A 144179-nucleotide genomic window follows, 5' to 3' on the forward strand; every position below is an offset into this window, starting at 1 on the left:
CATGTATGTCCAAGCTTTTACCACTCTCATAAAGTAAACCATAATGTGCTGTGGTCTTCACATATCGCATGATGCATCTCACTGCATCCAAATGTGGTTTCCTGGGGCTCTGCATAAACTGGCTGACTAACCCCACAACATAACTCAAATCTGGGTATGTGATAGTGATGTATATGAGACTACCAACCATCTTCCTATACATAGAAGGATCATCCAATTCCTATACATAGAAGGATCATCCAATTCCTCACCATAATCAGCCCGCAACTTCACATTTTGCTCCAAAGGTGTACTCATAGGCTTACACCCTGTCATGCCATACTTTGCCAACATATCCAATGCATATTGGCGTTGTACTAACCAAGTACCTGCATGATCTTTGACCACTTCAATTCCAAGAAAGTATCTCAACTCACCAAGGTCTTTCATGTCAAATTTCCCACTCAAAGCTTTCTTGACATGCATCACATCTGCACCATGATCACCTGTGATTATCAAGTCATCCACATAGATGACGAGTAAAATAATCCCATGCTGTGTCTTCTTCACATAGAGTGAAGAATCTGCTGTAGAAATCTGAAAACCAAGTGGTCACTCCGTAAACCGAAACTGAAAAAAATTCCCATGCCCGGAAAGCAGGGATGATTCCACCTTTTTTTGAATTTTTCTTAACGAGTTTTCTAATGAGATCAAAATCTAAACTATCCTCCACCTGAATAAACCAGATAGAAGGAAACTATCACTGATATAATTTGATCATCTGAGCAATTCAATGCTTTTTTTCGAGTCAAGATTAGGCACAGCCGTTGATCCACTCAATCGAGAATTTTATCAGAGAATTGACAATCTACTCGAATCCTAGCGTAATCTTAAGATTTTTTAGTTTGACTATTAAAACTCCACTGATTCCAGCCAACCCCATCCGGGTCATGGGTTAGCCACCACTCTACCATTGGAATTCGGTGGAACCAAACAAGTACTCACCCACCCATAATTGAAATGCCTTTCTTAACTTCAGCTTTAGAAAACAGATACGCACACACACTCCTCTTTAAAACTTTAATAAAAATAATCCATTGACAAACAGTTTACTGGTTACACATGTCATACTTCAAAATCTCCATTGAGTCTTTGTTTCTCACAAAACAATATCACTCTAGACTCTCCGTTGAGACCAGTGAGTTAACAACGAGATCCAGTGAGATAGATTACAATAACATTGGTCTGTCATACAATATCTTCCTCGACATACGAATGGATGTCCTTGGCACCGCAAGCCCGTGCATCGCCTGGTCAGAACCCTCCAGGATCCTCCTTAGGTGTCCTGGCACTTCACTCAGGGATCGCTTTGATCCATCGTACCGGAAGCGCACCATTTTACCCATACCAAGACTGGTTGACAGGCTTTGCCGCGTGAGCTGTCCCTCGAACACTCCCCGCCAGCTGTTGCAACCGAAATTCCCTTAGATAAACATATATGCCAAATGCTCCCTCCACCAGCATTCTGCCGTAAGACAGTCTTTTAAAAAAACAGGGTTTCTATGCAAGTTTTGTTTTGATTTTTGTTTGAAAACCATGAATAATCTTAAATCCGTATCCCAATACTTCGAGATCCAGGTCTGAATTCCAAACAGAATTCCTCGAATTCTATTAACTTGATTCTCACATCAAAATCAAAAGTCTTAACTTAGTTTCAGATTCGGTGGATGTTTTAAGTGCATTTTTCCTGAACTGAGCACATCGTTATTATCAACGAAGGAATTAGGTCTTGGTCAATAGTCTGAATCTGAGTTTGGGTCTAGAAAGGTTCTTCTAAAACTATCTTTCTTGAAAGGTACTATTTCAATTTCTCTTTTTCTATATTTTGTTTGACAAGTATTTGCTTATTACAGATTTCTAAAACATGAATTTCTTATGTGAGGAATAAAATAATCATTTATCTCAATCTCTGACTTCAAAAGTTTAATTGAATTTTCTCATTACCATCTTCGTGAATATGAAACGGTAGCATTTCTTCTCACAGATTATCTACTTATTCATTTTTTTAATTTTTTGCAAAAATTAAATAGAGGATTAAGGAGAACCCTTATTTAATTATAAAGATTCTATATGCATCTAATTATGCATAAAATCTGATTCTGTGATGAAAGTCAAACTTTTATCATTAAAAAAAATCATTTATGGTGAAAATCACTCTTTTAATAAAAAAATATCTTTTATGCACCCATTTATGCATAAAAACCATTTATGATGAAAATCACACTTTTAATATAAAAAATATCTTTTATGCATAAAAACCATTTATGATAAAATTCACTCTTTTAATATATAAAAAAATTCTTTTATGCAACCATTTATGCATAAAAATCATTTATGATGAAAGTAACACTTTTATAATAAAAATAATAATCTTTTATGCATACTTCTATGCATGAAAATCAAATATGATAAAAGTAACACTTTTATAATAAAAAATAATCTTTTATGCATAAAAATCAAATATGATAAAAGTAACACTTTTATAATTAAAAATAATAATCTTTTATGCATACTTCTATGCATGAGAATCAAATATGATAAAAGTAACACTTTTATAATAAAAATAATAATCTTTTGTGCATACTTTTATGCATGAAAATCAATTATGATAAAAGTAACACTTTTATAATAAAAAAAATAATTTTTTATGCATAATTTTATGCATAAAAATAAAATATGATAAAAGTAACACTTTTATAATAAAAATTAATCTTTTATGCATACTTCTATGCATGAAAATCAAATATGATAAAAGTAACACTTTTATAATAAAAAATAATAATCTTTTATGCATACTTTTATGCATGAAAATCAAATATGATAAAAGTAACACTTTTATAATAAAAAAATCTTTTATGCATACTTTTATGCATAAAAATTAAATATGATAAAAGTAACACTTTTATAATAAAAAATTTTATCTTTTGTGCATACTTTTATGCATGAAAATCAATTATGATAAAAGTAACACTTTTATAATAAAAAAATAATCTTTTATGCATACTTTTATGCATGAAAATCAAATATGATAAAAGTAACACTTTTATAATAAAAAATAATCTTTTATGTATGAAAATCAAATATGATAAAAATAACACTTTTCTAATAAAAAAATAATCTTTTGTGCATACTTTTATGCATAAAAATCAATAATAATGAAAGTAATACTTTTATAATAAAACTGAATTTCTTTTATACAAATAATCAGAATGCATCTTCTATGCATGAAAATGATACTTTAGAATATAGAAACCATAAGGATTACTCTTTTAGAATAATGAAAGATAAAATTTATTTCACTAATTTTCAAAAATTTTGCCATAACCTCCTTTGTATGGCTGACCTTTTTTCAATTTTTAAGTCTCTAAAATTAATTAAAAGTGCACCAAGAGTATTGAAATTATTCTAAAGTAAACATTTTCTCTACTTATTTAAGACAACATTATAAAAAACTTGACTTTAATCATTAATCATTCACCTAGGATAGAGAATGGTTGGATTTACTAGAGAAGAGAGTGGAATGCCTTTTGCAATGAGGCATAACATTACTTGCAGTTTTAGAGAAGACAAAAAGCATAATAAACCATAAAAACCATAAAATAAATGAAAAAGAGAAGAATCACCAACTTACTAATGAATTTGAGAGCTCTCCTTTGGCTTGATGGTTTGAGAGCTCTCCTTTGGCTTGATGGTTTGAGGTTTCAACTCTTGTTTGAGACAAGAGTGGCCACCAATCTTCTAGAAGAAGGAAGGTCAAAAACTAATGAATTATGAATACAATTCACTGTTTTTGGCACTTGGGAGAGACAGGGTAACAGTGCAAAACACTATTAAGTTTCAACAAAGGGGAGGGCTTCTATTTATAGGAAAAAGTGAGCTTCTAACCAAGCCAACTGATTCTAGAATTTTCCAGATCAGTTTGGTCAAATTTCGACCATTTTTAGGTCAATTTTGCTCACTTTTTGGATCTAGTTGTAACAGGAGAGATAAAAATATCTCATTGTTTGGGAGTTTGAAACAAATTCAAGCATGTGAAATAGGCACCTCCTTCATGAGGGGAATTCCCCCATGCAGAGGTGTCAAAAATGCATCATTTCACCTAAACATTAGGACCTCAATGGAAGGCTTCTTGGGCCCTTTTATTTGGCAGTTTAAGGAGTCAAACCTTTTCTCTTAAGAAGAAACGTTTTCTAATTAGAAGCTTCAAAACGGCTACTTTATTCGAATTTGAATTTTGGAGGGAAAATGGAATTTAAAATCTAGCGAACAAAACCATATCATGTAACATATCTATGGAAATCTCTTGATGCGTAGATCAGGGATCTATAATCTCCGCTCAAATTGGAGCTTGTATGTAGAAGTTATGGAGGTCCGAAAATTGTAAAATTGCCTCCCCCCCTTTTTGGGGGAAAAACTGCACCCTTTGACCACTCTTACACCTCTCTTACAAACCCAACATTTCAGTCCACATGGCAACCCCCCATTTGGCTATTCCTTAATCACCTTGATTAGGCTTGGGCAAATTAAAGGGCCCAAGAAGACCCCATTCACTTCCTAATGTATCTCTCTTTTTTAACTATTAACCTTGTCCTTAGTCAACTCTTCATCTTATGTGAGTATTTACTCATTTTTGGGAGATTTTTTTTTATTTCTTCATTGATCTCCTCCCTACATTTGGATGAATCTTATTGGTCCATAGGAACCTTAATTTAAAATTTGGAAAAAATCTTCACCCCCAGGATAGTCTCTTGAACAGATTATACTTAATTTCTAATGCACCTTCTGAAAATCTTTTTGAACTTCTATTTTAGGGAAACTTATTTTAATAAGATGAGATATTTTTCTATCTAAAAATATTTAAAAACTGAATTACCACTCTCTAGAAAATTTTCTCTCACTAGGCCAAAACTGGTAGAAACAAGATCTTTTATATTTCTGAAAAGGGATTTGATTACAGGGGAAGATGCTGGACATCTTGAGAGGTTGGGGAGGAATCTTACACTGAACCAAAGACAGTGAAAGAAGTCAGAGGATTCTTGGGATTGATACCAAAGTATGCTCTCATAGCTTCCCCCCTGACTAACCTTCTCAAAAAGAATACCCCATTTCAGTGGTCTGCTAGGTGTCAGAGTGCTTTTGATAAGCTGAAGACCGCCTTGGTAACCAGTCCCGTTCTGAAGCTGCTAGATTTCTCTCTACCCTTTGAGGTAGTAATTGATGCAAGTGGTTTTGCCCTAGGAGGTGCACTCATGCAAGAAGGTCATGCAGTGGCCTATGAATCCCGAAAGCTCAAAACGCATGAGAGGAATTATGATGTCCATGACCTGGATTTACTTTCAGTAGTCTATGCCTTAAAATTGTGGAGACATTACCTACTAGGAAAAAGATTCACTTCGATGACAGGTCATCAGAGCTTAAAGTGGATCTTTACTCAGAAGGACCTCAACATGCGCCAAAGAAGGTGGATGGAGACCCTACAAGAATTTGATTTTGAAATCAAGTACCACCCAGGCAAAGAAAATGTGGTAGTAGATGTCCTCAGCAGAAAAGCCTCCTTGCTTGCAATTACTGTAATATCAAATCCTTTGATTATTCAAGCAAGTGAGAAGATCATGCATGATAGATTCTTTGGCCCAATTGCTACCCTACTTATGCAGGAAAGCAAAACTCCGTAGGAGTTGAACAGAGTTCAAGGGTACAACGTGGATGATGACATTATGTATTATAATCGCAGGCTATGCATTCCCAATGATGAGGAAGGAAACCAAAGATCAAATTCTGAATGAAGCCCATGACAGCCTTATAGCAGGATATCCAGGTTTCATCAAAACCTACATGTCTGTAAAGAAAAGCTTCTTTTGGCCTGGTCTGAAAAAGGATGTACTGAATCATGTACGTCAATGTCTAACATGCTAGAAAGTCAAAGCTGAAAGAGTAAAAATGCCTTGTAAGTTACATCCACTGGACATCCCCCAGATGAAGTGGGAATGTATCAGTATGGACTTTATTATTGGATTACCTTCAGTGTAATCTGGTTACAACTCCATTTTTGTGGTAGTTGATAGACTAACCAAATTTGCCCATCTGATCCCAGTAAAAGAAACCTACACTGTAGTGGATGTGGCCAGAGTATTCCTCAAAGAAATCTTCAGATTACATGGCCTACCCAGGAGAATAGTAAGTGATCGAGATCCCAAGTTTACTTCAAGGTTCTGGATGGATCTCAGCATAGCTTATCACCCTGAGACCGATGGTCAAACTGAAAGGGTAAACCAAGTAATTGAAGATATACTTTGGTCATGCTGTGGCAAGGAACCCAAGAAGTGGCTAAGCTATCTCCACCTAGTTGAGTTTGCTTACAGTGTTTCTTATCACCAAAGTATCGGGATGAGCCCTTTTAAAGCTCTGTATGGACAAGATTGCTTAACTCCATTAACTTGGTCCAACCCATTGATTAGGGTCGAGATGTCCAAACAGATGCTTGACGACATGGAGCAGCAGATGCAGGCAATTTGTAAAGATATAAAAGCTGCCCAGGATAGATAGAAGCAATATGCAGATAAGAAGAGGACAGACAGAGAATTCAAAGAAGCAGATATGGTCTTCATTCGAGTATGTCCCAAAAGAAGTTATTTATCTCTTGGGAAGTACAAGAAGTTATCCCCCAGATATTGTGGGCCATATCTGATTACAAGAAAGTAGGTGACTTAGGCTACGAGCTTCTTCTGCCCCCTCATCTCAAGATTCATAATGTATTTCATGTAAGCCTTCTAAAGAAATATGTGCCAAGCCCAAATCATGTGCTTGATGATGAAATCCTAACCTCTTCAACCCAAGGGTAGATGGAACTCCAACGTGAAGAAATTCTTGACGTTCGAGAAAAGATTCTCAGAAACAAAATTCTCAGAGAATTATTGGTAAAATGGAAGTTCTATCCTTTTGAAGGTGCCACTTGGGAGAATGAAGTCGATCTGTTGTTGCGGGATTACCCCCAGTTTGCGAGATGAGGACATCTTGCATTTTTCAAGTGGGAAAGAATGTAAGATTCCTCCCCAGATGTCCAGCATCTTCTCCTGTAATCAAATCCCTCTTTAGAAATATAAAAGATTTTGTTTCTACAAGTTTTGGCCTAGAGAGAGAAAATCTTCTAGAGAGTGATAATTTAGTTTTTAAATATTTTTGGATAGAAAAATATCTCATCTTATTAAAATAAGTTCACCTAAAATAGAAGTTCAAAAAGATTTTGAGAAGGTGCATTAGAAATTAAGTATAATTTGTACAAGAGGCATTATCCTGGGGGTGAAGATTTTTTCAAAATTTTAAATTAAGGTTCCTATGGACCAATAAGATTCATCCAAATTTAGGGAGGAGATAAATGAATAAATAAAAGAAAAATCCCCAAAAATGAGTAAATACTCACATAAGATGAAAAGTTGACTAAGGACAAGGTTAATACTTAAAAAAGAGAGATTTAGGTGAAATGATGCATTTTTGACACCTCTGCATGGGGGAATTCCCCTCATGAATGAGGCGCCTATTTCACATGCTTGAATGAGTTTCAAACTCCCAAATAATGAGATATTTTTATCTCTCCTCTCTCCTATTTCAACTAGATCCAAAAGTGAGCAAAACTGACCTAAAAATGGTCAAAAATTGACCAAACTGATCTGGAAAATTCTAGAATCAGTTGGCTTGGTTAGAAGATCACTTTTTACTATAAATAGAAGCCGTCCCATTTGTTGAAACTCAATAGTATTTTACAATGTTACCCTATCTCTCCCAAGTGCCAAAAACAGTGAATTGTATTCATAATTCATTAGTTTTTGACCTTCCTTCTTCTAGAAGATTGGTGGCCACTCTTGTCTCAAACAAGAGTTAAACCCTCAAACCATCAAGCCAAAGGAAAGCTCTCAAATTATCAATGTAAATTGGAGATTCTTCTCTTTTATATTCTTTTTACGATTTTTTTAAAATGATTTTTGTCTTCTCTACATTACAAATGATGTTATGCCTCATTGCAAAAGGTATTCCCCTCTCTTCTTTAACCAACCATTCTTTATCCTAGGTAAATGATTAATGAATAAAATCAAGTTTCTCATAATGTTTCTCTTAAATAAGTAGAAAAATGTTACTTTAGAATGATTTAAATACTCTGAAGCATTTCTAATTAATTTTAGAGACTTAAAATTGAAAAATGGTCAGCCATACAAAGGAGGTTATGGCAAAGTTTTTCAAAAATTTTGAAAATAAGTATTATCTTTCATTATTCTAAAAGAGTAATCCTTATGATTTCTATATTCTAAAGTGTCATTTTCATGCATAGAAGATGCATTTTGATTATTTGTATAAAAGAAATTTAGTTTTTTATAAAAAGTATTACTTTCATTATATTTGATTTTTATGCATAAAAGATTATTTTTTATTATAAAAGTGTTACTTTTATCATATTTGATTTTCATGCATAGAAGTATGCATAAAAGATTATTTTTAATTATAAAAGTGTTACTTTTATCATATTTGATTTTTATGCATAAAAGTATGCATAAAAGATTATTTTTTTATTATAAAAGTGTTACTTTTATCATATTTGATTTTCATGCATAGAAGTATGCATAAAAGATTATTTTTTTAATTATAAAAGTGTTACTTTTATCATATTTGATTTTTATGCATAAAAGTATGCATGAAAGATTATTTTTTCATTATAAAAGTGTTACTTTTATCATATTTTTTATGCATAGAAGTATGCATAAAAGATTATTTTTTTAATTATAAAAGTGTTACTTTTATCATATTTGATTTTTATGCATAAAAGTATGCATAAAAGATTATTTTTTTATTATAAAAGTGTTACTTTTATCATATTTGATTTTCATGCATAGAAATATGCATAAAAGATTAAAAAAATTTAATATTAAAAGAGTGATTTTCATCATAAATGGTTTTTATGCATAAATGGGTGCATAAAATATATTTTTTTTAATATTAAAAGTGTGATTTTCATCATAAATGGTTTTTATGCATAAATGGATGCATAAAAGAATTTTTTTTATTAAAAGTGTGATTTTCATCAAAAATGGTTTTTATGCATAAATAAGTGCATAAAAGATATTTTTTATATTAAAAGTGTTATTTTCATCATAAATGGTTTTTGTGCATAAATGGGTGCATAAAAGATATTTTTTATATTAAAAGTGTGACTTTCATCAAAATCGGATTTTATGCATAATTAGATGCATATAGAATCTTTATAATTAAATAAGGGTTCTCCTTAATCCTCTATTTAATTTTCACAAAATTTGTAAAAATGAATAAGTAGATAATCTGTGAGAAGAAATGCTACCGTTTCATATTTACTAAGATGGTAATGAGAAAATTCAATAAAACTATCGAAGTCGGAGATCGAGATAAATGACTATTTTATTCCTCACATAAGAAAAATATGTTTTAGAAAACCTGTAAGCAAATATTCATCGAACGAAATTTAGAAAAAGAGAAATTGAAATAGTACCTTTTGAGAAAGATAGTTTAGGAAGAACCTTTCGAGACCCAAACTTTGATTCAGACTATTGACCAAGACCTAATTCCTTCGTCAATTTCAATCAATGACGATGTGCCCAGTTTAGGGAAAATGTACTCAAATCACCCACCGAATCTAAAACTAAGTTAAGACTTTTGATTTTGATCTGAGGATCAAGTTAATAGAATTCGAGGAATTGTGTTTGGAATTCAGACCTGGATCTAGAAGTATTGGGATACAGATTTAAGATATATTCATGGTATTCAAACAAAATCAACAACTGAAAATTTGCATAGAAACCCTGTTTTCTTAAAAGACTGGCTGTCTTACGCCAGAATGCTGGAGGGAGCATTTGGCATATATGTTTATTTAAGGGAAGTTTGGTTGCAATAGCTAGAGGGGAGTGTTCGAGGGATAGCTCACGTGGCAAAGCCTGCCGAGGTCTTGACCAGCCTCGGTATGGTTAAAATGGTACGCTTCCAGTACGATGGGCGAGGGCCGACAAAGCGATCCTTGAGTGAAGTGCTAGAACACCTGCATGGGTTCGCGGTGCCGAGGACACCCATCGTATGTCAAGGATGATATTGTATGACAGACCAATGTTATTGTAATCTATTACTGGATTTCGTTGTTGACTCGGTCTCAAACGGAGAGTCCAGAGTGATACTGTTTTGTGAGAAACAAAGACTCAATGGAAATTTTGAAGTATGACATGTGTAACCAGTAAACTGTTTGTCAATGGATTTTTTACATATATATTAAAGTTTTAAAGAGGAGTGTGTGCGTATTTGTTTTCTAAAGCTAAAGTTAAGAAAGGCATTTCAATTATGGGTGGGTGAGTACTTGTTTGGATCTACCGATTCCAGTGGTGGCAGGGTGGTGGCTAACCCATGGGCCGGATGGGGTTAGGCTGGAATTAGTGGAGTTTTAATAATCAAACTAAAAAATCTTAGGTTTATCCTAGGATTCGAGTAGATAGTTAATTCCTTGATAAATTTCTCAATTGAGTGGATCAACGGGCTGTGCCTAATCTTGATTAAGAAAAAAGCATTGAATTACTCAGATGATTAAATTATATCAGTGATAGTTTCCTTCTATCTGGTTTATTCAAGTGGAGAATAGTTTAAATTTTGATCTCGTTAGAAAACTCGTTAAGAAAAATTCAAAAAGGTGAAATCGTCCCTGCTTTTCAGGCATGGAAAATTTCCCGGTTTCGGTTTTCAGAGTGACCACCAGCCTAGTCTCGTGCCCAGACATTCGTGGGCGAGGCCCCGAGTGAGAAACCCTGCCCCGCGCATGAGGGGGATACTTCCGCTGTTAGGAATCCGGTGCGCGGAGGGGGCAGAGGGATCTCACATGTAGCATAAGTCCATGTGGTCCGTTCTCTGATGGGGTCCCGAATCCTCAACTTCTAACAGTCCAAATCTGGGTTCTCGAAAAAGATGCACGAGCGTGCCAAATGGCAAAAATTTCCAACCATGGCACAAACGACGCCGAAGAGGTATGAAATTCGAATTATGCATGGACAAATGTGTGGCAAGCAACCCGGATATTTCTTGTTGTGTTCAGATGAACACCATATTGGGGAATATGGGAATTTTCCAGTAGTTTGGGACACGTGGTCAAATCTTTGGATTAATCATAACTTGAACACCGTACTCCAAATTGAGCGCTCTATAGCTCACTAGAGTCCATTTTCCAAGTGCTTTCCAACAATAGGTCACATGATATGGTTTTGAGAAACTTATAGGCATGTTATCTAGGTCCCACCTTTTTAGTATTCAAAAAATGGGAGTTGGAAAATTCCCAAACTCATGAATATAGTGTTGATGTGATTCGGAGTCATTTCGGATCTGAAACCCTGTTATGGCGATTTTGCACTATCTTTGTCGGGACCCAACTTTGACATGCTGGGAGAAGTGATTGCGATGCCCAAATCCATGCATGGAGTGATGTGGACATAGAGCAACTTCCCTAGCACAAGTTCATGTGGTCCATTCTCTAATGGGGTCCCGGATCCTCAACTTCTAACTGTTCGAATCCGGGTTCTCGAAAAAGATGCACGAGCATGCCAAATGGCAGAAATTTCCAACCGTGGCCCAAACGGCACCAAAGAGGCATGAAATTCGAATCATGCATGGAAAAATGTGTGGCAAGCAACCCGGATCTAGCTGTGTACCATGCAAATCAACAAGACCAATTACTCTAAGAAGAGACCTACTTCACATGACGAGAACCAAGGAGCTACAATTATTCAATCTAGCTCTACCATGTGGTGGAGCTAGAATGCATCAATCTAGCTGTGTACCATGCAGATCAACAAAATCAATTACTCCAAGAAGAGATCTACTTCATATGACAAGAACCAAGAAGCTAGAATTGCATTTGATCTAGCTCTACCACGTGGTAGAGCTATATCAAACCTAGACCACATCGTAGAGCTAGAATGCCTTGAGGTCTAGCTCTACCATGTGGTGGAGCTAGAATTGCATTTGAGGTCTAGCTCTACCATGTGGTAGAGCTAGATTGCATTGATCTAGCTGTGTACCATGCAAATCAACAAAACCAATTACTCCAAGAAGAGACCATGATGAGAACCAAGGAGATAAACAAGTGTGTTGAATGGCACTGGGACCCAACTTTGACGCGCTGGGAGAAGTGATTACGATGCCCAAATCCATGCACAGGGTGATGTGGACATAGCTGTGTACCATGCAAATCAACAAAACCAATTACTCCAAGAAGAGACCATGATGAGAACCAAGGAGATAAACAAGTGTGTTGAATGGTGCTGGGACCCAACTTTGACGCGCTGGGAGAAGTGATTACAATGCCCAAATCCATGCACAGAGTGATGTGGACATAGAGCAACTTCCCTAGCACAAGTCCGTGTGGTTTGTTCTCTGATGGGGTCTCGGATCCTCAACTTCTAAACTGTCCGAATCCGAGTTCTTGAAAAAGATGCACGAGCATGGCAAATGGCAGAAATTTCCAACCGTGGCCCAAACAGCGTCGAAGAGGCATGAAATTGGAATCATGCATGGAAAAATGTGTGGCAAGCAACCCGGATCTTTCTTGTTGTGTTCAGATGTGATTTGGACTCATTTCGGACCTGAAACTCTGTTATGGCAATTTTGCACTATCTTCACTGGGACCCAAGTTTGACACGCAAGGAGAACTGATTGCGATGCCCAAATCCATGCACGGAGTGATGTGGACATAGAGCAACTTCCGTAGCACAAGTCCGTGTGGTCCGTTCTCTGATGGGGTCCTGGATCCTCAACTTTAACTGTCCAAATTCGGGTTCTCAAAAAAGATGCACGAGCATGCCGAATGGCAGAAATTTCCAACCGTGGCCCAAACGGCGCTGAAGAGGCATGAAATTCAAATCATGCATGGACAAATGTGTGGAAGCAACCCAGATCTTTCTTGTTGTGTTTAGATGCGATTCGGACTCATTTCGGATTTGAAACTCTATTATGGCAATTTTGCACTATCTTCATCGCCGGGACCCAACTTTGACGCTCTGGGAGAAGTGATTGCGATGCCCAAATCCACACACGGAGTGATGTGAACATAGAGAAACTTCCCTAGCACAAGTCCGTGTGGTCCGTTCTCTGATGGGGTCCCAGATCCTCAACTTCTAACTATCCGAATCCAGGTTCTCGAAAAAGATGCACGAGCATGGCAAATGCAGAATTTCCAATAGTGGCCCAAACGGCACCAAAGAGGCATGAAATTCAAATCATGCATGGAAAATTGTCTGGCAAGCAACCCAGATCTTTCTTGTTGAGTTCAGATGCGATTCGGACTCATTTCGGATCTCGAGCTCGTCTAGTGAGGCGGTGGACAGTGATGACCCGCTGGGGGGTAGGCCCCACACTTATGCGGCCAGTGGGATGACAGGCTGTGTGACAGCCATTCTAGAGACTGGCATAGTTATAGCTCCAGCTCATTTAGTTGGGTCCACACTATAGAGAACCCGTGTATGTATTGGTCGAGTACCTTTCATATTATGTGTACTCTTATCTTGTATATGGTGTGTTGAGTGTTGAGTAAAGAAGAAGAAGATTTTCAGACTCTCACCTTGTGTGTTCTCTATTAGGGTTTTGTGAGTGTGTGTGTGTGCTTGTAAGAGCTCAAGCTCTCTTCCCCCCTGCATCTTTTCATGGTATCAGAGCCTGGTTTGTGCTAAGGGCTGAGCTGTAAGCAAGAGAACCACAGGAAGTGGTACGAGGGTAAGAGCTTCAACTTCTCTTCCCTATTTGTGTTGGTGACTACACCCTTGTCGAGAGCTCTACGGGAGGCACCGGCAAACGATCTCTGATTGAGGAGTTTTCTTCGTGGGAATAAAGATATAGGGCAACTATACTGTCCTATCGGTGTCCTATCGGACACAATTTCCGGGCCGAAGCGCATTTCGGGCACGTCTGGACCTCCATTTTTCAGAAAGCAGGCGATTTTGAGCACTGCGGGTAAGTCATCGATTCTCTGCAGAACTCTCTTTTAAGAACTATAGGAAGACAGATTGACCGTGCAGACACTGTGGGTGCTGCAAAGAGGTCTACAGTTGCCATTGGGTGTATGTATGCATATTGAAGTCACTGGTTGTGACATTTGAGAGTACTACAGTACCGCTGCAGAAAATACAGCAGTTTGTGCAGGACAAACTAGAGTGATGTTTCTGGTAAAATTGTTTGTTTACCAAGATATCAAATGATGGGATAACCCAGATTGTGGCTGAGAAGCTTGATAAGAATAACTTCCATGCTTGGAGGTTCAGGTTGACGAATTTCCTGATGGGAAAGGACTATTGGGACTACATAGAAGGTGAGCATGAAGAGGCACCAGAGATACCGGCCGACTACTGTAGATGTGAAAGAGTTTAAAGACTGGAACCAAAAGGAGCCAGGAAAGTAATGTATTGGCTCTCCATTACTATACAGGACACCATGATTGGGCACATTCAGGATGCCAAGTCCCCCAAGGAGGCGTGGGACACCCTGGTAAAGCTTTATGAAACAAATACCAAGACACATAAGATACAGTTGAAGAATGAACTTCATACTGTGGAGAAAAAGAGCATGTTTGTGAATGATTATGCGTTGAAGATAAAGGGTGTCGTGGAATCCCTTGCATCTATTGGTGTGTCAGTAGATGATGATGATAAGGTGGAAGTCTGTCTACGTGGTCTCGGGCCACAATACAAGGCGTTCAAGACGTCTATTCAGACTCGGGAAAACATTCCCAACTTTACAGATTTGGTGTCTATGCTGATTATAGAAGAGAAGAGCTTGGGTGAAGACCAACAGTCTTCATCACAAAACAAAAATAGTCCAGAGCAATAGGCCTTCTACACACGTTTAGGAAGAGGACGAGGTAGAGGAGGCCATGGACACAGTCAAGGAGGTGGCTGAACAGGTAATCAGAATTATGGCTAGCAGCAGCAACAACAACAGTCCCAGAATACACAACAACAACAATAGCAACATGCAGGTGGAAGAGGCAAATTCAAAGGCAGGGGGAGTCAAAGAGGCCGTGGAAATTGGAAAAGGCAATATAATGATGCATGTGAATGCTATTATTGTGGTAAGCCTGGACATGTGCAGGCAGAATGTTATAAGAAGCAGGCTGACATGCAAAATGGAAAAGTGTTGGATTCAGGATTCAAACCACATGACAAGTCATGGGGAGGAGTGGTTCAAGGAGATGAAAAACCCAGAAAGACCAGGTTTTGTAGAAACAGGGGGGGATGACACTGCTCATCCAATTGCCCATGTTGGAGATGTGTCATTGTCTATGCAGGATGGCAAAGTGAAGTACCTTGTAGATGTACTTCATGTTCCGAACATAACAAAGAATCTGGTTTCAGTTGGCCAGATGATTGAGCAGGGTTTGCAGGTTCGGTTTAACCCTGATGGTTGTTATGTTGAAGACTTTAAAAACAAGTGCAGGTTGCAAAAGGCAACAGAGTGGGCAGAATGTTTACGTTAAATGTAGACATGCCTGAAATGAGTGTTGTGATGTTTGTAAATGGTTCAGGAATTGTTGCAAACACAGACATTTGGCATAAAAGAATTGGACATGTGAATGTGCAGAGAATGAAGTCTATGCAGACTAAAGGAATTGTGACAAGGCTGCCAAAATTTAAAGTGGAAGGTATGCAGAGAATATGTGAAGCATGCCAATTTGGGAAGCAAACAAAGCATGTGTTTCCACGTAATAGATATGTGAGCAGAAATGCACTAGATGTTGTGCATTTAGATGTATGGGGTCCTACGAAGACCATGTCTATGGGAGGCTGCAAGTATTACTGCAGGTATTATGTGACTTTCATTGATGACCACACAAGGAAAGTGTGGGTATATTTCATAAGGGGGAAGAGTGAGGTGTTCACTCACTTTCAGAATTTCAGAGTTTTGGTTGAAAAGCAAACAGGGAAATATGTAAAGTGCCTAAGGTCAAATGGACGGGGAGAGTACTTCTCCAATGAGTTCTCTGAATTTTTGAAGAAGAATGGTATTCGGAGACAGTTTACATGCAGATACACTCCGCAGCAACATGGAGTTGCTGAGAGGAAAAACAGGCACATTGCTGAGATTGCGCGAGCATTGATGGAAGAGAAAAATATGCCGCATAGCTATTGGGCTGACGCTATTTCTAAAGCAGTATACATCATGAACAGGCCTCCAACTGCTCTGCAGCCATACATGATGTAACTCTAGAGGAGAGGTTTACTGGCAGAAAACCAGATTTGTCTCATCTGAAAGTCTTTGGATGCATTGCATATTTGCATGTGCTAGATGAGCTGAGAACTAAGCTGGATCCAAAAGTTGAAAAATGTGTGTTTATTGGATATTCCCTTGAGCAAAAGGGATACAAGTGTTATAACCCTTGAGCAAAAGGGATACAGGTGTTATAACCCTGCTACACGTGAGTTGAGGGTAAGCAAGGATGTTGTCTTTGATGAGATGAGCAGCTGGTGTGCTGCTGAAAAAGAAGTTGTTGGGGCTAATGTGAGTGGAAGTGTGGTTGCACAGAATGCAAGTCAGAGCAATCACAGTCTTTGAGTGGACCAGGAGAGTCCTCATCTAGTGGGTTGGTTGATAGACCATGGAGTGGCAGGCTGCGTCATAATACCAGTCCTGCAAATGTGATTAGTACATCATGTAAAGGAAAATAGAAAGTGGTTGAGCCCCTTGGTATGCCTGACATTTCTGCAGGGCATTCTCATGTTGATGGAGAGTCTAGTGGCTCAGATATGAGCCTTGATGAGAAGCTTGGGATCCCAGCTATGAGAACACCTAGTTTAAAGAAGGCTATGGAAGCCATGAATGAAAAGCTACGAAGATCTGGGAGAGTGAAAAATCCTATGCAGAGATTTACCTATGATGGTTATTTGGCACATCACTATGCATATATGGCAAAGGTTGTGCAGGTTGTAGAGCCCACATGCATTGATGAGGCTGTTGGAAATGTGTGTTGGGAGAAAGCTATGGATGAGGAGATGAATGCACTATATGGAAATGAGACTTGGGATTTAGTGCAATTGCCTGAAGGCAAGAAAGCCATTGGATGCAAGTGGGTGTACAAAGTAAAACATAAGAGTGATGGAAGCATAAACAGGTACAAGGCTAGATTGGTAGCCAAAGGATATGCGCAGACATATGGCATTGATTATGAGGAAACTTTCAGCCTAGTTGCCAAGATGGCAACAGTGAGATATGATAGCGGTGGCTGCGTCAAAGCAATGGTCTCTACATCAGATGGATGTAAAGAATGCATTCTTGCATGGGGATTTGCAAGAAGAGGTGTATATGTTGCAGCCACCTGGTTATGAGGATGTGAGTCACCCTGAGCATGTTTGCAGGTTGAAGAAAGCCTTGTATGCCTTAAAACAAGCACCAACAGCATGGTCTGACAAAATCTCTGAATATCTTGTCACTATTGGCTTTCATGTAGCCAATGCAGATTTCTCGCTGTATGTGAGACATGGTGATAGAGGGGTTGTGCTTGTTGTCATCTAAGTAGATTGATAAAAAACAGAAGCAGGATGTAACACACACAAGAGAAGCAAACCCTAATCCATAACCATCAACCATAAAGAAGGAGAGAAGCCATAGTCATCATCTCTCTCACACACACAAAAGGGGAACACAACATAGTGTTATGTCCACACTACAAAAGTAAACCTAATGTAATGTCCACACCACACATGACCAGCTAGACGTGGTCATAAACACACCACACGATATCTATCTACCATACTGTCACTCTGTCAGCACCCATGTGCTATCCTCTAGCTGTATACGAGCTTGATATTTCAACACTCCCCCTCAAGCTCGACATGTCCATCTCTAGGACTCCCAATCTAGTACGGAAATACTCGAACTTATCCTTACCAAGTGCTTTGGTAAAGATATCTGCAACCTGCTCATCTGTCTGCACATATGTCAAATCAACATGCCCATCTAGCACCTTCTCTCTGATGAAATGATAATGGACCTCAATATGTTTGGTCCTGGCATGATAAACTGGGTTGCTGGCAAGCTGAATACTACTCATGTTGTCACAATGAGTGACAACGCTCATATCACTCTGTAACTTGACATCATCTAGCAACTTCTTCAACAACATAGCCTCACATGCAGCTATGGCTGCTCCACGGTACTCTGCCTCTGTGGTAGATAAAGCAACTGTAGGTTGCTTTTTACTGCTCCAGCTCACAGCTCCACTACCAAGGCTGAAAACATAGCCACTGGTAGATCTCCTGTCATATGCACTACCGGCCCAATCTGCATCTGTATATCCATAGACATGCATGTCTTTTCTTGCCTCATAGAAAAGACCATAATGCGCGGTAGTTTTGACATATCTCAGAATCCGTCTCACAGCATCCAAGTGAGGTTTACGAGGACTCTGCATAAACTGACTCACCAAACCAACTGCATAACTGAGATCTGGCCTCGTAATGGTCATGTAGATAAGGCTACCAACCGTTTGCCTGTACATGGTGATATCATCAAGCTCATCACCCAAATCAGCCCTAAGCTTCATGTTTTGCTCTAATGGTGTCAACATTGGTTTGCATGCTGTCATACCATACTTTGCCAGCATGTCAAGTGCATATTGCCTTTGCACCAACCATATACCCTTGCCTGTTCTAATCACCTCAATGCCAAGAAAGAACCTCAAATCACCAAGGTCTTTCATATCAAACTCTTTGCATAAAGAGGCCTTAACCTCATCAATGCCTTTCCCACAATCACCTGTGATAATCAGATCATCAACATAAATGACTATCAGCACAATACCATCATGTGTCTTCTTCACATAAAGTGAAGAGTCTGCATTTCCAACCACAAATCCAATACTGACAAGATATCTGCTGATCTTGTCACTCCAAGCACGAGGTGCTTGCTTCAAACCATAGAGTGCTTTCTTTAACCTGCAAACAAAAGTCGGATATTTTGGATGTACATAACCTTCTGGCTGTTCCATGTACACCTCTTCTTGTAGATCACCATTCAAGAAAGCATTCTTTACATCCATTTGATGTAAAGCCCAACCTTTTTGTGCTGCTAATGCAATGATAGACCTCACTGTAGCCATTTTAGCCACTGGGCTGAAAGTTTCATCATAATCAAGACCATAAGTTTGTGCATATCCTTTAGTGACCAGCCTTGCCTTATGTCTCTCTAGGCTGCCATCTGACTTGCACTTTACCTTATACACCCATTTGCACCCAATTGCATTCTTTCCTTTAGGTAACTCAGCCAATTCCCATGTATCATTTTTGTCCAAAGCATCCATCTCTTCATCCATGGCTTTCTGCCATACATGCTCTCCAATAGCCTCTGAATAGCATGTAGGTTCCACATGCTTTACCATAGATGTCATGTATGCATAATGCATAGCAAAATCCCTATATGTCAATCTTTCCACTGGATATCTGACTCTCTGGGATCTCCGCAATGCATGCGGGTCACTCTGTACACCTATAACACGAGCATGTGGTGGCACATATCTGTCCTGCCTAACACCAGGTGTGCGTACAACAGGTATGCCGAGCTCCTCATCCAAACTCTCAGAACTAGAGGACTCATAACCTGTGATCCCAATTCCTTCGACTTTCTTCTTGCCTTTATCCATAGCACTACTCCCAGTGCTCACACTCTCATGCCTCAGGCGTCCTGACCATGGACGTACACTGCTACTACTCTCAGCTTCTGCTGGCCCAGACATAGTAGTAGAACTAGAACTTGCTTGTGATGGCAAGTTCACAGGTACATTAGCCTCAAGTGTGTCAATGACTCCCTCATCTTTGGCTTTATACCAACTAGCAAGCTCATCAAATACAACATCTCGTGAGATGACTACTTGTCTAGTTTGAGGGTTATAGCATTTGTAAGCCTTTCGATCCTGTGCATATCCAACAAAGACACATTTCTCTGCTTTAGGATCTAACTTCCGTCTTCTTTCATCAGGCACATGAACATAAGCTACACATCCAAAGACTTTCAGATGTCCAATATCTGGCCTGTAACCTGTAAGCCGCATCTCAGGCGTGCTTCCATGAATGGCTGCTGTAGGTGATTTGTTCAGGATATACACTGCAGTAGCACATGCTTCTGCCCAATAGTAATCTGGCATGCTCTTTTCATTGAGCATTGCCCTTGCCACTTCACATATGACACGATTCTTTCTCTCAGCCACACCATTCTGCTGAGGTGTATACCTGCATGTCAACTGTCTTCTTATCCCATGCTTCCGCAAGAAATGCTCAAATGCTTTTGAGGTGTATTCACCACCTCCATCTGTCCTCAGACACTTAATCCAACAGCCATATTGTTTTTCTACAAGAGCTTTGAAATCCATGAATTTTTCCAGCACTTCACTCTTCTCTCTCAAAAAATATATCCATGTCATCCTGCTGAAGTCATCTATAAATGTCACATAGTATAGACTTCCTTTGATAGATGGATTTTGTGCTGGGCCCCATACATCACTGTGCACTATCTCAAGTGGTATATTACTCATGTTTCCTTCTCTAGGAAACCTCAACCTTGCCTGCTTTCCAAACTGACAGGCTTCACAAACATGCATATGTCCATCATATTTGAATCGAGGCAATCCACTGACAATGCCCCTTGTTTGCATGTTCTTTAATCTCTGTATATTGACATGACCAATCCTCTTGTGCCACATGTCAATGTCCTGCACAATCCCATTGCTCTTTGAAAACATGGCTGAACTCAATTCTGGTATGCCTGCATCCAATTTGAACAACCTTCCTTCCTTCTTGCCCTTGGCAATCAATCTACAGCCATGCTTAAAATCTTCCACAAAACAGCCTTTCTCATTGAATCTTACTTGTAATCCCTGCTCAACCATTTGGCCTACTGATGCCAAACTCTTTGTAATGGATGGTACGTATAACACTTCTGACATATTTTTCACATTTCCATCATGCATCTTCAAAGGCACACTGCCAACATGTGTTATAAGATGCTGAGTATCATCTCCTGTGACCACATAACCATTTGTATCCAATGGTTGCATCTTCTCAAACCACTCACCATGACATGTCATGTGGTTTGAGGCACCTGAATCCATATACCATGACTCATCTCGAGCATTCTGAGAATCCATTGTCCCCATAACATGCTTCATTGCAAAAAGATGGTTTGAACTCCCATCATTGTTACTGGTAGATGCATAATTTCCATGTTGTGGTCTTCCATTCCTCGCATCATTCTGCTTTTTGTAACAATCTTTTGCCAAATGTCCAAGTTTTCCACAATAGTAACATTCAATCCCATTCAAATTTTGTTGAGGACCTTGCCATCGTCCTCTACCACGAGCACGTGTTCCAAACCTCCCCCTATGGGATTGAAATCCACGTCCTCCACGTGATCCAAATGATGACTGTGAATTCTGAAAATTCTGATTTGATTGTGGTTGAGTAGACCTGTCATTCCAACCACGTCCTCCACGGCCTCGAGGGGTAAATCTCCCCCTGCCTTGAGAGCCTCTAGATGAGTAAAAAGCCTGATTTCTTGCATGTTCATCATTGCTTGACGAGGATGCACCACCTGTAACACTCATACCACCAAGGCCAAGCTTCAATTCTTCCACAATGAGCAATGACACAAGCTCATTAAAGTCTAGCATTCCTCCCAATCTTACTGAGATGGAAGTGTCAAAAGATTTGTATTCTTTGCCTAAACCACGCAATGTGAGTGCAACCAAATCATCATCATCCATCGGGGCATGGATTGATGACAAGGAATCAGCATAACCCTTGATTTCCTGAACATACTCATGTATGCTCCTATTCCTTCGTGTTACACTGTGAATCTGTTGCTTAAGTTGTATTTTCCTTGCACCAGTGTCTGTCTCATACATTCGGCACAATATACCCCATGCTTCTTTCGGTGTATCTGCATCTTGGATGTGAATGAGCAAGGCATCTGTTACACATATTGAAAAATAATGCAACACCTTCGAAGACCGCTCTACCCACTGCTTGTGAGCCAGTAACTGAGCATTATTTGGTTGAGGAGGTAGGTATGGCTCCGGATCTTCCTCCAAGATGAGACTCCATAAACCTTTACCTTTCAAAAAACTCTTCATTCGAAACTTCCACACTTGAAAGTTAGTGCGATCAAGCTTCTCGCCAACAATCTGTATCGGACCATCTCCCATTGTTGCAAAAAAAATAGAGTAGATGTACCCTTTCGATTACAATGTATGAAGTACTTGTAATGCTCCAAATCTCTCCAAATCACATCAAATGCTTGCAAATTGTGTGCATTAACATCCCACAATGGTTCACCAACAATGTACACTTGATCAAAGTTGAAATCAAATGAAACTCTTTCACAAAAAATTTTCTGGTTTTTTTTCTCGCCAGAGAACCAGTCAAAGATCTTGCTATAAATCCTTCAAATCTTGTCCAAATGCAATGATTCAACTTGCATTAGCTTTCCAACACATTGCTCCAACATATCCTAGAAGGGTTTGATCCAATTCTTCAAGGGGAATGAGAACCATCAATTTTTGTAACCTCTGGTTTGAATTTTTCTGCATCTGTCAGGTACCACCTCTCACTAAAATTGTTCTATCTCCTTCAAATCTTCTCCAAATCCAAAAATTTTTGATTCAAAAGTTTAGCAACTCATAGGACTCTACTTGTACCAAAGGAATTTGGCCAATTTGATATAGACAAGGATTAATGCCTTGATTAAAACTGCTCTATTTCTGGACAGACTTTCTGCAAACCTGCACACCTCTGATAAATCACTTCAATGAGCTCCAAATACATGAAATGAGCTGCAACCAAGCATCACAAGGCCTTAGCAATGTGTTTTCTAAACTCCCCAAGCTTTGAATGGCACCAAATAGCTTAGAAATGAGTGAATTAGATGAAATCAAATCAAACTTTCCAGATTCCTGCACAGAAAAGCGCCGCCTGCTCCTGGAGCTCTGGGAGAGAGGGGAAATCACCAATGATGTGGTAGGTCTCTTAGCAATGACCTAATCTACCTTGGGTATGAAGGGTTTAGCTCAATTTTCTCTGTAGCTTCTGCCAATTGATCCTCCACGGGAGGTATGTCCACTGGTTTTGTGAAAAACCAGAAACTTTTACATAAATCCACTTTCTCTTGATTTTAATCAAATCTGTATGCATCAATCTGCTTCAAGATTCTGTATGTTGCTTGTGCCCCACTTTGTTAATGCATTTCCAAGCCCAAATACATGTGCCTTTGTGTATACATTTGCCAAGAGTATACATTCACTTCAAGCTTTCCATGAAAGCTTAGAGAAAAAACCAGAATTTTGCACTTGCTTTATGCACTTCAATCTTCACTGAACCTGCTCTTTGGCACCTGCAATCCGCAGAGGGGGTCTTGCTACACTTACCAATGGTCCTTAGTTCTCAGATCTGATGCCGGTGTGTGCTCCACAGCTTTCTTTTGCTCCACAGCTTCAATGGCTTCCTTCACAGCTTTTTCTTCTTCTTCCCTCTTCTCTCACTCACTCACACAACTCAGCTAATGAGCTCTTGGCTCTGATACCATGATAAAAAACAGAAGCAGGATGTAACACACACAAGAGAAGCAAACCCTAATCCATAACCATCAACCATAAAGAAGGAGAGAAGCCATAGTCATCATCTCTCTCACACACACAAAAGGGGAACACAACATAGTTTTATGTCCACACTACAAAAGTAAACCTAATGTAATGTCCACACCACACATGACCAGCTGGACGCGGTCATAAACACACCACACGATATCTATCTACCATACTGTCACTCTGTCAGCACCCATGTGCTATCCTCCAGCTGTATACGAGCTTGATATTTCAACATAGATGACTTGATCATTACGGGGGACCATGATGCAAAGATCTTTGATGTAAAGATCTTACTTAGATAGAAGTTCGAGATGAAGGATCTGGGGGAGCTCAAATATTTCTTGGGCATTGAGGTGATTAGGTCACCACATGGTATTGGATTACTGCAGAGATAGTATGGCTTGAACATGTTGTCCAAGTATGGTATGACAGGCTGTAAGCCTATTTCCGTGCCATTGGATCAGAATGGCAAGTTGAGTGTAGATTCAGGAGAGATCTTGGAGGATCCTACTATGTATAGGCACATAGTAGGAAGTTTGATCTACATGATGATCACCAGACCAGATTTGAGCTATGCTGTTGGATTGGTGAGTCAGTTTATGTAGGTTCCACGGAAACCGCACTTGGATGCAGTGAGACGCATACTGAGGTATGTGAGGTCTACTTTGCATTGTGGACTATTCTATGAGACTGGGACAGAGATATGTGTACATGGGTGCACAGATGCTGATTGGGGCTGGTAGTATCTCAGATAGAAGATCTACCAGTGGATTCATGTTTTCTTTGGGGAGTGCTGCTGTGAATTGGAGCAACAAGAAGCAGTACCACAAAGGCCGAGTACAGAGGAGCTGCTATGGTAGCATGTGAGGTAGCTTGGTTGAGAAAGCTACTTGTAGATTTTGGTCTATCAGTGGATAGACAAGTTCTCATTTTCTATGACAACATTAGTAGTATACAGTTGGCCAGGAACCCAGTCTTTCATGCTCGTACAAAGCACATAGAGGTCCACTACCACTTCGTCAGAGAGAAGGTCTTGGCAGAAGATCTTGACCTTGTTTATGTTAGCACAGAGGATCAGGTAGCTAACATCTTCACCAAAGCATTGGGTACAAAGAAGCTCCGTAGATTCAGGGCTTTGCTTGGTGTACATGAGATGGAGTTGAGCTTGAGGGGGAGTGTTGAGATATCGAGCTCGTCTAGTGAGGCGGTGCACACTGATGACTCGCCTGGGGGACAGGCCCCACACTTATACCACTGGCATGGTTGGTGAGATCATGGGTGATATGTGGCCAGTGGGATGACAGGCTGTGTGATAGCCATTCTAGAGACTGGCATAGTTATAGCGCCATCTCATTTAGTTGGATTCACACTATAGAGAACCCATGTATGCCATTGGTCGAGTACCTTTCATATTATGTGTACTCTTATCTTGTATATAGTGTGTTGAGTGTTGAGTAAAGAAGAAGAAGATTTTTAGCCTCTCACCTTGTGTGTTCTCTATTAGGGTTTTGTGAGTGTGTGTGTGTGCTTGTAAGAGCTCAAGCTCTCTCCCCCCCTGCATCTTTTCAACTCTGTTATGGCGATTTTGCACTATCTTCGCCGGGACCCAACTTTGACAGGCTGGGAGAAGTGATTGCGATGCCCAAATCCATGCACGGAGTGATGTGGACATAGAGAAACTTCCCTAGCATAAGTCTGTGTGGTCCGTTCTTTGATGGGGTCCCGGATCCTCAACTTCTAAAACTGTTCAAATCCGGGTTCTCGAAAAAGATGCACGAGCGCGCCAAATGGCAAAAATTTCCAACAGTGGCCCAAACGACGCCGAAGAGGCATGAAATTCAAATCATGCATGGACAAATGTGTGGCAAGCAACTCCGATCTAGCTGTTTACCATGGAGATCAACAAAACCAATTACTCTAAGAAGAGACTTACTTCACATGACGAGAACGAAGGAGCTACAATTGCATTCGATCTAGCTCTACCATGTGGTGGAGCTAGAATGCATAGATCTAGTTATGTACCATGCAGATCAACAAAATCAATTACTCCAAGCAGAGATCTGCTTCACATGACAAGAACCAAGAAGCTAGAATTGCATTTGATCTAGCTCTACCACGTGGTAGAGCTGTATCCAACCTAGACCACATCGTAGAGCTAGAATGCTTTGAGGTCTAGCTCTACCATGTGGTGGAGCTAGAATTGCATTTGAGGTCTAGCTCTACCATGTGGTAGAGCTAGATCAAACACACAGCTCGCAACTCAGGTCCAACCCACAATCCATGCTCATAGGAGGCTCCCTTATACTATCTTGAGTATATGTTTGAATCAGCTCTTCTTTGCTAGATGTTTTCCACCATTGCCAGCATCACCGTTTGGTGCATCTGGAACGCTCGTTGCTTGCATGTATTGAGCAATGAACCTTCTTCTATTATGGAGAGAAGGCAGGAAAGTACAATTTCAAGCAAGGAGAGAGGGGAGAAGCTATGCTATGAAGAAGGTGGAGAGGGGTTTTTTGTGCATGCTCTAGGACAAGGGAGTTTCCATAGCTGGCTTAGCAATGTTCTACCATTGGGACACAAGCAGTGCTTATTTGAAGACACCCACACAAAGAGAAGAATCAATTCACCATGCATACCCAGATTGTCTCACAAATCTTTTGTTGCATAAATGTAGCTGTACCACATGGTAGAGCTAGAACGCTCTAAAGTCTAGCTGGGGTGGAACCATGTGGTAGAGCTAGACTTAAATGGGTGTGACTAATAAGGTCAGCCATAGCATAGAGCCTTGAAAGGCCTAGTAGGTAAGAGTAGGTGATTTTTGACTCTTCAAGTCAAGATAGAGGTACAATACTAGATGGATGGTTTGTCATTTCAAGTCATCTTGCACTAGTTTAAGTCATTTCAACTCCAGAATGCATTTCTCGAGCTCTAACATGTGGTAGAGCATTCAAATTATCTCGCCTAATTTTAAATTCAAATTAACCCACCCTTTAAGAATTTAAAATGGTCTTGGTCTTTTTCAAATTTTCCTTGATGCCCATGTCGCTTATGTAATACAAACCTACTTTCCCATCTTGTCATTGACAACTAGCACTTGGACATCACCGCATCCATTATCAAATTCAACGATACAACAAGGTATGCATATTTTTGTCCATATTAAATCATTATCTATTGATTAGATTTAAAGTTTTGAACATGTCAATTAAAATTCAAATCATACACATTGACATAGAGTAGAAAATAAAAGTATGCAAGAATTCAAAAAATCAGGAATGGTTGAAGAGAAAAAACCTGATATAGATTTGGGTTGCACTTCTCAGCAATGGTGATGTTGAAACTGATACGGGGGAGAAGATATTGAAACTTATACGGGCAAGAAGATTGGGTAGTGAAAAGCTGGTACTTATAGGCCAGTGAGAGCAGAAGCAGTAGATAGTCAAGAATCTACTTGAAGCTGAGCCAATATCTCTAGAGTAGAGGGGTGCACAGGGATGACCTCCCAGGCAATACTGGTGAACTCCGCCAGGTGTACACTAGAGAGCGAGCCACTAACACCTACATCAATGATTGGGAATGGCAAAAATAGCTCAAAGTTCACCATGGTTGCCTTTGAGAGAGCTGCGCGAGAGGTTGAATGAGCAAGGAAGGTGCACACGGACGATAGAGAGGGACCAAGAAAATGGGAAAGAATAAAATGCAGCCGCACCTGCTATCGCACCCGCAGCACGGACCTGTTCTCTGTGCGAGGTTTTGTGGCCGCAGCAATTCGGGATAAGGTTTCGGGGAAGTAAAACTTTTGTTGTTCGTTAATTTTTACAATATGTCTTGGGCGGTCTTTTTTTAATTGTAATGTGAAAAGACCCTAGTGTTTGTGGAAGTGGCACGTGGGAATGGCCCCTTGACTGGAGGGAGGGAAATTCAAATTTGAAATTTGAATGAAGGAGCCTAGCTATGGCGGTGGAAGATGGAGCAGAGAGAGAGAGATTGCCATGTGTGCACACGGGGGTGGAATCGTGAGGGAGAGAGAGGTGAGTGGTGGGCATGGCTGGCGCAACCCGCAGTAGCTCGGATGGGAGAGAGAGGCGAGCGATGGGCCGTGAAGCGATTATTTAAATAGGATTAAAGCTATATTTAAATATTCTTATAGGTTTAATAGGTTAACTATAGTAACTTAAAGCATGTTTATAGTTTACAATTATACTTTACTTATTTATAGACTTTATATAGCTATATATATAAAACCTATTAATACATAAACCCATATAATTTAAGTTTATAAATAACCTATAGTTTATAAATAAACCTTTATAAATAGGTAATATAAAGCTATAATCGATAGGCTTCAAGGTTTGATTATAAAAATATAGCTTTTATAGTTATATATATAGGCTTAAAGTTTATAATTGATAGGCTTATAGGTTTAATAGGTTAACGATAGTAACTTAAAGATATATAAATAGGCTTATAGGTTTAATAGATTAACTATAGTAACTATAGGTTTGATTATATAAATAGACTTAAAGATATATATAAATAGGCTTATAAGTTTAATAGGTTCACTATAGTAACTTAAAGTCTATTTATAGTTTATAATTATACTTTATATATCTTATTTATAAACTTTCTATAGCTATATAAATCAAACCTATTTATATATAAACCTATATAATTTAAATTTTATAAATAACCTATAGTGACTTAAATTATATATTTATAACTATATAGCTTATAGTAACTTATAGTTAATAAAAGCTTATTTTAATGCTACTATATTATACTTTATTTAATAAATATAACTGTAGGGGATTTTGGTACAAAGATAGGGCAAGGAAATGTATCCATACTAGTGGAGGAATGTTTGAAAGATGTGGTCCTACCTTTTCCTACAATGGATACTTTGTCTCTCCAAGACTCATTATGGAGTGCCGTTCGATGGCCAAAGATTATTTTGCAATATACTATCATGAATGGCAACTTGATTTGATCAAACGAAAGCTATAGCTATGATGAATAAGGGGATCATTCTGATCCTCCAATTACAGATGCAATTCCTATAACAAGCCCAGAATTTGAAACATTGATTCCTACCATAGATTGCTAGGTATCAAGGACTAGGGAAGACAATTCACACACAAACCATGATTACATAAACACTTCTATTGCATTGAATGAGAGACTACTAGTTTATATAGATTTTTAGGACTAATAGAGTCTGACCTTTTTTCTAGATCCTTGGTTCTCATCATGTGAAGTAGGTCTCTTTTTGGAGTAATTGGTTTTATTGATCTCCATTAGCTCCACCACATGGTAGAGCTAGACCTCAAATAATTCTAGCTCTACGATGTGGTCTAGGTAGAATACGGCTCTACCACATGGTAGAGCAAGATCAAATGCAATTAATTCTAGCTCCTTGGTTCTTGTCATGTGAAGTAGGTCTCTTGTTGGAGTAATTGGTTTTGTTGATCTGCATGGTACACAGTTAGATCGATGCATTTTAGCTCCACCACATGGTAGAGCTAGACCTTAAATGCAATTCTAGCTCCACCACATGGTAGGAATAGTGGAGTTGATGTCGATGTTGAGACTATCACTACCCTGGATCCCTGTCAAGTCTCTCTCTTGCACCTCCAGGATACATACACCCAATGGCAACTGTTGACCTCTTTGCAACACCCACAGTGTCTGCACAGCCAATCTGTCTTCCTGCAGTTCTTAAAACAGAGTTGTGCAGAGAATCGATGACTTACCCACAGTGCTCGAAATCGCCTGCTTTCTAAAAAACGGAGGTCCAGACATGCTCGAAACGCGTTTTCAGCCCAAAAAATTTTGTCCTATATCTTTACTCCTGTGAAGAAAGCTCCTCAATTAGACATCGTTTGCTGGTGCCTCCCATAGAGCTCCCGACAAGGGTGTAGTCACCAACACAAATAGGGAAGAGTAGTTGAAGCTCTTACCCTCGTACCGCTTCCTTTGGTTCTCTTGCTTGCAACTCAGCCCTTAGCATGAACCAGGTTTTGAAACCATGAAAAGATGTAGGGGGCAAGAGAGCTTGAGCTCTTGCAAGCACACACATACTCACAAAACCCTAATAGAGAACACACAAGGTGAGAGGCTGAAAATCTTCTTCTTCCCTCAACACTCAACACACCATATACAAGATAAGAGTACACACAATATGAAAGGTACTCAACCAAATACATACAAGGTTTCTCTATAGTGTGAACCCAACTAAATGAGCTGGCTCCATAACTATGCCAGTCTTTAGAATGACTGTCACACAGCCTGTCATCCCACTGGCCGCATATCACCCATGATCTCACCAACCATGCCAGTGGTGTAAGTGTGGGGCCTATCCCCCGGTCATCAGTGTCCACCGCCTCACTAGACGAGCTCGATATCTCAACATGAGAGAGTCGAGGAATGCTAGACAGATTTGGGGTAACCATCTAAAAAACTAGTTCAATTTATGAAGTTCATTTCAGACATAATCTTACCAAAGTGAAAACATTATTTCCCAAATTTACTTTAAAGTTTTAGGCAATTCTTGCTGCTGTTTTGTAAGTTTACAAAAGCACTCTGATATAAGAACCCTCTACTCCCTCTGCGCACTGGATTCCCTGTTGCTAAGCAGCACAGCGGAAGTAGCTTGCTCTTGTGCAGGGAAAGGTTTCCCACTCGAGGCTCGCCCTCGAATATCCGGACACCACACTTATCTGGTTGTCATTCTAAAACCAAAATCGGGAAATTTTTCCTTGCCTGAAAAATGGGGACGATTCCAAATTTTTGATTTTCTTAGCGAATTTTCTAACGGGGTCAAGAGACTAAACTATCCTTCACTTGATTAAACAGATAGAAGGAAAACTATCACGGACTTAGTTTGAAGAAATCAACGCCTTTTCCTAACCAAAATCAGGCACAGCCGTTGATCTAATCGTTTGAGAAAATCAACGCTTTTTTCCTAGCCGAAGTCAGGCACAGCCATTGATCTACTCATTTGATAAATTCTTCAGGTTTTTATTTAACTACTCAAATTCTAAGCATATTCCTATTATTTCAATTTAATTATTAAAACTCCACTGATTCCAGCCTATCAGGTCCATGGGTTCCAACCACTCGAATTGGTAGAACTAGACAATTAGTCACCCCTCCATAATTGAATGCCTTTCTTAACTTTTTCTTTCGAATACAGATACGCACACACTCCTCTTTAAAACTTTAACATATCAAATAATCCATCGACAAACAGTTATTGGTTACAGATATCATAACTCAAAAATTTCATCTAGTCCCTTGTTTCTCAAAAAACAATATCACTCTGGACTCTCCATTGAGACCAACTGAGATCCAATTAACAGATTATAATAATCATTTCACCGTGAGCCCGTGCATCTCCTGGTCAGAACCCTCCAGAATCCTTCTTAGGTGTCCTGGCACTTCACTCAGGGATCGCTTCATCGACCCTCGCCCATTATACACCATTTTTAACCATACTGAGGCTGGTGAAGACCTGGGTAGGCTTTGCCCCGTGCATCTCTTGGTCAGAACCCTCTAGGATCCTTCTTAGGTATCCTGGCACTTCACTTAGGGACCACTTCATCGGCCCTCGCCCATCGTACACCGAAAGTGTACCATTTTCAACCATACCGAGGAGGCTAGTCAAGACCTGGGCAGGCTTTGCCGCGTGAGCCGTCCTTTGAACACTCCCCGCCAGCTGTTGCAACCGCACTTCCCTTAGAAAAACATATACCAAATGCTCCCTCCAGCATTCTGGCGTAAGACAGTCCTTAAAGTTTAAGAAAACAGGGTTTCTATGCAAGTTTTCAATTTGATTTTTGTTTGAATACAAGGAGTATTTCTTGAATCAGTATCCCCAAAACTTCTTAATCGGCATTCTGAATTTCATACTAGAATTCCTCGAATTCTATAACCTTGATCCACAGATCAATTTGAATGGTCTCAAACTTAGTTTAAGATTTGGCAGGAGTTTTGGATGTATTTTTCTAAACTGGTCACACCTTCTTTCCTCGAAACTAACGAAAGAGTTTGGTCTTGGTCATAGTTTGATTCAAAGTTCGAGTCGGATAAGATTTTTCCTGAGCTATCTTTCTCGAAAAGGTTTGAGAATTCAGTTACTATTTTACTGAATTTCTTTCTATGAATATTCACTTAACTGATTTCTAAATTAGTTACAAATTTCCATGAGGAATAAATTAATCATTTATCTAAATATTTTGATCTCGATAGATTTCTTGAATTTTTTTTTGTGAATATAAAACGATAGAAATTTATCTCTTAGAGTATTTAATTATTCATTTATCAAATACTCATAGAATTTAAGAGAATTCTAATTTTGATATAAAAATTCTTGATGCATCTATTTATGCATAAAAATTAACTTCAATGGGAATAACACTTTTATAAAAAAAATTCCTTTTATGCATCTATTTAAGCATAAAATCAATTTTAATAGGAATAACACTTTTAAAATAAAAAGAATTTCTTTATGCATCTATTTATGCATAAGAATCAATTTTTATAAGAATAACGCTTTTATAATTCAATCATTTTCAAAACATTAAAATCAAGAAACCATTGATTTTTCATAAAAAATTATAAAAACAAGTAAAAAAATTAGCTTACATGGAGCTTGTAAGCTCTCCTTTCGCTTGAGGGATTGAGGGTTCTACTCTTGTTTGAAGCAAGAGTGGCCACCAATTCACTTTGGAGAGGATTAGGCCAAAAATAATTGAAGCTTTTACAAAGGGGGAGGCTTCTATCTATAGGAGAAAGTGAGCCTCAAACCAAGAAAACTGATTTTAGAATTTTTCAGATCAATTTGGTCAATTTTTGACCATTTTTTGGTCAGTTCAGCTTACTTTTTGGATCTAGTTTTGAAACAAGAGAGAGGAGAGATGAAAATATCTCATTTTATTGATTAAAAATTGGGAGTAATGATGAGAAAAAGGTGCCTACTTCATGAGGGGAGATCTCCACTCTGAGGTGTCAAAATTTAATTTTTTAATTCTTTTCTTTGGTCCTTAGTCCACTCTTCATCTTATACGAGCATTTACTCATTTTTTGGGGGTTTTTCTTTTATTCTTCAATTTATCTCCTCCCTACATTTGGATTAATCTTATTGGTCCATAGGAACATTAATTGGACCATAACCTAAAATTTTCAGAAAATCTTGACCGTTAGGCTAAGGTCTTTTGTGCACATTATAATTTATTTCTAATGCACCTTAGGAATTTCTTTTTAAACTTCTATTTTGGGGGAGTTTATTTTAAAAAGAAGGGATATTTTTCCATCCACTCTCTCTAGAACATTTTCTCTCTCTAGGCCAAAACATGTAGAAACAAGATCCTTATTATTCTGAAAAGGGGATTGATTATAGGGGAAGAAACTGGACATCTTGAGGGGCTGGGGAGGAATCTTACATCCTCTCCCACTTGAGAAATGCGAGATGTCCTCATCTCACAACCGGGGGTAATCTCGCATCTGTTCGGCTTCTTTCTCTCCCAAGTGGCATCTTCAAAAGGATAGAACTTCTATTGGACTAATAATTCTCTCAGAATTTGGTTCTTTGAGAACCTTCTCTCAAACATCAAGGATTTCTTCAGGTTGGAGTTCCATTTGCTCTTGCGTTGAAGAAGTTAAGAGTTCATCATTGTTAAGATTCAAGCTCGATGTCAGCTTGTGCCAGTTGCACTATGTGCTGGCATGCTAGGTAGTAACATGTGTGAGACATAAATGACCGAGTCCAACTGGTCATATGTGTGGACATTAGCTAGGGTTAGCAGTGTGTGGACACAACACATGTAGTGTGTTGTAGATAATGGATCATGGCTTTATGCATTGTGTGAGAAGGGATATGGCTTCCCTCTATGGTTAGGGTTTGATAATACATTAGGGTTTGCTCCTGTGTGTGTGTCTCCTCTCCCTCTACCTGTTTTTCATCATGGTATCAGAGCCTGGTGCTCTCTATTAGGGTTTACGAATGAGTGAGAGAAGAGGGAGAAGAAGCTATGAAGAAAAGTTGTGAAGCTTGCCATTGGAGCCGTGAATCTTGGAGCACACCGATTTCCATCAAATCTAAGAGCTTGGCCTACCGGGTAAGGACTACTAAACATCCTTGATCAGATTACAGGTGCAAAAACACAAACAACTCCAGATTTGAGCAAAGAGAAATTTCTATTTTTCAAGCTCTCTATTGAAGCTTGAGTGTGGTGAATGTATGAGACAAATGGTTGCAAATCTGACAAAGAATCATGTATCTGGCAAATGAGAATTTATTGGCAACTCATGTGCAAGCCCTATATTAAATTTGGAGCAAGTTTGATGCATTTAAATGATTGGAAATTCACTGTTTTGAAGCCCTCACAAAAACAGAGAAGTGAGGTCCATTTTTAATGCAATTAAAGCTAGTTTTTTACAAAAATCACTACATTTATGGATTGGGCACATGCCTAGGTGTGTTGGGAATCTAAATATACCATCAATTTTCATTATAAACTTGTCAAATCACCCCTATAGCAGGCGGTGCAAATAGATGTGCAGAAACAGAGCAGTTTTCTCATTTTTTTTAAAGTGGAGGCCAAATTCTACTTGGTTGATTGATTAAATTCATAATTTTCTTAGCAATTATGTGATAAACATACTTGAAGAGTTTGCTATATGATTGGTTGAAGTAATTATGCATTATGGAGCTGATTATGAGTTGATTAAACAGGCTGTCTACTATGATTAGTGAAATAGAGGGTGATTAATCAGCTAATTACTCTCTCAACTTAAACAATTGGTCTAATTCCTTTTACATGGAGTTATTAGACATCAATGCTAAGCTAATGAATGCCTGGTCTCTAAATTTCGACAAGAATCAAAGGAATTAGAGCACTTTTACTACTGGTCTTTTTTGGTTTTACTGGTTTTTCTCAAAACAGAGAAGGGGATTTGATAAATTTGGTATGTACACACCTTGGATGGTGTTGATATGAAACATTGAGCTTTTTTAGGTGTCAATGAAAGTTATCCAAACTTGATTGAACCACTACATTACAATTTGAAGCCTTGGAAAATGTGCCAAAATAGGGTACTTTGGACTATGTATGCCAGTTCAATTTGAATGCAATCAATTTGATTATCTACATCAAAAAGTGAAGTTTGTTGAGTACTTTGGAGTATCTAGAACACTTATAAGAGTGTGGTTGAGCTAAGGAAGGATCATTTACAAATTTGGACGTGTGCAAAAGGTGCATTTGTATGTCAAACAACCTAGTACAGATTGTGGTTGAAAAGTTGGATAGAAAGAACTTCGAGGCATGGAAGTACAGGATTAAAAGCTTTTTGAAAGGAAAAGGGTTTTGGAACCTTGTTACAGGTGCATAGCCAGAGTCGGAACTACCCCGACAACCTACATAGCAACAGGTTGTAGCTCATAAGCAATGGTCAGAGAGAGCATACAAAGTTTTGCATTACTTGTCTATATGTATCTCGGATTCTATACTCATACATATACATGATGCTGAGAATCCCAAGGATGCATGGGATACATTGGTAAAGCTATTTGATACAGACACTAGTGCTCGTAAGTCTCACTAGTGTTTGATACAGACACTAGTGCTCATAAGTCTCAGTTGAGACAACAGATTCATAATGTGAAGAGAAAAGGATGGAGCATCCATGATTATGTACAAGAGATAAAGAAGTATGTAGATGCATTGGCAACTATCAATGCCCCCATGCCTGATGAGATGATTTAGTAGACATTACCTTGCATGGTCTTGGTAAGGAGTACAAGTCTTTTAATACATCTATTTCTGTTCGGAGTACAGGTTTACCAAATTTTGATGAGTTGGTTTCACTCTTGCTTGTTGAGGAAATCAAACTCAGTGACTCTTTTCATGAGGCATCTACTAGCCATGATGATAATGGCAAAAATTAGGCTTTCTATTCACGAAGGGGATTTAGAAGCAGGGGGAGATTTGCATCACGTGGTCGTGGTAATGGCCGTGGATGGTAGGATAGGTCACCATAACAAAATTTTCAGCCTACATATGGTGCTAGAGAAGGTCGTGTGGTGGATATACACCTCAAAGAGACAGAGGTAATCCTCATGGTAGAGGACATTGGCAAGGCCAACAAACATCTATGCACAAGGTGGAATACCATTACTGTGGGAAATTTGGTCATATGGCACGTGATTGTTTTCTCAAACAAAATGATTTAAGAGGGGGTAGAGCACAACATGGTGTGCAAATGGTGGAAATTTTACATCAAGCAGTAATGATGGCAGCGCAAATCACTTGTATGCCCCATGAAACATGTTGTGGGATCTATGATTACAAATGGTGAAAGTGTTGAAATTTGGTATATGAACTCTGGAGCATCAAACCATATGACTTGTCATGTGGCAAATGGTTTGAACATATGAAGCCTATGGATGTGAAAGGCTATGTGGAGATAGGAGATGATACCCAACATGCTATCACACATGTTGGAAGTGTACCATTGGTTATGTGCAATGGTGAAACAAAGTCTATGGCAGATGTCTTGTATGTGCCTTCTATTACAAAAAGTTTAGCCTCAGTTGGTCAAATGGTGGAGAACAAGGTTTACAGGTTCGTTTCAATGAGCATGGTTGCTTTGTTGAGGATTTCAAAAATGGATGTAGAGTCATTGCCAAAGGCAAGAAAGAAGGCAGGTTATTTAAGTTGGATGCTAGGACTCCTGAGTTGAAATGAGACATGTTCTCTAAAAGCCAAAATGTGGTATAGGACAGCATTGACATGTGGCATAAAAGGATTGGACATGTGAACATACAAAGGTACTTAAAGAACATGCAAGCAAGAGGCATTATTAGTGGGCTGCCTAGATTCAAGTATGATGGGAATATGCATGTGTGTGATGCTTGCCAGTTTGGAAAGCAAGCAAGGTTGCCATTTCCTAAAGAAGGCAACATGAGTAGCAGACCACTTGAGATAGTTCATAGTGATGTATGGGGTCCTACACAAAACCCATCCATTAAAGGCAGCTTATATTATGTGACATTCATTGATGATTTCAGCAGAATGACTTGGATTTACTTTCTCAGAGAGAAAAGTGAAGTGTTGGGAAAGTTTATGGACTTCAAAGATTTTGCAGAGAAGCAATATGGGTCTTGGATAAAATGTTTGAGGATAGATGGAGGTGGTGAATACACCTCACATGCTTTTGAGAATTTCTGGAGAAAGCATGGCATAAGAAGGCAGTAAACTTGCAGGTACACACCTCAACAAAATGGTGTTGCTGAGAGGAAGAATAGAGTCATTTGTGATGTGGCTAGGGCGATGCTCAATGAAAAGAGCATGCCAGACTACTATTGGGCAAAAGCGTGTGCCACATTGGTGTATGTACTTAATAACACACCCACAGTAGCCATACATGGAAGTACGCCAGAGATGCGGCTTACAGGTTTTAGGCCAGACATTGGACACCTCAAAGTGTTTGGTTGCATAGCTTATGTACTTAGTACAAAGGCTGAATACAGGGGTACAGCTATTGCTACATGTGAATGAGTATGGTTAAAGAGTCTCTTTGGCTGATTTGGGTGAGCCTATTGTTGATGGCAAGGTTGTCATTCATTGTGACAACATGAGAAGCATACAATTGGCCAAGAATCCAGTTTTTCATGCGTAGACCAAACACATAGAGGTCCACTATCATTTTGTCAGAGAGAAAGTGTTGGATGGTACAGAGGATTTGCAGTATGTGACAACATGAGAAGCATACAATTGGCCAAGAATCCAGTTTTTCATGCGTAGACCAAACACATAGAGGTCCACTATCATTTTGTCAGAGAGAAAGTGTTGGATGGTACAGAGGATTTGCAGTATGTGAAGATTGAAGAGCAGGTGGCTGACATCTTTACAAAGCCACTTAGCAAGGAGAAGTTTGAGTACTTCCGTACTATATTGGGAGTACATGGGATGAGCTTGAGGGGGAGTGTTGAGAGATTTGATAGCCCAAGCTCATCTACATCTTCATCTATGGCAGTACATCATGAGCTTGAGAGGGGCTATTGAGATTCAAGCTCGATGTCAGCTTGTGCCAGTTGCACTATGTGCTAGTATGTTAGGTAGTAGCATGTGTGAGACATAAATGACCATAGTGTGTGGATATTAGCTAGGGTTAGCAGTGTGTGGACACAACACATGTAGTGTGTTGTAGATTATGGATCATGGCTTTATGCATTGTGTGAGAAGGAAGATGGCTTCCCTCTATGGTTAGGGTTTGATAATACATTAGGGTTTTCTCGTATATGTGTGTCTCCTCTCCCTCTACCTATTTTTCATCAATCATTAAGCACATGATTCAGGCTCGGTACATACTTCTTAAGTAGGCTGACATGAAATACATTACGTACTTTGAGATGAGGAGGTAGAAGTTCATAGGCGAAGTCACCTACTTTTTTTGTAATCAAATATGGCCCACAATATCCAGGGGATAACTTCTTGTACTTCCCAAGAGATAGAGAACTTCTTTTGGGGCATACTCGAATGAAGACCATATCTGCTTCTTTGAATTTTCTATCTCACCTCTTCTTATCTGCATACTGCTTCCGTCTATCCTGGGCAGCTTTTATATCCTTGCGGATTGACTGCATCCTGCTGCTCCATGTCATCAAGTATCAGTCTGGACATCTCGACCCTAATCAATGTGGGTCGGACCAAGTTAATGGTGTTAGGTAGTCTTGTCCATATAGAGCTTTGAAAGGGCTCATCCCGATACTTTGGTGATGAGAAGCATTGCAGGCAAATTCAACCAGGTGCAGATAGCTTAGCCTCTTCTTGGGTTCCCTCTACCATAGCATGACTGAAGTATATCTTTGAGGTTCACCCTTTCTGTTTGACCATCAGTCTCGGGGTAGTAAGCTATGCTGAGATCCAAGAAAGTTCCTACTACTTTGAAGAATGCAGTCTAGAATCTTGATGTGAATTTGGGATCTCGATCACTTACTATTCTCCTAGGTAGGCCATGCAATCTAAAGATTTCCTTGAGGAACACTCTGGCCACATCCGCTGCTCTGCAGTATAGGTTTCTTTTACTAGAATCAGATGGGCAACTTGGGTTAGTCTGTCAACTACCACGAAGATGGAGTTGTAACCTCATTGCACTGAAGGTAGTCCAGTAATAAAATCCATACTGATACATTCCCACTTCATCTGGGGATGTCTAATGGATGTAACTTCCCAGGCATTTTTACTCTCTCGACTTTGACTTTCTGACATATTAGGCATTGATGTACATGATTAAGTACATCCTTTTTTAGTCCAGGCCAAAAGAAACTTTTCTTTATAGACATGTAGGTCTTGATGAAACCTGGATGTCTTGCTATAAGGCTATCATGGGCTTCATATAGAATTTGACCCTTAGTTCCCTCATCATTGGGAATGCATAGCCTGATATTATAATACATAGTTCCTTCATCCAGGCTGTACCCTTGAGCTCGGTTCAACTCCTGAGGAGATTTGCTTTCCTATATAAGTAGGGTAGCAATAGGGCCAACAAATCTATCCTGCATGATCTTCTCTCTTGCTTCATTAATCAATAGATTTGACACCACTGTGATTGCAACCAAGGAGGCTTTTCTTGCTGAGGGCATCTGTTACCACATTTTCTTTGCCTGGGCGGTACTTGATTTCAAAATCAAATTCTTGCACGGTCTGCATCCACCTTCTTTGGCACATGTTGAGATCCTTCTGAGTGAAGATCCACTTTAAGCTCTGATGATCTATCATCAAAGTGAATCTTTGACCCAGTAGGTAATGTCTCTACAACTTCAAGGCATAGACTACTGAAAGTAGCTCCAGGTCGTGGACAGCATAATTTCTCTCATGCGTTTTGAGTTTTCGGGGTTCATAGGCCACTGCATGAACGCATCTCCTAGGGCAAAACCACTGGCATCAGTTTACTACCTTAAAGGGTAGAGAGAAATTTGGCAACTTCAGAACAGGATTGGTTACCAAGGCGGTCTTTAGTTTATCAAAAAGCGCTCTGACACCTGGCAGACCATTGAAACGAGGTATTCTTCTTGAGAAGATTAGTCAATGGGGAAGCTATGAGAGTATACTTAGGTATAAAAATTCTATACCAACCAATTAATCCCAAGAATTCCCTCACTTCTTTCACTGTCTTTGGCTCAAGCCATTGGCTCAAGCCAATCTATGGCTACTTGGACTTTTGCAGAATCTGGAGAAATTCTGTCTTTGGATACCAAAAAGCCCAAGTATTTGACATGGTCAATAGAGAAAGTGCATTTTCTCTTTTTTGCAAAGAGTTGGTGCTTCCTTAGAATCTCAAGAACTTTGCGGACGTGAGCTTCATGGTTAGCTGCATTCTTTGAGTAAATTAGAATATCATCAAAGAAAACAAGAACAAAATCATCCAAGTATTCTCTGAGAATGTCCTGCATTAGGCGATTGAATGTAGCTGGGGCATTTGTCAATCCAAATGGCATGACAGTTGATTCATAGTGCCCGATGGCTGTACATTTCAGGATATCTTGATCATTAATCCTGATCTAGTAATACCCTGATATGAGATCTATCTTTGGGAAGATTTGGGCTCATCAATTCTAGGAATAGGATACTTATTCTTAACTATCAGTTGATTGAGACCTCTGTAATCCACAGATTCTTAATGTTCCATCCTTCTTTTTCTGTAATCCATAGATTCTTAATGTTCCATCCTTCTTTTTCTAAAAGAGAAGTGGCGCTCCCCAAGGTGAAACACTGGGTCTTACAAACTCTTGTTCTAACAACTGCCTATGTTGTTCCTTGAGTTCAATGGCTTCAGGGACTCGCATTTTGTACATGCGCTGGGCTACTAGCTGAGCCGGGGGTCAATTCTATCTCATGATCTACTTCCCGAATCGGAGGCATCTCAATTAGCTCTGTTGGGAAAAAATCATCATACTCACTTAACCATTCTAGTTCTTTATCCTTTAACTTTGTGTCCACTGGATTCATTTTGACAACATAAATGAGCTGCTTCTTTCTAAGTCCTTTCAGTAACCTGGAAGCTTTTACTAATTGCAGATCTGGGGATCCGAAAATTCAAGTTCCTTGAACTTTGTTCCTCTAAGATTCCTCCCCAGTCCCTTAAGATGTCCAATTTCTTCCCCTGTAATCAATCCCCTTTTCAGAATAATAAAAGATCTTGTTTCTACCTGTTTTGACCTAGAGAGAGAAAATATTCTAGAGAGAGATAATTCAGTTTTTAGATATCTTTAGATGGAAAAATTTTTCTTCTTATTAAAATAAATTCTCACGAAACAGAAGTTTAAAAAGGAATTCCTAAGGTGCATTAGAAATAAATTATAATGTACACAAAAGACCACAGCCTAAGGGTCAAGATTTTCTAAAAATTTTGGATTATGGTCCAATTAAGGTTTCTATGGACCAATAAGATTAATCTAAATGTAGGGAGGAGATAAATTGAAGAATAAAAGTAAAACCCCCCAAAAATGAGTAAATGATCACATAAGATGAAGAGTGGACTAAGGACCAAAGAAAAGAATTAAAAAATTTGAATTCTGACACCTCAGAGTGGGGATCTGCCCTCATGAAGTAGGCACCTTTTTCTCATCATTATCCCCAATTTTTAATCAATAAAATGAGATATTTTCATCTCTCCTCTCTCTCCTATTTCAAAACTAGATCCAAAAAGTAAGCTGAACTGACCCAAAAATGGTCAAAAATTGACCAAACTGATCTGGAAAATTCTAGAATCAGTTTGCTTGCTTAGAGGCTCATTTTTTCCTATAAATAGAAGCCTCCCCCTTTGTAAAAGCTTAATGGTGTTTATGCACTATTACTCTACTCCTGTCCTGAGCCATCTACATTGAATTTTTTAATAATTCAATTGTTTTTGGCCTAATCTTCTCGAAAGTGAATTGGTGGCCACTCTTGCTTCAAACAAGAGTAGAGCCCTCAATCCCTCAAGCCAAAGGAGAGCTTACAAGCTCCATTTTCTTACTTTGTTTACAAATTTTAATGAAAAATCTACGGTTTTCTTGTTTTTTATGTTTTCCAAATGTTTTAATTAAGTTCAAATGCTATGCCTTTGATAAAAAGGCCACCCCCTTCTCTTCTTTACATTCCAAAATTTCTCCATCCTAGAAAGATTAACTGAGTGATTAATTAAACTCTTCTTATTGTTTACTCTCTTGAATTTAGAAAATTGTGTAGATTAGAGTTCTATGATTCTAAATTGGGTTAATTAAGTTAAGTGTAGATAGATAAAAATGAGAAATGGTCAGCCATACAAAGGAGGTTATGGCAAAATTTTCTAGAATTTTGTGAAAAAGAAAGTTTATTTTTATGTTATTCCAAAAGAGTAATTCCCACCATTTTTGCATCTAAATGAAATATTCTAATTACTCCATGTACATATTCACCTATGAATATGCATGGATATCACTCATATTAATTATTAAAATTGATTTCTATGCATAGAAAGATGCATAATGGAATTTTTTTATTATAAAAGTGTTATTCTTATTAAAATTGATTTCTATGCATAGAAAGATGCATAAAGGAATTTTTTTCATTATAAAAGTGTTATTCTTTTTAAAATTGATTTGCATAAAGGAAATTTTCTTATTATAAAAGTGTTATTCTTATTAAAATTGATTTTTATGCATAGAAAGATTAATAAAGGATTTTTTTAAATTACAAAAGTGTTATTCTTATTAAAATTGATTTTTATGCATAGAAAGATGCATAAAGGAATTGTTTTTATTACAAAAGGGTTATTGTTATTAAATTTATTTTTTATAGAAAGATGCATAAAGGAATATTTTTTATTACAAAAGTGTTATTCTTATTAAATTTGATTTTCATGCATAGAAAGATGCATAAAGGAATATTTTTTATTATGAAAATGTTATTCTTATTAAATTTGATTTTCATGCATAGAAAGATGCATAAAGGAATTTGTTTTTATTACAAAAGTGTTATTCTTATTAAAATTAATTTTTATGTATAGAAAGATGCATAAAGGATTTTTTTTAAAATTTACAAAAGTGTTATTCTTATTAAAATTGATTTTTATGCATAGAAAGATGCATAAAGGAATTTTTTAACTATAAAAGCATTATTCTTATAAAAATTGATTTTTGTGCATAAATAGATGCATAAAGAAATTCTTTTTATTTTAAAAGTGTTATTCTTATTAAATTTGATTTTATGTATAAATAGATGCATAAAGAAATTTTCTATTTTAAAAGTGTTATTCTTATTAAATTTGATTTTATGCATAAATAGATGCATAAAAGGATTTTTTAATAAAAGTGTTATTTCCATTGAAGTTGATTTTTATGCATAAATAGATGCATAAAGAAACTTTATATCAAAATTAGAGTTCTCTTAAATTCTATGTATTTGATAAATGAATAATTAAATACTCTAAGAGAGAAATTTTTATCATTTTATATTCACATGGATTGTAAAAAGAAAATTTAGAAAATCTATCTAGATTGAAATATTCAAATAAATGATTAATTTATTCCTCATTGGAATTCGTAACTAATTTAGAAATTAGTTAAGTGAATATTTAAAGAAAGAAATTCAGTAAAATAGTAACTGAATTATCAAACCTTTTCGACGAGAAAGATAGTTCAAGAAAAATCTTATCCGACTAGAACCTTGAATCAAACTTCAACCAAGACCAAACTCTTTCGTCAGTTTTGAGGAAAGAAGATGTGACCAGTTTAGAAAAATACACTCAAAACTCTAACCAAATCTGAAACTAAGTTTGAGACCCTTCGGATTGATTTGTGGATCAGGGTTATAGAATTCAAGGAACTTTGGTATGAAATTCAAAATTTCGATCAAGAAGATTTGGGGATACTGATTCAAAAATACTCCTTGTATTCAAAAGAAAATCGAATTGAAGATTTGGGGATACTGATTCAAAAATACTCCTTGTATTCAAAAGAAAATCGAATTGAAAACTTGCATAGAAACCCTATTTTCTTAAAGGACTGTCTAACGCCAGAATGCTGGAGGAAGCATTTGGTATATGTTTTTCTAAGGGAAGTTCAGTTTGCAATAGCTGGCGGTGTTTAAAGGACAGCTCACGTGACAAAGCCTACCCAGGTCTTGACCAGCCCCGATATGGTTGAAAAATGGTGTGCTTCCAGTACGATGGGCAAGGGTAGACGAAGCGGTCCCTGAGTGAAGTGCCAGGACACCTAAGGAGGATGGTGGAGGGTTCTGACCAGGAGATGCACGGGCTCGATACCCATGCGTATGTCATGGAAGATATGTATGATGGACGAAATGATTATTGTAATTTGTTTTACTGTATCTCGTTGTTGCTATTTCAACGGAGTGTCCAGGGACTGGATGGAATTTTCGAGTTATGACATCTGTAACCAATAACTATTTGTTAATGGATTATTTTATATATTAAAGTTTTAAAGAGGAGTGTGTGTGTATCTATATTTGAAAGCAAAAGTTAAGAAAGGCATTCAATTATCGGTGGGTGAGTAATTGTTTGGTTCTACCGATTCCAGTGGTTGGGTGGTGGCTAACCCATGGGCCGGATGGGGTAGGCTGGAATCAGTGGAGTTTTAATAATTAAATTGAAATAGTAGGAATACGCTTAGAATTCAAGTAGTTAAATAAAAATCTAAAGAATTCTTCAAATGATTAGATCAACGACTGTGCCTGAAAAAAGCGTTGATCTCTTCAAACTAAGTTAGTGATAGTTTTCATTCTATCTGGTTTAATGAGGTGAAGGATAGTTTAGTCTCTTGACCCTGTTAGAAAATTTGTTAAGAAAATAAAAAAGTTGGAATCGCCCCCATTTTTCGAGCAAGGGAAATTTCCCCAATTTCGATTTTAAAATAACCACCAGATTAGTCCCATGTCGTCCAGACATTCGAGGGCGAGGCCCCGAGTGGGAAACCCTGCCCCGCGCAAGAGGAAGCTACTTCCACTGTAGCAACCGGGAATTCGGTGCGTGGAGGGGGTAGAGGGGTCTCAAAGCTAGTATCAGAGCACTGTTGTAAACTTACAAAACAGCAGAAATTGCTTAAAATTTTAAAGTAAACCTAGGAAATAATGTTTTCACTTGTTAGGATTATGTTTGAAATGAACTTCATAACTTGAAAACTCATAAATTAAACTGGATTTTCAGATGGATACCCCAAATCTATCTAGCATTTGTGGACTCTCCCCCAGAGTTAGGATATGATCACCTTTGCCTTCGAAAATCTCATCAACTCCGCTACTACCTGAGAAACTAGAGTGAGACTCACTTGTCACTTTGAGGATCTATACTTTCCTGATCTAGTAGAGCGACGCCAACATATGTGGTTCTCTAGAGGGCAAAGTATTCGCGTCAATACCAATCAACGACAGAGACTCTCAAATAGAATATCTCGCTAACCATGATCTTGATAAGGCTAGGAGTTGTTCATTATGTACAACTCTATAATCATTCACCTTGGAATTTTAGAATTTCTTGCCATATTTTTAGACTTCTTAATCTCTTTATTTGGCCAGATTCATTGGAGGGATGAATGAGCCATTGGACACTTTAGTGAAAAATGCCAAACTAGTCTCAATGGTAGAAGCTGTCATAATGGCAAAGGACTTTGCCAAAGCATTTGTTGTTAAGGTCCCTGCACCCTCAAACTTTAAAAGGTTCTAAACCTTGGGAAGTGCTTCAAACTTTCCACCCCCAAAGAGGAAGCAAGGCCCTAATCAAGATGCTGGGAAATTGAGAAGTGAAGGAAGACCCTTCCCTCTCAGAACACTTTCTTAGGAGCCTCACCTTCTTCAAGGATTTAGAGGGATGAGCTTAGAAGTGATAACAGGTGTTTTGGGTGTCAGGGTTTTGATCATCAGCTTAAAGACTGCCCGACTTCTGCCATGTCAAGAGGGCAGGGAAGTCAAGGACCCAAAGTGCAGAGACCAGCCCCTTCGTATTAGTCAACCGTCTCGCCAAAATCTCAGCAATCACAAGAGGACTCCAGCTCAATTATCTGCCTATGTTTTCAAAGTAGTCTCAGAACTCCTCTCAGAACTAGGGTAACCAAAGAGAATGAGTTCCGCCCCAATCTGCAATAGCCAAAGCAGTTAGCCAAAGCAGGTACGATAGCAGAAGTAGTGGAAGAGGAAAGAGGTTAAATTTATGCCATGATTGAAAACCAAGGGCCAAATTGTCAATTCTCTGTCATCCATGCTCCAGCTGAGTATAAGCCATTAAGCTTTTGATTGATTCAGGCAATACTCATTCATTTATTTCCCAGGATACTTGCATAAGCTAGTCTTAGAGCAGAAATCAAGGAAACCTATGCAAGTTGAATTGGCTAGTGGGAAGATTCTTTTCACTCACCATGAACAGATCATATTCAGTTTAATCTAGATGGGAATGTAACTGACCGCGAGTTCAGAGTTTTACTTTTGGGAGTTTTTGACAAAATCCTTGGAATGGATTGGCTCTACAAAAATCAAGCTGACATTCACTGTCACAATGGAACCATTTCCTTCTGTGACCTTCACAAGAACAAAGTTCAAGGAACTGAAATTTTTGGATCCCCAGATCTACAATTAGTGAAAGCTTCTAGGTTACTGAAAGGACTTACAAAGAAGCAGCTCATTTATGTTGTCAAAATGAATCCGGTAGACACAAAGTTAAAGGCTAAAGAGCTAGAATGGTTAAGTGAGTATGATGATTTATTCCCACTGTAGCTAACTAAGATGTCTCCGATTCGGGAAGTAGATCATGAGATAGAATCGACCCCCCCAAAGCTCAGCCAATAGCCTAGTGCATGTACAAAATGCCAGTCCCTGAAGCCATTGAACTCAAGGAACAGCTTAGGTAGCTGTTAGAACAAGGGTTTGTAAGACCCAATGTTTCATCTTGGGGAGAGCTAGTTCTCTTTCAGAAAAAGAAGGATGGAACGTTAAGACTCTATGTGGATTACAAAGGTCTCAATTAGCTGATAGTTAAGAATAAGTATCTTATTCCCAAAATTGATGAGCTTCTAGACAGGCTAAATGGAGCCCAGATCTTCACAAAGATAGATCTCATATAAGGCTATTACCAGATCAGGATTAATGATCAAGATATCCCGAAGACAGCCATCAATAATCGCTATGGGCACTATGAATTTACTGTCATGTTGTTTGGATTGACAAATGCCCCGGCTACATTCAATCGCCTAATGCAGGACATTCTTGTTTTCTTTGATGATATCATGATTTACTCAAAGAATGCAGCTGACCATGAAGCTCATGTCCGTCTGCAAAAGTCCAAGCAGTCATAGATTGGCCTGAACCAAAGGCAATGAAAGAAGTCAAGGGATTCTTGGGATTAACTGGTTGGTATGGAATTTTTATACCTAAGTATGCTCTCATAGCTTCCCCCCTGACTAATCTTCTCAAGAAGAATACCCCGTTTCAATGGTCTGCCAGGTGTCAGAGCACTTTGATAAGCTAGAGGCCGCCTTGGTTAACCAACCCCATTCTAAAGTTGCCAAATTTCTCTCTACTCTTTGAGGTAGTAAAACTGATGCCTATGGTTTTTCCTTGGGAGGTGCGCTCATGCAGGAAGGTCATGCAGTGGCCTATGAATCGCGAAAACTCAGAACGCATGAGAGAAATTATGCTGTCCCCACGACCTAGAGCTACTTTCAGTTTTCTATGCCGTGAAGTTGTGGAGACATTACCTACTGGGTCAAAGATTCACTTTGATGACAGATCATCAGAAAGTGGATCTTCACTCAGAAGGATCTCAACATGCGCCAAAGAAGGTGGCTGCAGACCCTACAGGAATTTGATTTTGAAATCAAGTACTGCCCAGGCAAAGAAAATGTGGCAGCAGATGCCCTCAATAGAAAAGCCTCCTTGCTTGCAATCAGAGTGGTGTAAAATCCATTGATTAATGAAGCAATCAGAGTGGTGTAAAATCCATTGATTAATGAAGCAAGAGAGAAGATAATACAGGATAGATTCTTTGGCCCTATTGCTACCCTACTTATGTAGGAAATCAAAATTCCTTGCTTGCAATCAAAGTGGTGTAAAATCCATTGATTAATGAAGCAAGAGAGAAGATAATGCAGGATAGATTCTTTGGCCCTATTGCTACCCTACTTATGTAGGAAATCAAAACTCCTCAAGAGTTGAACCGAGTTCAAGGATACAGCTTGGGTGGATGAAGGAATTATGTATTATAATAGCAGGCTATGCATTCCCAATGATGAGGGAACTAAGGGTCAAATTTTGAATGAAGCCCATGATAGCCTTATAGCAGGACCCACAGGTTTCATCAAGACCTACATGTCTATAAAGAAAAGCTTCTTTTGGCCTGGACTAAAAAAGGATGTACTTAATCATGTAAGTCAATGCTGCCTGATATGTCAGAAAGTCAAAGCTGAGTGAGTAAAAATGCCTGGGAAGTTACATCCATGAGACATCCCCCAGTTGAAGTGGGAATGTATCAGTTGAAGTGGGAATGTATCAGTATGGATTTTATCACTGGACTACCTTCAGTGCCATATCTGATTACAAAGAAAGTAGGTGACTTAGCCAATGAACTTATCCCCTAGATATTGTGGGCCATATTTGATTACAAAGAAAGTAGGTGACTTAGCCTATGAACTTCTTCTGCCTCCTCATCTCAAAGTATATAATGTATTTCATGTCAGCCTACTTAAGAAGTACGTACCGAGCCCGAATCATGTGCTTAATGATGAAATCTTAACTTCTTCAACCCAAGGGCAGATGGAACTCCAACTTGAAGAAATCCTTGATGTTTGAGGGAAGGTTCTCAGGAACAAAATTCTGAGAGAATTATTAGTCAAATGGAAGTTCTATCCTTTTGAAGATGCCACCTGGGAGAAGTAAGCCGAACTCATGCAGGATTACGCCCAGTTTGCGAGATGAGGATATCTCGCATTTTTCAAGTGGGAGATGATGTAAGATTCCTCCCAGTCCTTCAAGATGTCCAATTGCTTCCCCTATAATCAATCCCCTTTTCAGAATAATAAAAGATCTTTTTTCTACTTGTTTTCGCCTAGAGAGAGAGAAAATGTTCTAGAGAGAGGTAATTCAATTTTTAGATATCTTTGAATGGAAAAATTTTCCTTCTTGTTAAAATAAATTTTCCCAAAAAAGAAGTTTAAAAAGAAATTCCTAAGGTGCATTAGAAATAAATTAAAATATGCATTTCTATACATAGAAAGATGCATAATGGAATTTTATTATTATAAAAGTGTTATTCTTATTAAAATTAATTTCTATACATAGAAATATGCATAAAGGAAATTTTTTTATTATAAAAGTGTTATTCTTACTAAAATTGATTTCTATGCATAGAAAGATGCATAAAGGAAAATTAAAATTGGTTTTTATGCACAAAAAGATATAAAGGAATTTTTTTAATTACAAAAGTGTTATTTTTATTAAATTTGATTTTTATACATAGAAAGATGCATAAAGGAATTTTTTTTATTACAAAAGTGTTGTTCTTATTAAATTTGATTTTTATGCATAGAAAGATGCATAAAGGAATTTTTTTATTACAAAAGTGTTATTCTTATTAAATTTGATTTTTATGCATAGAAAGATGCATAAAGGAACTTTTATTATTACAAAAGTGTTATTCTGATTAAAATTGATTATTATGCATAGAAAGATGCATAAAGAAATTTTTTTAAATTACTAAAGTGTTATTCTTATTAAAATTGAATTTTATGCATAGAAAGATGCATAAAGGAATTTTTTTAATTATAAAAGGGTTATTCTTATAAAAATTGATCTTTATGCATAAATAGATGCATAAAGAAATTTTTTGTGTTTTAAGTGTTATTCCTATTAAATTTGATTTTATGCATAAATAGATGCATAAAAGGATTTTTTAAAAATAAAAGTGTTATTCCCATTGAAGTTGATTTTTATGCATAAATAGATGCATACAAAATTTTTATATCAAAATTAGGGTTTTCTTAAATTATATGTTTAAATTCTATGAGTATTTGATAAATGAATAATTAAATACTCTAAGAGAGAAATTTCTATCGTTTTATATTCACACAGATTATAAAAAGAAAATTCAAGAAATCTATCAAGATCTAAATATTCAGATAAATAATTAATTTATTTCTCATTGGAGTTTGTAACTAATTTAGAAATCAGTTACGTGAATATTCAAAGAAAGAAATTCAGTAAAATAGTAACTGAATTATCGAGAAAGATAGTGCAAGAAAAATCTTATCTGACTCGAACCTTGAATCACACTATGACCAAGACCAAACTCTTTCGTCAGTTTCGAGGAAAGAAGGTGTGACCAGTTGTTAACCTATGACGAACATTGAGACGTACTTTGTTTTACGTCATGTAATTAATTTAAGTATTCTGAGTCATGGGCCGGGCTTGTCGGCACCATATGTAAAGGATAAAGGGATTGCGTCGATGAGAGGCGCACCTTGAATATCAGCAGGATAAGGGTTAGGATCAGCCGGCCATGTATGGGCGCCCATGTGTGAACGGATAAGTCACCTATAAGAGTCAAATGTTACCCTAAAACTCTCATTCTCAATGTGTTGAATACAAAGTGTGCTCTTGCCTTATCTTCTCGGTCCTCTTCTCCTACGTATGTGTGTGTGTGTGTGTGTGTGTGTGTGAGAGAGAGAGAGAGAGAGAGAGAGAGAGAGAGCGATCGAGCACTGTGTGGCGGCACGGCGTTGGCGAGGCGGTAGAGCGGTGATGACGACGGCTCCTTCACTGCGACGCAAGAATCCTTCACGATGGCAGTTTGGGCGGTGAGTGACACACCTTTGCTTTCTGTTTGAGCTTGCTAGCTCCTGGTTGTATGCTTGCAGCCATTCGTGGCTCGCATACGGTAGTCCCCAGCTCTGACTCGTGCGGTAAAAGGGCATATTTTTGGCGCTGCTGCTGTCGGGGAAATGCCCTGCACCAAGCTCCAGTTTACAGTTTGGGCTGTTGCGTGAAGTGAAATTTTCACTGTAGGAAAGGTGATTGTGTGTGGTGTTGACGTTTTTTGTTTTCTGCAATTTTGTTTATCTCGATTATTTCTCTGTTCTGCGCTGTTTTTGGCTTATGCTTTTCTTTCAAGTGAGAGCTTAAGGGAAGTAGAGCTCTATATGTAGCCCACCCCCCAAGGAGTGAAGTGAGCATCTGAGATAAAGCCTTCACCCTTTCCCCACAAGCAAATAGACTGTTCTGAGAACCACGGGAGCTCCGGATAGGCAAACACTGTGCTGTAAAGCATGCTAGGACCCTTTAAATGATACGCTCGTCTCGAGCTATCACACACCCTAGTCCAAGCTCGACCATAAGTAAGGGGGTTAAAAACGGGTTAAAAACAATATAAAAACAAGTAAAAACGGGGTGCAAAACACCTAAGAAACCACTTGTGTGGGCTTCAAGGGTAGTTATCAATGCCCGTAGGGTACCCACATCACATGCATCTACGCTATGGTCGGGTGCTAGAGCCTGAGCCACTAGAAAGTGTTTCAATTTACGCAGGCTCACACCATCCCTCCACGTTAGCATCTTGACCTTCAGCTAGAACCCAAGGAAGTGCAGCCCAAGATCCACGAATAGCGGATAGTGACTCGTCCTCTAACTCAGAAGCCATGGAGGGGCACCCTACCAAGAACCTTGAGGAGGCAAGCCAAAACATGCCAGTCTAGGCCCCACAACCCAGATCTAGCATGTTTAGTCGTTGAATAGAGACCTTTAGTAGAGCTACATGCTCTGAACATGCGACAAGCAAAGTAAACGAAGAAGGAGGGGTAGTAGATTCACCATTCACATCTCATGTAGACCCTACCTTCCCAAAGAGTGTCCATGTGGATATTCTACCCTCTTCGTTTAATGAAGGTCCTACGAAGCTACCACCTTCTGACGCGCTTCTTAAAGTAGAGGTCCCTAGAAGCCAATCCATAAGAAGTGACATTGCGTCCACTTCAAGAGAATCGTTTGGCACTCCAAGTCTAGATGGGATATTTCTCAATGAAAATTGGGAATATGATCTACACACAGAGGCACTGACTGACCTATACACGGGTTACACATACCATGTAGGTTGGTTAGAAGTCATACGATCTACATCTAGTGCCACTAATCTAGAGAAGCAACAACAAATGATATGTGAGGTTATTCATAGAATTATCCAATTTGAGAGGCAAAATAGGGGAGTGAACCTAGGACTCCCTCGGTGAGTCCCATAGACCCTTCGTATGTTGTTTCGCCTGGAGTCTCAATGCAGGTTGAGCCCACGAGCAGTAACTTTAGCTTTCCAAACTTGGCTCAACTTTCCATTAGGGAATCGATAATGCCTACTCCGATGATGAGCATGACGGAAAGTGCACCTGTTACCACTGTAGTTAGTACGACACCGCTACCTAGTGGAACCGTACCTACAACAGTGCGTGCCAGTGCTGCCTATCGACCATATGTATCTATCGCTACTTATGCTCATGTAGCTCCTATGCCTCTTAGTATGCCAATGGCGTATGATCCATGATCGCCTTATCACAACCCTTATCCAAGAGGAGCTAGGCCTAGTCACATATCATATCCTACGTCAGTTGCATACATACCAAGACCAACGCCAACTCCTATCAACCAAGCTATCCCAGAAGTGCCTCCACTAGCTATGCCTACCCACCTAGGTGATCTTGCAGCATTTGCTCAGACGATCGGACGATCTATTGCGGAAAACATGCGGGCATGCCTGAGAGAGAACCTAGAAGCAAGGCAGTACAAGTGGCCAAGCTCACTCAGAACTTTAGTGGTAACGAAGATGTTAGGAAGCACATTGAAGTTTTTGAACACGTGTGTGATTCCTTGGAGGAGCACAATGAGCTACATAAATGTAAAGCCTTAGGTTTAACCTTGAGTGGAAAAGTCAGAGATTGGTATCGAACTTTAAGGATTGAAGAGTGTACTCACTATCCCACTCTCAAGAGATTGTTCTTGAAGGAATACATATGTGAGGGTGTGCTTTGGGGAGTAGCATCTCAACTCCAAAAAGCTGAATGCGAGGAAGGGGAGTCAGTGAGAGACTTTATTAGTCGATTAAAGCATCTAAATTCTTGCTGCACTCCCGATGAGCTCTTCAATAACAACCAACTGCTTGATAGATTCATTCGAGGATTGCACCATGAGGACATATACAATGGCCTAGTCATTAGAGGTCTTACGACGACGTGGGAAGCAGTCAATCACTGCCAATGCAATCCAGTTAGAAGACAACTTGATGATTGCACGTAAGAAGGTGTCTTCGGAGACAAAATCCATTAGTTTGCAAGTATCTGGGAAGGAGCCAATGATGGTAAAACCTATTGCCAAGGAGCCCAAGATATCCGAAATGTCTGTGATGACTGACCTTACTAAGGCTCTCCAAGAATACTTCAGGGGTAATCGAGCTCCTCAAAATAACCATATGTACCCAAGAAGAGAGCAACAATGGTGTTCGGTTTGCTTAGGACCACATAGTACAAGTGAATGTCCCACATTCAGAGTCAAATTCAATGGGAATTGCAATGCATGTGGTAAGTATGGCCATCAATCTAAGGATTGCCTAGTACTTAAACGTATGTTGGAAAATCAGGCACCACTGGCCTGGTCAAACACACCTCAAGTACCCGTGCTGATGCCTGCACCACCTGTTAAGCAACCGTCACAGCACATAGTTCCAAGGAACCCGAATGTAGTCCAGTCTGTGCCGTTACCACCGCGAGTGCGCTAGGACCACAACCTCCACATCCCCAAGGATTACCCCTATAAACCAGATGGGTTGTGAGTCACATAGTGCGTGTGGGGATTATGAAGAGGAGATAGACCCCACTATTTCATATGGGATTGATACGTTTGAAATGACTCCCCAGTACTACATGTGGAGGATCATTTCGGGCAAGTCAAGCCTGTATATCAAGCGGCTGCTCTTGCCACAAGAGGGCAAAACCTTAATACCTTGGCAAGGAGACCACCTCTTCAATGCTACGATTGTGGTGGACCGCATCATGTAGCAGAGTGCCCTAATAGGCTACAGAAGATTGCTACTCAAATGTAACCAAATCAAGGGAGCACATCGGGAATGCCGGTACTTACATGTAATCATTGTGGCATAGATCATTTGATTGCTCAATGTCCACATAATCCTAGTGCACCCAAGATTACGCCATTGAATTTAGTTGAGGTCAGTAACCAGGCACGAGGAACCACACCTGTTGTACCCGCGAATGTAGTCACACGGTCAATGCTTCAAAATCATAACTACATTCTTGAAGAGAGGGATACTGCATCAATTGCTCAAGCAAAGAAAAAGAGAACGCGACGGAAGAGATCGCTTAATGCCATGAGCTCCAAGCCTAGTTCAAAGACTAACATAGGGACATGAGACGACCCCGTGTATATGAATGATCCTGAAGATGACTCCGATTCAATAGAAACCATGGGGACCAAAGCCACTACCTTAAGGGAGGAACCCACTTGGGAGCTCAACGAAGGAGAATCAAGCGAATACATCAATCAGGGAAAACAGAAGGAAACTTCCTCAGCCCCATAACCAAGTCAGCTAATGCCCTCTCGACCACCCAAACTGACTGAGACTCCCCAAGACAAGCCACGTGGGCCAAAAACCCTCAAGAAAAAGATTGTAACATACCCAAACCTAGTTGAGGAGATTGAACAAGTGCAACACTGAAGGGGTTTGGTGGAAGAAACACAAAGAGAACTGGAGCCAGCAAACCCTAGAAGAATTAAAATTCCAGACACAGTGTTTCCTACACAAGTTCAGCCTCATAGGAGCCATAAACCATTAGCTATACCTAGTATCATTCGGGAAGAAAGTGAGGATAGGACATCAAGAAGTGGGTAACCACCCTTCTTGCTGGAAAGAATGTTTAATGAGGGAATGCCTGATCCCATCAAAGAGGAAGTGATTCCATCTTCACCAGTCCCTAGTCAAGGGGCGATATCTCGAAAAGTACCGTTGAATGTGTCCAAGCTAATGGATTTCATGTCCTCTGAAATCAGAACCACGATCATATCCAAGTTATACGGAGATCCTGAGCTATTCTTAGCTCTTCGGGCATTTCTCAATGGAGAACTAAAGGCAGGGCTACCACAATTTGCAAATATGGATAGACCCGACATGCTTCAAGATGAAGGGGAACATTGGGATCTACAACCCAACCTAGATGAAGACGCGGTTGTTGAAATACCTGTTAACAAGTTGGGATAGTACTTTGAAATACCTGTTAACAAGTTGGGATAGTACTTTGAAGGTGACGAATCTAATGCAACCCTCCCCATTACTACCACTCTAAAGGGAATCCTCGATGGTGGTGCTAGAGTGAGTATTGTGACTAAAAACTGTTGGGAATCTATGGGAAGACCTCACCTCAAAGCCACAAACATAGTGGTTAAGATGGCAAACGGAACTATTGCTAAACCTATTGGGATTTTAAGGATCTTAAGATCAAGGTTTTGGGGTACAAGGTAAGACATACCTTCATTGTAATGGATTTCTCCAAGCATCCTATGTCATATGAGATGATCTTAGGATGTCCTTTCATGAGGGAAGCACAAATGGTGCATGACTGGTCGAAAAACCATGTCTACCTATAATTCCAGGACTCTGTCATTCGAGTTGATCTTGAGAATGGTCGCGCATCCTTTAGGAAGCAAGGTTATCATCGATAAATCGATCGGATACCACTATTCACTCCGCCCCATTAAGGTATTGCTATACATGCAAAAAAGAGACTGATGATGGGAAAGATTCTCCTTATATGGATGTCCTACCGGGTATGACTGAGTCAGATAACGTGGATTGGGTACACCTAGCGGCAACCATAGACACATGGGGAAATAGAGGCACAAGTTGGGTAATGCCTGAGGGGCAAGATATGCCACCGTTAGTGCCAATAAACATGATAGGTGTTATGCACTTGACTCCTGATGTCGAAAAAGTGGCAAACTCCCTTGACACTGATAGTAGCAAAGACTCTGACCAATGCAACTCTGAGTCTGAATCTTAAGAAGAAACTGACTCTGAGCCTGATGGGGGGGATGAATCAAATATTCACCCAAGTGTGGAAGCAATGTGCTCAAGGCCTAGGACGGTGACCTCCTGCAGTTCATCCGAGAGTGAGGGGGACAGAAGTGAAGATCGACCATGTGAGTCCGAATTTGATAGAAACAAAAATCAAAAACTTGGTAAGAAGAAAACGAGACATAAGCGACAACGCTATCGAGCTAATGTACGAACTACAATAAACAAAGAGAGATCCACTGCAGAATGACTTAGTTATGTAGGAGCTATTGATACTCATCGGAAGTTAGCGGATAATTGGGGACAATACCTCCAAAGTGTCATGTGGTGTATTCCACAACCTCGTGATGTCGCCCAATTAGAAATCGAAGAGAAGCCAAAACTAAGTCGTATTGCGAGAAGGCAAAAAAACCAAGAGTTAGCTCAGCAACAAAAGGATGCGGAATTAAAAGAAAAAAACCTAGCACAACAGGAACCAGTAGACTTACACCCCCCATCCGAGCATTTCAAATCATTTACCACAGGGGAGCGTAAAGTGGTCTACACAAAAGCCCAACGAATGCCTACCAATGGGAGTAGCAATGTCTATGATGGTCCGGCAGTAGTTAAGGAGATAGCACTAGCAGATCCAAGTGAGGAGTCTAACCTTGTTTTTATTGCTCAAAGACCTCACCCAGACGGAGAAAGCTACACTCAAGAATCTTCTTAAGGAATTCAAAGACATATTTGCTTGGACATATCATGATATGAACGGTGTTCCACCCTCTGTGGTGCAACACACGATTCCAATGATTAGCACTGCTAAACCAATCCAGCGACGTCCCTACCCAATGAATTCTAAGTATGTAAAGATTGTACAAGAGGAAATTGAAAAGCTTATAAAATGTGGATTCATATACCCTATATTGAGCACTCAAAATGGGTTTCTCCAATAGTCATCGTACCAAAGAAGAATGGGAAACTCAGAGTGTGCGTTGATCTCAAAAAGGTTAATACAGCCACCAGAAGGGATCATTACCCCTTGCCGTATTCTGAACATGTGCTTGAAAGAGTTGCAAGCAAGGAGGCATATAGCTTTTTAGATGGGTACTCTGGTTACAATCAGATCACAATTGCAGTAGAGGACCAAGCTAAAATAGCATTTATCACCGAGTTTGGAGTGTTTGCCTTTCGTGTCATGGCTTTTGGCTTGACCAATGCGCCTGCAACATTCCAACAATTGATAAACACAGCCTTTAAGGAATATCTAAGGGACTTTTGTGAAGCTTTCTTAGATGATCTTTGTGTTCATTCCTCTTGGGACAAGCACTTGATGTGTTTACGAAAAATATTTGAAAGGTGTAGATTATATCGCATCTCATTGAATCCTTTCAAATGCCAATTCTAGGTTAAACACGGAGTTATCTTAGGGCATATAGTGTCCAAATGTTTAGGGTTCACAAACACAACACAACTAACTACTACTGACACAGCAAAGACAACCCCATTAGGTAACACTAACTTCAATTCCCACATCAGGCTAAACACAAACAGAGCATAGAGAACACAAATTGAGTAGAAATTTGCTAAACAAGATAGAGAATAACAGAACAGAACTGAAATACCATGTTTGATTGATCAAGATGAATCATACATTGCTTTCTCCTTCTTCTCTTACTACTTGTAAAAGACGACTACAAAGTCCCTATAAATAGGTGACTTCAGACAGTTTTAGACAGTTGTAACTAGAATGTCACAAGACACTAACAGATAATATCCGACTAACCAGATCATAACAAACTCCGACTGATCAATAATCCGACTGAGTAGAATTCCGACTGAGCAACAATCCGACTGAGCAAAGATACATATATCCGACTAAGCAACTATTATGTAACTATTAGGTATTCTATCTGTAGTTCAACACATGGCACAGCCCGGTGGTTGATTTCAAAGAAATCGGACTTGAATTCACAATCCCTTGATCAGAAAAGACCGGCCACATGACAAAATGTGATGCTGCTTCTTCAAATATCAGGTACTACATCATTTTGCTGCTCAGCCTGCATCCCTTCAACAACTGGAACCTCCTTCAAAACCTCAGTCATCTCTGCTGATTTATCTTCCACTGAAGTCTCCACTGGCTGCTCACTCTGACTTGCTGTTTGTACACTTAAATTGATAATAGGTACTTCCACCTGAACTTCTAGGTCCTGAAACATTTACTCCACAGTCCTATCACTCTGAATCTTCACACTCTGCATCTCTTTCAGTTCCTGTACCTGCTGAATCCAATACTCACGTTCTTTCTTTAACTGTCCAACCTCTTCTACCAAACTTGCCTCATGCTGAGTTACAAACCCTGTTGTCATAACATCATAGGGATAATTTATCATTGTTGACATCCTCTCCTTGATCATTCCCCCAAGAATCCTGCATAGTGCTATGCATTTGTTGCTTCAGAATCTGTACATCCCCTTGTGCCATCAGCACTCCATTTACATCCAACTCTTCATTCATCAACATCTGTTTTTCCAACACCTGTAAAGGCTGAAGTCTCAATTGCATTATTTCATTATCAACCTTCATTTCTGCATTATCTTTAGCCAATTTATCCAACTCGGATGTAACCCTATCATCCATTTTTGCTGTCCATTCCTTGAAGATTCCTAAAGACATCTTAACCTTAGCTATCTCCAATGCATGTTGTTCCAATAACTGAGCCTTTTCAGCAATATGCGTCACCTTTGTCTGCTTCAATTCCTCCTCAAGCTGCTTCATCTGCGCACTTTTATCCTGGTAATCTTCTGAAGTTACTATCTCATTCAGAAGATGCTGCTGCTCAATCTTCTCCTGCTGACTCTCGATGAAATACTGAAGTGCCTTCAGATACTGCTGAGCAGTACTCACATCCTTCACTACAAACCCTGGTTGATTCACCACCTGTGCTCCAAAGTCAAGTTTTGCAACTAACTTGGTTCCCCCCAATTCAAGTTTCCTCTTCTTGGACAGTGTAAAACTCTTCCCCAACATCTTGGGTGTTTGTGAACCTGATGCATCAATCAAAGGCTGCACTTCTACATCCTCAACATACGGTTTTTTCTGAGCTCCATATATTACCTTGAAGGCCTCTGTCGGACTGTACCCAACTGTAAGCATACTCTGATACAACTCCTTCTTGTCAGGTTCCAACTCATCACATTCCGACCTCTGCTCTACCACCTTCTCAGACTGCTGTTCTCTCTCTACTTTGCTGTATTTTTCTTTATCTGGCAACATAATCTCTCCCACTTCCACTTTCTGTGCATACTGAAACATTGCAGCTAAATAAGCACTCAACCTGCTATTGGATTGTGTCTTTCTCTTGTCCGACCCAAATATTTCTCCATGAATCTTGTCAAATAACCAATGTGCCCAGCTAACCTCCTCTCCTTTCTCTGCCCAAGACAATGGTGCATAATTTTCCTTCGACATGTAATCAAATTTGATAATAGAGCACAGTCTTTCAAGATACCATTTGAGCTGTTCCCTCCTAGCATAGTTAACATTCCTTAACATATAATACTGTCTACCCCCTTCTCTGGGACCAAACTCCTTCTTCAAGACTTCATCAAGACATTTTGGGATCACAGCATCCGAAACATAGGGTAATTGAAATACTTCTGCAACCATTTCCACAGTAAGACTCACCTTTGAAGAAATTGCGCCTTTTGTTTTTCTGAGTATCTCCACCTGGCTTTTAGCATAGAAGTTATTCCTCCAGTCATCCCATGGCAAGCCTGCAAACTCCCGCAAATCGACCTGCTTCAACCATGTTGCATTCCCAGGTGCTGTCTTGTCGAGCTCTACTTTGAAATCGGTGTAGGGATCCATCAGCGAGACTGTGTAAGTTTGCCAGTAGACAACGGTGTAGGAACCTCGTCGTCTTCCTCAGTCGCACGCTCCTCTTCCTCAGAGCTGCTAACCTCAACTCTCATCGGTGCTCCCTTCCTACGAAGCCTCTTCTTCAGAGCATCCCGCTGCTCGTCCTCCGCTGGTGGTTGCATGCCTGCAGAGCTCTTAGCTTTCGGCATGGTGATAGGCGAGTGCAAGGAAAACGCAGAGAAAATGCGCGAGTGGTCTTGCATGGACGCTGGAGAGAAAGGACCTCGCACACGCTGGTACGCGCGAAAAGTGCGATCAAACTCTGGCTGCCTCGAAATGATACTCTCCTTAAGTGTCCACTCACCGCTCAAATCAAGGCACCATGCAAAATTGTGAAAATTTTCAAAAACGCCGACTATCTGAGATCCGACCCAGCAAAATCCGACTGAGTCCGAATCCGATGCAGACCCATATCCCTGTATTGTCGGACTTTCTTCTGGATCCATGTTCACCTGTGCCACCTGTATCAATGCTGAACTTGCCCAATCCAAATGTGGTGGTGTTCCTTGAAACTTTTTCAACCTGAACCCATTAATTGGTTTCTCAACCCTAGTTCCAAAAACATCAGCCACAATAAAGGTTCCTTGTCCCAGATCTTCAACAATTTGATAAGGCCCTTTGTATCTCAGTGTAGCTTACCAGGATGAGGTCCCAACCTGGAATTGTACACCATCACCCAATCACCAACCTGAAACACCTTAAATTTGACATTCATAGTCACCCAAGCCTGTCTTCTTCTTTGAATCACCTCAGTGATGTAAGAACTAACTAATCTGTCCTCCTCCAACTGCATCAAATACCTGCTCCTGTACTTCACGGACAAACTTGGAGACATTTTCTCAGCAGTTACTCTTAAACTTGGTACCACAAATTCCATAGGCACAACTGCTTCTAATCCATATACCAACCTGAATGGTGTCATCCCTGTTGTAACTTTAAAAGCTGTTCTATAAGACCACAAAGCAGAGTCCAGCTTCAAGTCCCAATCTTTCTGGTTATCCTGCACAATCTTCTTGAGGATCCTTACCAATGTCTTATTGGTACTCTCAGCTTGTCCATTCGCCTGGGGATGATAAGCTGTAGACTTTTTGTGCATAATCATATGAGTTCTTGTTAGTTCAGAAACTACATCATTCAGAAAGTGAGTTCCCCTATCACTGACCAATTCTACAGGACACCCAAACCTGGTCATGATGTTGTGATACAAGAACTTGGCAACACTTGCAGCCTTGTTATCCTTCAGAGCTACAGCCTCAGCCCATTTTGTACAATAATTAGTAGCAACAAGGATATACCTGTTACCTCTTGGAGTTGTTGGCTTGACAGGTCCCACAAAATCAATTCCCCACTTCTGAAATGGTTCCAAAGGCAAAATAGGATGATCTGATATCCTATCTGAATTATCTGGCTGTCCAAGCTTTTGACAAATCACACATCTCTTGGCATATTCATGGGAATCTTTCAAAACTGTAGGCCACCACAAACCAGCCTGCAATATTTTCTTTCCTGTAATATCCCCTGAGAAATGTCCTCCTGCTGTTCCTGAATGTGCTTCCTGAATTACTGCCTGCTGCTCATACTCAGGTACACATCTTCTTATCACCTGGTCAATTCCCTTTTTGTACAATGCTCCAGCAATCACTAAGAATGGTCTACTCTTCAAAGCAAACTTCCTTCTCTGATCTGGAGTAAATTTTACTGGCATAAATCCCTCAGTTAAAAATGTCAAAAACTGATCATACCAGGAATCCGACTCAGCAGCCTGAACTTCAAACAATGGGGCATCTGGTAGATCATCATCCACCCCACTTGGTGCTTCTCTAGTTTCCAACCTGCTAAAGTAATCAGCAATAGCATGCTCTTTCCCTGGAGTATGGACAATCACAAAGTCAAACTCCTGTAACAAAAGCATCCACCTGGCTAATCTTCCTGTCAACAATGGCTTCTTAATCAGATACAGCAAGGCTTGATGATCCACATGAAATATTACCCTGTTCCCCAACAAATAATGCCTGAACTTATTCAAGGAATATACCATCCCCAAAGCTTCTCTTTCAGTCACAGCATAATTCCTTTCTGCAGATGATAATATCCGACTGGCATAAAATACTGGCCTGTACCATTCTTTCACCTTCTCCTGCATTAGAATTGCCTCTACTGCTACATCTGAGGCATCAACAAAAATATGGAAAGGTAGAGTCCAATCTGGTGGCTGCAAAACTGGTGCAACAGCTACCATCTTCTTCAACAATTGAAATGCCTTCTCTTGAGGCTCAGCCCACACAAAAGGTACATCCTTCTTAGTTAAATGTGTCAATGGTGCACAAATATTGGCTAAATATCGGAGGTACCTAGCATGCCATTTAATCTGACCCACAAACCTCATTACTTCCTTCACATTAGTAGGAGACTTTGCTGTTTGAATAGCCTCAACCTTCTTCACATCAATTGCCATGCCTTCCTGTGAGATCACATGGCCCAACAAAATCCCACTCTTCACAGCAATCACACTCTTGAAAGGGTTCAAGACCAGTCTGAACTGCCTACACCTCTCCAAACACAACTTCAGATGCATCAGATGTAAGTCCTTCTTACCAAAAACAGAGAAATCATCAACAAATACTCTCATGAAGTCGTGTAAGTGTGGCTCAAAAACCTTATGTGCCACATAATTGAAGGATGGTGGTCCATTTTTCAAACCAAAACTCATGACAGTAAAATCATATGCACCAAACTCAGTAATGAAAGCAGTCTTATGCTGATCCTCCTCAGCAACACTAATCTGATTGTAACCTGAAAAGCCATCCAGAAAGCTATACATTTCATGACCTGCTACAGCATCTAACACTGCATCACAAAATGGCATTGGAAAAGGATCTGTTATGGTTGCTGCATTGAGTTTCCTGTAATCAACACATACTCTCAGCTTCCCATTTTTCTTAGGCACCACAATGATTGGAGATAACCATGTCACCTGGCTCACAGGTTTAATGAACCCTACTGCTAACAACTTATCTATTTCTTCCTTCACCTGTAATGCAAAATTCGGATTCATTCTATACCTTTGCTGCACCACTGGAACTGCATCTGTTCTTAAATTAATCCGATGCTGATGTAATGCAGGATCTATACCCTTTACCTGAGAATACTCCCAAGCAAAGACATCTATATAGTCCTGTAACAACTGCAAAAGATCCTCCAAAAATTGTCCTTCCACCTGCACACTTACTTTCACCATCCTTGGTGCTGCATCTGTACCCAAATTCAATTCCTTAAGATCATCTTCTTTAACCCGACTGGACGTGCCATACTTCTTGTCATAAATCCTTACAGCCATCTCTCCTGCCTCCTTTTGCTCTTGTTCCATCTGTTCCTTGGTAGCAATCTCTGTTTGCTGTTCCAGCAACTGTCTGAACACTGTCCCTTCAATCTCTTGACCTGGCAAGAACTCAGACTCTTCCTGATTCTGATATTCCACAAGCTGCAATATTCTTTCTACATCAACATCAAATAGTGGCACCACTGTTGGATTAGCCATTAAAAACTGTTCCTCCTCATCATCTTCTATTTCTTCAGCAAGATTAATTGTCTGTGCAAACAATGGCTTTTCTTTAAGAGACGTATTTCTCTTACCCTGCATGGTTACAGTAATCTTCTTTTTCCCCTTGGTCAGAACCACCACATTCAATCCCCAATCCTGTTTAACTTTAGCCATTCTAAACCAAGGCCTACCCAGTAACATTTCATAAGGTGATAGTGATTCTGACATTCTGATTACCACAAAATTTACCAAGAATCCCATACCTGCAACTTCAATTTCCTGCTGCTTCAAAATTCCCAATGGTTGCACCCTGGTTTGATCTGCCATTTTCACCTGAAATGGTGCTGGGGCTAAATTTGCTGCACCCATTTCTTGGTATACAATTTCAGGGAGAATGTTAACCCCTGATCCTCCATCCAAAAGAACTTCATCAAAAACCCTGCCCTGGTACTCAACCTTAATGACAGGAACCACAAAGTCAACATCTGCTGGATCAATGCTATTAACTGCTGGAACCAAAGTCGGATTATCTCCTGACTGCTGATCCTGAAGTCTTTTAAGCAATCTTTCCTTAAATGCTGGAACCAAAGCAAACAACTGATCTAATGATAATTGCAAGGGAGAATTTATGAGTACCTCAAACCAATCTTTATCCCTTTCATCCTTCATCTTCACATGGCTTTCTGACTGATGCAGAACTAACTCTTCTTCATCCTCCAACTCCGATTCTTCTTGCTTGTCCTGATTCTTCAAAATTCTTCTTTGTACCTGGTCCCTGATGCCTTTTTGTTCCTTCCAATCAATTGGTCCTTTTTGTTTAGACCTGGTAACAGCCAATACCTCAATATCCTCAAGATCCTCAGTATGCTCATTACTTTGCTGCTCCTGTATGTTTGGACCTTGCTCTACCTGTACCTGGTCATCTGCTAATTGAATCATGATTACATTTGCTTGAGCTGCTGGTTGATTCGGTGGTTGCTGCCCCTGCTGGTTATTCTGATTGTACCTAAGCACTGGGACACCTCTTTCTTCTCTATGTTTCACCCATAAGGCACAATTTGGCCCTATCCAATGATCTGGTGCTGAACAATAAACACAAGGCATGACTCTTGCCTGTCTTCCTTCATTGTTTTCCTGTTCCCTCCATGGTGGTCTATCAGATCTTGCTCTCTGAAATCCTCCTCTGCCCCTAGTTGGAGCAGCCTGGTTTGCTGCAACCTCACCCCTGCCTCTACCTGCATAAGGTGTAGTCTGACCCCTGTTCTTGGGATTATACCAACATAAAGCTGTCGTATGCCCATCCTTGTCACACAAATTTCACAGAACTTCTTTTCTTTTGGTGCTGCAACAGAATAACCTATCTTTCTCAATTTACTTACCAAATCCTCCTCTTTGGATTGCTTTGCTTTGGTCTTGTGCTTTTTCTTTGTCTTCACCTCTTCTTCCTCACTGTCGGATCCTACTTCTGAATCCTCCTGCTCAGAATCTGATGCTGACTCTGGCTGGTCATCTGAATCCGAATCATTCTTTCTGGTGTGTTTGCCCTTGCCGCTTCCAAGTCTTTTCTCTACTCTAGCTGCTGCAATTACCAAATCATTAATTCCACCTGCAATATCAATGCTAGCCACTGCATTTTTCAGCCCACTTCTCAATCCTTTCAGAAAATAACCGGCCAGCATCTCATTGGTGGGTCTCTCATTTCCCTGTAACCTTTCAACCAGAATTCTAAATTTCTGAGCATAGTCCTCTACAAGCATCTTCTTTTGTCTGATGTCTCGGAGTTTTCTTAAAATGTCTGTTGGAGTCTTTTCCCTCCTGAATCTCTGTAAAAAGGCTGTTCTAAGATCATCATATGTTGGGAAGTGTGGTATCCCATATTGGCTAAACCAACTCATGGCCTTCCCTTCTAGAGTGGCTGCAAATTGCTGCAATTTAACTGCATCATTGTACAACACAGTATACCCATTTGCTTCCCATTTTGTCTCAAACTGAGCTACATGACAATCAGCATCCTCCTTAGATCCTCCACTGAATTTAGCTGCTTTCACCCTAGGGTTGGGTAGTTGTTGAGCCATCGGATGTGGCTGAGGTGGTTTCCTAGGTCTTTGCCTGGTAGCCCCCCTTAATGGGTTGAACTGAAGACTCCTTCTAACTCTTGCAGACCTTCCTGTCAGGATTAGGGCGCCTAGAAGTCCCCCCACGAGCCTCCTCTCTGGTGCAACTGAACTTTCCCCCCCTTGGCCTACAACAATTTCTTCAGGGATTTGGTGTTCCTGATCATCTTCACCCTCGTCAGCATAATGAAACGGGTCAGGGTTACCAATTCGGGCCTGAGCCCTGGTATAGTAAACCCTTCCTACTCTTTTGTCCCCCTCTGACATTCATTTCCCTTCTCGTAACAGAACGGGACCAGCAGGATCGCCAATGTGTTTAGGGTTCACAAACACAACACAACTAACTACTACTGACACAGCAAAGACAACCCCATTAGGTAACACTAACTTCAATTCCCACATCAGGCTAAACACAAACAGAGCATAGAGAACACAAATTGAGTAGAAATTTGCTAAACAAGATAGAGAATAACAGAACAGAACTGAAATACCATGTTTGATTGATCAAGATGAATCATACATTGCTTTCTCCTTCTTCTCTTACTACTTGTAAAAGACGACTACAAAGTCCCTATAAATAGGTGACTTCAGACAGTTTTAGACAGTTGTAACTAGAATGTCACAAGACACTAACAGATAATATCCGACTAACCAGATCATAACAAACTCGGACTGATCAATAATCCGACTGAGTAGAATTCCGACTGAGCAACAATCCGACTGAGCAAAGATACATATATCTGACTAAGCAACTATTATGTAACTATTAGGTATTCTATCTGTAGTTCAACACCAAAAATGGGATTTCCACTGACGAGAGTAAAATCAAGGTCATTCTGGAATTGCCCCCACCCACCAACTATAAGGGAGTCCAACGCTTTATGGGCCATGTTGGTTAATATCGAAGGTTTATTCTATTCTTCGCCGAGATAGCTCGACCATTGTATAAGCTTCTCATTGAGTTTATTTGGACCGAAGATTGTGACCGTGCATATGAGCTATTAAAGAAGGCCTTGGCGAGTGCTCCAATCTTGAGAATGCCTAACTAGGATTTAATCTTCCATGTGCATATTGATGCATCAAACTTGCTATTGGGTGTGTGTTAACTCAACCTGGAGAACACAAACTAGACTACCCCATTAGCTTTGCCAGTTGCCAGTTGAACGATGCTGAAATGAACTACACCACTACGGAGTGAGAAGGGTTGGCAATGATATATGCAGTAAGGAAATTTTGTTATTACCTCCTTGCCACCAAGTTTGTTTTCTATGTGGATCATCAAGCATTGTTGTATCTAGTAAACAAACCATGCTCCACAGGAAGAATCACACGATGGCTATTGATTCTTCTTGAGTTTGATTTCACTGTTGTTGTGAGACCTGGCAAAAAACATGTCATGGCTGATCATTTGTCTCGCATACCTAATGGTGAAGCTCCTACGGGAGTTGATGATGACTTACCTGACACTTCCCTGTTCATGGTGGAGACAATGCCTAAATGGAGTGAGAAGATTGTTAACATTTTGGTTAATGGCTTTCCACCCAAGGAGCTTCGTAAAGATCTAGCTCAAAAGCTGATCAAAGAATGCGAACCCTATTGCCTGATAGCCGAGACTCTTTATAAAAGAGGAAAAGATGACGTTCGTAGGCGTTGTGCCTGAGAGGATGAGTATCTATACATTTTGCAAGAGGCACATATGGGCTTAGCCGGTGGGTCACTTCTCATCAGGAGACTTAACTACGTGAAAGATCTTACAATCAGGGTATTGGTGGCCCACTATGTTCCAAGATGCATCACTTTTTGTAAAGGGTTGCGACATGAATGCCAACGCTACAAGAAACCCCAGCGAAAAGATCAGATGTCCCTACACCCAATTAAAGTAAACCAACCATTTGAAAAGTGGGGTTTAGACTTTGTAGGTCCAATTAGCCCAGTGGCCCGCAACACACAATCTCGCTATATTATTGTGGCCACACTGAGACTATATGACCAAATGGGCTGAAGCGAAAGCGACACGTAAGGCAGATGCGAGGACAACAGCCAAGTTCCTCTTTGAAAATATAATCACACACTTCGGTTGTCCTTTTGAATTTGTGAGCAATAATGGTACGCATTTTATAAATGAAGTGATTAAGGAGCTTACAACAAATTTCATGATATCCCATCATAAATCTACTCCTTATTATCCGCAAGCAAATGGCCAAGCCGAGAGTACCAACAAGACCTTAATCTCTGTTTTGACAAAAATAGTTAAGGCTCATCGCACAGATTGGGATCTAAAGCTTATGACAGCTTTATGGGCCTATCGTACTGCGTACAAAGTGGCTATTAATTACACACCATTCAAAATGGTATATGGCCAAGAAGCAGTCATGCCATGGGAATTCATCATTCCTAGTCTTCGTGTTGCTACTCAAGAGGGTTGGGATGGTAATCCCTTAGTAGAGTGTCTGTATATCCTTTGAGTGGCTAAACGAAGAAAGACAATTGGCTGTGTACAATGCCCTTGTGGAAAGGATAGAAGGAAAAAATGGTTTGATCGCCACCTGAAAGACAAGGACATCAAGGTCGAGGATAAAGTCCTGATGTATGGAGTGCATAACGAAAAGAAGAAGCTCAAATATGGTGGTAAGGGACCGTATAGAGTATGTGAAATTACCCTGCAAGGTACCATCCGAGTGGAGACTCTCGACGGAGTTGAAACCATTGGATTCCTTAATGGGAGTAAATTCAAAAGATACTATGACCCCCTGAGCCAAGAGGAGTTACATGCAATCAATCAGAAGAAGGCAGCTAAAGAACAAGCTGAGCTTAAGAAGGTACAAGCAAGAATCGAAGCCAAAGAAAGTCAACAGCGTGCTAGGCGCGCGCCAGGGATTACACAAGCATTTTTTGAGGAGGCAGAGGAGGATTCACTGGAATCTGACCCGCCTCTAAGATACAACACTATATTCGTGAGTTTGGGAATTTCCCAACTCCCATTTTTTGAATACTAAAAAGGTGGGACTTGGATAACATGCCTATAAGTTTTTCAAAACCATATCATGTGACCTATTGTTGGAAAGCGCTTGGAAAATGGAATCTAGTGAGCTTTAGAGCGCTCAATTTGGAGTAACGGTGTTCAAGTTATGATTAATCCAAAGATTTGACCACGTATCCCAAACTTATGGGAAATTCCCATATTCCCCAATATGGTGTTATACCCAATTGAGTTACAAAGTCCTTACGGGGAGGTGTTGTATAATGCATTATTGGATACAGGAGCTCAACACAATTTGCTATCATATGGCGTGTGGTGTCAACTTGGAAAAACACCCTTATCTAAGAGTGCTATCCAAGTTAAAGGAATCAACAAGAAGAAAACCCCTGTCTCAGGAATTCTGCACACTCCGGTTGCCTATGATAAGGGGACTGTAATTCAAAGCTTTTTGGTTATGCCTGCTAGAAAAATGGAGGGGACTGTAAACTTAGGGCGCAAATGGATGTTAGCCACCAAGTGCAATATTGATTGGGCAACCAGGCGAGTTACAATGCAAGAACCCGACCGCTCAAAATTTTGCACCTAAGTCATCAACTCTGAACAAAATGCTAGATAACGAAAAATCACAAAGTCAAGTGGCAAAACCATCTTTGATTGTTGCCACCCCTCTAACGCCTCAACGCCAAGAGTGAAAACAGGCTGTGTGGTCTCCAAGGCTCCACTTACTATGTCAAAAAGTACACACAAATGGGTCCTAAAAGCTTCGTTAACAGCTACCCCCCCTACTCAATCTCGTTCAGACAAGAAGCCTCGTAGAAGGAAAGCAGCTACCCGCTCGAGAAAGGGCAATGTAACATCACGATGGATTCCCAAAAAATTATTAGTAGCCCAAGGGTACTACGAAGGGAATGACCAGATTTGGGTCCCTAATTTGAATCCCTCTACATCACCTGTAAAACCTTGCAAACCAAATGTTGCCACCCCAACGACAATTCAAGACCGTGTAAATAGGGAAAGGTAATAGAGTACTCCACACCACTTCTTTGCCAGAGTTAGTTTGGATTCCCAAATGATATCAATCTATACCACCTAGCTCAGGAAGGGGGGAGCCACATGAAGCTTCTAGCTCGTCATGCCGGGCACGATATAGAAGTTTCTTCATACTCTACACCTACTCTTGTCAACACACAACAAGAGACCAATGAGTCTATGTCTCCCCTTGTAAAAGTATCGTAGGAAACCATTTCCTCCATTCGTCAATGGGAGCGTACACTACCATCTCTGCAATTTAATGTGGCCACAAGGGTCATAAAAAGCTATCTGCCCACATCACCACCTATGACCCGCTAGACAAATTGGTTCTAAGAGGTTGCAACATCATTGCAGAAAATATGATCTACCCAAGGAAAGGGGGAGCATGTACTCACAATCGACATTCTATTGCTTCCTCCCTAACCTTCTCCCTTGACCATGTAATTGCCAAATTCAAGGGGATGTATATATATAGCTTCATACACAAAAAAGAAAAGAAAAGAAAAGAAAAACAAAAAAATAGTAAAAAAAGCAAGAGCACATTAAGAGGAGAAATATCCGTATACAATAAGGAACTAGATTAACCTATACCTCTACTGATGCTATATCTGTGTTTGCAGATATGGCAGATGCACAATCATCACACACTTCATCCACTCCCACCTTTGGTGAGAGGTATCATTTGTACCTTTCTCAGATATTTCACATGTGCTATCCTGTAATTAAAACCAAATTGGATCATATGGATGTACTAGCCAGAGAGGAAAATGTTGAGGAATTAGAATGGCTAATACGCCTATTGACCATGACTGACTCCTAGTCCGTAGAGGACATATCCCCGATAGCCCAAGACTTTCCTTTTCCACAAGATGACTATCCTCGCATGGTTACATTCTTGATGAGTTTATGTGGATGGGAAAACGAAAAAGATATATATGACGACGATGAATGGATGGATGAAACTCATGGCATTACTGAGGTTGACTTTATTTATTTGGATGATGCAGATCAAGGCTTAGCCTTAGGGTTAGAGCCAGGACTCTACAACATCCTCTTACCATATCCTCAGTAGTAGTGTGGTGTCTGGTAGGTAGGTAGGTTAGTGTTTTCAAGTTGTTTCTAGTTTGGAGTCCTTAAACGAGTCTTTAATTTTTCACACTGATGTGCCTCTCGAGGTATAGTGCTTGTTAGTTGGTTGTACAGGTTGAAAAGTTTGAGGTGGGTTCGCATTCAAGTCCTGAGACAGCCGCAACATTCATACATAAATATCTCATCAAATTGCGGGCATTTCTCATCGAATCAAGGAGATCTCCAAAATATAGGTGTAATTCTTCTATGCCCACTCTCTTTCGTTTTTACTGTTCAATTAATTGCATGACCACATGGAACTTGTCAAAGCACTACTTAGTTTTTAAAGTTGCCTGATATGCTAGTGTAAATCATTAATAAGTTTAACCTTATTGGATATATTCTTGAGAATGCATGAAGTCTTTAGTTAACTTGGGAATTGGTTGTCTTAAGTCTAGGGTTATAACCATATTAATGTTTGAACAACCTGGCTGTGTGTGTGTTGACCTCTAGGACATAGCTTTTATCCCTTTGTCAAAAGGATGTAAGAACACATTATAGTTCAAGAGTGAAGAACAAAAATAATAATTTTTTTTAAAAATGCCTATAATAAATGGCAATGCAACTCTATTATGTGCTCTAATGTTGGCCTATCGCTTTATTGACCCTTGATAGGTGAGGAGTATTCTACTCTAAACCGATGCCCTGGGTTGGTAGGGGGTAGCCTTGCCTAAGTTGAACTAATAGAGATTCATGGACAATGCCTTGTGTTAAACATGGTACCAGGATCGATGTTAGTTTTGCCTTAGGAAGGTTGCCATTGTGTGTAAAAATTGTCACGTGCATAAGAAATAAAGGCAAAAGGCTCCTATAACTCTAATGTTTCTTGTGTCCCTAGGCTCGTGGTATTAACTTGTTCTTAGAGTAGACACATTGTGGTCATCTATTTATTTATTAAGCTTGGTAATTTTCCTTGACTTAGGCCAGTTATAGACCTTGATTAACCTTTGACACCTTGCTAACTCTTGACTTACTTTCAATAATTTTAAACTCCTGTTAATTTGCTACGCTAGCTCATTCATGTAACCCCTAAAACTAAGTTCTCATGATAACATCCATTGTGGTCTAACATGCTTGAATTCATTACACTCTATATCTTTTAAATTCCCGCATACTTTCACTCTACTTTCCTGTTTTGCAGACAGTCTACCACAACAAACCCTATCGAGCTTACCATACCATAGCTTCCGAGGATGGAATCTACATCAGGAAAGGGGGCATGTTAACCTATGACGGACATTGAGACGTACTATGTTTTACGTCATGTAATTAATTTAAGTATTTTGAGTCATGGGCTGGGCTTGTTGGCACCATATATAAAGGATAAAGGGATTGGGTGATTGCCGAGATGAGAGGCTTACCTTGAATATCAGCAAGATAAGGGTTAGGATCGGTCGGCCATGTATGGGCACCCATGTGTGAATAGCTAAGTCACCTATAAGAGTCAAATGTAACCCTAAAACTCTCATTCTCAATGTGTTGAATACAAAGTGTGCTCTTGCCTTATCTTTTCGGTCCCTTTCTCCTACGTATGTGTGTGTGTGTGTGTGTGTGTGAGAGAGAGAGAGAGAGAGAGAGAGAGAGAGAGATTAGTGTGTGGCGGCACGACGGTGGCGAGGCGGTAGAGCGATGACGGCGGCTCCTTCACTGCTGCGACGCGAGAATCCTTCACGATGGCGGTTTGAGCAGTGAGTGACACACCTTTGCTTTCTGTTTGAGCTTGCTAGTTCCTAGTTGTATGCTTGCAGCCATTCATGGCTCGCATACGGTGTTTGGCAAGTCCCCCAGCTCTGACTCATGCGGTAAAAGCGCACACCAGTTTAGAAAAATACACTTAAAACGCCCACCAAATCTGGTTGATATGTGGATTGATATGTGGATCAAGGTTATAGAATTCGAGGAATTTCGATATGAAATTCAAAATTCCGATCAAGAAGTTTTGGGGATACTAATTCAAGAAATACTCCTTGTATTCAAAAGAAATCAAACTGAAAACTTGCATAGAAACCCTATTTTCTTAAAGGACTGTCTTATGCCAGAATGCTGGAGGGAGCATTTGGTATATGTTTTTCTAAGGGAAGCTCGGTTGCAAGAGCTGGCGGGGGAGTGTTCAAAGGATAGCTCATGCGGCAAAGCCTGCCTACGTCTTGACCAGCCTCGGTATGGTTGAAAAATGGTACGCTTCCGGTACGATGGGTGAGGGCCAATGAAGCGGTCCCTGAGTGAAGTGCTAGGACACCTAAGGAGGATCTTGGAGGGTTCTGACCAAGAGATGCACGAGCTCGCGGTGTTTAGGTATGTCGTGGAAGATATGTATGATAGACGGAATGATTATTGTAATCTCTTAGTGGATCTCATTGGCTGACTTGTTGGTTTCAACGAAGAGTCCAGAGTAATACTATTTTTTGAGAAACAAGGGGCTGGATGGAATTTTTGAGTTATGACATCTATAACCAATAACTGTTTGTTAATGGATTATTTTATATGTTAAAGTTTTAAAGAGGAGTGTGTGCGTATCTGTATTTGAAAGAAAAAGTTAAGAAAGGCATTCAATTATGGGTGGGTGTGTAATTGTTGTCTAGTTCTACCGATTCCAGTGGTAACCCATGGGCTTAGGCTAGAACCAGTGGAGTTTTAATAATTAAATTGAATTAATAGGAATATGCTTAGAATTCGAGTAGTTAAATAAAAACTCGAAGAATTCTTCAAATGATTAGATCAACGGTTGTGCCTGATTTCGGTTAGGAAAAAGCGTTGATCTCTTCCAAACTAAGTCAGTGATAGTTTTCCTTCTATCTGGTTAAATCAAGTGAAGGATAGTTTAGTCTCTTGGCCCCGTTAGAAAATTTGTTAAGAAAATAAAAAAGGTGGAATCGTCCCTGTTTTTTGGGCAAGGGAAATTTTTTCGGTTTTGGTTTCTGAATAACCACCAGATTAGTCTCGTGTTTGGACATTCGGGGGCGAGGCCCCGAGTGGGAAACCTTGCCCCGTTGATGGCACGGAAGCGGTAGAGCTGTCTACGCCCTTATAGCATGCCACACTTCCACACACGCATGCAAACACACCAGAACACCAGACCAAAGAGCATGAACAAGACTCATATTTCATAAAAGACCTTGACCTTTACAGAGGTGGATATTCCAAGATATCCCAGACACCAGCTACACCAAGCACCCGCTCGCAAACAGCCCTCTCCAGCTCCTGGTCGCTCCTCAGCTGAGGTCCTCTCTGCTACAAGCACTCTGTCTGTCTCCCAAAGCAAGACTACAGCAACCTCTTTCTTTGTCGCCAACCTGACGACCGGCCCACTATCCAGCCCAAGCAAAAAGAACCTCAGCTGAGGTCCTCTCTGCTACAAGCACTCTGTCTGTCTCCCAAAGCAAGACTACAGCAACCTCTTTCTTTGTCGCCAACCTGACGACCGGCCCACTATCCAGCCCAAGCAAAAAGAACCTGCTTCAAACCCTTGCTCTTCACAAGGACGATCCTCCTTTCACGCTGTCCACCAGCCAAGCTCTTTAGCACAATTACTCACCAAACTCTGCTCTTGCACAAGGCGGCTACATCATGGTCTCTCTCTCTCTCTTTTGTCAGCTCAAGGCAGCCTCTACACGTCATCACTACCCCTCCCCAGCCTGTCACCTTGAGACGGCTTCCTTTCCCCAGCCTCTTCACAAGGACGATCCTCCTTTCACGCTGTCCACCAGCCAAGCTCTTTAGCACAATTACTCACCAAACTCTGCTCTTGCACAAGGCGGCTACATCATGGTCTCTCTCTCTCTCTTTTGTCAGCTCAAGGCAGCCTCTACACGTCATCACTACCCCTCCCCAGCCTGTCACCTTGAGACGGCTTCCTTTCACCACCAGCAGTCGCCAGCTCGACCACAGTCGCCCAGCTTCAACATGTGTTGCGACCTGCAGCCGTTGCAGCTCTCCTCTCTATATCTCTGCACGCTCACCAGAGCCCTCCTGGTTCATCACACGGGGGCCACTCCTTCGCACGACCAAGGCGGCTCCCTCACCTGTCTATCCTCTGCCGGCTTCGGCTGCTGCAGCCAACCCTTCTAGGCGGCTCATCGCTCAGTCACCTGCACCTGTGGCTTGTCTAACGTCGCCAGCCTATCGGCTCCCCTGCAGAATCCTCTGCGCCCAGCTGCGCTGACTGCTGCAGCTAGCCCACAAACACACCGGGCTCCTCACCCAGTCCTCCTCTGTCCTCGCATCCAGCGAGACCCCCCACTGCTGCACTGCAACCACCCACGGCTGCACCAGCTTCTCACTCTCAAAAGAGAGGCCCCCTCCTCTGTTTGTCTGCGTCCCCAGGGATCCCTGCAACAAGGCAACCCCAGTTGCTTTTGTCTTTGCCAGCTTTACACGCTTACAGCATTCGCCAAGCTTCTGGAGGACGTGCGCTGGCGGCCATTCCAAGCTCCACGCTGCTTTGCCAGCTGGCCACCTACTTCTTTTTATTTTATTCTTCTAATGTCTAAAGATAGCCACCCTCACCTTTCACACTCATATGCCCATGGCCTTGGCCCATCATATTAATTTGCCCACCATGCCATATCTTCAACACAAACCGACTAGTGCCCACTCATCCTTTGGACGCGCACACACTTCATGACGACCAAGCGGCTGATACCATCTCCAGCCGAGCACGCTCCTGACAAGCGGCACTCTCAGAATTTCAACATTTTCTCTGCATATTCACTTCCATTCAAAGCCAGAAGCCTGACTGCCGCATCCTCGATGCCCACACCAAGTCAATGGGTGCCCCCACGACTTCATCACAACACAAACAGCACTCATGTACACATGTACAAGTTGAGTTGGAGGTTCCCAAAAAACTACACACATATTTAGCAACCCCCTTTCTTCTGCTGAGACATTTATGTCCAGCAGCTTCACAATCAGAAACCACTCATCCCCCTGGATCAAACAAAAGCCTCGGTGCATCTTCCCTCCAATCCTTCACGCACTCCCCTCCATCAAACAGCCATTGATACACCCTGTCATAACCTTCTACTTCCAGCAACCCCCTTGGCTCACCATATATGGCCTCATCACCATCTATTGTTGCACTTCCTCCTCCAGACAAGCTCACAAGAGATAACCACTCCTCACCTCTACTCCCCTCTGTCACATCTGACTCCCACTCATAGTCATGTACCGAAACAACAGATATCTCATCATCAACTTCCATCTCATGGTCACCCAATTTGCCACCCACATCACTGGCTTCCAACCCTTCCTCTGGGCAACCTGCCAGACTCGAACTATAACCAAAACACTCATCCATATGCTGAGCATCCACATGTGGTGTGTTCACCATACACTCACTTCCCTTCAGCCCATCAACATCACACACAGCAACCTCGTGCACTGTAGACTCATCGTTGTCGCTTTCCTGCAGTTTCTCCAGCTTCAAGACCATTGGCGATCCTGTAAGATTCTCCACATCTTGCACAGGCATCCCTACCAAGTCTAAGCTCCCCAAACTCCCAGGCAAAGCACCTTGGTCCCCCTGACCAACAACAATAGCCTCACATGCATCCTCACCACTGACAACCACCTCATCCTCTTGGGCATGACAAGGAACACACACCTCTTGTTCAGCATCCACACTTGCGAAATCTATCGTACCATCAACCAAAGGAGCACCCAGCTCACCATCACTCACACCATCACTCTCTTCCTGCTGCACAACTGGCATGCAAGTACTCTTCTCCAAGGAAGCCATCTCCAACAAATCATCCAGTGCACTATCAAGTACACTGTCCAGCTCACCATCCACACTCTCACAGGCTGCAATATCCAACTCATCACCTGGATCATCCACATGGGCTCCATCCACAGCATCTTCATTAGTGACACCTTGATCATCACACTCCACCTTGACTGGCTGAAGTACTGGCACCTGCAAGTCATTACTCTTCTCTGAATCAAAGAGATCATCCAAGCCATATCCATACTCAAACTCATCAGGCTTCACAGCACTAGCATCACTCTCACAATCCACAGCACCATCAATAACCTCATCCTTCTCCTCCTCACCTTCTGAAAGTTCTTCAAGGCTGATTCCAGAAACCTCACCCTTCTCCTTTTCCAACAGGCTAACCTGTCCCATACCCTGCTCTGCAAATGTGACCTTATGGATCTCACAAACACTGGGCTGAATTGCATCCTTCATCTGCAAATTAGGGCCCATCACCTTATCACTCATTCCCAAAGGCAATTGATATATACCACCATTAGCTTTGGCTGGTCTCTCACATTGCGGACTCATATGACCCCACTCACCACAATTCCGGCATTGCACATCACACAGATATCCTCTCCCTCTTCCAATATCTGCTAAATTTCTTTCAGAACCAGATGATGCATCAGTCTTCCTTCCCATAACACCTATGCCTCTTCCTCTTCCTGTAGACTCTATCCAATTCACACTCAAAGACTTCATGAGCTCCACTGCATCATGAACCTCCCTCTTCAAAGAATCCACCTGTTTAGGAACATCAGCAGCTTTTCTTCCAGGATGCATACTCTCGATCTGTGGCACCTTCACAAACCTCCTCGGCTCTTCCTGCATTCCCATCTGCCTCAAACGTTTCACCTTCCACTCCTTCTCTCGAGCTACTCTGACAGCCTCGTCAAAGCTATCCACGTTCTTCAGCTCCACCTTCAGACGGATCGTTGGCTCCAGACCAGCCACAAATCGCTCCCTCTTTATCATCTGCGGGGGTACTTCAGGAATCAGAGCCTCACACCATAGACTCCACAGTCTACCAAACTCTATCAGATACTGATCCACATCCTGACCGTCCTTCTGCTGAATGTTACACAACTCTTTCCACACTTCATTCGGACTCTTCACATGGACAAACTTTGCCAAAAATGCAGCTCTGACTACACGGTACTCAGGATCCTGTCGATGAATGTTCCTGTGTGCAGTCACAAACATCTGTAGCCATACTTTTGCATCACCCTGCAAGCAATAAGCCAAAATCCGAGAAAGGATCTCCGGGGTTGCCCTGTCCTTCATCAAAGCTGTAAACTCCATCTTCTCCAGAAACCTGGTTGCATTCTCCTGTGGCAATCCCCAATACTCCGGAAAATCCTGAGCCATTCTCAAAACCTTCTTCACACAGCCCTTTTCTTCTTTCACAAACCAGAGGAAATCTGCTCCTCTATGGAGGCACCAAAAAGTGATGGCACGGAAGCGGTAGAGCTGTCTACGCCCTTATAGCATGCCACACTTCCACACACGCATGCAAACACACCAGAACACCAGACCAAAGAGCATGAACAAGACTCATATTTCATAAAAGACCTTGACCTTTACAGAGGTGGATATCCCAAGATATCCCAGACACCAGCTACACCAAGCACCCGCTCGCAAACAGCCCTCTCCAGCTCCTGGTCGCTCCTCAGCTGAGGTCCTCTCTGCTACAAGCACTCTGTCTGTCTCCCAAAGCAAGACTACAGCAACCTCTTTCTTTGTCGCCAACCTGACAACCGGCCCACTATCCAGCCCAAGCAAAAAGAACCTGCTTCAAACCCTTGCTCTTCACAAGGACGATCCTCCTTTCACGCTGTCCACCAGCCAAGCTCTTTAGCACAATTACTCACCAAACTCTGCTCTTGCACAAGGCGGCTACATCATGGTCTCTCTCTCTCTCTTTTGTCAGCTCAAGGCAGCCTCTACACGTCATCACTACCCCTCCCCAGCCTGTCACCTTGAGACGGCTTCCTTTCACCACCAGCAGTCGCCAGCTCGACCACAGTCGCCCAGCTTCAACATGTGTTGCGACCTGCAGCCGTTGCAGCTCTCCTCTCTATATCTCTGCACGCTCACCAGAGCCCTCCTGGTTCATCACACGGGGGCCACTCCTTCGCACGACCAAGGCGGCTCCCTCACCTGTCTATCCTCTGCCGGCTTCGGCTGCTGCAGCCAACCCTTCTAGGCGGCTCCTCGCTCAGTCACGTGCACCTGTGGCTTGTCTAACGTCGCCAGCCTATCGGCTCCCCTGCAAAATCCTCTGCGCCCAGCTGCGCTGACTGCTGCAGCTAGCCCACAAACACACCGGGCTCCTCACCCAGTCCTCCTCTGTCCTCGCATCCAGCGAGACCCCCCACTGCTGCACTACAACCACCCACGGCTGCACCAGCTTCTCACTCTCAAAAGAGAGGCCCCCTCCTCTGTTTGTCTGCTTCCCCAGGGATCCCTGCAACAAGGCAACCCCAGTTGCTTTTGTCTTTGCCAGCTTTACACGCTTACAGCATTCGCCAAGCTTCTGGAGGACGTGCGCTGGCGGCCATTCCAAGCTCCACGCTGCTTTGCCAGCTGGCCACCTACTTCTTTTTATTTTATTCTTCTAATGTCTAAAGATAGCCACCCTCACCTTTCACACTCATATGCCCATGGCCTTGGCCCATCATATTAATTTGCCCACCATGCCATATCTTCAACACAAACCGACTAGTGCCCACTCATCCTTTGGACGCGCACACACTTCATGACGACCAAGCGGCTGATACCATCTCCAGCCGAGCACGCTCCTGACAAGCGGCACTCTCAGAATTTCAACATTTTCTCTGCATATTCACTTCCATTCAAAGCCAGAAGCCTGACTGCCGCATCCTCGATGCCCACACCAAGTCAATGGGTGCCCCCACGACTTCATCACAACACAAACAGCACTCATGTACACATGTACAAGTTGAGTTGGAGGTTCCCAAAAAACTACACACACCGTGCAAGAGGAAGCTACTTCCGGTACTAGCTACCGAGAATCCCGGTGCGCGGAGGGGGTAAAGGGGTCTCACAGTTTCGATGAAGGTCATGGAAGGAAATGGTTCCATTGTGACAACGAATGTCAGCTTGATTTTTGTGGAGCCAATCCATTCCAAGGATTCCATCAAAAACTCGAATTTCCCACAAGTTTGGGACACGTGGTCAAAAGTTTGGATTAACCATAACTTGAACACCACTAATCCAAAATGAGCGCTTTATAGCTCTTTAGATTCCATTTTTCAAGCGCTTTCCAACGATAGGTCATATGATAAGGTTTTGAGAAACTTACAAACATGTTATCCATGTCCCCTTTTTTAAGTATTCAAAAATGGGAATTGGGAAATTCCCAAATTCACTAATATGGTGTTTCAAAGGTAAGACTCTGAACTGGCAGTCAGTTACACTCCCATCATCTAGATTAAACTGAATACGATCTGAGTGAAAAGAATCTACCCACTGGCCAGTTCAACTTGCATAGGTTTCCCTGATTTCTGTTCTAAGACTAGCTTACGCAAGCATCCTGGGGAAATAAATGAATGAGTATGCCTGAATCAATCGAAAGCTTAAATGGCTTACCCTTATACTCAGCTAGAGCATGGATGATAGAGAATTGACAATTTGGCCCTTGGTTTTCAATCGCGGCATAAATTGTCCTCTTTCCTCTTCCACTACTTCTGTTATCGTAATTGCTCTGGTTGCTGTTGTTGCAGATTGGGGCAGAACTCTTTCTCTTTGGTTACCCTAGTTCTAGGAGGGAGTTCTGAGATTACTCTAAATAGAGGTAGATGGTTGAGCTGGAATCCTCTTGGGATTGCCCTAATTTTGGCGAGACGACGGCCTTGATTCGGCCTTGATTTGACTGATACAAAGGGGCTGGTCTCTGCACTCTGGCTCCTTGACTTCCCTGTCCTCTTGACATGGCAAGAGTTAGGCAGTCTTTAACCTGGTGGACTGAAACCCTGACACCCAAAACACCTATTCCTAAGCTCATCCCTCTGAATCCTTGAAAGAGGTGGGACTCCCAAGAAAGTGTTCTGAGGGGAAGGGTCTTCCTTCACTTTTGAATTTCCCAACATCTTGATTCTGATTAGGGCCTTGCTGCCTCTTTGGGGGTGGAAAGTTTGAAGCACTTCTCGGGGTTTGGAACTTTTTAAAGTTTGAGGGTGCAGGCTTCTGCGGGACCTTAACAACAAGTGCTTTGGCAAAGTCCTTTGCCATTCTAAGACCTTTGCCAATTGAGACTGGTTTGGCATTTTTCACTAAAGTGTCCAATGTCTCGTTCATCCCTCGAATGAATCTGGCCATCAGCTGCTCTTCATCCAAAAGTAGAGAATATTTGAGGAGAAGGGAAAATGCTTGATGGTATTCTTCAATTGTTCAGCTATCCTGCTTTAGTTCCAAGAACTCATTCATTTTGGTTTCCAGGAAGCCCGGAGGACTGTAAGGTTCCTCCCTTCTAAAATGGGAGAACACTTAAGATAGTCCGCTAAGTCTTATCTTGGGAAAAATTTCCTATTCATCGACACCTTGACCCTACAGAGATTCAAGGATACGATTTATAGGTATGACCTAGCTCTATCCCGTAGGGGGAGCGTGATTTTCTAAACATCAAATCACCCATAAATTGGGCAACTACTAGACTTGATTTCTAGGGACAACGCTTTTTTCCTCATCTTATGCAAGGCACAGCCGCTGGCCTAGTCTTCTAAAATAGAGTTGCCCAGGAACCTAACTATCTAGCGTAGGCTTTCACTTAATCTGTTGGAAAGCTACCCGACTAATCGGGTCCACCCGTCCGTAGGAAGGTGCCGTCAGGGCATTCCATCCTCCCACTTTCCACCCTACTCACGCATCAATTTATTTTCTAATTAATCCTACCACACTGTTTGACATAAATAAACATATTCCTTAATTAAGGTCCTTTTTCACAAGGTTCGTTAAAACAACCTTCTTACACAATACAATCATACCAAAGACAAGATGTAATTATATAAAAAGTTTATACATGAACCAATTCCATACAAGCCAAACTGGCTCCATGCTAGGCAAAACGCTACGGGACCATACACCTCATCGGCGACGAGGACTCAAGCCGACCTATCGCCCTCTCAAGCTCCATCGCTCGATCCTCCCATCCCTCAGAGGGATGTCTGCACACTAGGGTGAGCTTATTTACCGCACTAGCCTGGGCCCTCAAAACCAGGCAGCCTCATAATCTCTCGCCTCAATCAACAACCTTATTCCCCCCAAAGGTATGAGGGATACCTTGGGCCATTCTTGGGCTTTGCTAACGACGCCGCCCGGCTACACAAGCACGGAACGGAGTTAGCGTTGAAGCAAAAAAAAAAAATCTTGAATTCTAAAGATAACATCTTCAATGCAATTTACTAAATATTCATAATTCATGAAGATAACGATTTCAACGCAATTTATCGACGAATACAACATCACATAATTCATAACTTCATATAATTTTTATATCGTCATTTTAAGAGGAAAAGACACCATTCATTAACACTAATTTAAGGAAAATCCCTTCTTTTTTAAAAATTAACCAAGCTAACCTGGCCACCGTTTCCTTGAGGGGCTTGAAAAGGGAGGACTGGAGCCACGTTGGGCGCATCTTCCCCCATCTCGTTGTTACGTGCTACTCTTGAGGCAATATTTTGTCGTCTCCGAGCTAAGGCCATCTTAGGCGTCGCCTTGTAGAACTTGTTGCTGCGACCAAAACGCTTCAGTCGGATCTGAATTCCGAGCTCGTTTGCTCACCGTATGAGCAAAAGAATATGGCGCACGACTCCTTGCTTGAGTCAAAAAACCCTTACTAAAGTCTACGCAAATGGGGGAGGGGGGAATTGTGAGATGTCCTTAAAGGCAAAGGCAAAAACGTGGAGAGGGCTGGTAGGGGTGGCTGCAAGCCTCTCTGTAAGTCTATTCACACAGGGGGGGAGAAGAGTTAAGGACACTGGCTCTTAGCAAGAGGGGGACAAGAGGGGGATGGAGGAAAATTGGCTTATTTGAAAAGAGCCAAATGAGGGGGGGGGGGGTGGCTGCAAGGGCGGCTGTACTTGTAGCAAGTACGCTACACAGGGATGGACGGCGGTACAGACAGGGTATACGCTACACAGAAATGCGTGCCGTCTGAGGAGCACCCCGGGGGTTTATATAGCTGAGGGGTGAGGGTACGGGCACTGCGCAAAGCAAGGACAAAAGGACGGTGTACCTTCAAAGGCTATGGATCAGTGGCCTACATGGGTCTAGGGGAAAGGTATGGTGTCGGTTGTCTGGGAAAGGAGTGGTACGCATGTACCTTATCTGGTCTGGGGCAGCATGGGTGTCCACGTAAGGGTACGCGTGGACCATACAGTGGGCGGCCGCCCTTTCGTTCTTGGGCGGTCATTGTACGAGCACCCTAGTAAGTGTGTACGGACCAAATTTTGGGGCGGGGTACCCAAATTTGGGACGCTCGCCTCGATTTGCATGTCGGACCGCCCCGGGGGGCGAATTTTTTTTTTGTTCGAGAGGTTCTCCTGGTCGCAGGGGTTCAGACCGTTCGTCAATCGGACGTGCGGTCGTGCATTTATTAAGGTTTAAAGGTCGCCGTTTTTTAACTAAAATGATTGAAATTAGCGTATAGGCTTGATCCGGTGTCCGTTTTGGATGCTGTAAAATCCTATATTAGGGTAAAATCGCGCGCAGATTCCAAATTTGGGCTCAAAATTTGAAGATTCTAAATAGAAATTACTCAAATAATAAAATCATTGATAAAAACTCATAATTACATGGACATTTCTTTATTAGTGAAGATGGGTATGTTACATCCTTCCCCCCTTAAAGAAATCGAGATGTCCTCATCTCGTCATGAATTGGGGATAATCCTTTAAGAGTGTAGCTTCATCTTCCCAAGTTGCATCCTCTTCAGGGTAATCCTTCCACTGAACTAGATGTTCTACAAGAGTTCTATTTCAGAGTTGCCTTTCCCTAGAATCTATGATGCTACTGGGCTGTAATTCAAGGACTCCTTGAGTAGGGATTACAACTTGTTCATCATCAAGAATATGATCGAGACTGGGGACATATAGTTTTAACAAACTTACATGAAATACATTATGGACTTTGATATGGGCTAGGAGTTGGAGTTTATAGGCACTTTTACCTAGACACTTGATAACTGTATAAGGACCACAATACCTAGGGCTGAGCTTCTTATATTTCCTGAGTGATAGAGAACTTCGTTTGGGTCGGACTCGTAGAAGAACTCTATCTCCTTCCTTGAAGATCCTTTCAGACCTCTTGTTGTCTGCATAAAGCTTTTGTCGATCTTGGGCAGCTTTAATATCTTTTTGGATTGTCTTGGTTTGTTCCTCCATTTCTTCGAGCATTTTCCTGGATGCCTCAACTCTTATGGTTGGATCAGAGAAATTTAGAGGAGACAGGCATTCTTGCCCATAGAGTGCCTTGAACGGTGACATTCCTATGCTTTGATGATAAGATGTATTGTAGGCAAATTCTACGAGAGGAAGGTATTGAATCCACCTTCTCGGTTCCCGTCCACAATATGCTCTGAGAATGTCTTCAATTACTTGATTGACTCTTTCAGTCTAGCCATCGGTCTCTGGATGGTAAGCTGTGCTAAAGCCTCCCTATAGCATTCTGGCGTAAGACAATCCTTTAAAAAAACAGGGTTTCTATGCAAGTTTTTAGTTTGATTCTCGTTTGAATACAAGGAGTATTTCTTGAATCAGTATCCCCAAAACTTCTTGATCGGTATTCTGAATTTCATACCAGAATTCCTCGAATTCTATAACCTTGATCCACAGATCGGTATTCTGAATTTCATACCAGAATTCCTCGAATTCTATAACCTTGATCCACAGATCAATTCAAATGGTTTCAAACTTAGTTTTAGATTTGGCGAGAGTTTTGAGTGTATTTTTCTACACCGGTCACACCTTCTTTCCTCGAAAGTGACGAAAGAGTTTGGTCTTGGTCATAGTCTTATTCAAGGTTCGAGTCGGATAAGATTTTTTTTGAGCTATCTTTCTCGAATAGGTTTGATAATTTAGTTACTATTTTACTGAATTTCTTTCTTTGAATATTCACTTAACTGGTTTCTAAGTTAGTTATACAAATTCCAATGAGGAATAAATTAATCATTTTTCTGAATATTTTGATCTCGATAGATTTCTTGAATTTTCTTTTTACAATCCGTGTGAATATAAAACGATAGAAATTTCTCTATTAGAGTATTTAATTATTCATTTATCAAATACTCATAGAATTTAAACATATAATTTAAGAGAATTCTAATTTTGATATAAAAATTCTTTATGCATCTATTTATGCATAAAAATTAACTTCAATGGGAATAACACTTTTATTAAAAAAATCCTTTTATGCGTCTATTTAAGTATAAAATTAATTTTAATAGGAATAACACTTTTAAAATAAAAGAAATTTCTTTATGCATCTATTTATGCATAAAAATAAATTTTTATAAGAATAACATTTTTATAATAAATTTTTTTCTTTATTCATCTTTCTATGCATAGAAATCAATTTAAATAAGAATAACACTTTTATAATAAAAAAATTTCCTTTATGCATCTTTCTATGCATAGAAATCAAATTTAATAAGAATAACACTTTTATAATTAAAAAAATTCCTTTATGCATCTTTTTATGCATAGAAATCAAATTTAATAAGAATAACACTTTTATAAATAAAAAAAATTCCATTATGCATCTTTCTATGCATAGAAATCAAATTTAATAAGAATAACACTTTTGTAATAAGAAAAATTCTTTTTCCATCTTTCTATGCATAGAAAACAATTTTAATAATTAATATCAGTGATATCCATGCATATTCATAGGTGAATATGTACATGGAATAATTATAATATTTCTTTTAGATGTAAAAATGGTGGGAATTACTCTTTTGGATAACATAAAAACAAACTTTCTTTTTTCATAGAATTTTGGAAAATTTTTGCCATAACCTCCTTTGTATGGCTGACCATTTCTCATTTTTTATCATTCTTCACATAACTTAATTAACCCAATTTAGAATTATAGAACTCTAATCTACACAATTTTCTAAATTCAAGAGAGTAAACAATAAGAAGAGTTTAATTAATCACTTAGTTAATCTTTCTAGTATTAAGAAAGGTTGGAATGTAAAGAAGAGAAGGGGTGGCCTTTTCATCAAAGGCATAGCATTTGAATTTAATTCAATCATTTGCAAAACATAAAAATCAAGAAACCATAGATTTTTCATAAAAATTCATAAACACGTAAGAAAATTAGCTTACATGGAGCTTGTAAGCTCTCCTTTGGCTTAGGGATTGAGGGTTCTACTCTTGTTTGAAGCAAGAGTGGCCACCAATTCACTTTGGAGAGGATTAGGCCAAAAACAATTGAATTATTAAAAAATTCAATGTAGATGGCTCAAGGCAGGAGTAGAGTAATAGTGCATAAACACCATTAAGCTTTTACAGAGGGGGAGGCTTCTATTTATAAGAAAAAGTGAGCTTCAAACCAAGCAAACTAATTCTAGAATTTTCTAGATTAGTTTGGTCAATTTTTGACCATTTTTTGGGTCAGTTCAGCTTACTTTTTGGATCTAGTTTTGAAACAAGAGAGAGGAGAGATGAAAATATCTCATTTTATTGATTAAAAATTGGGGATAATGATGAGAAAAAGGTGCCGACTTCATGAGGGGATATCCCCACTCTAAGGTGTCAAAATTTAGTTTTTTAATTCTTTTCTTTGGTCCTTAGTCCACTCTTCATCTTATGTGAGGATTTACTCATTTTTGGGGGGTTTTTCTTTTATTCTTCAATTTATCTCCTCCCTACATTTGGATTAATCTTATTGGTCCATAGGAACCTTAATTCGACCATAATCTAAAAATTTTAGAAAATCTTGACCCTTAGGCTAAGAAGACCATATTAGGTATTATGGGAAAAATCTTGCATTATGGGAATTTTGAAATTGAGAGGTTTCGTGTATTATGGGAATTCCCACTTAATGTGGGAAAAGTTATTGTGGAATTTCTTAATATAGAATGGAGGAAGGTAGTGTTGATAATCACCGTTCAAACCAAAAAAGTAGTATTAGTATTTGTGCATAAACATATTTGAAAGGAGTTTGATAATCATGTAGGAAGGTGGTGTTGATAAACACCATTAATAAGAAAGTGGTATTTGTTTCTTTGCAAGGACCTACACCAATTGAGTTGTACACTACACAAAATTTATGAAACAATTGAACAAATAAGATAGAAACATTATTATATCAAAAAATGTAGGAGGCACAAAGAAAAATTTCATTCAATAAGTGAAAATAAAAAATAAAGAAGATACCAAAGTACCTCTTTTGGATATTAGAGTTATAACCTAAAAATCCACATTGTCAATATTGAATCTACAAATGCTACTCCTCATTGAAGGAACCATCAATATGAGCTTCATCCTCACAAGCCAAGCCTAAGCATGCTTTTGCTTTACGGGCTTCCTTTTCTGGTATCTTGATTCTTTTGTATGGTAGTGGATTCCTTGGTTTCCACGACCAAAGAATTGCATCAGCATTTTCCCATACTTGTTGTTCTGCCTCATTAATTTGCTAATATCCCTTCTAACAATCAGCATAAGCTTGAGCATCTGTCAAATATTTCTTCCTTGCACAAGGTCCCAAATATTGAATCAAAAGTTTCTTGTAATTTGGTGATGTAGGCTCATCATCAATATTCGATTCAGCCATAGCAAGCTAAAGTGGATAGATGTTTGTGTCATCTGGGTGGAGCATGACAACATGTCCTTGCTGCTGCTGAACATGTAGCATAGGGTTAAATGCCTCCCTTGGTTTATCCTGTACAGGCCCACAATAATGATCATTATGTTCTTCAATATGTAAGAATCTTTGTGCCTGCAATTGTTCAACATTCATATCATCTAATTGATGGGACCCTTCAGATTTTGGCCAAAAATCTGTGTACTTTCTTGCCTCTGTTTGTATTAGTTTTCCAAGCTCTTCGATTACATTACTCCAATAATCTATCATGGGCCTATAATGTCTTGGCACAAATGAACCATTACTTAGATTCTGCCAAAATTTTATGTAACCCTTCAATCCTGATATTACTTCTGCATGCATCTTTATATGCTCGGCCATTGGTAGTAGAGGTGGATCTCCTTTTGGTAACCTTGGTTTACCTTCACTGTCTGTCTTCCAAAGACGGATACTTCCACTCCAATTATGAATAGCTACATGTGCCTTAAATTGCATTACTGGTGTGTCTCCTTCCATGAAGAACCTGAATAGAAGTGGTTTGGAGTGACCTATAAGTGCTTCTTGCCCATCACAAATGTAGCCATCACAATATGCCTTGAAGTTAGGGACCTCTGTAAGCAAGAAGGGAGCTGGAGAATAAGTTGAGCTGGTTCTTAAAGTATCCATCAAATGTGGTAAAGTAAAGGTTTGCCCCACTCTTAATTTCTCTGAAAACCTACTAAACATGGCATCTATATCATCATGTGTATGTTTGACCATTAAAAATCCGAACTGTACAGTTTTGAAAGCACCCCATGCAACAAGCAATGACAAATAGGCAAATAAGTACCGATTTTTATTTTCTTCGGCACAATTATCTAGTTGTAGCAACAAGTTTTCTGGCAACTTGCGAAATGAGGAAACCCAATTCATTGTGTCTCCCTTATTTATACATGGTTCAACAATGGGATGTTTACCCCATCACTCATATTGTGGTTGTCTAAAGCTGTCCTTGAAATTAAAGCATGTAGAAGTGAAACATTGCTCCTTGGAAGCCCATTTGTTACTAGATCACCAAGAGGATGCTTATTCATCCTCTCTAAGTTATGTAAACAACTTGCGATTGAGCCAATTGTTAGATTGGGATTAGATGGCTATAAACCATTCAAAATAAAGTGTCCATAATGACCTTCTGCATGTCCATGAGTGATCATACCAATCAATGTGATTGGTAAATTATATCCCGAATCCACACCCTTGGGAAGGACCCGTAGTCTGGGAATGGCTGTTTTCTTTTGATCCATCTTGTCCTCATGGATGATGCATACATCTGCAGAGGTTTGGGCAACATTAACCTCATTAGTTATATCTCCATCATTATCCTCATTACATACATCAGCATGTTCAGCATGCATGCCATTAAGCGGAACATAGCGTTGTAATGGGCTCCCATCCAGCATTGTCACCTGTTTAATAGGCCATTTAACTAGGGTGATACTATCCACTTGCGGCATAGTTTGAAATTCATTTGCACTTTCAATAGCCACACCCACACAATCATCACCAAGTTGTTGAAAGTTGACACATTCAAATGGAAACATATATAAGATAGTCCCTTGATTGATAGTCTGCATCATGCTCTCATCCTTTAGAAGAACCATCTCATTCTTCCAAGATTGTCAGATTTGCATGTCAAGTTTTGGAGATGCTATCGGTATTGCATCTATAATTGGAGGTTCCACAGGCTCTTCTTGATCTGCATCACTTCATCTTTCACTCCACTCTCCAAATTCCAGCTCCCTTGTGAAAGGCCTTAAAAGCATTTTTGGCCAACGAACATGCATTTTTTAGATAAATGGTATCCATTGTAGGGAATGGTAGTTCCACATCCTTCAAGCATTCCTCCACAAGTAATGACACATTTCCTTGAACAATCTTTATTCCACTATAAGTGGAATTTGGATCAATTCTACACACACAGCCAATACCAACAAAATCATTGTTCAACATCATGTAGACCCTCCCTCCAGATTGGAAATCCATCTTGCACATAATCATGTTGGACTTGTTAAACTAGTAATCAAATCTAGCAACAAGCAATTTTTTTTAGATTGGAACCTACATCAGACTCTACCATGAAGTATAGCTCTACCATGTGGCCGAGCTAGAACTAGCTCTATCATATGGTAGAGATAGAACCCATTGAAGACTATCTCTACTATGTGATGGATTTGGACTTCAAAGCATTCTAGCAATACCATGGTGTCTAGATAGATTATTTTGATATAGCTCTACCACATGGTAGAGCTAGATCAATGCATTCTAGCTCCACCACATGATATAGTTACATTGATGCATTCTACCTCCACTGCATGGTAGAGCTAGACTTCAAAACATTCTAATGCTACCATGGGGTCTAGATAGAATACTTTGATATAGCTCTACCAGATAGTAGAGCTAGATAAATGTATGCTAGCTCCACCAGATAGTAGAGCTAGTTCAATATATTCTAGCTCCACCACATGGTAGAGCTAGACCTCTAGGCATTCTAGGTCTACAACGTGGTTTATGGTACAACTAGATTGATGCATTCTAACTCCACCACATGGTAGAGCTAGACCTTAAAGTTCTACGATGTGGTCTAGGTAGAATATAGCTCTACCACATGGTAGAGCTAGATCAAATACTTAGTTGGTCCATCCTGTGGGATGGCAGGACATCAAGATGAGAGACATATTATTAATTCCACCTACAAGAAAGTCGAAGGTAGATGAGGTTAAGGTTGTTGAAGTAACCCACTCAAAGAACAGAGGGAAAGCTGCTTATGAGGAGTCAATGAAGCAGCAAATAAAATAATCCAAATTTGTTATAGATGTGGAGACTGTACAAAGGGAGCTGTAGATACAGAGAAGGTTGCAGGAGCTGGGCCCTAACATAGTTGTTCATATTGAGGATGAAACTTCAGTGAATGATTTTGACTTGACAAAACCATGCTTGGCAGCATTGGCTCATAAGAATGAGTATTATTCAGATACTATCATTCTTGCAATGCTCTAGTAAGTGTCTATTATTTTACATTTGTTTGCAAAACGATCCTTCTTGTACCCCTCCTTTACACCCTACCCTAATTATTTTTTGGTCCAATGCAGCATGATGAGAAGCTAGCTTAACCACTATGTACAGCATACAGTTCATATTATTGATCCTGCCATTTCCTCCAAGTTAAGAGATGCAAAGGAAACTCCCATGGGTATTTCCAATTGGTTCAGACACTGCAATTTTGATGTTATCGATATTTTGCTACTTCCATACCATAACAGGTATGTGGGTGACTGCTTCTTTTGGGATTCTTCTTTAAGATTGAGAACTCTTGTAGCCTTTGATTTCTTAATGCTTTTTTCCTTACGCAGTGACCACTGGAGTTTTGCTTCTATTGACATCCAGCAGAAGCAATGCTTTATATTTAACTCTCTTTAAAACACACACAGAGAGCTAAAATTGTAAGTGGTGTGTGCTTTTTTTAACTTCAAACTTCATTATTTTGATTTAATGCACACTAACTAGATTATATGTATTGCAATTATATTAGAAGGCTTCTAGATGCATTGGATCACTGTCCTCCTAATGTCAATCTTTTGGATTCAATAGAGCCAGTAAATTTAGAGGTAAAAAGTCGTTCTCTCTACTGATGTCTATTTCATGCTATGCCTTTGAACCTATTGAATAATTTTGTTTTGTTCAGATGTTAACAGTTTCTAACATATCTTTCCAAGTGTACAGACACCACAACAAGATGATTCAAGTAGCTGCGAGACGGCTGGAGAGTGCTGATCAGTGCCAAAATATATACTTTCAAGCTATTTTGAGATAGGACAGTCAGACCTTGTAAGAAAAAATAATTTTCATTTAGCTTCAAAATAATTGATATTGGTACAAAGTGTTCTAAATCATCATATGCCATTGCAGATGAGAGAAGATAGCTTCAGCTCGAACTATGTATATAGTTTCAGAGCTGATACAATTTGGAAGTTTTTGAAGTATGCCTCCCCCAAACCTATTGTACCAGCTACTATCGAGTTGGGTGAGAGCTCTAAAGTCCAAGAAGGTGTCATACACCTTGATGACACAGATGATGCTGATGTGGTGCCACAGGAACAAGGACCTAGTGCTGATGAGGAGAAGCCACAACAACAAGGACCTAGTGCTGATGAGGAGAAGCCACAGCAACAAGGACCTGCTGTTGATGTTGTTGAGGAGAAGATGGAGCAATAGCAAACAGATGCTCCAAGGGCAGTAGAGGAGACAATGGAGCAGCACCAAGAGACTGTACAGGACAGGATGGAGCAGCAGAAAACAGATTCTCTGAAAAAAGATGATACGGAGAGCTTGGACCATGTGGAGCAGCCTCTGGATTAGGCTATAAAATGGTTGTCAAGAATATATTCTACATGTACAATTAAACACCTCTGTACAAAATTTTACTTTATTGAATACAATACCTTTGTTTATGGAGTCTGTGTTATCTCAATTTTTAAATTTTCAATGTCTTTGCATTTTATTGAACTCTCTCTTCTTTTGAGCACCTGCAAAAAAGCAATATGAATCAATAGGGTAAAGTAAACTAATAGCAGTGCTTAATGAGACTAGGATAAGTCAGATGGTGTATCTTCTTATTGTTGTAGATAAATAAAAAGTCCTTTGAAGTAGAACCTTCTGTCTCAAATAGAATGCCATTGCGCAATAGGGTAAAGTAAACTAATAGCAGTGCTTAATGAGACTAGGATAAGTCAGATGGTGTATCTTCTTATTGTTGTAGATAAATAAAAAGTCCTTTGAAATAGAACCTTCTGTATCAAATAGAATGCCATTGCGCAATTGAGCTAGGGAGCAACATTGTCTTAATGAGATATTGACTAGCACATCACCATTCTCAACAACATCAATATCAAGAAGTTTATTTTCTGCACCAAAAGAATCTTCATCTTGATCCATTGGGACTAGTTTTTTGCCTAGCATTTGACTACGCTTATAATAAAAAGAAAAAATAAAATTTTGTGATGCAACCATGTACTTCAGTTGCATAGAAGGTTGGACAACCTCACAAAACATTGAACTACATGTCTTCTTATCCCAATCTTTATCCAAAAATTATGGCATGCATGCCAGAATTGTTGTTTTAACTATGAACATTGTTTTTGAAACCTTCACTGGAAAGGTATTAAACAAGTCTACAAAAACTGTGAGAGGCATGCATAAAGAAATTTTTATTATCCTTGTGGCAATATTGGGCCTCAGAGCTTTCTGTACTTCTTTGAAAAGCTTGGCCCTATATGCCTCTGTAACACTAAAATGTGGGAGAGGCCAATCCACTGAATTCCATGCCGGAAGGTCTTGTTTTCTTAACACACCATGTGTGTTAGCATTGTCTAGCGCAACTGATAAAAATGATCAGTAAAAAATATACCCGATTGAGCTAGCTCTGTTGCACATCGACCTTGGTATTGTTGTTCTCCTATCGATCCATGTAAAACATCTATAAATCCCAGAATACAATCGATGTTTTGCCATGTCTCATACGATGAAGGGTATAAATCTGAAATAAAATAACACAAGAATGTTAATAAGCAAAGAAAGAAAGCTTCATCTTAAAAATCCATACACCTCATAAAGAACAAAGCCACAATAGAAAAATATACAATTAGGCCTGTGTTGCGGAAGATCATTTGGATAGTCTCACAAGACAAGCTCTTTATGCATGTACACATGCTGAATCAAAACTTCTTTCACCGATATCTTCCCTCTCGTGATCCGTTCTCTGATGGGGTCCCGGATCCTCAACTACTAACTGTCCGAATCTGGCTTCTCGAAGAAAAAGATGCACGAGCGTGCCAAATGACGGAAATTTCCAACCGTGGCCCAAACGGCGTCGAAGAGGCATGAAAATCGAATCATGCATGGACAAATGTGGCAAGAAACCGGGATCTTTCTTGTTGTGTTCAGATGCGATTCGGACTCATTTCGCATCCAAAACTATGTATGGCAATTTTGCACTATCTTTGCCGCGACCCAAATTTGACGCATTGGGAGAAGTGATTGTGATGCCCAAATCCATGCATGGAGTGATGTGGACATAGAGCAACTTCCCTAGCACAAGTCAATGTCATCCATTCTCTGATGGGGTCCCGGATCCTCAACTTCTAACTGTCCGAATCTAGGTTCTCGAAAAAGATGCACGAGCGTGCCAGATGGCGAAAATTTCTAACCATGGCCCAAATGGCGCCGAAGAGGCATGAAAATCGAATCATGCATGGACAAATGTATGGCAAGCAACCCAGATCTTTCTTGTTGTGTTCAGATGTGATTCGGACTTGTTTCGGATCCGAAACTCTATTATGGCGATTTTGCACTATCTTCACCGGGACCCAACTTTGACGCGCTGGGAGAATTGACTGTGATGCCCAAATCGATGCACGAAGTGATGTGGACATAGAAAAACTTCCCTAGTGTAAGATTCCTCCTGAGCCTCTCAAGATGTCTAGCATCTTCCCCTGAAATCAAATCCCTCTTCTTCAGAAATATAAAAGATCTTGTTTCTACCAGTTTTAGCCTAGAGAGAGAAAATCTTCTAGAGAGTGGTAATTCAGTTTTTAAATATTTTTGGATAGAAAAATATCTCATCTTATTAAAATAAGTTCACCTGAAAGAGAAGTTTAGAAAGATTTTCAGAAGGTGCATTAGAAATCAAGTATAATCTATACAAGAGGCATTATTATAGGGGTGAAGATTTTTTTTAAAATTTTAAATTAAGGTTCCTATATGGACCAATAAGATTCATCCAAATGTAGGGAGGAGATAAATGAAGAAATAAAAGAAAAATCCCCCAAAAATGAGTAAATACTCACATAAGATGAAGAGTTGACTAAGGACAAGGTTAATAAAAAAGAGAGATATTTAGGTGAAATGATGCATTTTTGACACCTCTGCATGGGGGAATTCCCCTCATGAAGGAGGTGCCTATTTCACATGTTTGAATGAGTTTTAAACTCCCAAATAATGAGATATTTTTATCTCTCCTCTCTCCTGTTTCAACTAGATCCAAAAAGTGAGCAAAACTGACCTAAAAATGGTCAAAAATCGACCAAACTAATCTGGAAAATTCTAGAATCAGTTGGCTTGGTTAGAAGCTCACTTTTTCCTATAAATAGAAGCCTTCCCCGTTGTTGAAACTCAATAGTGTTTTGCACTGTTACCCTGTCTCTCTCAAGTGCCAAAAACAATGAATTGTATTCATAATTCATTAGTTTTTGACCTTCCTTCTTCTAGAAGATTGGTGGCCACTCTTGTCTCACCCTCAAATCATCAAGCCAAAGGAAAGCTCTCAAATTATCAATGTAAGTTGGAGATTCTTCTCTTTTATATTCTTTTTATGGTTTTTTTTAAATGATTTTTAGCTTCTCTACATTACAAATGATGTTATGCCGCCTCATTTGCAAAAGGCATTCCCCTCTATTCTCTAGTAAACCCAACCATTCTTTATCCTAGGTGAATGATTAATGAATAAAATCAAGTTTTTCATAATGTTTCTCTTAAATAAGTAGAAAAATGTTACTTTATAATGATTTAAATACTCTTGAAGCATTTCTAATTAATTTTAGAGACTTAAAATTGAAAAATGGTCATCCATACAAAGGAGGTTATGGTAAATTTTTTAAAAAATTTTGAAATAAGTATTATCTTTCATTATTCCCTTATGATTTCTATATTATAAAGTATCATTTTCATGCATAGAAGATGCATTTTGATTATTTGTATAAAAGAAATTTAGTTTTATTATAAAAGTATTACTTTCATTATATTTAATTTTTATGCATAACATTATTCTTAAAAGATTATTTTTTTATTATAAAAGTGTTACTTTTATCATATTTGATTTTCATGCATAGAAGTATGCATTAAAAAAAAATTTATTATAAAAGTGTATCATATTTGATTTTTATGCATTAAAGTATGCATAAAAGATTATTTTTTATTATAAAAGTGTTACTTTTATCATATTTGATTTTTATGCATAAAAGTATGCATAAAAGATTATTTTTTTATTTTAAAATTGTTACTTTTATCATATTTGATTTTCATGCATAGAAGTATGCATAAAAGATTTAAAAATTTAATATTAAAAGAGTGATTTTCATCATAAATGGGTGCATAAAAGATATTTTTTATATTAAAACTGTGATTTTCATCATAAATGGTTTTTATGCATACGTGGGTGCATAAAAGATATTTTTATATTAAAAGTGTGATTTTCATCATAAATGGTTTTTATGCATAAATGGGTGCATAAAAGATATATTTTTTATATTAAAAGTGTGATTTTCAGCATAAATGGTTTTTGTGCATAAATGGATGCATAAAATGTATTTTTTTAATTAAAAGTGTGACTTTCATCATAAATGGTTTTTATGCATAAATGGGTGCATGAAAGATATTTTTTTATATTAAAAGTGTGATTTTCATCATAAATGGTTTTTATGCATAAATGGGTGCATAAAAGATATTTTTTTATATTAAAAGTGTGACTTTCATCAGAATCGAATTTTATGCATAATTAGATGCATAATGGTAATGAGAAAATTCAATAAAACTATCGAAGTCAGAGATCGAGATAAATGACTATTTTATTCCTCATAAGAAATTCATGTTTTAGAAACCTGTAAGCAAATATTGGTCGAACAAAATTTAGAAAAAGAGAAATTGAAATAGTACCTTTCGAGAAAGATAGTTTAGGAAGAACCTTTCTAGATCCAAACTCTGATTCAGACTATTGACCAAGACCTAATTCCTTCGTCAGTTTCAATCAATGACAATGTGCCCAGTTTAGGGAAAATGTACTCAAATCACCCACCGAATCTGAAACTAAGTTAAGACTTCTGATTTTGATCTGAGGATCAAGTTAACAGAACTCGAGGAATTCTGTTTGGAATTCAGACCTGGATCTAGAAGTATTGGTATATGGATTTAAGATATATTCATTGTTTGCATGATCTTTAATCTCTGTATATTGACATGTCCAATCCTCTTATGCCACATATCAATGTCCTGTACCACATTCCTGCTTTTTGAGAACATGGCTGATTTTAGCTCAGGAATTCCAGCATCCAGCTTAAACAATCTGCCTTCTTTCTTGCCTTTAGCAATAACTCTACATCCATGTTTGAAATCTTCAACGAAGCATCCATGCTCGTTGAAATGAACTTGTAATCCCTGTTCCACCATTTGACCAACTGAGGCCAAGCTCTTTGTGATAGAAGGCACGTACAATACATCTGACATAGACTTTGTTTGACCATTTTGCATGACCAATGGTACACTTCCAACATGTGTAATGACATGCTGGGTATCATCACCTGTCTCCACATAGCCTTTTAAATCCATAGGTTTCATATGCTCAAACCATTCACCATGACATGTCATATGGTTTGATGCTCCTGAGTCCATATACCATGTGTCATCATTCTCAGCATTTGTCATCATTGAACCCACAACATGCTTCATGGCAAACAAATGATTTGCAGTTCCATCATTACTGCTTGATGCATAGTTTTCACCATGTTGTGCATAATTTCCACCATAATGACCACCACGTTGTGCTCTACCCCCTCTCAAATAATTCTGTTTGCGGAAACAATCTCTCGCCATATGACCATATTTGCCACAATAATGGCATTCCACATCTTGCATAGAATTTTGTTGGCCTTGCCAACGTCCTCTACCACACGGGGGTTACCTCTGCCTCGCTGAGGTGCATATCCACGACCACCTCGAGCACCATATGAAGGCTGAAAATTTTGCTGTGGTGATCTGTCCTACCATCCATGACCATTACCAACACGTCCACATGATGTGAATCTCCCCCTGCCTCTAAAACCTCTCTGTGAGTAGAAAGCCTGATTTCTGCCATCATCATGGCTAGTAGATGCATCCAGAAATGAATCAGTGAGCTTGATTTCCTCAACCAACAAGAGTGAAACCAACTCATCAAAGTCCGGTAAACCTGTACTCCTCACTGAGATATATGTATCAAAAGATTTGTATTCCTTGCCAAGACCACGCAAGGTAATATCCACCAAATCATCATCAGGCATGGGGGCATTTATTGTGGCCAATGCATCTGCAAACTTCTTGATTTCTTTCACATAATCATGTATGCTCCTTTTATTCCTTTTCACATTATGTATCTGCTGGCGCAACAACTGAGACTTGCGAGCACTCGTGTCTGTATCAAACATCTTTACCAAAGGATCCCATGCATCTTTGGGATTCTCAGCATCCTGTATGTGTATGAGCATAGCATCAAAAATACATATAGACAGATAATGCAGCACTTTGAATGCTCTCTCTGACCATTGCTTATGAGCAATAAGCTGCTGCTGTGTAGGTTGTCAAGGTAGCTCAGGCTTTGGCTCAGCACCTGTAATGAGACCCCAAAATCCTTTTCCTTTCAAGAAACTCTTGATCCTATACTTCCATGCCTGGAAGTTCTTCCTATCCAGCTTTTCACCAACAATCTGAACTGGATTATCCGACATGTTTGCTCAATGCATACACCTTCCGCACACTTCAAATCTGTAAATGAGCCTTCCTCAACTCAACCACACTCCAATGGATGTTCCAGATACTCCAAGGTAGCCAACAAACTCCAAATTTGATGTAGAAAATCAACTTGTATGCATCCAAGATGAACTAGCTCACGCAGTCCAAGATACCCTAACTTGACACGCCTTCCAAGGCTCCAAATCACAATGTAGTGGTGCAATCAAGTATGGGCAACTTGCATTGACACCTAAACAACCTCAATGTAGAGTATCAACACCATCTGACATGTGTACATATCAATTTTTGAAAACCCCTTTCTCTGTTTTGGGAAAAACCAGAAAAACCAGTAGTAATTTGGCTCTAATTTCTTCAATATTTGTCCAAATTGAGCAACCAGCATTCATTAGCTTAGCAATAGTGTCCATCAACTCCATGTAAGAGGAATTTGTCCAATTGTATAAGACCAAGGATTAATTGCTCAATTAAAATGACCCTGTTTCTCTGCAACCAGTGGACAGCCTGTTTTAATCAGCTCATTCCCAGCTCAATAAGGCATAATTCATCAATCCAATCACATAGCCCTCTTCTCCAAAGTGTATAGCAACCAATTGCTAAAGCAAACTTGAAATATATCAAGCAACCAATGAGTAATGGATCTCCTCGTAGCAAAATGATAAAAAAAACAGCTCTGTTTTCCTGTTCTGGCTGCGCCACCTGCTGTAGAGGGTTTTGGGAAGGTTTAAAGTATTAATTGAAGATGGTTTTGAGTCCCCAACACACCTAGGCATATGTGCAATCCATCAATGGTTGGATTTTAGCCAAAAACTCACTCCAAATGCATCAATTTTGGGCTTCTTTTTCTCTGTTTTGTACTGAGAGCTCAAAAACCAGAGATTTTCATACATCCAAATGCTTCCAAAATGCTCCAAAATCACAGTAGGGCTTGCATAGAAGTTGCCAATACATCTCTCATTGTCAGATACATGTTTGCTTTGCCAGATTTACATGTATTTCCACCATACATCAATGCTTTCAAGCTTTAATGGAAAGCTTTCAAAAACCAGAATTTCTCTTTGCTTTGATTTGCTTTGTTTTTGCCTGTATCACCTGCAATCCGCTCAAGGATGTTTAGAGGACCTTACCCGGTAGGCCAAGCTCTTAGATCTGATAGTATTTGGTGTGCTCGAAGCTTCACAGCTCCAATGGCAAGCTTCACAGCTTCTCTTCACAGCTTCTTTCTCCCTCTTCTCTCACTCACTCATAAACCCTAATAAACAGCACAAGGCTGTGATACCATGTTGAAAGAACGGTAGAGGGGGAGGAGACACACACACAGGAGCAAACCCTAATGTATATTGAAAACCCTAACCATAGACGAAAGCCATCTCCACTCTCACACAAAGCATAATGCCATAAACCATAATCCACACACACACTATGAGTTGTGTCCACACTCATCTAACCCTAGCTAATGTCCACACACTATGACCAGCTGGACACGCGGTCATTTATGTCTCACACATGTTCCTACCTAATCTGCCATCATATAGCATAGCTGGCTCACACTGACATCGCGAGTTTGAATCTCAACAAAACACCCAATCTAGTGTTTCATGGTCTTCTGTCTTCACCTGTGATTATAGAAAACAAAAGTCTCACTATAAAAGATTTGAAAACAATGACTAAAATCAAGTATGAAACAAAAAATGATCATACCTGGAACGAGCCTAGACACCATATGTGTTTCTCCGACTGCACACTAAAATACTTTGAACTCGCTTCAGTCAATGATGTATCAAGTGCTCCATTCATCAATGTAATAGTAATCCTTTCCATTTTCTTTTCCTTTACAACCTCACACTCATCCAGTTTGATAACAAATTTCAAAATGCCTTTGCAGTCCTCAAATGTTATTCCATAAAACTCAACCATTCTTCTTTGAAGTTGTTGTAGATCTACAAATATATTGTTCCAAGGGTCATACACAGTGGTTCCTTTACCACCATGAAATATTTCTTCAATATGGATATATTGCCCAATAAACTCATCTATACTTTCATTCAAATGACCTCTTATCCTCCACACGGTTGCTGGATTTGGCAATAAAACTCGTTTAATCCTTTGATCTTTCAAAGTTGAGGATATCGCATAGAAAATTGAACTATATCCCTTCCTGCTAACTCCACTAACATCAAGAGTCTCTTGGATTGTAGTGCCATCAACTTGATTATTGGATATAAAGTCCTCTACAACATTGCATTTGATTGTTTTGTATTTTTTTTCTTCAATCAAACCTTTTGCTACACCACAAGAAAGCAATCCTTTCATTTGTTTAACAGGAAGAAGGTTGGGATCCATATTTTCTTTTGCAGGCTCCAATAGTTTCCTATAGTAATAACACAATATGTCTATATCATTCAACACCTTCATTCTTGTTTTGCATTAATGGACAAAATAGATATAGTCATTTGAGAGCCTTTTTGAGTATACAAAATGAAAAATTTCAAACTAGCCTTGCTTCCTGAATTCTTCGCTTGCATCCCACCAGTCCCAGCCTTCAAATTTGCAATGTTTTTAATCTTCTTGCTTTGTAGTCTGTCTCCAAGCACGGTTCTCTTCCTTCTTGCTCTAGTCAACTCTTTTTTACTTTTTGAATGCTCCTGAATTTCATTCTGCAACTACTGCTCCAATTTTGCACGAATGGCTATCTGAAAAAGTGCAATCATCAAGTTCAGTGATGTATTCTTTATGAGAGGCCTGCACACATCGTCAAAAGAGATGCGGAATCTTCGGGAAACAAAAAAAAAAACTAAGGAGATATTTAATGCAAAATCGTGTTATTTAGACAAAAGATTATCTTATTCCTTTTTGAACTGACAGTTTTGTAGTCCTTATACTGACAGTTCTGAGCCAGGTTTCCGTATTTTACTATTTTTGAGGTCTTTAGGAGAGAAATAAATCAAAAAATAGTGAATTTCTTACAGGGCCCCAAAATGAGCTCCCTTTTTCCCTAATGAGTTGGTGCTTCCTTAGAATCTCAAGAACTTTTCTGACATGAGCTTCATGGTCAGCTGCATTCTTTGAGTAAATCAGAATATCATCAAAGAAAACAAGAACAAAATCATCCAAGTATTCTCTGAGAATGTCCTCCATTAAGCGATTGAATGTAGCTGGGGCATTTGTCAATCCAAACGGCATGATAGTGAATTCATAATGCCCATACCGAGTATTGATGGCTGTCTTCAGGATATCTTGCTCATTAATCCTGATCTGATAATACTCAGATTTGAGATCTATCTTTGTGAAGATATGGGCTCCATTTAGCCTGTCCAAAAGCTCATCAATTCTTGGGATAGGATAATTATTCTTAATTGTCAGCTGATTTAGACCTATGTAGTCCTCACAGAGTCTTACCGTTCCATCTTTCTTTTTGTGAAAGAGAACTGGCGCACCCCGAGGTGAAACACTAGGTCTTACAAACCCTTGTTCTAACAGCTGTCTAAGCTGTTCCTTGAGTTTGATGGCTTCAGGAGTTGGCATTTTGTACGTGCGCAAGGCTACTGGCTGAGCTCCTAGGGTCAATTCTATCACATGTTCTACTTCCCGTATTGGAGGCATCTCTATTAGCTCTGCTGGGAATAAATCATCATATTCACTTAACCAATAAGGCTCTTTAGCTTTTAACTTTGATTCTACTGGATTCATTTTGACAAGATAAATGCGCTGCTTCTTTCTAAGTCCTTTAGTTAACTTAGAAGCCTTTACTAACTGCAGACTTGGGGATCCTGAAATTCCGGTTCCTTGAACTTTGTTTTCGTAAAGGTCATGGAAGGAAATGGTTCCAATATGATAGTGAATGTCAGCTTGATTTTTGTGGAGCCAATCCATTCCAAGAATCCCATCAAAAACTCCCAAAGGTAAGACTTTAAACTGACAGTCGATTACATTACCATCTAGATTGAAGTGGATAAGATCTGTCTCATGGTGAGTGAAAAGAGTCTTCCCACTGGCCAATTCAACTTGCATAGGTTTCCCTGATTTCTGATTAAAGACTAGCTTACGCAAGCATCCAGGGGAAATGAAAGAATGAGTACTGCCTGAATCAATCAAAACCTTAAAAGGCTTACCCTGATACTCAGCTGGAGTATTGATGACGGAGTATTGACGATTTGGCCCTTGATTTTCAATTGCTACATAAATCTGGCCTCTTTCTTCTTCCACTACTTTTGCTATTGTGGCTTCTCTGGCTATTGCAGTGTGAGGCAGAACTCTTTCTCTTTGGTTGCCCCAGTTCTGGGAAGGAGTTTTGAGGCTACTCTAGAAAGAGGCAGATGGCTGAGCTGGAGTTCTTCTGGGATTTCCCTGATTTTGGCGTGAGGGACCCTGGAAGGAGTCTGTCTCGGAACTTTGGGACCCTTTGCTGGGTTAACAGATTAATTAGTGTTAAATAACATAATTAGTGCTTAAAAGCACATTTTGAAAGCTTTGAAAGCTTGAAAGTTGATGTTGATGATAAAGCTTGATGGGAATGAACCTCATGTGGTTGGCCACTCTTCAAAATCAAGATGAAGATCAGCAACAATCATTCACAACACCACTTGATGTTGATGATAAAGCTTGATGGGAATGAACCTCATGTGGTTGGCCACTCTTCAAAATCAAGATGAAGATCAGCAACAATCATTCACAACACCACTTGAGTGATCAGAGTAAGGGAGGAGATGATTTGAGCAAGAAAAAATCAAACTTGAAGCTTTAATGGAAAGCTTCCATGGAGAAGATGAACCACCGCTTGGTTTTTTGTCTACAGTCGACGTCTCGAAGCGTTGTTGAAGCTCAAACTTGAGCAGTGGGGTCACCACTCATCAATGGGCTACCAAAGCCCTAAAGCTCTTTGCCTTATGGTGGCCTACAGCCGTCGTATGGCTATACGGCCAGCGCAGCAGCAGGCGGCGCACACAGTTAGCAATGCCGCGATGGATACGAGAGAAATCAAACAATTGATGGTACGACCAGCTACACCCGGGCCTCCTCTACAACTCCCATGTTGACATCTCCACGAGATCTTGCCTCTACCAGCTGGTAGAAGGCCTCCACCTGCAGAGGGTTGTGCTCCACAAGTGAAGATAAGGAAAAAAGTGAAGATTTTTGACCTATTTTACACCACAAGTGGTTCTAATCAACCAAGCTCTAGATACCATGTTGAGAAAACGTGGTGCTCATTCTAGATCAAGTGTGCGGAGGAAAAGAGCTCACAAAATACAAGAACAATCTCTTGCTTATTAAGTTGTTTATGCATACAACTAGGCCTTGCTCAATTACAAAATGCCTCATAGCTCCACCTTTAAATAGGTGAGCAAGTGGACCTTAAGTCCATTCACACTCACACCCTTCTCTCCCCTTCTACATAACCTTAGTCCCTTAATAATAGAGCCTCTCACTCGGAGCCTCGCCCACGGATATGCGGACAAGAGACTAATCCCTTAGTTTTTCCAAAACCGAACCCATAAAAAATTCCTTCACCCAAAAAGCACAGGCGATTCCACCATGGGATATTTTTATTCTAATGTAGTCAAGGTTATCACTAACCAAATTGATCCGACCGAACCCATAAGTCACATGGTCAAATCAAGGAAAAGACTTACTCTTGGATCATAGAGACTAACACTTTTTTCCTCAGCGAGAGGCACAACCGTTGATTCTTTTCCATAGAACAAGGACTATCTAGGATTTACTTCATCTATCATACCATAACAGAATTGAGTCTCATTTTAGGGTTCCATTAGTCCAGCCTACCCCATCTAGTCCCAGGGGTTAGCCAACCGCCCAGCCACTATAGTCATAGAATCGTTTTAAGAATTTGGTTATGTTTTGTCCCAGGTACCAGGGAAAAGAGTTTCCAAGCCCCCTAACCGGTGCTTCATGCAAACTTCAAGATAGTCACACCACTTACATACCCAATATGAAATTGCCTATTTCACAAATTCAGCTAACTTTAAAACAATCTTTTAATGAAATCATAGTATCACTGATCATAATCCTCCAAAATATCCGTGTGATTTCTAGTTTCTGATCATTCCTTCATCGGTGTACCTGTGGCATCATTGGCAAAACCAGAATGCTCACCACCTATCCACTCAAGGGCCTTTTCAATAGTTCCTAGCTCATAGTACCCGGAAATATATTCACTTATAAAAATCCAGATGGACTCTCCGTTGAAGATCAGCAAGATCAACAAATAGATCCATATAAAAGAGCCATGGACTCATCCGTTGTTGAGGACCAGCAAGGTGAATCAACTAGATCCATGCCCAAATTCAAAAAACAACTCTTACTCCTTGTTCCAATATCTTCTCCTCGATGCACGCGTGGGTATCTTCGGTGACCCAGAGCCTGAGCACTATATGGTGAGCACCCTCTAGGATCCTTTGCAGGTCACCTAATGCTTCACTCATAGGCCGCTTCCTTGGTCCCTCATCCATCGTACTGGAAGCTCACCATTTAAATCAAACCGAGGCTGGTCAAGACCTCGCTCAACTGTGCTACGCGAGACGTCCTCTATTGACTCTCCGCCAGGAGCTATTACAACTTTATCACTTAGGTCTCCCCACGACCTCATTCACAAGACAATCAAAATGCTTTCCCAGCATTCTTGACATAAAATAGTCATTTAAAAACAGGTCATAAATACAGTTTCTATAACGAACTCTCGTCTTTCCACATTGTTCCACATCAATCCACATTACTTAATCCAAGTCCAATCATATTTTTTCCCATCGTCCTTCATCCATTTTCATCCAATCACATCATTTTCCATCTCATCACATCCATTTCACCTCACATCGCATTCATTCACATCTATCCTAATTCACATCCCATCACATCTCATCCATTCACATCACATCTCATTCATTCACATCTATCCCGATTCAGATCACATCACATCTCATCCATTCACATCACATTTCATTCATTCACATCACATCTCATTCATTCACATCACATCACATCTCATCCATTCACATCACATCTCATCCATTCACATCACATCTCATTCATTCACATCTATCCCGATTCACATCACATCACATCCATTCACATCTATCCCAATTTACATCATATCACATCACATCACATCCATTCACATCATATATCATCCATTCACATCTATCCCAATTTATATCATATCACATCACATCCATTTCACATCACATCTCACCCATTCACACTTATCCTGACTCACATCACATCACATCCATTCACATTCATCGCATTCCTTGTATCCCCATTCCATCACATACATTCTATCCACCTTACATCACGTCCATATCTATCCACATCATATCTCATTCATTCCATCCACTTTACATCACCCACATCATATCTCATTCATACACATCCCATCTCATTCATCGACATCCAGCCAATCATTCACATACACGACTATCAACATCTATCCATACATTCACATCTATCACTTCACATCCACATATATTTATATCGCATTCTTTCACATACACATCCACATCCATTTACTTCCCATCTCACCCTTTTACATATCCTCTCATCTCATTCTCATCTCATCATTCACATCCACATCCATTTACTTCACATCTCATCATTCACATCCACATCCATTTACTTCACATCTCATCCACATTCATTTTTATCACACCACATCCTATCACATCCTATCACATCCCATGCACATCTTATCACATCCATTCACATCATATCGCATCCCATTTACATCTTATCACATCTATTCACATCCTATCGCATACCATTTACATCTTATCACATCTATTCACATCCTATCGCATCTCATTTACATCTTATCACATCCATTCACATCCTATCGCATCCCGTTTACATCTTATCACATCCTATTCCCATTTAGTAGCTTTTCCTACTTCGATACCAATAATGGGACTTTTTCTAGATTTCTGCCAATTTTTTGGCTTAGATAAAGGTTCTTTTTCTTGATGACTATTTCCATATTCTTTCTCAATTTCTCAAATGAATTATATTCAATATTTCTCTTTTGAATAAAAGAATTCATGGGATTTACAAAAATCAATCTTACCCATATTTTCACTTTTGATAAATATTCATAAATTGAATTATACTAAAAATTTCTCTTTTTCTCATTTAATTACTTGGATCTCAATTATCATGGGAATTTCTCTTTTTACATTTAATTACTTGAAATCTAAATGTCATGGGAATTCCTCTTTTATCATCAAATAAATTTATTTAAAATTTCTCTTTTCTTTAATAAAAAATTCAATATTCCAAATATACCAAGAATTCCTCTTTTTCCATTTAAATGATTGAATTCCAAATACAATGGAAATTCCTCTTTCATCATTTAAATTTATACATGCATAAAATAATTTTAACTAAAATTTATCTTAAAAATTAAATAAAAATATCCATTAATCCTAATATGACAAGAATTCCACTTTTTCCATTTAAATGATTGAATTCCAAATATGATGGGAATTTCTCTTTTATCATTTCAATTTATTCATGCATCAAATAATTTATATAAAATTCTTCTTTAATTTTTAAATAAAATATCCATTATTTTAATATTCCAACTTTTCTCTGTCTTCATTGGAATTCATGGATCTCCATTATCATGGGAATTCCTCTTTTATCATAAAAATAAAATTACTAAAAATTCATCTTTTTCTCTAATTAACTATTTATACATAAACATTAAAAATTAGTTTTCCATGGATATGACAAGAATTATTCATTTAACATAGGATGACTAATCCTTGAATATGGTAGGAAGTCCTCTTTTCACATTATGCATTACAATGATTTATGTGTTAATTTTCAAAAAATAGAGTAACTATCATTTGGACCAATATCCAATTTATGGACTTAATTCCTAAGTTTACCCTAATTTATGTTACATTAAAGCATAAAAAAGCAATCTATTTGGCCTCTAGCTTGACTAGCATAGAGTTTGATTTTAGAATTAGGAATTGCTCCATGAGAAGAATCATTTGAATTGAGAATTGGTCATGGGAATGACCATTCTTTGGGGGAGAGAGAGATATACATAAAAAAACATCCTAAATTAAGCATAAATGTAAACTTTATGTGATTGATCATTCAAATTCATTAGAGAGCTTCATTTGCATTGAAAAACCATTCAATTGAATACTTCTCAAGCTTGAGAGGGGTCAAGATGTGAAAAACATTTAGAAGATTAAGAAAAAACCATAAAGTCACACCTTAGCACTTATTTTGCTTGATTCTCTATTCTTAGGAGAGGCCCCCAGCAAATCAATTGGTTAGTATGTTGAGGAAAGCTCCAAGGAAGGTTGAAGAGAGAGAGAAGCTCCAATCTCTTCAAAATCTAGAGGATTTTTAGGGGATAATAGTAAATATACTTATTTTAAAGTAATACTGGCATGGTCTAGTTCACAGATGAGAATACAAAAGAATGAGGGTATATTTATAGGTGAGGGAGGCCACTAATTGAGTCCAACTAAGTTCTAGAATTTTGCAGCTTCAGTAGTTTGGCTTAATTTGGACAAGATTTGGACTTGTTTGGCTCCCTTTTTGATTTGGTTTGATCTAGGAGAGAGGAGAGATAAAAATATCTTAATATTTTTGAGTTTAAAACTCATTCACATGTGTGAAATAGGTGCCTCCTTGAAGGCTCCCCCTTTCCTTACCAAGGTGTCAAAATTGTATGATTACTCCAAAATATCTCATTTTTTTAGTAATATTCCATAATTTTTAACTAATAAATCTTGTACTCAGTCAACTCTTCATCTTATGTGGGCATTTACTCATTTTTGGGTATTTTCTTTTATTCGTTGGATTTATCTCATCCCAACACTTGGATCAATCTTATTGGTCCATAGGAATCTTAATTGGACCATAATCCAAAAATTTTAGAAAATCTTGACCCTTAGGCTAAGGTCTTTTAAATAATTTTTAATTGATTCCTAATGTACCTTGGAAATTTTTTCTTGATTTTGTGTTTCAAGGAAACATATTTTTGATATTTGTAGAATTTATTTATCCAAAAATATCTCAATATTGAATTACCTCTCTAGAAATTTTTATCTCACTAGGCAAAAACAAGGAAAAATAATATTTTCTTATATTCAGAAACAGGGAATGATCCAAAGGGATTGAAGTAAAGCTTATTCATTATTCAGGCTGAGGAGGAATCTTACATCCTCTCCCACTTGAAAAATGCGAGATGTCCTCATCTCGCAGGTGAAGTATGATCTCTTTCATCTTCTTCAATTGCTTCCAAATGTTACTGCCTTGGAAGTGGAATCTTACATCCTCTCCCACTTGAAAAACGTGAGATGTCCTCATCTCGCAGGTGAAGTATGATCTCTTTCATCTCGCAGGTGAAGTATGATCTCTTTCATCTCGCAGGTGAAGTATGATCTCTTTCATCTTCTTCATCTTCTTCAATTGCTTCCAATGTTACTTCCTTGGAAGTGGACGGCCGATTTGGGAACATCTCTCTTCGACTTCCCCTATTCTGAGGCAGAGGTCTTGCATTACTTTGGATTGAAACTGCGGGTTAGTTAGAGGGTCTACCTCTGGGAAAGGAACCTGATTACTCTGGAAGGAAGGAGCTGGAGTCTGGAATCTTGGTTCCTGATTTCCCCGCCCCGAAAACTTTGATCCAAAAGGAGTTGGGCAATCCATACTGCAATGTCCAAATCCTTGACAGTTATAGCATTTCACTTCTTTGTTCAAGGGTGGAACTTCTGAAGTTGAATTCTAGGGGATTGAGTTCCGGGAAAGGGACCTTTCTTCCATTCTGGAACTTTCCATATTCTGAGCTTGACCTTGTTGTCTCTTAGGCGGTGGAAGGTATACAATTGCGGTACTTCTTCCATATGAAGACCCAATTACAAAATTATGAATCTACATTCTGAATATCAATCTGTATGAATTTCATCACACATAATTACAATCTTTTACTGGTACATAAATTTTTGACATTTCTGGCTTATGGTTGTTCCACTTTAGCCAATTCACTCTGATACCAGAGCTGAAAGATCCTTGCCCCCTCCGCGCAATGAATTTGGGGGTGCTGACAGTGGAAGTAGCACTTCTTATGCGTGACAGAGCCTCTCACTCGGGGCCTCGCCCCCCCACCACGGATATCCGGACAAGAGACTAATCCCTCAGTTCTTCCAAAATCGAACCCGAAAAAACTTCCCTTGCCCAAAAAACACGGGCGATTCATCCATGGGATATTTTTATTCTAGCATAGTCAAGGTCATCACTAACCAAACTGATCCGACCGAAGCCGTAAGTCACATGGTCAGATCAAAGGAAAAGACATGCACTTGGATCATAGAGACCAATGCTTTTTTTCTCATCGAGAGGCGCAACCGTTGATTCTTTTCCATAGAACAAGGACTGTCTAGGATTTACTTCATCTATCGTACCATAAAAGAATTGAATCTCATTTTAGGAATCCATCAGTCTAGCCTAACCCCATCCACTCTAATTGGTTAGCCAACCGCCCAACCGCTGTAACGATAGAATCCGTATAGAAATTTGGTTATGTTTTGTCCTCGGTACCAAGGAAAAGAGTTCCGCATTTCATGCAAACTTCAAGATAGTCACACCACTTACACACCCAATATGAAATTACCTGCTTCACAGATTCATCTTACTTTAAAATAATCTTTTAATGAGATCATAGTATCACTGATCATAATCCTCCAAAATATCTCATTGATTTCTAGTTTCTGATCATTCCTTCATCGGTGTACCTATGGCATCAGTGACAACCAGAACGCTCACCACCTATCCACTCAGGGGCCTTTTCAATAGTTCCTAGCTCATAGTACCCGGAAATATATTCACTTATAAAAATCGAGATGGACTCTCCATTGAAGATCAGCAAGATCAACCAACAGATCCATATAAAAGAGCCATGGACTCATCCGTTGAGGACCAGCAAGGTCAATCAACCAGATCCATGCCCGAATTCAGAAGACAACTCTTACTGCTTGTTCCAATATCTTCCTTGATGCACGCGTGGGTATCTTCGGCGATCTAGAGCCCGAGCACTGTATGGTCAGCACCCTCTAGGATCCTTCGCAGGTCACCTAATGCTTCACTCATAGGCCGCTTCCTTGGTCCCTCATCTACCATACCGGAAGCTTAAATCCAACCGAGGCTGGTCAAGACCTTGGTCAACTGTGCTATGTGAGATCTCCTCCGTTGCCTCTTTGTCAGCTGTTGCAACTTTATCACTTAGGTCTCCATGACCTCATTCACAAGACAATCAAAATGCTTCCCCAACATTCTTGACATAAAACAATCATTTTTTAAAAATAGGTAATAAATACAGTTTGTATAACGAACTCTCATCTTTCCACATTGTTCCACATCAATCCACATTATTTAATCCAAGTCCAATCATATGTGTTCCCATCGTCCTTCATCCATTCGCATCCAATCACATCATTTTCCATCTCATCACATCCATTTCACCTCACATCTCATTCATTCATGTCTATCCATATTCACATCTATCCATATTCACATCCCATCACATCTCATCCATTCACATCACATCTCATTCATTCACATCTATCCCGATTAACATCACATCCATTCACATCACATAACATCCATGCACATCTATCCCAATGTACATCATATCACATCACATCACATCCATTCACATCACATATCATCCATTCACATCACATCCATTCACATCACATATCATCCATTCACATCTATCCCAATTTATATCATATCACATCACATCTATTTCACATCACATCTCACCTATTCACACTTATCCCGACTCATATCACATCACATCCATTCACATTCATCACATTCATTGTATCCCCATTTCATCACATACATTCTATCCACCTTACATCACGTCCACATCATATCTCATTCATTCCATCCACTTTACATCACATCCACATCATATCTCATTCATACACATCCCATCTCATTCATCCACATCCAGCCAATCATTCATCCACATGCACCCAATCATTCACTTCACATCCACATATATTCATGTGAGATCCGTGACCCCACTGCGCAACGAATTTGGGGGTGCTAGCAGAGCGGAAGTAGCACTTCTTGCACGGGGCAGGGTCCCACACTCGGGGCCTCACCCACGCATATCCAGACAAGAAACTAATCCATCGGTTCTTCCAAAACCAAACTCGGAAAAGCTTTCCTTGCCTGAAAAGCACGGGCGATTCCTCCAGGATAACTTTTCTCTAACGTAATCAAAAGGCTGAACTAACTGAACTGATGTGGCACAACCCGTAATAAGTCCCATAGTCGGATCATGGAAAAGATTGTACTTGGATCATAGAGACCAATGCTTTTTTCCTCATTGAGAGAGGCACAGCCGTTGATTCTTTTCTAAAGAACAATTTTTATCCAGGATTTACCTCATCTATCATACTAAACAGAAATTGAGTCTCGATTTACGGATCCATCAGTCCAGCCTAACACCACTGTAGTGATCCATCCAGTCCCATGGGTTAGCCAACCGCCCAACCATTGTAGTGATGGGATCCAATTAGGAGTTTGGTTAGGTTTTGTCCCGGGTACCAAGGAAAAGATTTCCTTGGCCCCCTAGCCGGATATTCATGCAAACATAAAACTAGTCACACCACTTACGCACCCAATATGAACTTGCCTTTTTCACAGATTCAACAATCTTTAAAACATCATTTAATGAAACCATAATGTTAGTGATCATAATCCTCTAATTGTTCAGTTGAATCCTAATTTCCAATTCATTCCTTCATCGGTGTACCTATGGCATCATTGGCAACCAGAACGCTCACGTGACCTGTTCACTTAGGGGCCTTTTTTATAGTTCCTAGCTCATAGTACTTGACAATATAATCACATAAAAAAATCCAGATGGAATCTCCGTTGAAGATTAGCAAGATCAATCAACAGATCCATATAAAAGAGCCATGGACTCATCCGTTTTGAGGACCAGCAAGGTCAATCAGATCCAGGCCCGAATTCAAAAAACAACTCTTACTCCTTACTCCAATATCTTCCCCGACGTACTTGTGGGTATCTTCGACAATGATGACACGGAAGCGGTATAGCTATGTATGCCTTTATAGAGTGTCACACTTCCACATACTGATACAAACACACCCAGAACACTAGACCCAAGAGCATGTACAAAACTTAATTTCAATACAAGTCTTCGTCTTTACAGAGTTGAACATCCATTACATCCTCAGAACCATCTTCATCTAATACCCATTCACAATCAGCCCACTCTAGCTCCTGGTTGCTCCCAATACTTCTCCTTTAGCCCACGATAGTCCTTCCCTCTCCTTCTAATGGCGCCCCTCCTATGGATCTCCCAACTTACAGTAGCGACCTTTGAACCTAAGAGCTCTCCAAAGCAACAGTCCACCAGAGAGAAATGCCAACAAAGGAAGCCTACGTCCAAGGCTTTAGTCTCCTAGCTAGCCCGTCGGATACTACCTCCTCTCTCCCTCTTGGCATGCAATCGACGCCACCTTCTATCCTCCTCTGCTTCTCTGCAGTGGGACACCACCGTTTCTCCTTCACTATTTTTTTGTAGTCGACGCTCTCTATCTCTCCTTCCCTGCAGATGATGCTACCTTTCTTTCCTTCTCTCTGGTTCTCTGCAGTTGACACCACCATCTTCTTTTTTTGGCTTCGCTGCAGTTGACGCCCTCTCCCCTCCTCTACTGTTAACGTGCTCTCCCTTCCTCTACTATCGATGCGCTCTCCCTTGGTGACTCTATTTCGGCTCCTCCCAGGGATTCCCTATTCCCCATATAGCAAGTTCACCTCCTCTTGTTGCCATGTGGCCCCTTCCATCCTTTTGCACACGCGGTGAAGGTCAATCTACCAAGATTCCATTGGTAGCCGCCACCCTCACTTTCTGGAAGCTTGAAGCTGCTATTTTTCTTATTAGTTTTTTATTAATTAAGGTTGTTCATACTACGCAGCCCCTTAAACCACATCCCCATACCCCTTAAGCCTTCCCATCGTTTGCTCACATGCCATTAGCACCACCCTTTTTTGCCTCCTCATTGGCTATAGGTCACAAGCCACCTACATCCATGCTATATATGTGCAAGCACTGACACACACACACACACACACACCCGAAGGCTTGCCAACAAAAGCAACAAGATCACCACATCATGAGGATGCAAGGCCTAATGGTTATGCCTCTACTCCTTGTGTTCAGTAGATTTAATCTCAACCAAAACTCAAAACTGACCCAAACTGATTACATATTTCCTGAAACTCTTAGTACTCTGCACAGTATGTACACATCATCAGTCTCTTTTTTTGTCCACACATATTTAGCAACCCCCCATCTCTGCTGAGACATTTATGTCCAGCAGCTGTATAAACAGAGACTATTTATCCTCCTGGATCAAATAGAAACCTCGGTGCATACACCTTCCAATTCTTCAAATATTTTCCTCTGTCAAATAACCATTGATACATCCTGTCATGATCTTTGATTTTTAGCAACCCCCTGGGTTCTTTATATATGGCATCATCAATATATACTATTGCATTTCCTCCTCCATACCAGCTCACATAGTCTTGTGATGAAAACAACCATTCCTCACCTCTACTCCTCTCTAACACATCTGAATCCCACTCATAATCATATACTGAATTAACAAACATCTGATCATCGACTTCCATCTCATGGTCATCCAACTTGCAACCTACATCATTTGTTTCCAACTCTTCCTCTAGACAAACTGCCAAACTAAGCCTATAGCCAAACCACTCATCCATATGTTGAGCATCAACATGAGGTGTATTCACCATAAACTCATTTCCCTTCAGCCCATCAACATCAAACATAGCAACTTCATGCACTGTAGACTCATCATTGCCACTTCCCTGTAGTTTCTCCAGCTTCAAGACCATTGGTGATCCTTCAAGATTCTCCACGTCTTGTACAGGCATCTCTACCAAGTCTAAACTTCCTAAATTGCTTGGCAAAGCATCTTGGTCCCCTTGACCAACAACAATAACCTCACATGCATTCTCACTACTACTGACAACAACTAACTCATTCTCTTGGGCATGACAAGAAACACACACCTTATGATCACCAAACCGCACATGCAAACTCTATCACATCATCAGTCACACCATCACTCCATTCCTGCACAACTGGTATGCAAGTATTTGTTATCTTCTCCAAGGAAGCCAATTCCAACAGATCATACAATGCATTATCAAGAATACAGTTCAGCTCATCATCCAAATTCTCACAAGCTGCAATATCCAACTCTCATCACCCGGATCATCCATATGTGCTTCATCCATAGTATCTTCATTAGTAACATTTTGATCATCATATTCTACCTTGACTGGCTGAAGTACAGGCACATGCAAGTCATTACTCATTTCTAAATCAAAGAGATCATCCAAGTCATATCCATACTCAAACACATCAGGTTCCTTAGCATTAACATCACTTTCACAATCTACAGCATCATCAATAATCTTCTTAAACAACATATAAGGATTTCTCTATTCACATGGTAGATAGCACACTGGAGTTATCATCACTTCCCTAATCATAGTCCCTAATCATAGGCTGAATCATAACTGGCTGCACATCATCAATACTTCCATCCTCTCCTCCTCATCTTCTGAAAACTCTTCAGGGCACTGATTCCAAAAACCTTACCCTTCTCCATTTTCAACAGGTTAATCTGTCCCATATCCTGCTTTGCAAATGTGACCTTACGGACTTCATGAACATTGGGCTGAATTGCATCCTTCATCTGAATTGCATCCTTCATCTACATACTAGGGTCAATCACCCTATCATTCATTCCTATAAACAATTAATACATACCACCATTAGCTTTGGCTGATATGACCCCACTCACCACAATTCCAGCATTGCACATTACTCGGATACCCTCTCCCTCTTCCAATATCTACTGAATTCCCTTAAGAACCAGATGATGCATCAGTCTTCCTTCCCATAACACCTATGCCTCTTCCTCTTCCTGCAAACTCTATCCAATTCAAACTTAAATACTTCATGAGCTCCACTGCTTCATGAACATCTTTCTTCAATGAATCCTCCTGTTTAGGAACAAAAGCAGCCTCTCTTTCAGGATGCATACTCTCAATCTCTGGCATCTTCACAAACTCCTTCGGCTCTTCTTGTATTCTCAACTGCCTCAGGCGCTTCACCTTCCACTCCTTCTCTTGAGCAACTCTCACAGCTTCCTCAAAGCTATCCAGATTCTTTAGCTCCACCTTCAGACGGAGGGTTGGCTCTAGACCACCAACCAACCACCACAAACCGGTCTCCCTTAATCATCTGCGGGGGTACTTCAGGAATCAAAACCTCACACTATAGACTCCATAGTCTACCAAACTCTATTAGATACTGATCCACATCCTTTCCATCCTTCTGCTGAATTTTACACAACTCTTTCCACACATCATTCGGACTTCTTACATGGGCAAACTGTGCCAAAAATGTAGCTCTAGCTACACGGTACGGGTCCTATTGATGAGCATTCCTATGTGTAGTCACAAACATCTGTAGCCATGCTTTTGCATCACTCTGTAAGCAATAAGTCAAAATCTGAGAGAGGATCTCCAGGGTTGTCTTGTCTTTCAATACTGTCGACGCGCTCTCCCTTGGTGACTCTCTTTTGGCTCCTCCCCCCCAGGGATTCCCTATTCCCCATACAGCAAGCTCACCTCCTCTTGCCATGTGGCCCCTTCCATCCTTTTGCGCACGTGGTGAAGGTCAATCTACCAAGATTCCATTGGCAACCACCACTCTCACTTTTTGGAAGCTTGAAGCTTCTATTTTTCTTATTAGTTTTTTATTGTTTAAGGCTGCTCATACTGCACAGCCCCTTAAACCACATCCCCATACCCCTTAAGCCTTCCCATCCTTTGCTCACATGCCATTAGTACCACCCTTTTTTTCCTCCTCATTGGCCTTAGGCCACACGACACCTACATCCATGCTATATATTTACAAAGGGCATGCCCAAATGCAAACGATCAGCACTCATGCAGGCACTGACACACACACACACACACCCGAAGGCTCGCCAACAAAAGCAACAAGATCACCACATCATGAGGATGCAAGGCTTGATGGTTATGCCTCTACTCCTCGTGTTCAGCAGATTTAATCTCAACCAAAACTCAAAGCTGGCCCAAACTTATTACATATTTCCTGAAACTCTTAGTACTCTGCACAGTATGTACACATCATCAGTCTCTTTTTTTGTCCACACAGCGACCTAGAGCCCGAGTACCGTATGGTTAGCACCCTCTAGGATCCTTCGTAGGTCACCTAGCGCTTCACTCATAGGCCGCTTCCTTGGTCCCTCATCCACTGTACCGAAAGCTCACCATTTAAATCAAACCGAGGCTGGTCAAGACCTCGGTCGACCTTGCTACCCGAGACATCCTCTGATGACTCTCCGTCTCACAGCAGTTGCAACTTTAACCGATAGGTCTCCATATAGGTCTCCACGACCTCATTCACAAGACGGTCAAAATGCTTTCCCAGCATTCTTGACATAAAACAGTTATTTAAAAACAGATTTCACATACAAATACAGTTCCAATAATATTTCCATCTTTTCTTATTACTCTGCATCCTTTCACATTAGACCCCATCTTTTCTCATCTTACCACAATTTTATTTTCTTCATCGATCCCTATCACATCACATCATTCCCACATCAAATCACATCCAATCGTATCATCCATACATCCACATCATCCATACATCCATCCACATCATCCATACGTCCATCCACATCAATCCACACCAATTTATATCATCCACTCTCATCAATCCACATCATCCACATCAATCCACATCATCCATACATCAATCCACATCATTCATACATCCATCCACATCAATCCACATTAATTTATATCATCCACTCATCAATCCACATCATCCACATCAATCCACATTAATTTATATCATCCACCACTCATCAATCCACATCAATCCACATCATTCATACATCAATCCACATTATCCACACATCCATCCACATTCATTTCATAAGCATTCCCATTCTCATCTAATCACATGTTTTTCTATCTCATCTAATCACATGTTTTTCTATCTCATCACTTATTTTCTCATTTATCCTCATCAGATCTCATCCACTTGCATCTACCCATACATCTCATCACTTCACCACTTATCGTTCATTCACATCCCAATTCACATCACATCACATCCATTCACACATCTTATCATTCATTCACACCCCGATTCACATACTAACACATTCATTCACATCTTATATCATTCATTCAAATCTCGATTCACATGTTTACATCCTGATTCACATGCTATCACATTCATTCACATTCATTCACATGCTATCACATTCCTTCACATCCCTTATCATTCATTCACATCCCTTATCACATTCATTCACATCCCTTATCATTCATTCACATCCCTTATCATTCACATCCCTTATCATTCATATCTATCCAATTTACATCACATCTCATTGCCTCAATTCTCGTTCGTATCCCCCCATCACATTTACATCCACATGTATTCTCCCACATACATCCACATCCAAACTTATCACATATACATCCACATCTATCCTTTCACATACATCCACATCCATTATTTCACATACATTGACTTCTACTCTTCACATACGTCCACTTCTATTCTTCACATACATCCACATCCATCCTTTCAAAAACACACATCCACATCCACTTCTATCCTTTCACATACATCCACATCCATTATTTCACATACATTGACTTCTACTCTTCACATACATCCACTTCTACTCTTCACATACATCCACATCCATTATTTCACATACATTGACTTCTACTCTTCACATACATCCACTTCTATTCTTCACATACATCCACATCCATCCTTTCAAAAACACACATCCACATCCATCCTTTCACATACACACATCCACATCCATCCATCCCTTCATTCACATTTATCTGATTCACATCACATTTATCCATCCATTCATTCACATTTATCTGATTCACATCACATCTATCCATCCATTTATTCACATTTATAAAAATCAACTTCAGTGGGAATAACACTTTTACAAAAATCCCTTTATACATCTATTTATGCATAAATTCAATTTGGAGGAAAATAACACTTTCAAAATAAAATAAAAATAAATTCCTTTATGTATCTTTCTATGCATAAAATCAAAATTGATGAAAATAACTCTTTTGAAATAAAAATAAATTTCTTTATGCATCTTTCTATGCATAAAGTAAAAATCAATGAGAGTAACTCTTTTGAAATAAAAAAAAATTTCTTTATGCATCTTTCTATGCATAAAATCAAAATTGATGAAAATAACTCTTTTGAAGTTAAAATAAATTTCTTTATGCATCTTTCTATGCATAAAGTGAAAATTGATTAAAATAACTCTTTTGAAGTAAAAATAAATTTTTAATGCATCTTTCTATGCATAAAGTGAAAATTGATGAGATTAACTCTTTTGAAATAAAAATAAATTCTTTATGCATCTTTCTGCATAAAATCAAAATTGACTAAAAATAAAAATAAAAATAAATTCTTTATGCATCTTTCTATGCATAAAATCAAAATTGACGAGAATAACTCTTTTGAAATAAAAAAAAATTTCTTTATGCATCTTTATGCATAAAATCAAAATTGACTAAAATAACTCTTTTGAAATAAAAATAAAATTTTTTATGCATCTTTCTATGCATAAAGTGAAAATTGATGAGAATAACTTTTGAAATAAAAATAAATTCTTTATGCATCTTTCTACGCATAAAATCAAAATTGATGAAAATAACTCTTTTGAAGTAAAAATAAATTTCTTTATGCATCTTTCTATGCATAAAATCAAAATTGATAAAAATAACTCTTTTGAAGTAAAAATAAATTTCTTTATGCATCTTTCTATGCATAAAATCAAAATTATAATTTTAGAATACAAAATTGGTGGGGACTACTCTTTTTGGATAATAAAAGATAAAACTTATTTCACCAAATTTTAGAAAATTTTGCCCTAACCTCCTTTGTATGGCTGACCATTTTTCAAATTTTTCCTAACTTAAAATTACTTGAAAATTATCCCCAAATGGTTTTAAGCACTCTAAACTAATCAAATTTCACTTTTAAAAGAGAAACAATATGGAAAGTTTAATTCCAACAATTAGATTACTTAACTAAGGATCCTAGAGGATGCTGACCATACGGTGCTCGGGTTCTGGGTCGCCGAAGATACCCAACGTACGTCGAGAAAGATATTGAAACAAGGAGTAAGAGTTGTTTTCTGAATTCGGGCATGGATCTGGATGGTTGACCTTGCTGGTACTCAACAAATGAGTCCATGGCTCTTTTATATGGATCCGTTATACTACAGAGCTTTGAAAGGGCTCATCTCGATGCTTCGATGATAAGAAGCATTGTAAGCAAACTCAACCAGGTGCACATGGCTTAATCACTTCTTGGGTTCCCTACCACCACAGCATGACCGAAGGATATCTTCTATTACCTGATTCACTCTTTCAGTCTGGCCATCTATCATGGGGTGATATGCTATACTGAGATCCAAGAAATTTCCTACTGCTTCGAAGAATGCAATCCAAAATTTTGATCTGAACTTAGGATCTCTATCAGTTACTATCCTCCTAAGCTATGCAATCTGAAGATCTCCTTGAGGAAAAATCTGGCAACATCCACTGTAGTGTAGGTTTCTTTCACTGGAAACAGATGGGCAACTTTGGTTAGTCAGTCAACTTTCAGAAAAATGGAGTTGTAACCTGATTGCACTGAAGGTATTCCAGTGACAAAATCCATACTGATACATTCTCACTTCATTTGTGGAATGTCTAGGGGCTACAGATTTCTTGGCATCTTGACTATCTCTGCCTTGACTCTCTGACACAATAAGCATTGCCACACATGATCAAGTACATCCTTTTTTAGTCCTGGCCAGAAGAAGCTTTTCTTCAGACATGTAGGTTTTTATAAACCCTGGATGTCTAGCTATCAGGCTATCATGGGCTTCTCTCAGAATCTTACCCTTTATTCCCACATCATTGGGAATGCATAACCAATTATTATAATGCATGCATCCTTCATCCAATTTGTACCCAAGAACTTGACTCATTTCCTGAGGAGTCTTGCTTTTTTGCATCAGAAGGGTAAAAAGAATTTGTCCTCCATGATTCTCTCCCTTGCTTCACTGATCAATGGATTTGATATCAAAGTAATTACAAGCAAGGAGGCTTTTCTACTACTGAGCGCATTTGCTACCACATTTTCTTTCCTTGACTGATACTTAATTTCAAAATCGAAACACAGAAAGACCATATTTTCAAGAATCTGACCTAACCCTAATTTCTCTCACAATACACACACAGATCTGAATATCCACCACTCACAGTAATTCCACCACATCATAATCAATCTAATAACATATCATGAACATCATCACAGAACATTAATCAAAAATACACAAAACAATGGAACTGGAGGGAAGACTCTGATTATATTCAATAGCATTTTATTCAATAGCATTGTGCTTGACCCAAAACATGCGAGTACAAAAGATCTCTATCTATCTATCTATATCCTTAACATCCGAGTACGCCTCCATATATGCTCTAAGCATGGCGTCTTCCCATATCACATGACATTCACACGACTTGCAGTTATTAGTTATAGCCATTTTTACATCACACATGCCACTATCGGGGATATTCCACCTAGTCGGATATTCCACCTAGTCAGATATTCCACTTAATATCGGGTATTCCCCCTAGTGCCTAAAGACTGATCTGTTAAGCTTAAACATCTTACAACTAGTCTTCTGGTGTCATTGTTGTTGTATCTCCATCTTCCAAAATGTTGGATTCTTTGCCCTCTCCTTCCAAGTTAATAGTCTTTGTCATCATCAGAGCTATGACTGCCATGCTGGATGTTGGAATATCCAGGAGTGAGCCTTTGGAACCCATTCTTTGATCCCCAGTGTGTTTCTCTCTCTGGCTCTCCTCGGCTTCTCGCTTTATTGTTAGGGTCTTTACTACTATCTAGTAGATGGATGGCCTTCATTGTAGAGACTCCTATGAGGTGCTAGACAGTCGCCGCCGTAGGTGGTGGCTTCCTTTTGAGGGTAATGGTAACTTCAACTTGCATAACCAGAATCAGAACAAGGAACTAGGGGCTATTGGATTTTGGGAGTGTGTTGTATCTCATGGGGTGTGGGTGTACAGATGGTGGGAGGGTGTTGTACCTCATGGGGTGGATGTATAGATGGTGGGTGGTACTTCAATTTCAGATATGGGGGTTAGATTTTCTAGGATTAGAAGTTGGCCCTTAGGTTGCTGGCCCTTGGTCAGATATATGGTATTATTCATGGCTGTGTGCAGAACATGTGGAAGGCAAGAGAGAATGTAGAAGGTCGTAGTAGGCAAAGGGTTGTGTCTTGGAGCGAGAAGGGGTGTTGTATGCAAACATATAGATACACCAAAATTAGTTGGATCTTGCAGGGATGTATCACTATCGTGCAGCGAGATTGAAAATTCTTAATGAGATTGCGTCATGTTGCTCGGCACTTGAGGCAAATCTTTCATGTGATTATTTGGACTGGGGCGATGTCATGATGGTGATGGATGCTTAGGTAGTGGATTGGTGGTGTTGTCAGCTTAATCAAGGGATTCGATGGAATAGGGGCATGGTAGGGTCACAGGTAGTAGCCGTTCACTAGTTTTTGGAAACATTCGCCATTGAGTGTGCCGAGAAGGAAGGTGTCATCTCACAAAATTTCTTGACTATCTAAAATGGTCCTGTCCATTGAAGCTTCAGCTTTCTAGGATTTGAACACATGTGAGACTGAAATAGTAGCACTAGATCTTCTTCCTTGAACATGTAGAACTTGGAGTGGCAGTCAACCCATTTCTTCCTTCTTTTCTGGATGATTGTGGTGATTAAAAAACTATTGAACCGTGCCTCATCCATCACAAGGAGCTGATCCAGGTGATGCTGCAGCGACTCTTCTGGGCTTAACTTTTTAGTAATGGCAATGTAGAGACTTGGTACTAGGTACTCCATTGGTACGACTACCTTTGTGCCATATACTATTTTGAATGGGGTCATTTTGGTCGAGATTGTGTAGGTTGTGTGGAATGCCCATAAAGCTGAATATAGCTTTTCATCCCATTCATTGTGATTTTGATTGACCAACTTTTTGAGGGTCTTCTTGAGGATTTCGTTGGCGACAGCTTGATTGTTGGTCAACTCAGCTTGATTGTTGGCTTGCAGATAGTAGATTGTGGAGCATTTATGATTGATGAGATGTTGGGACTAGTTCTTTGATGACATCATTGACAAAGTGCTTGACTTGGTCACTAATCAACTCGATCAGGCATTTGATACAAGTCATTATCATCTCATGGAGGAATTTGATAGTTGATTGTTTTGTATTATCCCAGAGAGAACAGGCTTCTACAGATTTTTGGTGCTGTAGTATGTAGCCACCACGATATACTTATGACCAGTGGGCCGGGCTGTGGGGGATAAAATGGGCCAACAAAGTCAAGGTCCCATTTTTGGAATAGTTCTAGGGGGAGGATTAGGTTGTGTGGAATCCTGTCTCTATCTGTTGGTTGTCCGCGATGTTGGCATACGTCAGACTGTTTGGCCCATTTGTAGGCATTACCAAAGTATTGTCAGCCACCAGAGTTCTTCTTGGAGGATTTTCCTTCCGGTGATTTCTCCAACAAAGTGTCCTCCACTAACTCCTTGGTGAGCTTCTATGAGGACAGCTGTCAGGCATTTTTCTGAGAGGTATTTTGGGCTCGTGTATATATGGGTGCATGGTGTGAATAAAGGTTTTGCTATGGAATGCATTGCGAGGTGTACAGGATGGATGACTTTTGTTTAAGGCCTGAGTGTTTGCCTGCTCGGAGTAAGCTTAGATGGAAGTGATATCAGCTGCTAGATGGCTTTGATTGTGGGCGCATCAAAGAAATAAACGGGCACTCGAAGCTGTTTGAAGGTATGTGGAAGCATGAGGGCAATAAAAGTTAGAGGGCCGGTGTTGCCTTGAGAAAGAGGTGTGTGGAAAGCGTGGAGTTTTTTTAATGATTGATGGGCCAATGCAACCATTAGCATTGGTGTGAAAAGGCGAAGGGTGGCCATCCATTAGGCCTTACAAAAAAAAAATAATGTCAACGTGGCCTGCAATATTGAAGACCACGTAGAGGCGTGAGTGGCTGCCAGCGCATACCATCCACCAGAAGCTGGTGAATTGTGGAAGTCGGCGCAGCCTGCAGATAAAGTGAAGGTCGCTTTGTGTTGTTGCTGGGGGCCGCTCGGACGCTGACAAGTTCTGGGCATGTGCAGCCAGGCGCAAGAGGGAGTCGCCTTGTGATATTGGGGGGTTCGGTGTGTGCAGCCACAAGAGCGCAGAGCAAGGCAACTCGTGAGCTACAACCAGGTGGACAGAGCCATCGTGTAGAGGCTGGGGTCCTCCGTGTGAGCTACAGAGAAGTGTTCGAAGTGAGGCTACAGGCAAGGATAGGTGTGGCCATCGTCGTGTAGTCGTGGTGGGGCCTCTTGTGTGAAGAGGTGAGCGGAGCCGGTGTGGGCTGGCGTGGCTGAAGTGCAAGGAGAGAAGCTACTCGTGTAGTCGCGAAGGGACTAGAGAGAGCTGGGATAGCTGCTGGCGACAAAGAAGGCATCTTGGTGAGGGTGCAGCTGTGACTGGCGTCAAGGTGATGGTCATCAGCGAGTAGAGACGTGTTTGAGGATAGCGCAATTGAAGGTGCTGCAGCAAGTGGGTGGAGCGACGCCTGTGGGAAAGAGACAGAGGTGGTCGTGTGACTGCAGCTCGAGCGGGGCAGAATCGTCTTGGTTTGGGGCATGCATGGCGAGTGGCCGGTGTTAAAGGGGACAAGCTGGCACAGAGAGCAAAGGCCGCCTTTGAGGTGTTGGCAGCACAGAGACAGGCTGCATGCGAAGAGGACGGACTGAGGTGGTGTGGCCTTGGTTTGGTTAGACAGAGTGGACACAGAGCAGGGTGCCGAGTGAAGCAGAGAGAGATGAGGTGTTGCTACTGAGCTGGTGGGGCCGGTAGCATTGCAAAGACAAAGGGCAGATAAGCTGCAAGTGGGTTTGGACTGGCTGGCAGAGGATTAGCACACACAGAGAGAGAGAGAGAGCGTGGAGTGAAGCTGCTGTCTGCTGACGACACATGCAGAGTAGATGGGCTGCAGAGAGTTGAAGGTTAGCTGGTGTGGGCACCTTCTAAAGTGAGAGTGGTCAGGTTCTTTCTGGTGTGATTGGTACAGCACGCATGCGAATGGTTCGCGGTGATTGGGGATGTGGTGTATCCTCTGCAGTGACAGGTTTGAGTGAGTTTTTTATGGTTGTGTGAGTGAGGCTTCTGTGTCGAGAGAAGCTTGTATAATGTTTTTTCTGGGAATATAAATTGTTGGGTGTTTATTGGTCTATGGTGCCCCTGTTTTATGCTATCTGTCTGGCGTGGGTTGGTGGGTGGTGAAGTGTGAGAAACGTTCCAGCCGGTGGGGCTGGTGGTGCCCCCGTTCGTGTGTGTGTTTCCAAGTTTGCGAGGTGGAAGGGCTATAGAGGCAAGGGTTTTCTTTCTTTTTTTCACCTCACTGGTGCCTGAGGATAGCTCTGGCATTGTTCTTTGCCTAGAAGGGTGTGTGTTCCACTGTTGAGCTCAGGGATTGTTATAGGTTTGTCATGATGTGGTCCTATCCTGAGTTTCATGGCAGGAAGGGAGAAGATGTGTGTGACTTTTTGGAGCAAATGGAGTTGGCATGCATTAGCAATCATGTGACAGATGAAGAGCAGGTTTTGAGGCTGATAAAGATTTTTTTGAAGGGAGATGCTCGAAGCTGGCTTAAGGATTTTGAACCACAGGATGCAGCATGTGAGCGACATGGTGTTTTGACCTTAGACAGGTTCAAAGAAGGCCTTTTGGAGCATTTTCAGCAAGTGGAGGATTCTAGTGTGCTTTGGCAGGAGTTGAGCATCTTGAAGCAGGTCCATGGGCAATCACTGGACGATTTTGTGAAGGTATTTACATGTTTATGGAGTAAGTGGTGTATGACATTGAAGCAGGAAGTTTCTCCTATGTTTCTGAAGAAGAGCTTGTTTATTGATGGTTTGCTACCCCATTTGAGGATCAGGGTTGCGTTGAAGAGTCCCAAGTCATTTGATGATGCAGTTAGGGTTGCTAGGGAAAAGGAAGGCAAGGTTTTGAAGCAGATGGAGATGGGTATTTATCTGTATGAAGGTGTTGTGTCTGCAAGGGATATGCAGGTAAATTTGGTTGAGGTGGATAAGAGTCCTATGCAAAGTTTGATTAGACAGGAGCCTCAAAGGCCGATACAGGTGCAAAGGGGAATGTTCTATATGCCTTCTGATTTTTTTTCAAAGTCTTTTAAGCATGTGCAGGTGGATGAAAAGCAGGTGGATGAGAGGCAGGTGAAGGAGCAAAGTGAAGATGAGGAGTTGCCAGTGGATTCTTCTTTGGATTTGGGCGTGGCTGTTCATGATAGTGAGTTGGAAGGTTCTATTGAAGATCATAACAGTGATTTGGATGATATGCATGCACAGGGAAACAAAGAGGATGATGCCTTGGGATTAGCTGATGATTAAAAGGAAAAGGAGCTGGATACAGGATGCTTTGATGAAGATGATTCTTTGCCAGATTCTACGAGGGAGGAGGATGGGGTAGAGACTTCTGATGAAGTGAAGATGGTTTGTGATGCAGATGTGGAGAGCGTGGAGGAAGATCTTATAACACCATATTGGGGAATATGGGAATTTCTCACAAGTTTGGGACACGTGGTCAAAAGTTTGGATTAACCATAACTTGAACACCACTAATCCAAAATGAGTGCTTTATAGCTCTTTAGATTCCATTTTTCAAGCGCTTTCCAACGATAGGTCATATGATAGGGTTTTGAGAAACTTACAAACATGTTATCCATGTCCCCTTTTTAAGTATTCAAAAATGGGAATTGGGAAATTCCCAAATTCACTAATATGGTGTTTTATCATTATGGATTTTCTTGGACAGCTTGATGGTGATATGGTACCTGCGATGGATGATATGGATGTTCTTCCATTGGATGCATTATGTGCTGAGGAATCTTTGGACGAGGATACCAGGGGGGTTGGCAACACTCAAGAAGGTATGCATGTAGATTTGGTTGATAAAGAGCGTTGTGAGGTGAGTATTGTGCCTGAGGATGATATCTGGGAAGTTACTAGCCTTGATGAACAGGAGCTAGAGATGGACATGGATGCAGATATGGTTGAGAGTGTAGCTAAGGCTTCTTTGCGGGTTGCTGAGATGCTAAAGGCAAAGTGCATGGAGGATAAGGGTGCTGAGCCAGTTGAGCTGTATGGTTGTGAAGAGATGCCTGAAGTGCAGGAACTGGAAGTGCTGATGGACACTGCTGATGGAAAGGATGCGGATTATGGTGTACAGAAAGGTCAAAATGTTGAAACCTGGCCTTCACTGGTGTTAATGAATGGGATGCTAAATGCTGTAATGCCACAGGTTTTGAAGATGAGGAGGTTTGTTGTGGGTGAAGAGCAACGGCTTGAAGATGATGCTGTGTGGTCAAAGTCTGTGAATGCTGATCAGATGGACAAAGAAATTTTGTGGCTATGGTTAATGTTTGGTATGCAGTGATGCAGCCATTGTGTTTCAAGAATGTTGGGGAATGGGATGGTGAGTTGCAGATGTTCCCTTTTGATCCTGGTGGATGACTACTGGAATTGTCTTTTGCTGCTGAGCATGAATGCTCTAGCAGATGGGGGGTTGGCAAAGTATGTCAGGCATTTTTCTGAGAGGTATTTCAGGCTCGTGTATATATGGGTGCATGGTGTGAATAAAGGTTTTGCAATGGAATGCATTGCCAGGTGTACAGGATGGATGACTTTTGTTTTAGGCCTGAGTGTTTGCCTGCTTGGAGTAAGCTTAGATGGAAGTGATATCAGCTGCTCGATGGCTTTGATTGTGGGCGTGTCAAAGAAATAAACGGGCACTCGAAGCTATTTGAAGGTATGTGGAAGCATGAGGGCAATAAAAGTTACAGGGCCGGTGTTGCCTTGAGAAAGAGGTGTGTGGAAAGCATGGAGTTTTTTTAATGATTGATGGGCCAATGCAACCATTAGCATCGGTGTGAAAAGGGGAAGGGTGGCCATCCATTAGGCCTTACAAAAAATAAAAATAATAATAATATCAACGTGGCCTGCAATATTGAAGACCACGTAGAGGCGTGAGTGGCTGCCAACGCATACCATCCAGAAGCTGGCAAATTGTGGAAGTCGACGCAGCCTGCAGATAAAGTGAAGGTTGCTTTGTGTTGTTACTGGGGGCCGCTCGGACGCTGACAAGTTCTGGGCATGTGCAGCTAGGCGCGCAGGAGGGAGTCGCCTTGTGATATTGGGGGGTTCTTGGGCGTGTGCAGCCACAAGAGCGCAGAGCCAGGCAACTCGTGAGCTGCAGCCAGGTGGATAGAGCCATCGTGTAGAGGCTGGGGCCCTCCGTGTGAGCTACAGAGAAGTGTTCAAAGTGAGGCTGTAGGCGAGGATAGGTGTGGCCATCGTGTAGTCGTGGTGGGGCCTCCCGTGTGAAGAGGTGAGCGGAGCTGGTGTGGGCTGGCGTGGCTAAAGCGCAAGGAGAGAAGCTGCTCGTGCAGTCGTGAAGGGACTAGAGAGAGCTGGGATAGCTGCTGGCGATAGAGAAGGCATCTTGTGAGGGTGCAGCTGTGTCTGGCGTCAAGGTGATGGTCATCAGCGAGTAGAGACGTGTTTGAGGATAGCGCAATTGAAGGTGCTACAGCAAGTGGGTGGAGCGACGCCTGTGGGAAAGAGATAGAGGTGGTCGTGTGATTGCAGCTGGAGCAGGGCAGAATCGTCTTGGTTTGGGGCATGCATGGTGAGTGGCCGGTGTTAAAGGGGACAGGCTGGCACAGAGAGCAAAGGCCGCCTTTGAGGTGTTGGCAGCACAGAGACAGGCTGCATGCGAAGAGGACGGACTGAGGTGGTGTGGCCTTGGTTCGGTTAGACAGAGTGGACACAGAGCAGGGTGCCGAGTGAAGCCGAGAGAGATGAGGTGTTGCTACTGAGCTGGTGGGGCCGGTAGCATTGCAAAGACAAAGGGCAGATAAGCTGCAAGTGGGTTTGGACTGGCTGGCAGAGGATCAGCACACAGAGAGAGAGAGAGAGAGCGTGGAGTGAAGCTGCTGCTGACGACACATGCAGAGTAGATGGGCTGCAGAGAGTTGAAGGTTAGCTGGTGTGGGCACCTTCTGAAGTGAGAGTGGCCAGGTTCTTTCTGATTTTGGTACAGCAGGCATGCAAATGGTTCGCGGTGATTGGGGATGTGGTGTATCCTCGGCAGTGATAGGTCTGAGTGAGTTTTTTATGGTCGTGTGAGTCAGGCTTCTGTGTCGAGAGAAGCTTGTATAATGTTTTTTCTGGGAATATAAATTGTTGGGTGTTTACTGGTCTATGGTGCCCCTGTTTTATGCTATCTGTCTGGGTGGTGAAGTGTGAGAAACGTTCCAGCCGGTGGCTGGTGGTGCCCCCGTTCGTGTGTGTGTTTCCAAGTTTGCGAGGTGGAAGGGCTATAGAGGCAAGGGTTTTCTTTCTTTTTTTCACCTCACAACAGCTTCCTGCTCATGTGGTGGGATACACCTCTACAGGATTTGGTCAATCCCTTTCTTGGGTGGTCAGCTATGACTTGGAAGTGCCGGATGTAGATGGATATCCAATTCCATTGATCTCTGGAAAGATTATCCTCCATCAGACCTATTAAGAAATGTTAGCATTTCATCATACCATGTCTTGGGGATGGGGATTACTGTGTCAGTTATGAACAACTTAGTATTCACCGCCGGTAGGTCATCTACTACTCTGCTTGGGTCTTCTCCAGTCGGGATAGATAATCTGCCATTGTATGATTAGAACTTCTCAACTCAAAAATCTTCTCACCTCTTTCTCATTTGTTGGAGTTGGGGCTTTTCGGATCACCTTAACCTTGGCCGGGTTGACTGCTATTCCTTCCTTGGAAATGATGTGGCCTACTCGCATTCCGATTTGGATAGAAAAGGCACATTTGGCTAGATTTAGGCTTTATCTAGAGAGCCTGCATTTAAGCACAATTGTAGGTGCATCAAATATTCATATGTTTGGCCAAAAACACTAAAGTCATCAATGAATACCTACATAAAGGTGGTCAAAAATTGGTAAAAAGTTCATGGGCCATGCATTGAAATGTGGCACGAGCATTCTTGAGGCCAAAGGTCATGACATTTGATGCAAAGTCTCCCCATTGTGTGATGAAAGATGTTTCTGACAATCTTACAAGGCCATTTGAACTTGATTATATCCACTAAATCCATCTAGGAATGAGTACATATCATGGCCTGCTCTATAGCATCAAGCATGGAATTCATGAAGGAAGGGCAAGGGAAAAGGATCTTAGATGGTTGCTGCATTCAGCTTTCGATAATCTATAGAGTGTTTGAAAAGATGCAGGGGGGAAGAGAGCTTGAGCTCTTGCAAGCAAACACACACACTCACAAAACCCTAATAGAGAACACACAAGGTGAGAGGCTGAAAATCTTCTTCTTCTCTACTCAACACTCAGCACACCATATACAAGATAAGAGTACACACAATATGAAAGGTACTCAACCAAATACATACACGGGTTCTCTATAATGTGAACCCGACTAAATGAGCTGGCGCTATAACTATGCCAGTCTCTAGAATGGCTGTCACACAGCCTGTCATCCCACTGGCCGCATATCTCCCATGATCTCACCAACCATGCCAGTGGTGTAAGTGTGGGGCCTATCCCCCAGGCGGGTCATCAGTGGTGGCCACCGCCTCACTAGACGAGCTCGATATCTCAACACTCCCCCTCGAGCTCAACTCCATCTCATGTACACCAAGCGAAGCCTTGAATCTGCGAAGCTTCTCTGTACCCAATGCTTTGGTGAAGATGTCAGCTACCTGATCCTCTGTGCTGACATAAACAAGGTCAAGGTCTCCTGCCAAGACCTTCTCTCTGCTGACGAAGTGGTAGTGGACCTCTATGTGCTTCGTATGAGCATGAAAGACTGGGTTCCTGGCCAACTGTATACTGCTAATGTTGTCACAGAAAATGACAACTTGTCTATCCACTGATAGACCCAAATCTGCAAGTAGCTTTCTCAACCAAGCTACCTCACATGCTGCCATAGCAGCTCCTCTGTACTCAGCCTCTGTACTCGATAGAGCAACCGTAGGCTGCTTCTTGCTGCTCCAAGTCACAGCAGCACTCCCCAAAGAAAACATGATTCCACTGGTAGATCTTCTATCTGAGATACTACCAGCCCAATCAGCATCTGTGTACCCATGTACACAAATCTCTGTCCCAGTCTCATAGAATAGTCCACAATGCAAAGTAGACTTCACATACCTCAGTATGCGTCTCACTGCATCCAAATGCGGTTTCCGTGGAACCTGCATAAACTGACTCACCAACCCAACAACATAGCTCAAATCTGGTCTGGTGATCGTCATGTAGATCAAACTTCCTACTATGCTCATGTACATAGTAGGATCCTCCAAGATCTCTCCTGAATCTGCACTCAACTTGCCATTCTGATCCAATGGCACAGAAATAGGCTTACAACTTATCATACCATATTTGGACAACATGTCCAAGCCATACTGTCTCTGCAGTAATCCAATACCATGTGGTGACCTAATCACCTCAATGCCCAAGAAATATCTGAGCTCCCCCAGATCCTTCATCTCAAACTTCTGTCTTAGCAAGATCTTTACATCAAAGATCTCTGCATCATGGTCCCCCGTAATGATCAAGTCATCTACATAGATGACAACAAGCACAACCCCTCTATCACCATGTCTCACATACAATGAGAAATCTGCATTGGCTACATGAAAGCCGATAGTGACAAGATATTCAAAAATCTTGTCAAACCATACTCTTGGTGCTTGCTTTAAGCCATACAAGGCTTTCTTCAACCTGCAAACATGTTCGGGGTGACCCTCATCCTCATAACCAGGTGGCTGTAACATATACACCTCTTCTTGCAAATCCCCATGCAAGAATGCATTCTTTACATCCATCTGATGTAAAGTCCATTGCTTTGACGCAGCCACTGCTATCACAACTCTCACCGTTGCCATCTTGGCAACTGGGCTGAAAGTTTCCTCATAATCAATCCCATATGTCTGCGCATATCCTTTGGCTACCAATCTAGCCTTGTACCTGTTTATGCTTCCATCACTGTTATGTTTAACTTTGTACACCCACTTGCATCCAATGGCTTTCTTGCCTTCAGGCAGTTGCACTAAATCCCAAGTTTCATTTCCATATAGTGCATCCATCTCCTCATCCATAGCTTTCTCCCAACACACATTTCCAACAGCCTCATCAATGCATGTGGGCTCAACAACCTACACAACCTTTGCCATATATGCATAGTGATGTGCTACATAACCATCATAGGTAAATCTCTGCACAGGATTTCTCACTCTCCCAGATCTTCGCAGCTTCTCATTCATGGATTCCATAGCCTTCTTTACACCAGGTGTTCTCATAGCTGGGATCCCAAGCTCCTCATCAAGGCTCATATCTGAGCCACTAGACTCTCCATCAACATGAGAATGCCCTGCAGAAATGTCAGGCATACCAAGGGGCTCAACCACTTTCTCTTTTCCTTTACGTGATGTAGTAATCACATTTGCAGGGCTGGTATTATGACGCAGCCTGCCACTCCATGGTCTATCAACAGACCCACCAGATGAGGACTCTTGTAAGATTCCTCCCCCAACCCCTTTTTGATGTCTAGTATATTCCCCTGTAATCAATTCCTTTTCTGAAATATAAGAGATCTTGTTTGTGGCTGTTTTAACCTAGAGAGAGAAAATATTCTAGAGAGAGAATATTCAGATTTTGAATATTTTTGGATAGAAAAATATCTCTTATAATTCAGATGAGTTCCCTTGAAACAAAAATTTAAAAAGAATTTTCCAATGTGCAATTGGAATTAATTGGAACATTAGGGAAAAAGGGAGCTCATTTTGGGGCCTTTTACGGTTTGGAAAAATAAGCTCTCAACCAATGAACAGAGGGCCAACGTAACGTTGGAAATTCACAAAAATAAAAGAAAATAGATAAAAGAAACAATATTTTATGTAGGTACAAGCGTGCTACATTAATGTGGAGATTGGTTTTTTATTCTCACAAGATCTTTGGACATGAAGATAGAATCTAGTCTGACATTTTCTCTGACAAGGGCCTTCCCGCTTCCACCTCCCTTTGAACTTTGAATTGTTGTGCTGCCTTTCCTTCGAAAGGTCTACCATTCTACACCACTACCTCATTGTGCAGTAACCTCTTCTTTTCCAAAACTGCTCCCTTGATCCAGTTTGGCTTAGAGTAAGATGTTTCTTGTCAACTATCTGTCTGCCTACTTTCTCTTTCTTGAAACTTCACTTTGTTATCTTGTTTACATTACTTTGCTGTGGTTACAGATTCACAAGGTATCCATGGTGAATAAAAACTATGGTCGTTCTTGTGGAAGACGTTCTGTGGATGATAATGCTATGAAGGCAGAATTATACCACACATCCTTACCCCGTCGACCTGCTTCTTCTATTTCTTCGGTAGACAATTCAAGTACAGTCAAAACGGAAGGAACTTGGGAAAGGTTTACTGTTTCGAAAGGAGCATGGGTGCTCATGCAACCTAGAAAAAGAAAGAGACCCCAGACAAAAAATATTTTCTTGGCATCATGGAAGGGAAGAGTACGAGATTTTAAAATCACCAGAGGAAAGATATCGGTGAAAGAAGTTTTGATTCAGCATGTGTACATGCATAAAGAACTTGTCTTGCGAGACTATCCAAATGATCTTCCGCAACACAGGCCTAATTGTATATTTTTCTATTGTGGTTTGGTTCTTTATGAGGTGCATGGATTTTTAAGACAAAGCTTTCTTTCGTTGCTTATTGATATTCTTGTGATATTTTATTTCAGATTTATACCCTTCATCGTATGAGACATGGCAAAACATCGATTGTATTCTGGGATTTATAGATGTTTTGCATGGATCGATAGGAGAACAACAATACGAAGGTCGATGTGCAACAGAGCTAGCTCAATCCGGTATATTTTTTACTGATCATTTTTATCAGTTGCTGGACAATGCAAACACACATGGTGTGTTAAGAAAACAAGACCTTCCAGCATGGAATTCAGTGGATTGGCCTCTCCCACATTTTAGTGTTACAGAGGCATACAGAGCCAAGATTTTCAAAGAAGTACAGAAAGCTCTTAGGCCCAATATTGCCACAAGGATAATAAAAATTTCTTTGTGCATGCCTCTCACAGTTTTTGTAGACTTGTTTAATACCTTTCCAGTGAAGGTTTCAAAAACAATGTTCACAGTTAAAGCAACAAGTCTGGCATGCATGCCACAATTTTTGGATAAAGGTTGGGATAAGAAGACATGTAGTTCAATGTTTTGTGAGGTTGTCCAACCTTCTATGCAACTGAAGTACATGGTTGCATCACAAAATTTCATTTTTTCTTTTTATTATAAGCGCAGTCGAATGCTAGGTACAAAACTAGTCCCTATGGATCAAGATGAAGATTCTTTTGGTGCAGAAAATAAACTTCTTGTTATTGATGTTGTTGAGAATGGTGATGTGCTAGTCAATATCACATTAAGACAATGCTGCTCCCTAGCTCAATTGCGCAATGACATTCTATTTGAGACAGAAGGTTCTATTTCAAAGGACTTTTTATTTATCTACAACAATAAGAAGGTATACCATGTGACGTATCCTAGTCTCATTAAGCACTGCTATTAGTTTACTTTACCCTATTGTTTCATATTGCTTTTTTGCAGGTGCTCAAAAGAAGAGAGAGATCAATAAAATGCAAAGACATTGAAAATTTTAAAATTGAGATAACACAGACTCCATAAACAAAGGTATTATATTCAGAAATGTAAAATTCTGTACAGAAGTGTTTAATTACATATGTAGAACATATTCTTGACAACAATTTTCTATTTATCTACAGGTTGATCTAGAGGCTGCTCTACATGGTCCAACCTCACCGTATCATCTTTATTTGGAGAATCTACTTTCTGTTGCTCCATCTTGTCGTGTACAGTCTCTTGGTGCTGCTCCATTGTCTCCTCTACTACCCTTGGAGCATCTGTTTGCTGTTGCTCCATCATTTCCTCAATAACATCAGCAGCAACAGGTCCTTGTTCTTGTGGCTTCTCCTCATCAGCACTAGGTCCTTGTTCTTGTGGCACCACATCTGCATCATCTGTATCATCAAGGTGTATGACACCTTCTCGGACTTTAGAGCTCTCACCTAACTCGACAGTAGCTGGTACAATAGGTTTGGGGAAGGCATACTTCAAAAACTTCCAAATTATATCAGCTCTGAAACTATACACGTAGCTCGAGTTGAAGCTATCTTCTCTCATCTGCAATGAGATATGATGATTTAGAACACTTTGTACCAATATCAAATTTTTTGAAGCTAAATGAAAATTATTTTTTCTTACAAGCTCTGGCTGTCCTATCTCAAAATAGCTTGAAAGTATATATTTGGCACTAATCAGCACTCTCCAGCCACAGCTACTTGAATCATCTTGTTGTGGTGTCTGGATAGTTGGAAAGATATGTTAGAAACTGTTAATGTCTGAACAAAATAAAATTATTCAATAAGTTCAAAGGCATAGCATGAAATAGACATCAGTAGAGGGAGCAACTTTCTACCTCTAAATCTATTGGCTCTATTGAATCCAAAAGATTGACATTAGGAGGACACTGATCCAATGCATCTAGAAGTCTTCTAATACAACTGCAATACATATAATTCAGTTAGTTTGCATTAAATCCAAATAATGAAGTTTAAAGTTAAAAATAGCACACAAACCACTTACAATTTAACCTCTCTGTGTGTGTTTCTAAGAGAGTTGAATAAAAAGCATTGCTTCTGCTGGATGTCAATAGAAGCAAAGCTCCAGTGGTCACTGCATAAGGAAAAAAGCATTAAGAAATCAAAGGCTACAAGAGTACTCAATCTTGAAGGAAAATCCCAAAAGAAGCAGCCACACACATACTTGTTATGGTATGGAAGTAGCAAAATATCAACATGATCAAAATCACAGTGTCTGAACCCATGGGAGTTTCCTTTGGATCTCTTAACTTGAAGGAAATTGCAGGATCAATAATATAAACTGTATGCTGTATAGCATGGTTCAGCCAGCTTCTCATCATGCTACATTGGACAAAACAATAATTAAGGTAAGGTGTAAGGGAGGAGGTACAATAAGGATTGTTTTGCAAACAAATGTAAAATAAAAGACACTTACTAGAGCATTGCAAGAATGATAGTATCTGAGCAATACTCATTCTTATGAGCCAATGCTGCCAAGCATGCTCTTGTCAAGTCAAAATTATTCTCTGAAAAATCATCTTCAATATGGACAACTATGTTAGGGCCCAGCTCCTGCAACCTTCTCTGTATCTGTAGCTCCATCTGTACAGTCTCCACATTTATAGTAGCAGACTTGGATTTCTCTATTTGCTGCTTCAGTGACTCCTCATAAGCAGCTTTCCCTCTGGTGCTCATTGAGTGGGTCACTTCAACAACCTTCACCTTGTCTGCCTTCAATTTCCTTGTAGGTGGAATTAATAATATGTCTCTCATTTTAATGTCCTGCCATTCCACAGGATGGACCAGCTTGTCATATCTCCACCTCACTCTGGACAATGTGTTGAAGTCCTTGGCCATCAGAGTTACCCTGTGAGCATGGGCTGCTACAAGCATTGCATCTTCAAAGTACTTCTCCAGGTAATCCTCTGCCATTTCCTGTAAGGAAAGAATGGCAGTCCTGTTCCACCTGAAACCAAGGTGCCAGTTATCACAGATTTCTCTCACTAGCCTCTGAAAAGGTGCCTTGGGGATTGCAAAGCCTATAGCTTTTTGCCGTTTCCTGATCTCCTTTAGCACACCAGCAGAATGCTTTAACCTCTTGGACTTTTGCTGTAGCATGCTCATTGGCTTCCCCTTCCTGCCATGTGCAACTCTTCCTTTTGTAGGCACAGTAGATTCCTTGACATCAGCCCCAGCTGCTGCTGCTGCAAGCCCTGGCCCCTTGCCAGACCTCCTTGCAGTTGCCTTGGTTCTTGCCATCACTCTGAAAAGGTCCATACAAAGCAATAGTAAAAGATAAGAAACATGGAGAACATAGAATGATTAAAGAAGGTGATGACAACTTGGATGAAGCAAAATTGAACAATTTGCAACAAAAGGCGATTATGAAGATTTGAAATTTGTAACAGCTCAGAATCGCGTTTTTCTGCAAATGCTTGAAACAACATGCTTTTGCATTCATATGATGAATTCTCTATCTTTCCAACTACAAACAATATGTATTGTGTTTATAGAAGAGCTATGCAGGCCTGAAATGGGTGGATAAAGAAGCATTTTAAAATCTGCAACAAAATGCGATTTGCACTATTTTGAGATTTCTAAAATCCCCTCCTCGCATTTTGCTGCAAATTCTAGAGACAACATACTTCAGCATGCCTTTAGTCATTTCAGTGTGTATGCAGCTTGGTGCAACATAGATTGAGCCTATGGACATCAAGAAGTGATCAAACTTCATTCAACAGGGCCAAATAAAAAGTCTTCCTGCTTCTACATGCAGTGGAGAAAATCTAAAAAATGCATATAATATTTATCATAATATGTAACCTACATCACATCAATCAATTCCTTACCCTAATATACTATTAAACAAGAAGGAGAGGAAAAAGATTTTCTTACTAACCTGGAAGGTATCTGCAAGTGTTCTGTGCTGATGATGAGTATCCTGTGCTGGGTGTGAACCTCTGCTGCTGCTGGTCTGGATGCTGATGGTGTGGAGTAGGGAGTTAGAGATGCAAGAGAACTGAGTTAGGAGAGTAGATTATTACAAAATACAAATAATGGAGTTATTAATACCACACGTGTGAGATATAGTCGTTTTTTAACACGTGTGGGTCCCACCAAATCTTTTGGGATTTGAAATTTGTGGGTCACTTTTTGCCTTGGAACTTGTGCCAATCATGATTTCATAATTAGATCCATTAACACTTTTTCCTCCCCGTATTCCATCCCTGCCAGCACCCTCCCATCATCCTCTTCTCTCCCACTTTGACCACTTTCTACCCAACACACTCCATCCACTCTGCAACCTGTCTGAAGACTACTACCATTACCAGATCTCCAGGTTACCAGTGCTACAGCTCAGTTTTGGAAAAGAGCAGGACAATCTCCAGGGCTATTCCATCAGTATGGAAGAGGAAAAGAAAGGTCAGAGATCTATACCATTTCCAATGTTTTCTGACATATATTTCTTCCATCTGTAGAATTATTAAATCTCAGTGCCTAGAATCTGGCAGATCACCCTAGGATTTGATTATAGATGGATATGAGTAGGATTTGGAATTTTGCAACAAAATGCGATAAGAAAGGTTTATGTTTTCCAAATGCTCCAAATCGCGTTTTGCTGCAAATTCTGATATTTGTTCTGGTTCTTATTTTTTCTCCTTCTTTTAATCTCTTTTGCACTGGGGATTTCCTCCTTGCATCATTTACTGTCCTCAACATTGTGAGATATCCCTAACATTTGATTGGAAATGGATGTCAGTAGAAATTCAGAATTTGCAACAAAATGCGAGGAGAGCACTTTACATTTTTCAAATGGGTCTGCATCGCGTTTTGTTGCAAAGTCTTGTGTCTCTTTTGGTTTTTACTGTTTGCTCATTGTTTTGCTTTCTATGTCCATGGAGATGTCTTTCTTGATGATGAGAAATGTTTCTGCTTTGGAACAGTTGATCCTCAGGCCCCTCCTTTCAAGAGGAAGTTGGACTTCTCTGCTGCTATACTCAGACCACAGCAATCACCAGGTGATTCATGTGTGCTGATGAAGAGTTTTGTTTGGTGATATCCTATACTTTATCTGATTGCATATGTGAGCATATAGAATTCATGTTATATAAATTTTGCTTCAGGCAAAAGCAAGAGACTAGAGCAGAAAGGTGAGTCTTCCCTTTCAAAACAAAGGGAACCAGAAGAGGACAAATCTCCAGATTTGCTCCTATTTGACTTTCTTCACAAGTGCAAGGCTCAAAGGAACTTCCACATATACCACAGTATTTTCAACAGGGAGTTCACTATGAGCTCTCTTTTGGACCATCACAGAGATTTCCTTTCAGACCATTGGGATACCTTCAGACAACTGACAGAGGCAGGAAGGATTGTGGAAGGTGAAAAGGTTTTTGTGCATTTAAATCATATTGTCTCCATTGAGAAGCTGAGGTATCATGTGAATAGAAGGTTTGACAGCCTGCCTGAGGAATATAAATTCAGTTGTAACTTGCACACCAGAAAGTGTAGAGTGCTTGAGGAAAACATGGCATTCCTCATGTACATTGTCTTTCAACAGCAATCTCTAGAAGAGCAAGGGCAGGAGACTGAAGAAGAAGATATATCTGTGGCAGAGGTAAAAGAGAATATTCCTATGGCAACAGATATAGCAGAGCAGGAAGAAGATATCAACCTCGAGGATGAGGGGCTGCAAGTGGCTGCTCTTGACCTTGTTCAACTAAGGACTGAGACTCTTAGGGCAGCACAGCCAGTTGAAGACTTTGATGTTCAGAGCAGCAACTATGCAGTGCCCATGCTTCCAGGTGTCTTGATTGGTGGTAAAGATTATGTTTTCCTCCATGATATAGAGTGTATGTTCAATTTGAGGGAGGACTATGCCATTTCCCTTATTGCCCAGGCTTCAAGGCTTGACAAGGAGGTTGGCATAGAGGATGACCATTCACTGCTAGCTTTGGAAACAACCTTTGATCCTGCAGAGGCCCTTACTATTTGTTTCAAAGAGGCTGAAAGTTTCCAAGAGCCAGATGAAGCTGCCTTCCAGCTCACCCAGGAAGCTATGAATCTCTCATCACTTCATAAGGAAAAACTTAAAGAAGAGGCTGGACTGGAGGGGAGAGGAATAAATCTTTGGAAAGATGAACTTCTTGTTGCTGATGAAAATGAGAGGGTATGATATTATTATCAAATCAAATACTTTATGTTGTGTTTAAATGTTTTGTAGTTATGTATCATTGTCTCACTATAATCTTTTGATACATGGCAGCTACAAATTGAGGATGACACATTCCTCCAGAGATCAAGTGGAAGCAGGCCAGCTGGGTTTGGCAAAATGTCAAGCCTAGCTCATTATATTCATGATCTAGGTAGTGCTAAGATCTTGATTTACCATAGGCAGTTGAGCAACAATGGAGAAGCCATTGTTTACTTCTTTAAATGTTTGTCTAGGGTATTAGGTGGACATGATCTTCCATGGCAAAAGGAAAAGATCATTTTAATAGAGAGGTTGTCCGCCATAGATATATTTGGGGATTATGTGAATAAGCAGGCCTCTAGGGCCTCTTACTTTTTGTCTTACACTTTATGAAAGTTAAAATAGAAATTGTGTTGTAAACTGTTTGTAAATACTGTTTGTAAATGCTGTTTGTAAATGATTGTTTTATGTCAAGAATGCTGGGGGGAGCATTTTGACCGTCTTGTGATTAAAGTCGTGATGGTAAAGTTGCAACTGCTGACGGGGAGTCAATGAAGGACGTCTCGCGTAGCAAGGTCGGCCGAGGTCTTGACCAGCCTCGGTGCGATTAAAATGGTGAGCTTCCGGTACGGTGGATGAGGGGCCAAGGAAGCGGCCTATGCGTGAAGCGCTAGGTTACCTGCGAAGGATCCTAGAGGGTGCTGACCATACGGTGCTCGGGCTCTGGGTTGCCAAGGATACCCACGCGTGCGTCGAGGAAGATATTGGAACAGAGTTGGAGTTGTTTTCTGAAATCGAGCATGGATCTGGTTGATTGACCTTGCTGGTCTTCAATGGATGAGTCCATGGCACCTTATATGGATCCGTTGGTTGATCTTGCTGATCTTCAATGAGAGTCCATCTTGATAAGTGATTATATTACCGAGTATTATGGGCTAGGAACTATCGAAACGGCTCCTGAGCGTTCTAGTTGCCAATGATGCCATAGATACTCTGATGAAGGAATGATGGGAAATTAAGAATCAATTGGATAAATTGGAAGATGGTGATCAATGAATACTATGGTTTTATTAAAGGATTGTTTTAAACTGGTTGAATCTGGTTGAAAAAGGCAATTTCATATTGGGTGTGTGAGTGGTGTGACTAGTTTTATTTTGCATGAACTTCCGGCTAGGGGGCCTTGGAACTCTTTTCCTTGGTACCCGTGACAAAACCTAACCAAATTCTTAATTGGATCCCATCACTACAGTGGTTGGGCGGTTGGCTAACCCATGGGATTTGGATGGGGTTAGGCTGGACTGATGGATCCGTAAATCGAGACTCAAACTTTTGTTTTTACGATAGAAAAAAAAAATCCCGGACAGTAACTGTTCTATGGATAGGAATCAACGGCTGTGCCTCTTGAATGGGGAAAAAAGCGTTGATCCCAATGATCCAAGTGCAAGTTTCTTCCTTGAACTGACTAAGTATCTTATAGATGTAATTGGATCATCTCGATCAGAAATGATCTTGACTACGTTAGAGTAAAAAGTTATCGTGGTGGAATCGCCCGTGCTTCCGCGGTTAAGAAAGTTTTTCCGGGTTCGGTTTTGGAACAACCGACGGATTAGTCTCTTATCCGGATATCCGTGGGCGAGGCCCCGAGTGTGGGACCCCTGTCCCGTGCGAGAAGCGCTACTTCCGCTGCCAGTACCCCGAATCCGTTGCTCGGTGGGAACAGGGATCTTACAGTTGGTATCAGAGCATTTGGTTAATAAAGATCAACTGAGAAGATAAATATATCAAAAATTTATCAAGAAACACAAAAAGGTTATAATTGTGTGAGATAATTCATACAATTTGATATTCAAACTGAAATTCGTAATTTGGTAATTGGGTCTTCAGATGGAAGTACCGCAATTATATAGAATCCTTGACTTGCTTGAGGCCTAGACATGATAGTATTTACCTTATAATTCCAAGGGCCGTGACTACCCATATATACCGAGAGTATACTGCAGCTCTTTACTGACAGTATATACGAGTAAATCTAAGACTTGAAATTATAAGCGTTAATGCTATCTAGATGATGATTTCGAATGTGATTGATATGATTTTTAATTCTGTTTGAGAATGAATGAATTGATTTGGATTCTGATTGAAAAATGCTGATTGAAAAATGTTGATTTTTAAAAATTAGTTGAAATATAATGAAACCACAATGAGGGGGAATGGGACGAGTTCCTGTGATGATATTCATAACTAGAATGATGATAATGAATTCAGCAAATCACTATGAGATTAGTGGGTTGTGCTGTCAGATTGCTGCTATTAATACTTGACCGGTAGATCAAGTTAAGGGATGTCAAATTGAGAACTTGCTTGACTAAAGTTTCCGTGGAGGAATGTTCCGAAGGAAATTTTTCGGTCTAATGGACCATTATCATGTTAAATGAATTGTTATTTAATGATGAGTTCTGTATAAGGGATATTTATCCCAGTGTTCTGTTGGGTTGACCAGAATATAAGCAACCTCAGAATAAAAATTGGATCTTAAGAAAAAGAGTTATCCTCTACCTTGCGAGATGAGGACATCTCGCACTTTTTAAGTGGGGTAGGATGTAAGATTCCTCCCCAACCTTCGAGGTATACAGGAGTAAGAATCTCCCTTTCTGACCTTATAATTATTCCCTCTCTAAAATAAAAGAAAGTTTCTGTTTAAAAAAGGAAGACCCTTTTCCTAGAATACTTCTCAGGAGTCACGCCTATTTTAAGGATTCAGAACAATGAGTTTAGAAGTGAAAAATTGGTGTTTTGGATACCAAGGTTTTTGGTTTTCATTCGAGTACAGCCAAAAGAAGTTCTTTATCTCTTGGGGAGTATAAGAAGTTATCCCCCAGATATTGTGACCCTTATATCTGAATTTAATGAAAATAGGTGACTTAGCCTACAAGCTTCTTTTATCTCCTCATCTCAAAATTCTTAATGCCTTCTATAGAAAAATGTGTCAAACCAAATCATGGAAAGACGGTAAAACTTCAGTGGTGGCAAGTTACCGTTGGCTTCTAGGTTACGCTAGCTCCTTCCTTTATATAAGTCGTAACTTTTACTTGTCGCTCACAGTAATCTTACTCCCATCAATCTCCTTTCTTTCTTAATCTCCTTCATGGCTTGGCAAAACAGGAATTAGTTTTATCCCTGATGATTTCTCACCTTCAAGATGCAAGAGAGTCTGTGAAGAAAGACTTTATAGAACAGTATGAGCGCTCACTTTTTCCTCACCTAGGAACTTCTGTAGCGCAGACCAAATGGCGGACCTATCAAAACATAACTAGGGTAACACCCTGGGGTCAGCAACACTTTCGTAACAATGTCCGCTTGGCCATGGTTATTGAAGCTTTGGGTTTGGGTCCCCGATACTACTGTGTCATGAGATCAAGGCATCTTGGGTTTTCTGAGCGGGTCTTCTTACTGCTGGCATGTTTTCTTCCTCATGAGAAGATATGCCTTTACCCCGTTTTTGGCTTGCCTCTCAGAGGTCCTTTTGTTAGATCACCTCATACCACTGAGATAGGTGCGGCAATAACCAGCAGAATCATTCCCATAGATGAGTTACCCTATACTTGTGCAGCTTGTGAGGACTGCTTTTGTGACCATATGATGGACGGGCTTATGGAAGTGTAAAGAGTTTCTCTATCTTTACTGTATAAGTTCCGAGAATGAATAAAGTTTAAATCTTGTTCTTATTTTGAATCTTGCTCTCTTTAAGACTTTTCTTGGTGGTTAATCGTGATTAAAATTTTTCTCTAAGTCTCATATTCGTGCATCTTGCGAAATTATTCCAAGTTGCGAGATGAGGACATCTCGCGTTTTTTAAGTGGGGTAGAATGTAAGATTCCTCCCCCAACCCCGATGTCTAGTATATTCCCCTGTAATCAATTCCTTTTCTGAAATATAAGAGATCTTGTTTGTGGCTGTTTTAACCTAGAGAGAGAAAATATTCTAGAGAGAGAATATTCAGATTTTGAATATTTTTGGATAGAAAAATATCTCTTATAATTCAGATGAGTTCCCTTGAAACAGAAATTTAAAAAGAATTTTCCAATGTGCAATTGGAATAAATTGGAAATAGGTATAAAGAACCTTAGCCTAAGGGTCTAGATTTTCAGAAATCTTTAGACTATGGTCTAATTAAGGTTCCTATGGGCCAATAGCATCAATCCATGTGTAGGGAGGAGATAAATCCAAATTGTAAAAAGAAAATACCCAAAAATGAGTAAATGCTCACTTGAGGTGGAGAGTAGAAAATGTACAAGGTTTATTAGAAAAAAACTATGAGCAATATTAAAAATATGAGATATTTTGGGTATAATGATTTTATTATGACACATATGTAAGGAAGGGGAGTCCCTTAAATGCTCACATAAGATGAAGAGTTGAAAATGTACAAGGTTTATTAGTAAAAAACTATGAGCAATATTAAAATGATTCCATTATGACACCTATGTAAGGAAGGGGGAGTTCTTTAAAGGAGGTGCATATTTCACATAAGATGAAGAGTTGAAAATGTACAAGGTTTATTATTAAAAAACTATGAGCAATATTAAAATGATTCCATTATGACACATATGTAAGGAAGGGGAGTTCTTTAAAGGAGGTGCATATTTCCCTTAAATGATTTTATTATGACACATATGTAAGGAAGGGGAGTCCCTTAAATGCTCACATAAGATGAAGAGTTGAAAATGTACAAGGTTTATTAGTTTAAAAAACACATATGTAAGGAAGGGGAGTTCTTTAAAGGAGGTGCATATTTCACATGTAAGATTCCTCCCCAACCTTCGAGGTATACAGGAGTAAGAATCTCCCTTTCTGATCTTATAATTATTCCCTCTCTAAAATAAAAGAAAGTTTCTGTTTAAAAAAGGAAGACCCTTTTCCTAGAATACTTCTCAGGAGTCACGCCTATTTTAAGGATTCAGAACAATGAGTTCAGAAGTGAAAATCGGTGTTTTGGATACCAAGGTTTTGGTTTTCATTTGAGTACGGCCCAAAAGAAGTTCTTTATCTATTGGGGAGTTTAAGAAGTTATCCCCCAGATATTGTGAGCCTTATATCTGAATTCAATGAAAGTAGGTGACTTAGCCTACAAGCTTCTTTTATCTCTTCATCTCAAAATTCTTAATGCCTTCTATAGAAAAATGTGTCAAACCCAAATCATGGAAAGACGGTAAAACTTCAGTGGCAAGTTACCGTTGGCTTCTAAGTTACGCTAGCT

At 40.2% G+C, this 144179-nt stretch overlaps 2 protein-coding genes across 3 annotated transcripts; one reads left to right on the forward strand and one right to left on the reverse strand.

The window, feature by feature from the left end:
- Positions 1-132077: 132077 nt before the first annotated feature.
- Positions 132078-133989, forward strand: LOC147604263 (uncharacterized). Of its 2 annotated transcripts, XM_086795432.1 has the most exons (5): positions 132078-132701; positions 132805-132933; positions 133483-133595; positions 133679-133762; positions 133855-133989. In XM_086795432.1, the coding sequence occupies exons 1-4, from the start codon at positions 132212-132214 to the stop codon at positions 133754-133756; spliced, it is 810 nt and encodes a 269-aa protein (XP_086651558.1). In that variant the 5' UTR covers positions 132078-132211; the 3' UTR covers positions 133757-133762; positions 133855-133989. The 2 variants fall into 2 exon arrangements, with proteins under 2 accessions (XP_086651558.1, XP_086651557.1); XM_086795431.1 differs by having other exon boundaries at positions 132805-133595.
- On the reverse strand, positions 133806-134892 carry LOC147604264 (uncharacterized). Its single transcript, XM_086795433.1, has 4 exons — positions 134735-134892; positions 134568-134652; positions 134354-134452; positions 133806-134272 (listed from the first exon to the last, which is right to left on the reverse strand). Exons 1-4 carry the CDS (start codon positions 134842-134844, stop codon positions 133841-133843), a joined length of 726 nt encoding a protein of 241 aa, XP_086651559.1. The 5' UTR covers positions 134845-134892; the 3' UTR covers positions 133806-133840.
- Between the last annotated feature and the right edge of the window lie 9287 nt (positions 134893-144179).

The sequence above is a fragment of the Cibotium barometz genome, chromosome 62 (assembly GCF_041138505.1).
Source record: "Cibotium barometz isolate CiBa-2024 chromosome 62, ASM4113850v1, whole genome shotgun sequence".
NCBI lineage: Eukaryota > Viridiplantae > Streptophyta > Polypodiopsida > Cyatheales > Cibotiaceae > Cibotium > Cibotium barometz.

Bases quoted from the DNA above. Each gene is read 5' to 3' on its own strand.
- LOC147604263 (XM_086795431.1), top strand. From the start codon at position 132,212: ATGTTTCTTGTCAACTATCTGTCTGCCTACTTTCTCTTTCTTGAAACT. The intron at 132,702-132,804 runs GTATATTTTTCT...ATTTTATTTCAG, and splicing joins TCCGCAACACAGGCCTAATT to ATTTATACCCTTCATCGTAT. The intron at 133,596-133,678 runs GTATACCATGTG...GCTTTTTTGCAG, and splicing joins TTATCTACAACAATAAGAAG to GTGCTCAAAAGAAGAGAGAG.
- LOC147604264 (XM_086795433.1), bottom strand. From the start codon at position 134,844: ATGCTTTTTTCCTTATGCAGTGACCACTGGAGCTTTGCTTCTATTGAC. The intron at 134,653-134,734 runs GTAAGTGGTTTG...TATGTATTGCAG, and splicing joins ACACACAGAGAGGTTAAATT to TTGTATTAGAAGACTTCTAG. The intron at 134,453-134,567 runs GTAGAAAGTTGC...CCAACTATCCAG, and splicing joins TAGAGCCAATAGATTTAGAG to ACACCACAACAAGATGATTC.